The sequence below is a fragment of the Meriones unguiculatus genome, chromosome 10 (genome assembly GCF_030254825.1).
Source record: "Meriones unguiculatus strain TT.TT164.6M chromosome 10, Bangor_MerUng_6.1, whole genome shotgun sequence".
Lineage (NCBI taxonomy): Eukaryota > Metazoa > Chordata > Mammalia > Rodentia > Muridae > Meriones > Meriones unguiculatus.
In genome coordinates this window covers 48,654,252-48,798,430 of record NC_083358.1, presented here as the reverse complement: position 1 = coordinate 48,798,430, position 144,179 = coordinate 48,654,252, and the positions used below count along the sequence as shown (strand labels likewise).

General features: G+C 42.1%; 2 protein-coding genes across 2 annotated transcripts; both read left to right on the top strand.

The window, feature by feature from the left end:
- The first annotated feature begins 55,135 nt into the window (after positions 1–55,135).
- Positions 55,136–69,177, top strand: Zranb2 (zinc finger RANBP2-type containing 2). The gene is given in 11 exon segments (XM_021660598.2): positions 55,136–55,392; positions 57,071–57,123; positions 57,210–57,318; positions 58,276–58,358; positions 61,336–61,412; positions 61,798–61,932; positions 62,558–62,727; positions 64,018–64,104; positions 65,822–65,837; positions 65,839–65,980; positions 67,505–69,177. Coding segments are annotated over 11 exon segments (1,038 nt in total). The 5' UTR covers positions 55,136–55,336; the 3' UTR covers positions 67,615–69,177.
- A 10,541-nt stretch (positions 69,178–79,718) lies between these two features.
- Ptger3 (prostaglandin E receptor 3) lies at positions 79,719–143,592 on the top strand. The gene is made up of 4 exons (XM_021660602.2): positions 79,719–80,668; positions 110,288–110,467; positions 140,357–140,445; positions 142,712–143,592. The coding sequence occupies exons 1-4, from the start codon at positions 79,850–79,852 to the stop codon at positions 142,716–142,718; spliced, it is 1,095 nt and encodes a 364-aa protein (XP_021516277.2). The 5' UTR covers positions 79,719–79,849; the 3' UTR covers positions 142,719–143,592.
- Positions 143,593–144,179: the final 587 nt, after the last annotated feature.

Below are 144,179 nucleotides of genomic sequence, written 5' to 3'. Positions count from 1 at the left end.
CTAGCTCTTTTACATTTGTGTATGATTTCATCTACCACTCCTGGTGGTGTCTATGGGCACCACTTCACTGGTGGACAGCAAGGTCTCTTTGAAGATAGCCCAGATGTCCAACTTGAACCCAGTTTGCCTGCTGGCCTAGATGGTCAGGCTCTGGCTTCTGAATGGGATTACAGTAGAGTGTGGAAAGAAGTGAAGGCCACCACACATGTGATCTCATCTCCTGGGCAGATGCCCTGGCTGCAATAAGTATGAAGGACACTTGTTTGTGGGGCATGTGGACTGTGACACCAGAGGAGCTGGCATGGGACTGGTGAGATGGAGTGTGTTCAAACCCAGAAAATCTCAAACTGGAGATTTAAAATCTCAGTCTGAGACAGCAGGAGTGGGACAGCTCCCTCCCTGTTTCCATGCCTGCCTGGTAGCACTCAAACCTGGCGAAACACCCCCCTCCCCCCTGGCGACTCCCAACCAGGTGGTCACTGGTAGTCACTGGAATTCTTCTCCATGCAAATACAGCATCCTAGCATCCTAGTCCCAGCCAATGAAAGCCAATCATCCTCCAAACAGCTGTTCCCACCTGTTCACGTGGAATAAGCCCACACCACCCATTTTACCGAAGATCATCTGAGACTGGTGGTTTCTACAAAGCTGGGAAAGAAGGGCTCCCCTTGTCCCCGAAGAATTCATACTAGACCCCTGGACTCAGGCTCTGTCTGGACCACTGCAGACAGCCACCCTGGCCACCATGGTCTTTGCCTCTGGGGCTTCACCATTTGTGGGCGAGCCGCTGTGCACAGTGCTCATCTGCAGTGAAGCAGCCACCCAGGTCGGGCTCCCACTGTCTGGTTAGGCTCTGGAGCCCCAGCTCCACAGCCTTTCTCTGGCCTGTTGCTGGCAGCTCAGTTGTAACCCTTTGCTGAGGATCTTCTTCAGCACCCCTAGCTGACCAGAAATCCTACAGCATGGACCCCTCTCCACACTCCATCCCTCTCAACCCAGAGCTGCCTCCCTCCCAACTCAACATCCAATGCTTTCCAGCAACCTCAGGGAGAAGTGGAACCACACTTGGTCTCTCTTTCACATGGCAGCTGACCATACTCTGTCTCCAGCTATCCTCTTACTTGCATATTGGGTCTAGTGAATAGACGACATTAGCACGTTTGAGGGCTTAGTACAAATGTGGATCAGAACCAGCGCTGGGCACTGTTTCTGCTCAGTAGGTCTCTATAAAAATCTAACCTGTGCTGTGGACCCTGGTTAGTTCTGTTAGTTCCAAGCCTATGTTGTGGGCCCTGTCAGTTCTCTTTCATAGATTTGGAAAGCTTGAAAACAGGGCCCCAGCAGCTGATAAGTGTAGCTAAGCTGTCCTCACTGGCTGGTGTTTGCACACACACTTCTGGGGAATGCTGGGAAGGTGGCCACTGCAAGGCAAGGCAGAGGTACCCTGAGCCTTTGGCCAACCCCTACCTGCTTCTCACATTGATGTCAGCTCTTACCAGCCTTCTCTCTTTTTCTGTGAAAAGCTCTGCCCAGAAGTGCTGTGGTAAATTTAAAGAGTATGGCCTAATAAATGTTTATTATTAGGCTATAATTATTACAATGGTATATCTAATACACTTTCAATCAAATAAAGACACAGACACCTGCTGTATGTTATAAAACAGCCTTTAGCTGGGGCATTGCAGATACTGCCGTTTAACTTTGCCTCCCAGCCCCTATCTGGAGCTACCTCCCATCCACGGTCTCCAAATACTTAATAATGTTCTCTTAAATTATCTTTTTTTTCCTTTTTTTTTAATTTTTCATCAATTACACTTTATTCATTCTGCATCCCCCCATAAGCCCCTCCCTCCTCCCCTCCCAATCCCACCCTTCCTCCTTCCTCTGCATGCATGCCACTCCCCAAGTCCACTGATAGGGGAGGTTCTCCTCTCCTTTCTGATCTTAGTCCATCAGTTCACATCAAAAGTGGCTGCATTATCCTCTACTATGGCCTGCTCCATGTATGTGGACCTATCTGCATTGCCCACGTGGCATGCTGGGGTTGGCTACCCAGAGGCTATTTAAGCTGTGGGCTGGCTTTCCCCAGGGTCAGATGATTGTTCAAGGTTCCTGAATAAACTGCATTGAAAATAATAATAATAATAATAATGTTCTCCATGCCCATCCACACTGATCCAGGCATATGCTCCTTCCCCATGCTACCCCATGGCACTGGTCCAACTCCTCTCCTTCGATCCTGTCTTCTCTCTCCCTCCTTGTGGTCCCTTGACCCCAGCCTTCAAACCCCAAGCTCTTCCTCCATTTCTTATGCAGACTCCCAAGCTTCAGCATTTTTTAATCAACCAATCAGCTTTAAATTAGGTGGAGCAGGATTTACACAAGGACAGGTACCTGTAGGGATGTGCTGGGCTAACCAAGGACCAGCTCTTGGGGGCCAGAACTGACATTGACACACACAGCACCAGGCCACCCCAACATAGAGGGAATCCAAGTAAGAGGTGGAGTAATGGAGCTAGTAAAGGGGAATCCTGAAACTGAAATTGTGTATGTGTGTATGTGTGGTGTGTGTGTGTGTGCGCGCGCGCGCGCGCACGCACGTGCACGTGTGTGCATGTCTGTGTGTGCGTATGAAAAGTTTGGAGGGAGACAAAAATGTTGTAATTATAATCTCAAAAAATAAAAAAATGTATAAAATAAATAAAAGTGAGAACCCCTATGCCTTTTCAAAACACAGCCTCTCACCAGAAAGGTGGTGGACTTCTCCCCGAGCGAGAAGTACAGGGAACCCACACAGACACTCTTGTTTTCCAAGATTACATGTTGCTCAAACAGGATTTTATTCAACATCTGTTTGAGTAATAAAAGCATAAAGGTTCGTCTGGGTGAAAAACATATTTACATTAATAAACAAGTTTAAGAAGAAAAAAACATGGACTGGTCACCATGGTGTGTGTAACCACACAGAGACCCGGCCTCAAATAAATGAAATCGAAGCCAAAGAGCAAAGCGTGTTCTGGGGTGGAGGAACCTAGGGTACTCTGGCAGCTCTGGCTCAGCTACCCCTTTGCACTGCATCTGCCTCCGAAACCTGGCTGCTTTTGCAGTGATCTGAGAACCTGAGAGATTTCATGACTCCTGCTCAGCTTTTAATCCTCCTAAAATCTGACACAATGGGCAAGTCCCACTTAACCACCTCTTAACACGCTTGCTCTAAATCCTGTAAATGTCAAGAAAGACAGGCTGCATGAGGAAAGTGTTGCAAATGCCAAAATAATTGATGAAATAACATCATCAGTAGCACTTTCTCCACAGTTGGAAAATTACCAAACCACGTGCCACAAGCAGTGCAGACTTTCTTCTCAAAGTCTCCCTTACTACTAAGAGAAGAACAAAGCACCACCATTGAGTTCATGTCAGAAATAGTCCCTGTTCCCCTTATTAGGGCACACAGTGGGATACTGAGCTACCATGGGCTACATCTGAGCAGGAGTTCTAGGTTATCTCCATACATGGTCCTTGGTTGGAGAAACAGTCTCATAAAAATCCCCTGTGTCCTGATATATTTGGTCCTTGTTAAAAAAAAAAAGAAAAGAAAAAGAAAAAAGAAAAGAAACATGGAGGAAATGCCATGTAGACGTGTGCCTCGGCGGAAAGAGCAATTCACAAGATGGTGCTGCCTTGGTACAGTGTCCTCTGGCTCCCTGAGGCACCCTGCCTCCTGGACCTTCCGGGTATCACAGTGAGGCTGGAGCCTGAGAGCTGACTGCACCTGACAGGCGTCCTTGCCAGCTGCTCCCTGCGCGGCTCTGCGATGGGGCACACTAGAGTGTGGATGGTAGTATGGGGGGGAGTGCATGTGAGGGTGTATTTGTATGAATGTGTCAATGTGTAAATGAGTGTGCATGTGGGTTCCAAATGATGGAAAAGATTATTAAAAATGCAATCTACAGGTCCCTCCCAGGAAGCATGGCTCCACTCCAGTGTGCATAAGTGCCTGTGTGTGTGAGTGTGCATGTGTATGTAAATGTGTGTTGTGTTTTTGTATGTAAGTGACTGTGTGAGTGCATATATGGGAATGTTTTGAGTGAGTGTATATATGAGTGTGAATATGTATGAGTGTATATGTAAGTATATAAGTGTGAGTATGTATAAGCGTGTGTGTGTGTGTGTGTGCAGTTGCACATGTGCTCGGCTTAGGATAGTGCACAAAATCATCATCAGGAAAAGCACAAGCTACAGTTCCTTCTTGGGCAGCTGATTTCACAGTGAGAGCACTGTGTGTGGAGTGCGGGGGTGTGTGTGCGCACACACGCACGCGCACTCAGACAGGTGCACACACGTGAGCGAGTGCCTGCAAAGACTAGAGTAGAGGCAGGCACTGGCTCCCCTGGAGCTGGACTCGGAAGAGGGTGTCAACAGCTGATGGGGGTGGCGGGAGCTGCACTCAGGTGGCCAGTGCTCCTCTCTGAGTCATCTCTCCGCTCATCCTTAAGGTTAACTTTTCACACAGGGATGCACATGCCCACTGACCACCTCAAAACCTTGTGATTTCAAATGTAATTTACAGAGATACATGGAATGGCACACACGGACTTCATAATATGTGATAAACACAATTAAAAACATTTAATCCTGAACTACCATTAGCATAAGCATAAAGAATGAAGAATTTACAAAATAAAGAACAGGAGAGGGAGTGAAGGAGATCACAGACAAGAGACACTAACACAGTGGAAAGCCACAGCCAAGCGTTGACATCGGAAGCCAAAGATCCAAGTGAAGACCACCCAAATCACCTCAGAAAGTTCCAGAACCAGGTGACTGTGCAGGCAGGACTGTGGGAGTAAAAAATCTACTGTAACAGGGCATATGCCTTAAAGACCTGCCTTTCTCTGTGCCATTTGTGAGACGTGAGCCTGAATCTCCACACCCCAGAACAATGGCAGAGTTGGCTTTAGGCATGCTCTGGAGTGGTGATGAGTAAGTGTTTCATACTAAACACTGGCTGGGTTCTGCCCTCCATGAAACGTGGAAGGGTCTCCAACAGGGAAAGGTGGCCGCCTAGGAAGAAACATCCATTGAGCTGATACTTTAGCTCCCTCCAAGTAGACAGCTCTGCAGCCATCCACAAGCTCCCTGCACAAAGAGCAGATCAAAAGAAACTTTTATGATCTTTCTGCCTCACATAGGTTCAAATGCCTAAGCAGGAGGAGATACCAAGAAGAAGTTTCTAGATTTAAATACAGAAATCAAAATAAAGAAAACGGATGAAAAAAGAACAGAAAAAAAACCAATGTAATCAGAAATTCTATCTAAATTATAAAAATCTTTAGGATGATAAGAAAAACAAGTATATCCAGGACATTAAAAATTGAACAATTTTTAAAGTAGAGAAGGAAAATATTTTCAGAAATAAATATCTATGGAATTCTTTAAATAACTGAAAATATTCGATAAAAACATGGTGATAAATTTAAAGATATACTTCTAAAAATGTAAAGGAAAGGGGATGGAAAGTACAAAAACAAATATACGTTTTAATCAGACAATTGGTCATTATTATTAGAGGTCCAACATCCAATAGAAGTTTACTAGAAAGAAAAAATAAGTTACCAAATTTAACAAAAGTATTTAAATGTTTTCAGAAACAATGAATATAACAGGAAAGTTCCCAAGTCTATATCCTAGCCAATCAGATTGCAATACTTTGTCTAGATACCTAGATACAATGTACTTGGAACAAAATCAATTCTTCTTTTAGCTAGTCAAAATGATGTAATGCAGCCCTCCCCTTGCTTCCCACCTGGTTACCTCCTTGATACCTCCTTGTGGCTTTTCTTATGAAAGGCCTGTCTTTAGAGGTCTGTATCACAGTCTGGTTTTCCAATCTAGGCACCCCTGACTGCTCAGTTTTTGTTCAGTGTTAATAACCTTCCATCAATCTGATGTTTGATGTTTGAGCAGTCAGTGTGCGGCTATCCCTGAACTCTAACACTTGGGGGCTCATCTGGGATATCCCCCCTGCCCTCGATCACCCCTCAGTGAGCACTACAACACTGCCTCCATAGGGAAGGTAAGTTTGTTCTTGTCTAGTTTCTCTTTCCTTGGTAGTCAGGAATGTGGGGAACCGAGTGGGAACAGGTTGGACACAACTGTTTACATCCTGGTCCAGAGAATCAAGGGGATGCCCCTTTTCTCCACTTGTTTGCATGAGACCTCCAGCGAGGAGGATGTCTCACTGCACAGCAATTGGTCTATAGTCTTTTCATCTTGTCTGGAACATTTTGTTTCTTGTTTCATTTTGTCGATTGCTGCCATTCTGGTCTCTCTGTCCGCCCCCTTCCCCAACTCCTTGACTAACCATTTCTTCCACAGATTCCCTCTGATGACAACCTCAATTCACTGCACCCTCTTTACCACTGAGGAACTGGAGTGTACCAACTTTGTTTTCCTTCAAACCAGCCCTAGCTAGGACAAGAAAGAGGCACTTAGGAGTTATCAACAGTTTCTTACGGGGAGTTTCCGGGTGGTTGCCAAATGCCCCACAAATATGTCAAAGGTAACTCAAGCAGTTCAGGGATCCACAGAATCCATTACTGACTTTTTAAAAGACTCGTAGAAAACAGTCACAGTACCAGAGAAAACAAACTACGGGCCATTCCTTCCTAGTTATACCTGAATGTCCCTACCCGTTGTTAGGAAGAGATTTTCTAACAAAAATGAATGGTTAATTCACTTTTCCCCTGAGGAAAATATCTTTGTGTTTCATATTATGAGAAAAAGGCCAAACTTCACCTGTGGCCATAACTTATTTCAAGCCCTGTACCTAAGAGTCTAAGAGTCTAGCAGTGCTGGAGGAGGGCCCCCTTCTGCCTGGATCAAGATGGCGATAAGCACAGAGCTGCCTGACAAACAGTTCTTAAAATGGCGCCAACAGCTTCTCAGCTTCTCCAGTAAGAAAGCTTATGGCAAGTCCTGCAACAAAACCTCTGTGCCCATAGAAATCGAACTCAACAGGTAATAAGATGCTTTTCCCTTGAAATTACAGTTAGAGGAAATAAGAAAATTTTTGTCTGTTTTAAATTTTATATGCCAAGACACTCCCTAAGGCATTGAAACATTCTAGCTACTTTATGTTTCTCTCTCACTGAAGCATACAGAGGCTTGACAGGACAATAGGTCTTAGACGTTAATCTTATATACCCTGCATGCTTTACAAACATCACCAAATTCTGGCAACTACCACAACAACAGATATAGATAGATAGATAGATAGATAGATAGATAGATAGATAGATAGATAGATACATAGATACATAGATAAATACATAGATAGATAGATAGATAGATAGATAGATAGATAGATAGATAGATACATAGATACATAGATACATAGATACATAGATACATAGATACATAGATAAGTAGATAGATATAGATATAGATATAGATATAGATATAGATATAGATATAGATATAGATATAGATATAGATATAGATATAGATATAGATATCTTTGCTTTCCTTGTTTTTGCTAGCATTATTAGGAGATTTTTGTAAACTGGATCATACAGGAAACTTATGTTGAATGATAATATGCCACATATGGATAAAGGAAGTTCATAATCTCTATATTTAGGATCTTGATGCTGCAGGAGCTTAAGTTCAACAACTGTCATTTTATTGTGGACTGTTAAAAATGATTGAGATGTACAGGTTGATTGCAGATTTCCTCATAAATGATTGTGGTTTTTAGAATATTCTTTAGAATAGTTATGACTATACTTGTGGTCATGTTTGGTTACTGGGACAGACTTTATTTGGCCTTCTATATTTGCTTTACAAACTGCTGAGGATAACTAGGAAATGCAAACTTACGGTCAGTCACCTTATGGATAATCAAATTCTTTAATATGTCCAAAAATATGGATGGCTACAAACACAGTTTGTTTGTCTCAGCTATACTTAGTAGACAAATGGTCCTCAGACGCTTCAGAGATGTACTGAATATGGCATTTAAGTATTTAATAAAAAGCTTACAATAACAGAGACCCAGCTCCCTATGATCTCCAAGATGATAGATGGGGTACCAATAACTCCACCTGAATTATGGTATGCTCACCACTGGGCAAGACTGCCCCAATGCCTTACCTGCTGCCAGGGCCCGGCCTGAACTATGGACAAAGAGAACACCTGAAGAGTTAATTATCTCACATTTCCTAAGACAAAATGATGTCTCTCCCATGTGCCTCCTCCACAGTAAGGTCTTTCGTATTTGCTAAGCCTAGTAGCTGAAGACTGACACTGCATTGGTTACCTGTGTCCCCATGAAGACACCAACATCACAGGAACCTAATGGAATAGTCATCCATCCATAATGATACTGGGCAAGCCTCTGTCACTTTAATTGAAACATAAGCCATTTGGAATACTTCCTGCTATAATTTATCCTTCTCGGGTCTCTAATGTGTTTGAGGACTAACTAATAAAAGAAATGGCTCTTTACTGACTGTTCTTTTATCTGAAAGAAACTCATTTTACTTCCCATTGGTAATCAACCACTTATGTAATTATAATTATATGTAATTATTTACTATGAGACATACACAAACACACATATATAATTTAGAAAGGTTAGAGAAATTTAAAAATGTTTGAGGATCTAAAAAGATATTTTAGGTTAATAACTAAGAAGATATTTTAATGTTGATAAATGCAAGTTTTAAAGGTTAAAAGACATTGAAAACTTCAACAATAATAAATAGTTTGAGGTACTATTATATTAGGGCTTTTCAGAGCTTTAGCAATAATCAGATTTTAAATTGTTTCTCAAGCCAATTTGTCTCTTTTTGTAAACTTAAAAACATTCTTATAAGGATTCCAAATAATTACATCTACCTGTTCCTAAAAACAAAATTTTCCCCCTGGTCTTGATTCTTCACCTTCCCCATTTACTAGAAAATGTTAATTCTGTATACCAGCAGATTTTTTCACTTGGCTAACAGACTCCATCTAGCTGATGAACTCCAGATTTCCTGAAAGCTGATGCAAATAAGTCCAGCTGATATGATTGCTCCCTATCTTTTAGTTAAATCTGCTAATCAGATGCTTCTGATAAACACCCCATTGCCTAGCTTTTGACGAGCATTTCAATCTTCCTGGGCCCCGATTACATTGTTCTAATGTTGGCTGAAAAGCTAAGTCAAAAGCATAAGGGACAAATGATTAAGTTGACACAACCTTTTATCTTTTATCTTTAGGAGACCAACAGAAAAATAAAACTTGTTTTAGGTCCCAGATAAAATTGTCTAATTCCTTTGGGATCAAAGAGACTAACATTTTCAATATCCCCTAAAGACACTTGGTTTACATGTACCACAGGTCTCTCCTCTTGTTTTTTTAGAAATCATTTCACAATCTCTAAATGCAAGAGATGATTTAGAGTCAATGATTTGACTCTAGGACAAAACTCAAACAGGGAAATTTTATAATCTGCTTAAACTACAGCTACAACTCCAACTTCTCTGTTGAGACCTCCTTTAGTTCTTAGCATAACTGCAGCTCCTCTATTAACACCTGCTGTCACCTTGAGCATATCAGAAGCCACTTTGCCTCCAAGTCTCCATTTTGATCATAAGCTGGAGTTAAGATCAGGTACCTGCCTGGGAACTTGAATAGACTTTTACTTACAATTCAATATTTATTGAATGATCTGCTTGAATTGATGATATATTTTGTACTTAACAAAATCACAATGCCCTGCTATGTTCCTTTCTCCTAAAATTATATATATATATATATATATATATATATATATATATATATATATATCTCCAAGGGGAAATAAAATAAGAAATGAGTTTCTTTCATATAAAAGAACAGTAAGTAGTTAGAGCTATTTCTTTTATTAGTCTAGTCCTCAAACATATCAGAGACCTGAGAAGGATAAATTATATCAGGAAGTATTCCAAATGGCCTATGTATCAATTAAAGTGACAGAGGCTTGCCCAGTACCATGATGGATGGATAGAAGGACCTGAAGGTGACAGGAGCTCCACAAGAAGACCAACAGAGCCAATTAAGCAGGGCCCAGAGAGGCTCCTGGAGACTGAAGCACCAACAAAGGTCCATGTATAGTCTGGCCCTAGGCCCCCTACATACATATAGCAGATAGGAAGCTCAGGCAGGGTTTATGTGGGGTTGCTGGAGCTGATTCTGACATGGACTCTGTTGCCTACTTCTTAATCACTACTCCCTGGTGGGGCTGCCTCCCCAGGCCTCAGGAGAAAAGAATGATCTCAGTCCTGATGTGACTTGATGAACTGGAGTGGGTGGAGAAAGGAGGGCTCCCCTTTCCTGAGTAATTGGGAAGGAGGAATGGGGGAAGAGGGAAGGAGGGTAGGATCAGGAGAAGAGGAAGGAGGGGACTATGAGTGGAATGTAAAGTGAATAAATAAATTAATTAATAAAAAAGAATAATAAAAATAATTGAAAAAAGAGATAAGGCTTTCTAAATTCTAAAGAAAGTCATTTATATTGTAAAACTCTATCCCCCACTACATTTAATTAAGTTGTGAATGTGGAATCAATTAAATTTGACAAGTATCTATCACCTTGTGCAAAAACTAACTCTAAATTAATCAAAGACCTAAATTAATCAAAGACCTGAAGCTTCTAGAAAAAAAAAAAAAAAAAACAGGCAATACCCTATAAGAAATAGGCATAGGAAAAGACCTCCTGAATAGAATTCCATTTTCACAGGAATTAAGGCCAATGATTCATAAATTCATAAAACTAAAAATATTTTGCACAGCAAAAGATTTTTAAACAATGATGTGAAGAGAAATCCCATAAGATGGGAGAGAATCCATGCCTGCTACTTATCATCTGACAGGAGATGAATAACCAAAATATATAAAGAAACAAAGAGTCAAAAGTGAACCATTAACAAAATAGTCCTGATATCTGAACAAAGAATAATCAAAAAAAGATGGCATGGAAATGTATCACAAAATATTCACCATCCCTAGCAATTGAGGAAATGCAATCAAAACAATTTTAAGATTAACCATAATGTCTAAGATCAACAAAACAACCAACAACAAATGATGAAGAGGATGTTGGGATAATGGTACCCTCATTTGCTGTTAGTGGGATTGCAAACTTGGGCAGCCACTCTGGAACACAAAGCTGACTATCATGAACTGTGAAGGTAAATAGATGGAACTAGAAAAAAAGCACACTTTAGAGTACAGACAAATAGACACAGAAAGACAAATTCAGGACATTCTCTCTCATCTGTGGCTCCTAGCTCCAAATCTTCAGATGTGAGTATATAACCTGGAAGAATAGCAGAAACCAAGAAAGTAAAAAGGGATCCTGGGAAGACAGAGAGGAATAACAGGATTTAAGTGATATGAAGAAGAAAATGGGAACTTTTAATTGGGGAGAGGGAAGGAACCATCAACATAGGAGAGGGAGGAGGAAAAAATAATACTAAGGATATCTGAAAAAAAAATCATAAGGAATCATATTGTTTTTATTTACCTTAAAATTCATATACTATACATAAGTATGTATAAATATATTTTGATACAGTTATGCCACTGGGTTGACAACGCTCCCTTCCAAGAACTATTGATTAATGCAAACCTCAGAACCAGACACAAGAAATCGACTTTCAGTGGTTGATCAGGGTAATCCAAATTATTCCCAAACATGCAGTTTTGCCATAACTAAAAGATAATGTCTAAAATTTGCAAACAAAACAAAACCCATAGAACAAGTACTAAGCATGCTTAAAAAAAAAAGATTCCATTTTAGCATGAGGCTAAAGCACTGGGAACAGTGTGGGAGAGGGGTGCACTAGAGCTGCTATTGTTTATTCAACTACTTGCTTACTGTTCAAGAACTATATGGCTTCCAAAATAAAGCACAAGTATTGCTTAAAAAAGTAAAAAGTAAATGACATTAAACACAAGAAGTTCAAATAATTTTATACAGGTGCAAGTGGAGGATACAGAGGTGTAGCTCCGTGACAGAAGGTTTGGACACCATGTGTGAGGTCCTGGATTACATTAGCAGAATCAGTAAAATAATGATAATAATAAACTGAAATTTGTAAAGGTTAAGCTGTATTTTCTTTAGAAATAAAACATCCAGTCAATTGCTCACATGCATTACCACTGTACCCTACAGTTTATATAATGTTCAATAAATTTCAAGCAAGAGCAGAAGAAACTTTTATAAAAATATAGTTGACCTTGAATTATTTTGGTTAGTGTTTATTCTGTTAAGTCTAGTCTTTGTTATAATTAAATAATAAAGCATGATAAAATACAATATCATACAATGTAATCATTTTATGATCATCTGTTTTAGTTCTGAGGTGCTTACTCAGGCCCTTTCAGAGGACTGAGGAGATCCATGACAAGTTGTTAAGGACGCTTTGTGTTGGATCTCAAATGAGACCATCACTTAGAAGACCTATTCATATCCTTTGTTTGCAAGCTGGCTTTCATGCAGTATGGCTCCCAAACTAGACAAAATTTCTTTTAATGACCTAGCCTCATAAACCAGTTAGTAGACATCACTTCCTCACAAACAGCACACACCCAAATCTAAAGCAGAGAAGTATGGGTTTGACTTTTCAACAGCAAGGCCTACAACTCTGTGTGCTGAGGGGCCTGGGAAAGAAGACTTTGACTCTCCTGAAACACGTATAGGTTCCTGGGTATCTGTGTTTCACTATGGAAAAAGTTCCATTCACACAATTTTGAGTAATAGGAAACAAGTAACAGGACAGAAGCCTACTGTAGAGGGCCTCTGAAAGACTTTACCTAGCAGTGTATCAAAGCAGATGCAGAGACTCATAACCAAAACTTGGGCAGAGTGTAGAGAATCATATGAAAGAAGGGGGAGTTAGTATGACCTAGAGAGGACAGGAGCTCCACAAGAACAAAATATATCAGGGCATGGGGGCCCTCTATGAAGCTGTTTCTCCAACCAAGGAGCATGTATGGATATAATCTAGAACCCTTGCTCGGATGTAGCACATGGTAGCTCAGTAACCAAGTGTGTTCCTTAGTAAAGGGAACAGAAACTATTTCTGACATGAACTCAACAACTGGCTCCTTTACCTCCCTCCCTCCCAACCCCCGAGGGAGGAACAGTCTTGCTAGGCCACAGAGGAGGACATGGCAGCCAGTCCTGAAGATACCTGATAAGCTAGGGTCAGATGGAAGAGGAAGAGGACCTTCCCTAGCAGTGGACTTGGAAAGGAGCAGGAAGAAGATGAGGGAGGGAGGGTGGGATTGGGAGGGAATGAGGGAGGGGGCTAAAGCTGGGATACAAAGTAAATAACCTGTGATTAATATAAAAAAATAAAAATTAAAAATTTTGAGTAATAATTATCTTCTAAGGAGCTAAACTCAGACCAGTATATTTCAAACTGTAATGTGTATACTATGTGTGTGTGAGTAATTTCAAAAAATAACTTCTACAATCTAAACTTAAAATCCACTCGTAAGAACACTCATGATAGCTGCTCCTGTCTTTGTCACACTTAAAGAAAAAAGGCAGAGTGTAGAGCCTGGCATTTACTTACCACTTTACTGTGGACTTTGACATAAGAAGAAAAACTTCTGGCTGCAAACAGTAGCACAGTTCCAAATATTGGAGCTGTTCTGAGAAAGAAAATGACTCTAATAACTGAATAATGATTCTGAAATTGGTTTCAATTCTTTGTCTTTAATAAAGTTGAAAGAAGTCCTAATTGAGCTGACAGCTGGTAGATCATTAAAAATAATGTTGATGATAGATAGTGATTTGATTGTGAGCATATAACTTGGAAGGAGTTCAACAGTTTGAGTGGCTGTGCTAAACCAATGCTCCACTCCTATCCACTTATTTATAGAAATGCATCTTCTCAGATCTTACATGCTCAAAAAAAGAAATAGAATAGATTGATGCTGCCATTGTCTCCTTCTAGCAATAAGTAATATTCAGAGGCATATGTTTATTGAGCAAAAATAGCCCAACTGTCAGAACAATAGATGTATGTTTGAAATAAACTTTTATGTTCATCTGAATGCAAAAGTATTTACGTGGTTTAGATTGTGTATTGCTTAAGTATACTGAAGCTTTAGAATAAATGTTAGCATCTACATTCTCATGGTCACAAATTTTAATTACTTTTTCATGTTTGTACATATTCTATGCCAGGAAGGAAAACATCCCTAAAGGAGTCTTAGGCAGAGGAGACATACAATGCCTGTCACTGATGAATCTGTCAAAGTGTTTTAATCTGGACTTTGATGGAAACCTAAACAGACACTTTTCAAGAGATAATCAAGTTTATGTGTTAAGACTTAAAGAAACTTGTAAAAAAAATATACTTTACAATTATTTAAGCTTAGAGTAAGAAACTGTAGAGGTTAATAAGAAGGTTAGAAGGAATAATTTCAAATTTAAGACCATGTATTTATATTAAAATAATCATTCAAAAGCATGAAGCTTTAGCCAGGTCACATAATATATTTTTACTGCTCTCTCTTGGAAGATGCTTCTGAACTTTTTCACCTACTGCTCAGCCCCTCAGCCACCCTACTGTACGTGTGTGCAGCTGTAAGCTGTGTGTGGAGCACAAAACAGAAAGAAAATCTTCCTTCAAATCCAGTAGATTAGTATAACTAAATCTTATATCCCAATGTCCAGCTAAGTAGAGCCTAGATTAGTGGCATTCTTTTGAGGTTTTGTTTGTTTTTACTTAAACTTATTTTTTTAATTTATTCACTTCACATCCTGATTCTAGCCCTCTATTTTTTCTACTCCCAGTCCCACTTTCCCTCCTTTTTCCCTCAACCCCTTCCCTTAGTCCTCAGAGAGGAAAAGACCTCTTCCCCTACCATCTGATCCCAGCATATCAAGTCTCATCAGGGCTGCCTGAATCCTTCTCCAAAACAAACCATATAGTTGGCCGCAAAGCAATCCTCAACAGATACAAGAAGATTGAAATAATCCCTTGTATCCTATCTGACCACCATGGGTTAAAGCTGGACCTCAACAACATCAGAAATAGCAAAAAGCCTATACATACACATGGAAACTGAACAACTCGTCACTCAGTGACAGCTGGGTCAGGGAAGAAAAGAAAGAAAGAAAGGAAGAAAGAAAGAAAGAAGGAAGGAAGGAAGGAAGGAAGGAAGGAAGGAAGGAAGGAAGGAAGGAAGGAATTAAAGTCTTCCTAGAGTTCAATAAAAATGAAAGCATAACATACCCAAATTTATGGGACGCAATGAAAGCAGTGCAAAGAGGAAAATTCATAGCACTAAGTGCCTTCAAGAAGAAATTTGAAACATCTCATTCAAGCAACTTAATGGCTCACCTAAAAGCCATGGGGGTGGGGGAGAGTAGACATACCCAAGAGGAGTAGATGGCTAGAAATAATAAAACTCAGGGCTGAAATCAATAAATTAGAAACAGACAGAATAATTCAAAGAATCAATGAAACCAAAAGCTGGTTCTTTGACAAAATCAACAAAATAGACAAACCCTTAGCCAAACTAACTAAAAGGCAGAGAGACACTATCCAAATCAACAAAATTAGAAATGAAAAGGGAGACATAATGACAGACACTGAGGAAATCCAAACAATCATTAGGTCGTATTTCAAGAGCCTATATGCCACAAAATTTGAAAATCTAAATGAAATGGACAATTTTTTGATCGATTGCACTTACCAAAACTGAATCAAGACCAGGTAAATCAATTAGTCCTTTGTTTGTTTGTTTGTTTGTTTGTTTCATCCTCTAAGGAAATAGAAGCTGTCATCAAAAGTCTCCCATCCAAAAAAAGCCCAGGACCAGATGGTTTCAGCACAGAATTCTATCAGACCTTCAAAGACCTAACACTAATACTCCTCAAACTATTCCACAAAATAGAAACAGAAGGAACATTACCAAACTCATTCTATGAAGCCACAGTCACTTTGGTACCTAAACCTCACAAAGACACAACAAAGAATTTCAGGCCAATCTCTCTTATGAACAATGATGCAAAAATACTCAACAAAATACTTGTAAACCAAATACAAGAACATATCAAAGATACCATCCACTATGACCAAGTAGGCTTCATCCCAGACATGCAGGGATGGTTCAATATATGGAAATCCATCAATGTGATCTACCATATTAACAAATTAAAAAAAAAACACATGATAATCTCCCTAGATGCTGAAAAAGCATTTGACAAAATCCAACATCCATTCATGTTTAAAGTATTGCAGAGATCAGGGATACAAGGCACATATCTAAACATAGTAAAGGCAATATACAGCAAACCTATAGCCAACATCAAACAGAACGAAGAGAAACTTAAAACAATCCCACTGAAATCAGGGACAAGGCAAGGCTGTCCACTCTCTCCATATCTTTTCAACATTGTTCTTGAAGTCCTAGGTAGAGCAATGAGAGAATTGAAGGAGATCAAGGGGATACAAATTGGAAAGAAAGAAGTCAAAGTATCTCTATTTGCAGATGATATGATAGTATACCTGAGTGACTCCAAAAACTCTACCAGGGAACTCCTACAGCTGATTAACAACTTCAGCAAAGTGACTGGATACAAAATTAACAAAAAAAAAAAAAATCAGTAGCCTTCCTGTATACAAAGGACAAAAGGGCCGAGAAAGAAATTAGGAAACAACACCCTTCACAACAGCCACAAAGGACATAAAGTACCTTGGTGTGAACCTAACCAAGCAAGTCAAAGACTTTTATGAAAAAAATTTCCAGTCTCTGAAGAAAGAATTCAGGTATCCTGACCCAGAAAGATAAACATGGTATGTACTCACTTATATGTGGACACTAGCCATAACATACAAGTTAACCATGCTATAATCCACAGACCCAAAAAAGCCAAGGAGGGCCCAAGGGAGGGTACTTGAATCTCAGTCAGAAGAAAAATAAAATAGACATATGAAATAGATGAAGGGAGGGAACTGGTTGGGAAAGGGAGTGGGGAGGGTAACTGGTGTGGGGATCAGGTGTGAAGAGAGGAATAGAGTGGGGGATGGAACTGGAGGACCTGGAGAGAGGACAGAAATAGGTGTGGGAGCATCTCTGGGGAAGGCTCCTGGGAGTTTATGGGCACGACCTTAGCTGAGATTCCTAACATTGAGGAATATGGAGCCTTTTGCCACCTTCTGTAGCCAGGTGGGACTTCCAGTGGAGGGAGGGGGACACAAGCCCACCCTTCGAACCAAAATATGCTTTGTCTACAAGAGGTGCAGGGATAAAGATGAAGCACAGATTGAGGGAATGGCAAACCAATGACTGGCTCAATATGAGACCCATTCCACAGGAGAGAGACAACTTCTAACACTATTAATCATACTCTTCTATGCTTGGAGACAGAAACAGAGCATAACTGTCTTCTGAGAGGCTTCATCCAACAGCTGATAGAAGCAGATGCAGAGAACCATAGCCAAACAGTAGGCTGAGCTCTGGGAGTTTTGTGGAAAAGGGGAGGGAGGAACTCAGAGATTGACAGAGGTCAAGGACACCACAAGAAGACCTACAGAGGCAACTAAGTTAGGCCCATGGAGGCTCACAGAGACTGAACCACCAACCAGAGAGCATGCATAGGCTGGACCTAGGACCCCAGATTTGCATATTGGCCACTGGAAGTAGAGGCCATCCCTGACTATGTTCCCTGCTTTTGGATCCCTTTCTCTTAGCTGGGGAACAGTGGAAGATGATGCACCCAGGCCTGCTATGACTTGAGGTACCAGGGTATGTTGGAACTCCTTGCTCCCACCCCTTCTCTGAGAAGAAGGAGAGGGGAGAAAGAGAGGAAACAAGCATGATGATGTGACTGGGAGGAGGGGGAAAGGAGCTGGTGTCAGGCAATAAAGTGATTAAATTGATTAAATAAATGGACAATTGGGGGGAGAAAATCAGATGGGAGCTTTCTGCCTCGTTACCCTCCTCAAACTAGTGTTGAGGACAGTATCACTCCAGTGAGCACAGTGTAGATCTTAATGTCTGGGGGAGGAGGGTGTTGCTGAAGGAAGGAAGGAAATTGGGAATCACACCTTTGTTGAGTCACTCAGCAATCCTCTCCACTCAGTAAGTCTTAGTGAGTTGCCAATTTATATTTGAGTCCTGGTGTCTAAAGAGTAGTTTCAGGTCAGCGAGGACTCTGACTACATCCACACCACCTAGATTACACTGTAATTTAGCTTCCTGAGCCCCCTACACTGCTAAACTACATACTTCAAAGGGATGCATCTAAGAATCCTCATTCCTAAAGCTGCTCCCCCATTGATTGACATGCACAGAATGGATGAAGAATGGGTTTAGAAAATAAGAAAACTCAGGACAATTCATTCGAAGAATAGGAAAGCAGGAAATACAGGCAATCTCTCGGGGTGGGTGGGTCTCAGCACTCTCACTGGTGATGGGGCCAGGACCTTGACTGGCTGTTACTCTAGGCTGCAGGTTGTAGAGAAAACAACAAAATGCTGCTAGAAATAAACATAAATGAGGGCTACTGTCCCAAGAGCATACAGCAGAGAACCTGGCTATTATATCACAGAAGGCAGAGAGGATTCCCATGCCCAGAAAAGCAGGACCTCCTTGAAATCCTTCTTTATTTTATTAACAAATTATTCCCCAAAATCTTTGGTCTAACTACTTAAAGGTCTATTGAATATTGTGTGGAATCCTCTAGAGAAATTAACTGAATTCATTTGTGACATTTTTGCTATTAAACATTTTAAACTGTGTCAGATAACAGAACACTAGGTAATGTCTATTGAAGGAATGCTCAGCAATTTTCTGCCTGGCTTTGACCTCCTAGGCAGCCAACTCCAGGGGTAAATGCCTACCTGTTTGACTTTCTGACTCATCTCCCAGCACTATCAAAGGAGGAGGTGGTGCAGTGATCAACTGCTCACCTTAGGAATGGCTTGGCTTGCTAGATTCCTGGTTGAACCAGCCTAGTGCCCTAGTTCTTCAAAGGTTTTTAAGTCTACTGTTGCCACTCCAAGCTCCTAGCTGTCCAGGGTCCAGGGCAGGAATGGCCTTTCTGTCACTGCCTGGGCCTCATAAAGGGCTCCCCTTCTCCCCTTGGTTAATGGTGGCTGGATCATTTTCCAAATAATATACAAGTGAGGAAATTTACTTTCATTCATCAATTTCAGAATGAATGTTGAGCTTGAAGATGCTCCCACTTAGCCAAGAAGTAAACGCTGGCAAGCATCCAAATGAACAGAGACCTGCAAGCTCATGCCACTGCTGAGAGCCTGAGTGTGTGTGTATCTATCCATTCCTCATCATGTCACCGTGTTTTCAGATGGACACAGCAGTGTTGGGGAAGAACATATCATTACCCACCACCTAGTTCTGAATCTGAGTATTGTCTAAAACTATCCTTTCACTGGGAGAGGCTCAAACAGTGCAAGAGGAAGTCACTGTTCCATTACATTGTTCTTAATCAAAAGCCTCAGAAGGGTGAGTGACAGAAGCAAATGCTGTTGATAAGGTGACAGACGTTATACTATTTTACTTGTATCTCGCTCTTTCCCTCTTCATTAAGTGTCTACTGACATCTATTGACATCTTATGTCTTTGGTTTGTTTATTTCATCAATACATTTACTAATGGGAAGCATCTTCAAAAGCTCATGTAATATCATGATCTACAAAACAAAGACAAAAGAATGATTTTAGTTCACACAAGCAAACTGTCACAAGCAGGAGCAGATGTGTATCTGACTCTTTTGCCTGCTCCTGGGACTTTTTCCTACTGTTGGCATCGAGGGCTTTCACCTTGCCTTATTATATTTTGCTTTGCCATGTTTGGTTGTTGTCTCTTGGAGGCCTGCTCTTTTCCAAAGGAGACTGAGGTGAGGAGAGATGGGAGTGAGCCGGGAGGAGTTGGGGAGGGAAACTGTGGTCAGAATATATTGTATGAGAAAAGAATCTATTTTCAGTTTTAAAAAATACAAAGAAAACTATTACATATGTGCTGACTCCGTCCTTGGACTCGGACAAGGACTAAGTCTTGAATGACATAGTTTGCCGTAGTTATAGCTCCTACCAGTGGCATAAGAGCTCTGACAGGCTCTCAGAGACACTGCCTAAACACTGCCCCAACTGCCCAGAGAGCTCTGCTGGTACTGTCACAATCCTAAGTGCCCAGGGAGCTCTGCTGGCACTGTCTAAGGATTATTGAAGCAAGTGGAAAGACAATGATAAGAGGTAAAGCTTATGCCAGAAGATGAACTCCTGAACGCACGGCTGTTTTCAGCTAATAAATTAACCTGTTAATTCTGAGAATTTCTGTTGTTGTCGAATGCTATTTGCTCAATATACACATAATCCTTACCTGGCAAGAATATAATTCTGATTAACAGTCGAGGGATAATAGGAGAATCGGCATCCAGAGGCAAAAGGCAATCAGGGCAGAGCCACTGCCAAATGGCACCGAGCCTCACATTAGGATATAGGATTTGATCTCCACAAATCAGTAGCTGTGACACTGTGTGTCCTTGAGCCTGCATTTCCTGATCTGTGAATAGTAATAGCACCTCACTCATGAAGCAATAGAGGGTAATAGATGTAAAAAATGCTTTATAAATTTTAAAGTATCTAGAAATATAAAATACTGTTAATTCTGTTTCTTGTTAGTGTCACTTGTGAACTATGAAGGCAGTCACAGTGCTGGAAAGTACAAATTTAAGATGGAGCATTTGTCAAAGCCATCCCATTGGAAGAAGCAATATAAACAATTTAATGAGTAGTCATATGTTTCCAGATACAGTGGCAGATGAAATATCACTAAAGATATTAAACCAAGCCTTTACCTAAAAAGGCTGTAGTGAAATGCACAGAAGTCCTGCAAGATGATTCCATAGGCTCCTCTAGACAAGCAAGTCCAAGAGGTTACAAACCAAGCAGCGAGAGCACCAGCACTGTGCTGTGCTAAGATTCAAGGGAGAGGTGGGTGCTGGTTCTAGGCAGATCTAGGTCCCCAAACACCCTGCCATTGTCTCTAAGCACTGAGCACTCTGCAAAAACAGGAGAAGCTGCAGTTCATGTCAGTGGGTGTAAGAAGAAAGCACCCAGGGCAGAGCCATATCCACAACTGCATCACTGAGGCTCCTCAGAACCCCAAACCAGGGGAGTCCTAATCTCAGTCACCTCTTGCCTGTGGCTGCTGGGTCTAGCTTACAGAAGGGGTTCTCTGTGGATTTTTTTTTACTGGGCTGGGGCCCTTAACTGCCCATCACTGCCTTGCTTCTTCCCAGAAAGACCCCAAGAGTCATCTTCTAACATCTATGAAACTAAAGTTTGAAAAAAAAAAAAAAAGGAGGGACACAAATTCAAACACTAGGCTTATAAGTGGTTTAATAAACCAAGCAATAAATTTTAGAAATAAAACAGTCACTGTGAGCTTTCTTCCATGTTCTCAGTTCACCTAAGATTTTATCCTCCAGCCTCTGTTTAAGCACAAGCATGAGGACCTCCTCAACTCCACACTGCTCACTGACAATCCTGCTGTCTGTATGTGTGTGCTATCAAAGTAAAATCTCAATTCCATCATTTCCAGACCCTCTGTTTAATGCTTGTCTGTTGTCACATTATTCTTATGACCTTACCTTAACAGTGTTCCAACAAATCTGCTTCCCTCCATGCCAATGCAGCCCTGCCATGTTCATCCAATTCAAATTCCAGTGTTGGATACAAGATCTAGTACAAATTTCTTGGCGTTAAGATTAAAATCCTGAAAATATAATATGCTGAAGATTCATAAAGCATAAGAATCCATGTGAACTGCTGGTGGAGGTATATGGATAGGCTATTTTTGGAAAGTGGATTTGAGGTATCTACCATATGCTTATCCTATAATCCACAAACACACACACACACGCACACACACACACACTGATTAAGTAAACTGTGGTGTAAACTGTTTATCACAATATTCTAAAACAACCAAAACAAGTGAACTTACAGATTCATCAAGATCATGTGGAAATCTATATGCACTGAAAGAAATAAAACTGTGTTGTTACTACTTTGTCAAAACAACATAGAGGAGGGAAGATTTGCTCTAGCTCAAATCATTGGAGATGTCTGTGTGCTGTGGTGGGTATGCTGGGTCAATGCAATTCATGCCATGAGAGGCAGAGAAGTAGTAAGCCTGTGCTGAAACAGCCTCCAACCTTTCTGGTCTGGCTGGTACTCCAGTCTACTGTATGGTAGCACGCTTACTCAGAGCAGGTCCCTTGTTCCCAGTTAATCTTCTCTGCAAATGCATTCTTACTCACGCTAACCTTTTGCACTTTTCAATCCAATAACATTAACAACCAAGGTTAACCACCAATGACACAAAATAACACACCCCAAAGTCCCACAGAGACACTTGCTCATCCATGTTCATTGCTGCTCTTTTCACAATATCCAGGAAATAAATCAACCTACATGTCCATCAACAGACAAGATAATAAAAATCTGGTATATGCACAGTATGGAATTTTCAACTAAAAGAAAAATAAAGTTACAAAGTTCTAAGGAAAACAATGGGTAGAGCTTGAAAAACTTTATTAGCTGGAATGAAACAGGCTTGAAAAGACAAATGCTGTATGTCGTTTCTCAGATATAGATCATAGCTTCTAACAACATACACTGTCTATTGAAAGGATCCGAAGTAGGTGGTGCTAATTAAGGCAGTGTGCCCTTATGACATCATACAGCCCTTTGGCTGAATTTCATCCCAGCCCAAGAGTGCAAGTTTGTCCTCCTCCAGTGTCTTCTTGGTTCTGATCTATGAACCATTAGCTGAGTAGAGGAAAGCTATACAGTTATTTTCATCTTGCTGATCCTTTGACTGACAGAGAAAAGATAGAAAGCCTGAGCCTGAGAGTATACAAAGCACAAGACAAAATTATTAATTTGGATTTGTTTGTCTTCCTCATTTTCCCCGTGTGTCTCTGTACTGCCATTCCTGTTCTAGCTTTCTCCTTTCCTTTCACTTTCAGGAGGTTACAAATGGCTTTTACTGATTTTCTGTCTTTAAAGATTCTTCAAGAAAAAATAGAACCTCCAGGAGTATGGTATATTTGTACAATGTCCATGCACATGTGACAATCGATATATAAAGAAATGAACTATGAGAAACTGGATCAAGTATTCTAGATGCTGAGAAGTCTCAAGATAGCCAGGCAGAGAGCCAGAGAGAAGTTCCAGTCTGAGCCTGGAAACAAATAAAGATCAGGCTTGCTCTCAACAACTCAGATTTGGTTTCAGTTATGGACAGAAGACAGTGGGAGCTGATGTCCCCAAGAAGCCATCAGCTGAAAAGAATTCCTTCCTACTAGAATGGAGCCAGCCTTTTCTCCCATGGGAGACCTGTATTGGGGCTGCTCATATCAGAGGGCAATCTGCTTTATTAGCATCCCAGTTCAAAATAAGCTATTACTAAACATCCTCCCAGACACACCAAGAGTGGCATGTGACCAGATATTCAGATGCCCACAGTAGAGTTAAGCTGACACAAAATTGGCCATCACAGTACTCTTTCGACTGAAACAGAGATTCCAAAGTAGTTTGGACATTCTGTTTCATGGACCACAATGCTTGGCACACAAACTGACAAGAAGTTAAAGTTCATTGGTAAAAGTGGCCGTGGGTGCCACACACCAACACACCGGCACATGCAGTTTCCACACACTACTTGGGCAATATTCACAAATATCCAACATTTTAAATACTGCAGCAACCCTTTGAGACAACCACTTCAAGAAAAGGGGAACTCTGATGGGACTGCTTTTGACCTGAAGCTCAGCTGCCTGGAGCTGTTCTGTCCTTTGTGCTCCTGTGGAAAGTCAGCATGTGAAGAGGGGCAGCCGGGGGAGCCTGTGCATATTATCAGAGCTCAGAATCACACAGCATGAATACAGGTTCACCTGTGGATTTCTCAGGGTCATGAAGCAGTCATTCTTTTTGATTCAAGGTTAGTTAATGACACTTGCAACAGTAAATCTCAAAACTGATGTGAAATGTGATGCTAGTAACACACCCTGAAATGTGGTTATCAAAGAGTCCAGATAAGTAGAAGCAGAAAAGCACAGTCCTCAGCCCACAGAATGGGTAGTATGCAGAGAGCACAGGGCAAACTGCTGGCATGTGTGGCTTCTGTGAAAAATGAATGTTGACCCCATCTAAGGCATAGAATAAGTGTGAATCCACAAGAAGGAAAGCTGGCTAAGCTGGCCACCACCCAAGGGAGACACAGCCAGGACACTGATCCCAGTAATACATCTGTAAGCCTGGCACCAAATATGTCAGTCAAGATCCAATCTGGAAACAAGCCACACTGAGAAACAGAGTGTCACACAACAAATTCTCAACTATGATAAGAAAATAACTAGGAAATATCAGACTCCATTGGTGCCCTTGGGTTGAAGGAGAGTGCCTAAGCAAGGACAAACTGTCCCCTGCTTCAAGGCTGTGTTTAAGACCCTTTAGGATGTGGCCATAAAAGGGACTGATTTTCCCAAGCCAAACTGCTGTGCAGTCCTACAGCAAGGCAGATCAAAAGTGAGAAATCATGAATAGGAGAGTGTACAGCAAGGCAGAGGCCTTTCTCACTGCAGAAGGCAAATGGGCTTACAGAAGGCATGGTAGGAAGGTTCCAGGGCACATGCAGGCCACAGAGATCTAAGAAGGAGTGGGATTGATAATGACTGGAAGCCTTTGGGCTGACAGTTTCCACACTGTGAGCAGAGCAGGTTGGGCATCCCCAGCGCACCCCTGCAGGCTTGTGGAAGGGTCAGTTCTGAGCACACAGCACAGGCAGAGCTCCAGCGGATGTCCTCATGTCTCACTGCACCAGGGCACTACAGCCAGACTTTGCAGTGCTCCCGCCTAGGAAACATCCTGTAGTGCCCTCTCCTGAGGGTGATTCTCAGAAGCCTGCCTTCACACTACGGGAATATATGGAATACACAGGTGGGTAAGGGCAGTAAGAGGCAGGAAAGGGGGTCTGTCACAGAGGCTGTGAGTGTCGGCCATAAGAAACAACATTTACCATTTCCTCTTAGACATTCCATCTGAATTTTCTGAATATGAAAATGAAAGGTTTTGCAGTGCCATCTCCTCACATTTATAGCTGAGCCATTTTCAGAAAATTATGTGCCTTTCTGACTATGTTTTTGCTACAATTTTCCATCAAAACCCTCTCTTATTGGTCTTTTCCTCAGCTAAGATTCCAGTTCTTATTGATAGACACACACACATACACACAATATAATATATAATATAATATATTATATATAATAAATTATATAAAATAATGTATATACACATCTATTAGAAACATATGAATAAATACCTTACTGCAATGACATCACTCAAGAAAATAGGAACCTTAAAACAATGATGACAGAGTTCACAGGGACAAAGAATTAAATATATTATCAAAGTAAACAGTAACTTTGGATGCCCCTCAAAATGAAGCTATTATCCCTCATCAGAGAAGCCGCTTATTATTGTGGGAGCAGTTAATATACAGACTCAAGTATACTTACTAGTCTCTATATCATCTAGTATTTATATTATATAGTATCTATATTATAATATTATGCCACTTGCAACAGTAAATCTCATTATAATCTATAATAGCATGCAGTTTCCACATACTGCTTGGGCAATATTCACAAATATCCTGTATTTTAAATACTTCAGCAAAACTTTGAGACACCCGCTTCAATAATAACAGTAAATCTCATTATAAATTATAATATTATATATTATCTATATTATATGGTATAGTCTTTATATTATACAGTATGGTTACTAGTCTCTATAAGGGTTTTTTTTTTTTTTACTTGTATAGAGAGGGTATAGTTGAAGTACTGAGATTATGGGACAGTGGAGTGCTCAGCCCTAAACTGGCTGATGACATCACCCACTTGCAAGGCTTGGGGAACACTGCAGAAGAAAGGATGTAAGAGCCAGGGGTCAGCAGGGCTGTACAGTCTGCTCTTCTGGATGTGGCATGGCCCCTGCTCTCATGAACTTACTGCAGCTTGGCCATCAGGCAAGATGAAGCCCCCCAACACTCACCACAGAAGGCAAGGCTCATGAGGAAGCATCCCTCCCTGGGGACTTTTGACAGTTAATAGTGGCTGGGAAAGTCATGAAGCTTTCCTCAGTGGTGGAGCCCTGAGAATACCGAGAAAGTACTCAGCGCAGTGGACAGCCTCCCACCCATGCTCACACAGACAACCCTAATTAAACTAACTGATTAGTAAATGAAACATAAACTCAGGGGGTCACACACAATGAGATGACATGAAGGGGGCGGCTTCTTGGGAAGAAGATATGCACAGCAGAAGGGGGTATGACAGAAGGTGATGGGGGTGGAAATTAGATATACGTAGTCTAATACATTCTATATACATTCATTATATCTATAAAATCATCAAACAATGGAAAATAAAATATAAAAAAGAATCAAGGACCTACAGGAAAAACTTCATCAAATTGTAAGCATTAGAAAATTAAATTAAGCTAGTACTATAATATAAAATACCCAAGTCTTTCAATTGAATTGAAATTTCCCTTAAACCTACCTGATCACCAAAGAATTCTACAGTAGCAACAAAATAAGGCCTGAAAAGGAAGGCTTAATTTCAGTAAAAATTCTAAGTAAAAAAGCATGATAATCACAGCCTATGTCTATTTTTAAAAAGTGAAATGTCCAGGAACAAAACCATTGCTGTGTGTGTGTGTGTGTGTGTGTGTGTGTGTGTGTGTGTGTCTGTGTGTTTCTGTGTGTGTTAAGAGACAGAACTTGCAAGGACTATAATTTAGAAAGAACTTTTCTTTATTCTTTGTTACTTTTAATATTCTTTGTTCAGTGTGTGGCCATGCAAGTCTGTTTGGGTAGCATGTATATAGAAGTCAGAGGTCAGTTTAGCTTCCTCAACAGTTTCTGTAAATTATTTTTTGAGGCAAGGTATCTGCCTGTACCTGAAGGCCACTGATTGGCTACACTTGCTGAACAACAACCCCAAGGGCCTTCCTGTTTCTGCCTCCTCTACCCTGGACAGATGAGAAAGCAGTGTTCTAGCCAACTCTTCAGGGATGTGCAGGGGATTTGAACTCAGATCTTCTTGCTTTCATGGCAAGAACTTTACCAGTCCAGCCAGTTCCCCATCTCCTCTGCTTAGTGCTCTTGGTGGTAACATTTTATGGAGCAGGTACCAAAGAAGTTCATATAAATCCCATTTAAGTAACATTGGCTCTTAGAAATTTTGGTTTTAATATGCATACCTTTTTCTTCATCAATTTTTCCTAAGGGCCTCAACAGTCTTTTCTTTGTTTTTTTATTTTATTTTAATTTAATTTATATATTTATTTATTATAACTTATTTCCTTTGTATCCCTACTGTAGCCCCCTCCCTTGTCTCCTCCCAGTTTCACCTACTCTCTCTCTTCTCCCCCTATGCCCTTTCCCTAGTCCACTGATAGGGGAGGTCTTCCTCCCTTCTATCTAACCCTAGCCTATCGACTCTGATCAAGGCTGGCTGCATCATCTCCTTTGTGGGCAAGGCTACACCCCCAGGGGAAGATGATCAAAGAGCCAGCCACTGAGTTCATGACAGAGATAGCCCCTGTTCCCCTTACTAGGGAACCACTTGGGAAATGAGCAGCCAATGGGCTTGCTTTGAACAGGGAGTCTAGGTCCTTGTGGAAGAAAAGGGAGATAGAAAGACCTGGAGGGGACAGGAACTCCACAAGGAGAACCACAGAGCCACAATACCTGGGCCCAGGGGGCCCTGCAGAGACTGATACTCCAACTAAGGACTACGCATGGAGAGGACCTTTTCTTTGGCTTTTATAGCCACAAATTTTCTTATTAAAAAGTTTTGGTTCACCTCAAATATTTCATGTATTATTTGAAAAAAAGTATCTGGGGGAAACTCCTATAAGAAGAGTAAAGCCAATTTAAGAGAAAACGTGTAACACTGTTGATGAAGTGTCCATGTGTGTTCCACCGAAGGAAGCATCAGCCAGCTTTGAGAAGAGCAAAAGACACTGTGCCTCCTCTGCTGCCCGGGGCTGGATAATGTCTTGTTTTAGTGTCAGATTTCTGGACTGAATATCAGCATTATAAAGTAAGCCCCTGCAAGGATGCAAGAGAGGGGTGCAATCCAAGCCCGTCAACTATTAAATGAGCTTACAGGCTACGTGTTACATAAACTGAAGGCCAGTTGGGAGATAGTTTTATTGCTGTGGCTCACACTCCTCGTGAGTTTATGTGTTTTTATGGGAAGACTCTATTTAAACAACATTCTATGAGATTTTCCAGAAAAAAAAAAAAAGTCCTGTGAATTGCTGTCTTGATTTGTAGATTATATTTTCCTTTCAATAACAACGGCACAATAGTCAGGAGATTAGACCATCCTCAGGTGTAAGAACGGATTGTATACTTGGTTTAAAATATCCAAAATGGGGGCTGGAGAGACAACTCAGCAGCAAGGAGCACAGATACTCTCCCAAACAATCAGGGTTCAGTTCTCAAGGATTACTACATGGTGACTCACAAATATTTTAGCTGTAGTTCCAGGGGACCCAACTCCTCTTGTGGCCTCTTTGGGCACCAGGCACACAGGTAGTGCACAGACACACATTCAGGCAAACACTCAGACACATAAAATTTTTTGAAGTAATAACAAATATCTTTTTATAATATCATAAATATATGTGTGTGTGCAAGGTCTTCTCTGTGTCACCAATAAGGAGGATTCATCTCTACAGTCTATCACCTTTTCTGTCTGGAAGCTAAGTTTCTGCTTTGGAAGTCTGTATGTTGTAGGGGAAAGTCTAGGCTGTAAACGGCTTTGATTCACAAGGCTCAACTAAGCACCAAGTTTCATACAGGGCATAAAATAATGATGATTTGTAGGCATCTCAAGTGATGCCTATGCTATGAGAAGCAGGAGAAAGAATGGAAGGAGATGGAGATATCCAATTCACTGACCCATGACATAGCACAGGCTCAAAAATCAAAAGCCAATGAAATGCAATTGAGTTTTGAAAGAAATCTATGAAGTTCAAAATCTCAACCATTGAGAGACTACAAGATGGCGGCACCAGGAGAACACTGTGGCTGAGGAGCAGGACATTTCCCATACAGTGACCAAGAGGCTGAACTCTGGGCCCTAAAACAGCAGCAATGGTGTTTCCCAGGTGAAAGGAAACCCCCACTGCATGGGAATCTTTTGGGTCCACTCTCAGGTCCCCTAGCCAGAACCCGGAAGAGATCCCGAGTCGCACGGACACTAGGTCCCCAGACCAGAGCCACATGCCTGCATGTCCTCATCACCTTCCCAGGCTGATCAGTGGGCACAAAAAACACCAGAGACTGGGAGTCCCTGTCGTGAGAGAACTCCACAGGGAAGGAAGGAAACAATACTGACTTGGATCACACAGTCTTTCCCTGGAAAAAGTCTCCCGGACCAGTGGGTACTAGCCACCATCACTGAACTGGGCTCCACCCGCAGACCCAGACAGTCACTGTGCACCAGCTATCTGGCACAAACTGAGCTGTGCACCCCAGGGCAAAAAAGAGATTGGGAGTCCCTGTTGCGAGAGAACTCCACAGGGAAAGAAGGAAACGGTACTGACTTGGGTCACCCAGTCTTTCCCTGGAAAAAGTCTCGCAGACCAGTGGGTATGAGACGCCCTCACTGAACTGGGCTCCAGCCACAGGCACAGACAGCTGCTGCACGCTAGCTCTCCAAGCTGTGTGCCCCAGGGCAACAGAGACTGGGAGTCACTGTTGGGAGAAATCCTCACAGGGAACGAAGCAAAGGGGACTGACTTAGGCCACCCAGTATATTCCTGGAATAGGTCCTGCAGACCAGCCCAACCCAGGGACCTGCTGTGCACCAGATAGCCTGCAGTTACCAGGAGAGTAGTACACACCTGCCACAGATTACTGCTTGGGTACTGGGACATAGAGAACCAACCTCAGACCTACAAAAGCCAAGAATCCCCAAGATCAACCCCCAGATACTGCTCCAAGGGGCAACCAATTATCCCTAACAGAACTGACCAAACCATGAGACAAATAGGTTAGAGCAGCAGATCACTAAATTTACAGCAAGAAACCAAGAAGCAGAACAGCTGTCTTCAGGACTTCTCCGGGCGACCAACAAGGACCACAGTTACCACTCAGGTCTCTATCCCTGAGGTGAGCAGCGGCAACTCCTGAAAAACAGCAGCCATCCAGTGACTATACCCAAAAAGCTGAGAAGACTTCCTTCAGGAAAAACCATCTTCCTGCCAAGGGGATTCTCTCCACCACAAGATCCCCAGGAACCACCAGAAACTAACTCTAAACACCTAAGATAGCACAATGGGTAGAGGCCAGCGTAAAAGCTCAAGCAACAAAAGACAGAGCAAAATGGCATCTCCAGAACCCAGTTACCCAGGGGCAAGTAGCCCTGGACACCCCAGCATAACTGGAATCCAAGAAGATGACCTAACAACTATGCCTGTGAAGAGGAAAACAGAGGAAACAAATAAAATATGTAAAGACATAAAGGAAGAAAAACTCAAACAGATTATGGCCATCCATAAAAAAATAGAGGAAGTTGCAGCCAAACATTTTGTGGCCTTTAGAAAGGAAATGCTTAAATCACTGAATGAAATAAAAGAAAACGAGGATTGTTCAAACAGCTGAAAAAAATTGATGGAAAATATAGTCAGAGAGGTGAAGGAAATTAACAAAATGGCTCAAGATCTGAAGATAGAATTGGAAAAATTAAAGAAAACACAAATGGAGGAAATTGTGGAGAGAAAGAACTTAGGGAAGAAAATAGGAACTACAGAGGTTAGCATAACCAATAGACTACAAGAGATGGAAGAAAGAATCTCAGGTGTAGAAGATACAATGGAAGAAATAGATGTATCTGTCAAAGAAAATGTTAAATCTAACAAATTCCTGACACAGACCATCCAAGAAATTCAAGACAACATAAAAAGAAAAAGCCTTAGAGGAAAAAGAAGATTTCCTGCTCCAAGACCCAGAAAATATTTTCAACAAAATCATTGAAGAAAATTTCCCCAAGTTAAAGGAGAGGCCAATAAGAATACAAGAGGCCTAAGAACACCCAATTAATTAGTCCAGAAGAGAAAATCCTCCCGTCACATAATAATCAAAACAGTAAGTATACAGAACAAAGAAAAAATACTAAAAGCTGCAAGGGAAAAAGGCCAAGTAACATATAACAGCAAACCCATTAAAATCACACCTGACTTTTCAACAAAGACTATGAAAGCCAGAAGGGCCTGGATGGATATCATGCAGACCCTAAGAGAACACAGATGTCAGCCCAGGCTACTGTACCAAGCAAAACTCTCAGTCCTCATAGATGGAGAAAACAAGATATTCAATCACATAGACAAATTTCAACAATACCGACACACAAATCCAGCGTTACAGAAGACACTAGAAGGGAAAATACAACCCAAGAAAACTAGCTACTTTCAAGAAAACACAGGAAATAATTAACCTCATTACAGTAAAACAAAAAGCAACCAAGCACACAACCTTATGATGACAGCCAACATCAAATTCAAAGGATCTAACAGACACTGGTCATTAATCTCCCTCAACATCAATGGACTCAACTCTCCAATAAAAAGAAACAGACTAACAGAATGGATGCGTAAACAAAACCCAGCAATCTGTTGCATACAAGAAACATACCTAAGTCACAAAGATAGACATTACCTGAGGGTAAAGGGTTGAAAGACGGCTTTCCAAGCAATGGACCCAAGAAGCAAGCAGGAGTAGCCATTCTAATATCTAATAAAATAGACTTTCAACCAAAATTAATAAAAAGAGATGGGGAAGGACACTTCATACTCATCAAGGGAAAATTCCACCAAGAAGACATCACAATCCTGAACATCTATGCCCCAAATACAAGGGCACCCGCATTTGTAAAAGAAACATTGATAAAAATTAAACCACATATAGATCCCCACACATTAATAGTGGGAGACTTCAACACCCCACTCTCAACAAAGGACAGGTCAACAAAACAGAAATTTAAAAAAAGAAACAATGTCTCTGACAGAGGTCATGAATCAAATGGACCTAAAAGACATTTACAGAACCTTACACCCAAACACAAAAGAATTTACCTTCTTCTCAGCACCTCATGGAACCTTCTCCAAAATAGACCACATAGTTGGTCACAAAGCAAGCCTCAACACATACACAAAGATAGAAATAATCCCTTGTATCCTGTCTGATCACCATGGAATAAGGCTGGACCTCAACAACAGCAGAAATAGCAAAAAGTCTACACACACACATGGAAACTGAACAACTTGCTAGTAAATGACAGCTGGGTCAGGGAGGAAATAAAGAAAGAAATAAAAGTCTTCCTAGAACTCAATGACAATGAAGACACAACATACCCAAACTTGTGGGACACAATGAAGGCAGTGCTAAGAAGAAAGTTCATAGCACTAAGAGCCTTTAAGAAGAAATTCAAGACAGTGTATTCAAGCAACTTAATGGCTCACCTAAAACCCTAGAAAAAGAAGAAGCAGATACACCAAAGAGGAGTAGATGGCTGGAAATAACCAAACTCAGGGCTGAAATCAATCAATAAGAAACAAATAAAACAATTCAAAGAATCAATGAAACCAAGAGCTGCTTCTTTGAGAAAATCAACAAGATAGACAAACCCTTAGCCAAGCTAACTAAAAGGCAGAGAGACACCATCCAAATCAACAAAATCAGAAATGAAAAGGGGGACATAACTACAGACACTGAAGAAATCCAAACAATCATTAGGACTTACTTCAAAAGTCTATATGCTGCAAAATTTGAAAATCTAAATGAAATGGACAATTTTCTTGATTGATTTCACTTACCAAAGCTGAATCAGGACCAGGTAAATCAATTAAATAGTCCTATATCCCCCAAGGAAATAGAAGCTGTCAACGAAAGTCTCCCATCCAAAAAAACCCCAGGACCAGATGGTTTCAGTGCAGAATTCTACCAGACCTTCAAAGAAGAGCTAACTCCAGTTCTCTTCAAACTATTCCACAAAATAGAAACAGAAGGAACATTACCAAATTCATTCTATGAAGCCAGAGTCACCTTGGTACCTAAACCTCACAAAGACCCAACAAAGAAAGAGAATTTCAGGCCAATCTCCCTTGTGAACATTGATGCAAAAATACTCAACAAAATACTTGTAAACCGAATACAAGAACACCTCAAATATATCATCCACTATGACCAAGTAGGCTTCATCCCAGACATGCAGGGATGGTTCAATATATGGAAACCCATCAATGTGATCTACCATATTAACAAATAAAAAAAAAACACATGATAATCTCCCTAGATGCTGAAAAAGCATTTGACAAAATCCAACATCCATTCATGTTTAAAGTATTGCAGAGATCAGGGATACAAGGCACATATCTAAACATAGTAAAGGCGATATAGCCAACATCAAACTGAACAGAGAGAAACTTAAAGCAATCCCACTGAAATCAGGGACAAGACAAGGCTGCCCACTCTCTCCATATCTCTTCAACATAGTTCTGGAAGTCCTAGGTAGAGCAAAAAGAGAATTGAAGGAGATCAAGGGGATACAAATTAGAAATGAAGAAGTCAAATTATCACTATTTGCAGATGATATGATAGTATACGTAAGTGACCCCAAAAACTCTACCAGGGAACTCCTACAGCTGATAAATACCTTCAGCAAAGTGGCTGGATACAAAATTAACTCAAAAAAATCAGTAGCCCTCCTGTATACAAAAGACAAAAGGGTTGAGAAAGAAATTAGGGAAACAACACCCTTCACAATAGCCACAAATGACATAAAGTACCTTGATGTAACCCTAACCAAGCAAGTTAAAGACTTGTATGAAAAAAAAAAAATTCAAGTTTCTGAAGAAAGAATTAGAAGAAGATATCAGAAGATGGAAAGATCTCCTATGCTCATGGCTTGGCAGGATTAACATAGTAAAATTGGCCGTCTTACTAAAAGCAATCTACAGATTCAGTGCAATTCCCATCAAATTACCAACACAATTCTTTACAGACCTGGAAAGAAAAATTCTCAACTTCATATGGAATAACAAGAAACCCAGAATTGCTAAAACAATCCTCTACAATGAAAGATCATCTGGAGGTATCTCCATCCCTGATCTTAAGCTGTACTATAGAGCAAGAGTAATAAAAACTGCACGGTACTGGCATAGAAACAGAATGGTGGATCAATGGAACCAAACAGAGGACCCAGAAATAAACCCACACACTTATGGACACCTGATCTTTGACAAAGATGCCAAAACCATACAATGGAGAAAAGATAGCATCTTCAACAAATGGTGCTGGTCTAACTGGATGTCTACATGTAGAAAAATGCAAATAGATACACACTTATCACCTTGCACAAAACTAAAGTCCAAGAGGATCAAAGACCTCAACATAAGGCCAGACACATTAAATCAGTTAGAAAAAAAAGTGGGGAATACCCTTGAACTCATTGGCACAGGAGACAACTTCCTGAAGAGAACACCAACAGCACAGACTCTAAGAGCAACAATCAATAAATGGGACCTCATGAAACTGAAAAGCTTCTGTAAAGCAAAGGACACCATCATCAAAACAAAATGACTGCCTACAGATTGGGAAAGAATTTTCACCAACTCTTTATTGAGGGTTAATATCCAGTATATGTAAAGAACTAAAGAAGCTGAAAAGCAGCAAACCAAGTAACCCAATTAAAAATGGGGAACAGAGCTAAACAGAATTTTCGATAGAGGAATATCGAATGGCAGAGGAATACTTAAAAAAATGCTCAACGTCATTAGCCATTAGGGAAATGCAAATCAAAATGACCCTGAAATTTCACCTTACTCCCATCAGAATGGCCAAGATGAAAAACTCAAGTGACAACACATGCTGGAGAGGTAGTGGAGAAAGAGAAACCCTCCTTCACTGCTGGTGGAAATGCAAACTTGTACAATGACTCTGGAAATCAATCTGGTGCTTTCTCAGACAACTAGGGATAGTGCTTCCTCAAGATCCAGCCATACCACTCCTAGGCATATACCCAAAAGAGGCTCAAGTACACTTAAGGACATTTCTTCAACCATGTTTGTAGCAGCTTTATTTGTAATAGACAGAAGCTGGAAATAGCCCAGATGCCCCTCAACTGAAGAATGGATGCAGAAATTGTGATACATCTACACAATGGAGTATTACTCTGCAATAAAAAATAAGGAAATCATGAAATTTGCAGGTAAATGGTGGGACCTGGAAAGGATCATCCTGAGTGAGCTGTCCCAGAAGCAGAAAGACACACATGGTATATATTCACTCATATAGATATATAACATAGGATAAACCTACTAAAACCTGTACGTCTAAAGAAAGTAATCAAGAGAGAGGACCCTGACTAAAATGCTCAATCCCCATCCTGAAAGGCAAAAAGGATGACATCAGAAGAAGAACAAAACAGGAAACAACCTATGCACCTGCCACAGAGGGCCTCTGAAAGGCTCTACCCTCCAAACTATCAAAGCAGATGCTGAGACTTATGGCCAACTTTTGGGCAATGTGCAGGGAATCTTATGTAAGAAGTGGGAAAAAGTAAGATCTGGAGAGGACAGGAACCCCACAAGGAGAGCAACAAAACCAGAAAATTTGAACACAGGGGTCTTCCCAGAGACTCATACTCCAACCAAGCACCAAGTATGGAGATAACCTAGAACCCCTGCACAGATGTAGCCCATGGCAGCTTAGTGTCCAAGTGGGTTACATAGTAATGGGAAGAGGGACTGCCTCTGACATAATCTGATTGGCCTGTTATTTGATCACCTCCCTCTGAGGGGAGAGCAGCCTTACCAGACCACAGAAGATGACAATGCAGCCATTCCTGATGTGATCTGATAGACTAAGATCAGAAGGAAGGAGAGGAGGACCTCCCCTCTCAGTGGACTTGGGGAGGGGCATGCATGAAGAAGGGGGAGGGAGGATGGGACGGGGAGGGGAGGAGGAAGGTCCTTATGGGGGTATACAAAGTGAATAAAGTGTAATTAATAAAAATAAATTTTAAAAAATCTCAACCATTTTTCCATCTCAATCTCTCAAGCAGGTACGGTTTAGTAAGTGGGAAGTGCTCTAGAGGCAGGTTCCTCATGACTGAACTTGTACCCTACCCTCTACTTCAACTAGAATGAAGGCTAAAGCTCTACCACAGGTAGACAACTAGGAAATGCTCCTTAGCACATATATACACATGCACATTTTTGTGGGAACCTACTTAGTTAGTGTTCAGTCAAGACTCTTAGTCAAGCAGCAGCCTAGGTAGTAAATACAAACTATGGGGAATAGGAAGAGAGTATAAGAAAACATGGATGTTTCTTGGAGAGAGAATAATTTTACATATTTTATACTGAAAAGAAAGTTGTAAAAAGACAGAAACTGAGCACATAGTAAATGGCATAATTTTGAAGCAGTAAATTAGCCAGGGGTAGACATTTGAGAAGGGCAAAAGTCAAGAAAGCAGAGAGACCATGTGAGGAGACAGAAGATGATGGTGAGAGAGAGTGACATGTGAGGAGACAGAAGATGATGGTGAGAGAAATTGATATGTGAGGAGACAGAAGACAGTGATGGTGAGAACTGCAAGTCATCTCAGAAGAGGCACAGAGGGCAGACACATCTTGGTACAATGGTGAGGTTGGTATGATGGGAAAAGGAAAGGACCATGAGAGTAAACAACCTTCAGACAGAGATCTAAAGGAAAGTGTGTGATGCTACTGCCTCAGTGAGGTAGAAAAATGGTCTATGAAACACAAAGCTTAAAACATTATGAGATTGTACATCCACAAAGGGAATGGGCAGAGATCTGAAATGATTTGGTAAGTTTTCTAAGAGTGTAAGAGAGGGTGGACAGAATACAGAGAGCACAGTCACCAACAGTGAAACTTGCTCTATCAGTACTTGGTGCCACAAATGGAGTGGTCATCCAATGGAATGGAAGGGAGATCAAGAGGGTGCTGGGGCTTCAGTGCTCCCACAACAGGTTTAACTCTATGACCCTGAGGTACCTGAACAGCTGAAAAAGAAAGGAAACAAAAGCAGACTCGCTGATTAAAAATAAGACCAAACATGAGGAGACTCAGGTGAGGAGCAGCTGCCTTCCCACGGATGCCCTCTTTGAGGGCATGGCCAGCCTTCCGCTTCATGCCCTCTATGTCCTGGCAAACCCACTGCTCTGCTACTTTCTCCATTAACCCAAAACCCTACTGCCTTTCTCAGCCTTCAAGACTCACCTAAGACCTCCCTTATTAAAGGCCCCTGTGGTTAACTGGAGCCCTCCATTAAGCAGAAAGGGAGGGAGGGAAGAAGGGAGAATGGAGAGAAGGAGAGGCTCCTAATATTCCTTCCCATTCCTATACATATACTATATCCCACACTAAAAGGCACAGTTCTGGTCAGACCAACAGGGCACTGTAAAACTGACCCAATTCTAGTTCCAGCCTAACTCAGTGAGGATGTACAGGTTCCATATCTGGAGAAATGCCATTAGGAAGATGCAGGAATTCTACACAGGGTGCCAAAACAACACCTAGCACATGAAGATGATCCCAGTCAGCTACAAAACTGTCAGGAATAAGTCAGGCCTTTAAATTCTCACTTAAACTTTAGGTCATAGACTTTTAAATTGTATGGCTCCATCTTACCTCAGGTATAACCACTCAAACTTTCCATAGCATGGCACCTATAATCACCACTGTCATTTTATGAATCACATAGATGCACATGTTTTCTCTTCAGAGAGTCTTAATGAGGGGCACTGCTGAGTGACAGGATATCAAAAGCTCATCTAAACTACGTTAAATGTGAATGGAGTCAGCTGGAAGGGGAAGAATGTGCCATGCTTTGTCACAGGGATTTCAAAGACACACACTTCATAAGTGGAGACTTCATATGGAAGTGGAAGCAGCAGGAGTGAAGCCAGCTCATATATAGCCAAGGAATTCATGTGAGGGCTGAAAGGTCATTGCAATGGTGTGGACTTGTGGCCTCAAATATGATCTATATGGAGTGAGGCTCAATGCAAAGAAGAAACACAAGTGAGAGTTTAAAGTTATAATCAGGCTCCTCTAGAAATAGTAGACAATTAAGATTTTGGCTCAACCTTCTGCTCAACATGTGCTCAAGGGAGAAAAAGTAAATCTTCCCAGTCTTGTGTAGACATGTGTCACATCTACAGGGAGTTTCCCTCCAGCTGCCTGTGTTCTGCCTCCTCCACTGACCCATCCTGTGCCACAGCCTCTGGAATTTTCAGCACAATTCTCTTCCTTTATATCTATATGCCTACTTCCTGGGCCTTCTAGGTTGCTATTCTGACTTTATTAACTTTGTCTTAAATTTGAACTTTCTGACTCTTGTTTATTTCATGAGACTCAAACTGTACTGTTATTTCCAACTCTCTTCTAAATATATCTAGTGTCTAACCCATGGTCCCTCAAACCCAATATAGAAGACAAATTATCTTCCATAGAAAATGTGCTTTTCCTCCTCTATTTCCTGGACCAGTTACAGAGCTAAATGCAGAGGAGTGAAGAAATTAGGTTTCAGAACTAGTCCGAGAACATGTGGCCTCCATAAATTACTAGCGATTTTGTAGCTCTGGTCTTCTCAGGCTGCTGTGACAAAATAACACAGCTCATTACTTCAGCAGCAGATACTAGTTCTGGAGTCTGGACATACAGGCTTAGGGTACCAACAGACTCCAGCTCTGGTGAGTGTCTTTTTTGACAGCTGCCTTTTTGCTGGATCCTGACATGTTAAAGAGAGAGCTGGCTAGATGGCCTCTTCTTATAAAGACACTAATCTTATCAGGAGAATCCATGACAATATCTAAACCAAATTGCCTCCTACAGTCTAATCCCCAACACCTGTGTTGGGATTGGAACTAAGCATCTGGTCTGAGGAAACACAATAGTTCATAACATTCACATTAGCAATGATGACTTTGGACAGCCTCAATTTCTCTAGTCTGTTACGATTTTCAGAAACTTCTGAAGATGATTCAGTAAAATGCCTATCTACACTTCAGTATTAATCATGTGACCTAGATCTATCTAAGGTATCTTTGACTTCTCTCTTCCTTCCTCTGTCTCTCCCTAGCAACTAATCATCAAGATTTGACATTTCAGTTTCTAAAATGCGTTTTAGCATATGTCTTTCTCTACTGTCACTCCACAGTGATCCTACAGAAGCAGCACACACCTCATGCTGCCCATTCCTAGAGTAGTCCAGCTTTCACATTAGCCCCAGGGACCACTTCTTCAGCGTATGTATCAGGCCACATCCTCTGAAACACCTTCAGAGCTTGTCAGGAGCTCCTTACCTACTGCAGACTTCCTGCAAGCTCTTCAGTGTCTTTGGTCCTGCTGGCTGCCTCCCCTTGTCTTACACTCCCCTTGTCAAACACTGTCACTCTTCACAATGCTTTCTTGCCTCTATATCTGTTTCCTTTCCTACATCCTGAGTTGTCTCTTGTCTTGTGAGAAGTCCTGCTCAAATCCAAGGCCTGGTTCAAATATGATTTCTAATTTGTTACACATGACACGTATTGTTCCCTGAAGGTTTTTCCACAAATCATATGCAAATATTTCAGAGCTCTTATCACTCTATGTGTAATAATTAATGTATAATTATTAATAATTATTTACTTGTCTGTTTTCCCAGATCAGGCCCAAGCTCCTCCTAAGAGCTACACATAGTAAAGTATTCATTGTGCATTAACAGCCCCTGCCACGGTTCCTGGAATCTACAATGCATGAGAGACGGTTTATAAATGTCTGCTGAGATTACAGAACAAATGAAGAAAGGTCCCTGTTACCATGAAATATCAACAGTGACTATTACTCACATGTGACTACTACCATGGATTATTAGATCTGTCAGTGTAACTTGGAACACAGAGATCTTAACAGAGAGTAGAAAATGGGTGATACAAAGGGTAAAGGAAATGATAATAGGGAGGGAAATTTAAGTGTGCAGATGGAAGGGAGGGAGATTACTAACACTAAAGCCACATGGAAGTCTACTGTTCTATAAACTGTATGTTCGTGTGTGTGTGTGTGTGTATGTGTGTGCGCGAGCGAGCGCACAGCACATGTACACACGTGAGAGCGCATTGTTTAATTAGAATAATCTTTCACACATGACAGTGCTCCTCCCAGTAACCTTAGTTTGATAAATAAAAAGATCCATAACCATTGTGATACCCTTCCCCTCAGGTTGTTAGTCACAGGTGTCTGAGAGATCACCCAATCAATGCAGGCTGTTGGCATTGCTTTTGGTTACCCACCAGAACTCAATGGTAAGGCTCCATTTCTGAAGATGTCATACACATTGGTCAAAAGACATGGAGAAATCAATTTGGTGCTGACCAAAAAGTTTCCTCCCTGCTGGCTAACTTTCCTAGGACTGGAAGGTGCTACGCTTGCTACTGAGAGGAAAAAAATTATCAACCATCTTAACCAGATTGTGAGCTACAATAACTGGCATGGCAAGAAATGCCCCTGGGCCTATTGCAGCTATGGCCCTGTTTGTGCTCTGTGCTGCTGCCAGAAACCATATGGAATCCCATGCTCCCTGCTCCCACTGACTGTAAACAGCAAGGAAGCTACTTCTGCAGTGACATCAATGATTGCAGATGCATATTTGAGAAAAAGGTGCACGAAAGACTTCTGTAACAGCCTCTACCCTTCCTCCAACCTCCACTACCCCCCCCACATACACAAAGAGCAGCTAAAATAGGGACTCTTGCTTCTGTCATGAACTCGGTTGCCAACTCTTTGATCACTTGCCTCTAATGATGTGGCCTTACCAGACCACAGAGGAAGGGGATCTGGTAGTCCTGATGAGACTTAACAAGCTATGGGCAGATGGCAGTAGTGGAGAACTCCCCCTTTCAATGGACTAGGGGAAGGGGGAAGAGGCAGAGAGGGTGAACTAGGGGGAGTTGAAGAAGAGAGCTTCAATTGGGATATATAATGAATAAGTTGTGGGAAAAAAGTAATTTAAAAAAAGTGTGATAAGGATGCTAAAGTTGGCTGTCCACAATTGATGCCTTCTGGTGGCAATTCCAGAGGGGAATGATTCAGTTTTAAGGGACAGGGCACTGAGAGTTTGACCATGCACCAGTGAATATATAGAGACCAGAAATTGGAAGGTTTTTTTTTTAATTTTTACTTTTTATTTTGGGGGTCACAAGGGTGGAGACAGATGTAGAAGTTCTAGGAAAAGAGTGTGGTTGGGTGCATGATGTGAAATTCCCAAAGAATCAATAAAAATATATGTTGAAAAATGTGTTGTATGCATGTTATCAAATAATAAAAATATTTTAAATAAAGAAAACTGTTCTTAATCTATGTCACACAAAAACAATGGCAATGAAATCCAGATGCAGGTAAAAGAAAATCCCTGCAAATTAACTCAGGATAGAGTACCTTTAAATTTCACTTTTGTCTTTGTCAGTGATTTTATGCTATGAAGAGACACCATGACCATGGCAATTTTTATAAAACAAAGCATTTAATTGGAGCTTGCTTGTTGTTTCAGAAGGTTAGTCTTTTATTGTCATTGTGGGCAGCATAGTGGCACACAGGCAGACACAGTGCTGAAGAAGCAGCTGAGCATAGATCTGCAGGTAGCCAGGCTGGCTTGAGCTTTTGAAGCTTCAAAGCCCACATCCAGTGACAAAGGTTCCTCCAATGAGGCCACCCCAACACCAACCAGGCCAAACTTACTCCAGCAAGGCCACACCTCGTAATCCCTCTCAAGTAATACCTCTCCCTAATGACCAAGCATTCAAATATATGAGCCTGTGAGAGTCATTCTTATTAAAACCACCACAACTTCTAACCCCCAAATTCTCTGATCTTCTTGAAAATTGGCAGAAGACTCTTCTGCAGGCATCTACAGCTCGGACTGACTTAAATTGGCAGAATAGGACTTAGTGGGCTGTTTGGAAGGCTAATACCAACCTCTTCTATCATATTAACTGAAATAAACTGAACTTTGAGAATCTTAGCGTTTTCAATTAAACAAAACTGAATTACATTTAGTAGCTGACCCTCGAGAGTAAAAAGATGATGAGGAGAGTGTTGGTTCTAAACCTTTGTCAACTTGAGTGACATATGAGTATCCAGAACTACACATATCTCAGTAAGATTTTAAGTGTCTGTCACCAGAAAACTGGAACAAATGTCATGAAACCTACTTAAAATGTTATGTGTTTCCAAAATTATCTTCCACAGAAGACATTCATTTTATTAGGAAATTATAAGCAAATAAGCCTTGTTTGATGGCTCTCAAAATCTAAACACATTTCATATCAAAACTGTATCACTTTCGACTGTTTACTTGTGTGAGAAATATGTCATGCCCTAGCGCGTGATAAAATAGGGTACAGTGAAGATTTGCTGCCAAAGGGTGTAACAATATGCTCAGTTAAACAAACACAGTGTGGAATGGTCTGATGCTATCTCTGGAAGCACTGCCGGAGTTCTGTTCAGGAAGCAAGACCATGCAACACCTGGACTGTTGGTGTACTTTTTTATATCTATTTTATTTCAGTTTCTTAATGCCTCTTTTGCTCTTCTCCACCCCAATCCTTTCCAACACCCCAACACCAGGTAGCAGAGAAAGGTTAGCAGGAAGAGGGGACATAGTTTTCCTTGGTTACTTCCTACTCTTTAGGGTTTTTTGGCTCCTTGGGGCAAGTCCAATCTCCTTTAAGGACATCTCCAACTTCTTCTAGTCACACTGCATCAACAGCAACCAGAAGGACCAGGGGGAAGCACCAGCAGCCTTCTTCTTCTTCGGAGCCACCTTTCTCTCTAGGCTCTGGCCTTGGTTTCCTCTCAGAGTCCTCAGAATTAAAGTATCTGCAGCTGGCAAAGAGCCCATCTCAGAGCCCAAATGAGGCAAACAGTATGCTGCTGTGGACAACATGAATCAGTCCCATATCCCACACCTGGGATTAAAACAAAAATAAGTTTACATATCATGAACAAAACTTCCACAGCAGTGGACATTTTGGTAAATCCACATAAAAAGATGCTTAATCCTTGAGCTTGTATCTTGGGAATACTTGGCTTTTTCTGTTTTTTGCTTGTTTGTTTGTTTATTTGTTGTATATTTTCTTGTTTGTTGTTTCAAAACTTGCTGGAAATGCTGCAGTTTCATTTTGCTGCCATGAGCATCTCAGCTTCTTTTGCTGCCTCCCTTAAATTTCCTGAATACCTTAACTGTTAAAGAAAAGTGCTAAAATTTCAGGCAACTTCTCAAAGTGATCAGTAGTTGGTGCAATGTCATCTTACCTGAAAAATAACTTCACATCTTCCATCTCTTTGAACATGGAAAATATGTGCTTGAAAATAATGAAGTGTTAGTAAAATCCAGTAGAAAAATCCCTTCAGTAGGGTAACTTCACGTAACAATTCTGATTGTCTATGCTAGCACAGATCACAGGCAGAGATGGTATGGGCTAACTTTTACATATATGCAAACACACACACACACACACACACACACACACTCCTGACAACAAATACATAACACTTAAGATACAGAGACTCCTATTTTTCTAAGAAAAGATGATCCTGAACGCTAGGACCCTACAGTGACCTGTGATTATACGTTACTAAGCTGCCACCTGCTGGACTTTTCGCCTAGCACATCTCATCTGCTATAGATTTCTCTCTTCAGTGAATGCATTGAAGACTCCCCAACTCTTTGTTAAGATCACCCCCACTACTGTCATGTTTTTTTTCCCAGCAATGTGTGCTCCAGTAGACCAGAAAAGTGTTTCAACCAGTTAGTCTTACCAAAGCCTCTCACATTGTTTAAGACTTTGACCTGCTTGCATTATTTTTATTAAGAAACACAATAACAACACTAGCTGCCCAATTGAAATTATAACTGTCCGCACATCCATATGCCTTTAATTCTTACAGTGTTACTTATGATTACCTGCTTTGGTTTATATTCTTGAGTTTTTACTTTTATATCTTTCATCAGACTTGGAAAACATGGGTCACACTGACTTCACGTTATTATTGATCTATTTTTCATTTTCTCTTCTCTGTAAACTCTAACACACAAGTGATTCACTTCATCTTGTCTCAGATAACTCTATTTTATAAAACACTTATTCAGTCTTAAAAAAAATTCTTTGACCAACAGAGCCATGAAGACAAGTCAGTTGGAGACAAGAACAGGCTCAACAAGGCTTGCACCTTGCAGAGTGCCAGCTGGCTCCAAACGGTATGCCCATTAGAGTGCTTCAGGTATAAATTGTGGAAGTAAAATAGAAAGAATGAACTCCTGAGCTCCTTGTCCACCCTGTGATTTTGACAGCACCTTCCTGAAGCTCCTGCAGACTATGGGCCAGGGTTTTCCCCCCTCAAAACTTGAAATAATAACCTGTTTCTCTATCTTTCTTTGTAGAGAGTAAACCACCATATCTGTGACCAGAAACTAAAGAATAAGAAGTATTGAGTATTTCTTGACCAAAGTGCTCTTAGAAGAAAAACAGACATTAAATCAATCCATTTGATGGTATTTATGTAATGAACAATGTTTAAGATGTACCACTGGTGAAATTCCACCTGATCTTCTCTGTCCTGTAGCCACACATTGCCCCAAGGCATTGTGAGATTGTAAATTGTCCCCTGAATTACAAGAAGGGAAAGAAGGCTGGCCCTGATCACATACCCACCACTCACTAGCTACTTTCATGAGTACTCTCACATCTTATCTGCACTGCAGCCTGGACACGCAGACACAATCACTTTCAACACTGGTACTTGTTGAGGTTCAGAGCGGTAATGACAGCTCAGGTTTATTGGCTGCATGCTGTCCATCTGCTGCTGCCTTTATTACTTTAGGAGGACCTCAGCAACTAAACCTCAAACCACATTAGGAAGTGGATATTATCATTATCCTCATTTATTACAGGTCTATGTAGAACTAAAAAAGTACACATAAATAAATAAAAATAAAATATTAGAGTTTTGCTTCCTAAATCAAAACCAATTTTATTAAACTCCCTATGTTACCTGGTTACACAGCCCCAGATGAGTAAATATTAGGTAACACTAGCAAGAGAATAAGGCAGAATATTCCTTCCTAAGTAGATAGAGTAAGATGCTTAAAATATTACCATAATGTCTGTAATCTTATTTAAAATTTAGTAATAGGTATATGTGAATTAGATATGATATGTGTTGACTGTTTCAAGAAAGACTTGCAATATGTATATTCCTCAAATCAGAGTCACCACTGAGAACCATTCCTGCCTATTAGGCTACTGAGTCCTGAGTCCTCAGACCCTCCCAATGCAGCCACTACAAAATGCTGTTGTAATATTAATCAGAATTTGTGGTTCCAACTTACAAAATCCTGTGCAATTGCATTTAAGCCAAAAGAAAATGCTCTAACTTGGTTCATGTGACTAGAACATCCAATATACAGGCATGACTTATGCAAAACTAAATTCAGAAATTTGTATTCCAACCTCTCTCTCTCCTTCCCCTTCCTACTCCTCTCTCTCGATTTAATCTGTCAGCTCTTAGAATCTCTGCATAACTTCCATGGGTAAACTCTCTATAAAGTAGGTTTCACATTCCTATACATCAGTTTTGGAATTCCACTGAAGACAGAACTCTCCCAGTGTCCCTAATTAAATTCTAGGGAATGCTACATTATGACTGATATTTCATGGATTAGCCTTCAAACCAGTCCTACAAAATCAACGATAGCCTCAAACTTCACTAATCATTTCAGGAGTGCAGGCAGTCAAGAAACAAAGGCAGAGCAGAGAAAGTTCTGGAAAATGCAGGTGCTTCTAGGTCCTATATTTCTATGATCTATGCTAATGTACAAGTTTTCTAAGAAGTTTTGCATGCTATTTCACAGTGGGGGCATGCGATTTCTGATACATCTCCATTTTACTCTTCAGAATTGTACAATGAAGTAACATTCCATAACATCCTCCAGGGAAGCCATGTTGCATAAGACAACAGATTTCAAACTTACTAGAACTAACCCTTGCCCCAGGGAAATCCTTCTGGAAGATTTTAGCATTAAAAAAAAAAAAAAAAGTCATGCAATTTAGAGACAAGTGAATGGAACTAGAAAAGACCATCCTGAGTGAGGTAACTCGGACCCAGAAAGGTAAAGTAAGTGGCCATTAGCCATAATGTGCAAGTTAACCATGCCATAGTCCACAGATCTAAAGGAGCCAAGGAGGGCCCAAGCGAGGATCCCTGAATCTCACTCAAATGAGGAAATAAAATGGACATCTGAAGTAGATGGAGGGAATGTGTGGGTGACACGAAGAGGAGGGCAACGGGTGGTAATCAGGTGTGGGGAGAGCAGGGAAAGGGGGAAGGAGAGAGAATGGAAATATGTGCAAAAGCATCTCTGGGACAGTGGAAGCTCCCTAGAGTCTATGGGGGTGACCCTAGCTGAGAATCCTAGAAGTGGAGGATTCACTCCCATACTCGCCACCCGTAACCAGGTGGGACTTCCAGTGGAGGGAGAGGGACATCAACCCACCCATAAAACCTTTGACCCAAACTTTGTCTTGCCTACAAGAAGTGTAGCGATAAACATGGAGGGGAGATTGAGGGAATGGCAAACCAATGACTGGCCCAACTTGAGACTCACTCCACAGGAGAGAGCCAACCCCTGATGCTATTAATGATACTCTGCTATGCTTGCCGACAGGAGGTTAGCATACCTGTCTTCTGAGTGGATTCATCCATCAGCTGATGGAAACAGATGCAGAGACCTACAGACAAACAATCGGCCAAGCTCAGGGAGTCTTGTGGAAGAGTGAGAGGAAGAACTGGAGGAACCTGAGGGGTCAAGGACACCAAAGAAGATACAGGTTATAACTGTCGAACAGCAGCCCAGCATTATTACAGGGCACTGGATCTGAGTTACATGTTGAGAACATGTCTCTTATTGCATTCCAGCTGTATCAATCTTTTCCTGAACCTGGATTCCTTCATCTTGAAAAGGAGAATAACAATCCTTCTTTCCTAAGGCTGCTATGAAAATCAAATCTCTACTTACATGAGCTTGAGAGCCAAGTTTGGCACAGAAAAAAACTCCAGTTACTTTGTGATTTGTAATTAATACCAACGATAATTACAAAAAAATCCTTCCTTAAACAAACAAACAAACAAACAAACAAACAAAAACTATCCTTCCACGTGGCTGGGTTTTCTGTTGACCAGCAGGTTTAACTAGGCTGCCAGCTTGCTTTTCTTTCCCTTCCAGGAAAGGACGTGAATACCCCAAAGGCAGCTAGTTTTCTTCTTTCTCATCAGGAGACTAGATCTTCTGACTGTTGCTTAGGACAGGAATCCAAACCTGTGCCTGAGGCTAAAGAAGTGTGAACCACCTGGCATAGGATGTGCTAGAACAGTCATGGTCCCAGTGGAAGCTGACCACACTGCTCCCATATTGGACAAGAAGCTGAAATGTCCTAATGGTGAAACTCCTACAATTCATCTATTTGCCTCTAGTTTCTGGCTGTAAAAGTCTCCAACTGTTCCACTCTTCAGACTACACAGTGATAGACCAGGAAAAGGCAGGCCAGATGGTGCGGCCTATGAGACAGTTAGCCAAAGGAATGCTGGCCAGGACCACCCCAATAGACTCCAGTGAAGGAAGAGTATTTTGTACATACAGGCTTTCCCACCGGCTCCTGTTCTTAGATCCATTTCTCTGCTAAACTACTACAAAATTCTAAACAAAAGGACTTTAAAGGCAGGAAATGGGAACAGCTTCTGGCCAGATGTAGTACCTTTTCTTTGGCCAAAACAGCATTTATTTTCAGGTTTTCATGTCTTCAACTAGTTTGCCACAGTCTCTCTCATTCCCTAATGTCTTAATCTGGCCTTCAGTCATTCATTTATACCACTGCCTGGCCCCAGCTAATTTGAGGTTTTTGACCCCTGATTTTAATTCTGGTAAATAAAATAACCTCCTTATAGAAATGTAAATGTTAAGCTAGATTACTTACATCAGTGTGAATGGGTTTTCTCAAAGGTCCTTTATAAAACTGTTTATTTATCTATTTATTTAAGGAGAATATGGAAAGTATAACAGGATATGGTGACTGGGGTGGGAAAGGACTCAGCAATCATGGAGAGTCAGTGTCAGACAACACCTCCAATCTCAGTGCCTGACACTCATATCTACTCTGTGTCCTTGGTGACTTCATTCATTTCCCAACCCATTAAGGATAAAGTTTATTTAATCAACTTCTGACACTTGTGATGAATTAACATCAATGCACTTACATTCCCTACCCCCAAATCTGCCTAAAGTCCAGCTTGTCATACTTACACAGCTGTGTTTACACCTCTGTGCACCTACAGGAGACTGATACAGTTGTCTTTATCTAGAGCAGTCAGCTCTGCATTTACTGACTGAGAGTCCATGGAGGGCTGTGCTTTCAGCATCTCCCACCCAGTTCTTTTACAGTAACGAAATACCTGAGAAGGCCTTTGTTAGCTAAAAGATTTTTGTCTGTCTGTTCATTCATTTATGATGGACAATCATTTTCATCAAAATTCTGATTTTACTGTAAATTTTTATGTATCCTTTCTGTTATTCCACTACCCCTGCCCATATACTCAAAAAGCACAACAGGGATCTGCAGCTGACACCTTAACCCAGCTTTGTGTTTCAGTCTCCAGCAGGGCCAGCCTCCTTGACCTAATTAGATTTCTCTACCTCCACATGGCTAGTAAAAACTATAATTAATTTATAAAGGACTCTGAAACACCAGGTGGCAAATAAATTCCACCAATGATTCCTACAAAATGAGAAAGGGCAGTTACATTGAAGAGTTATGAAGTGCATATGCATGTGTGCATTCCTATGTCCTATACAATGACTTCCAGAAATGTCAATTATAAATTATACCAAATACACAGTTTGATCATTTTCACAGTGCATTTATTTTAAATTATAAAGAAAACTCTGTGTGAAACAATATGCTCCCAGGTGTATCTTGAGACATAGGTGTCCTTATAGATTCATACTTTCTATGCACAATAATAAACTAGTGGCTGTTCTCAAGAGAATGTCAAAGAAAAAAAAGTGAAAAATTGGTTAAGAAAGATTTCACCTGTTGTCAGTTACCCATTCAAGAGCCATGGTTGGCAAGACCTAAAAATCACTCTAAGATTCCTGAACCACTGGATTATAACCTCTCCCTGAGTACAGACAGGGCTTGGGAGTCTAATGGGATTCCCCTCCTTTTATTTATGTGATACAGCAAAAGTGGTGGGATCATTTCAACTATGGTTTTACATTGAATATAAGACTCTAGCAACAATAATAGCTGTTGTAAGCAGCTGTAAGAGCAACAGCAGCAGGATTGGAAGAAGCTCTCCTGTTGGCTTCGGAGCAATAAGCTCCATGTTTCCAGAGGGCCACGTGATGCACGTCTGAGGTCCGTCTCCAGGAGCTGTGAGAAAGCCCTAGCCAACATCTGTGAAGAAAATGATGACCTCAGTACTCAAGGAGTGAGCTCTATACAACCAGCAAGCAGACTAGCTCAGAAGACTCCAAGCTTACTTGGGATTGCAAATAGAAATCTACACCTTGATACCTGCATGATGAGACCCTTCCCAGCCTCAGCCACACAAGCTGGGATATTATAAATGTGTTGTTTGTGCTGCTAATTTTGTGTTAAATTGCTAGTCAGCACAAAAAAAAGGCAAACAAACAAACAAACAAGTTACTTCTTCCTTTGTGATTTTCCCACATGGCACCTCCTAGCAGCCATCATGGCTCTATACCTGACATAACCAACTGGGTAGCAAATGCACCAACACACTAGAACCTCTGGGAATATAAAGCTAAAATATTACAATGGGGTCTGCAGAAAACAGAGTGTAAAGTGCTTAGCAGAAGCATATTACCCAACAATGTTTTGAGGATATCCAAAACATTTAGAGGTGACTAGGGAGGATCTCTCTCTAGCAACAATTTGATTGTAAAAGTAATTAAAAGTTATGGGTCCACTGAGATGCAGTAACTTATTGATAAATATTTGGGGTAAGGAAAGTGTGCTACATGGCTATTTATCATCCAGTTGGTGCACAAGAAAAAATTTTACCTGTTTGTATTTTTGTCACAAATGCCATTCCTGGTAAGTCTCATAGATCTCACTGTAAAGAAAAGGTCATGGCACTGCTATTCATGGTGACATACTCTCTGCAGTCTTTTTTAGTTGTATGTTTTGCCTCTGGCTCTCTGATACCATCTGTTCAGGGCCTATTGTGTCACTATTCATATCCCACAACATCCACTGTGCAGTCTGTGAGCTGCTTTCCAATGGCCCTCAAAACACTTTCAGTGTGTTTGTGGAAAAAGACCCAAACACAAGTGTTAGCCAAAAAACAAGTTATGTTGTGTTGTTATGTGGTCATGTTATGTTATGTTATGTTATGTTATGTTATGTTATGTTATGTTATGTTATGTTGCACAAAAACAAATAATTGTTGGTATATGGTAGCATTTATAGAATGAGCAGCATTTACAAGGCAACCCATATTCTATCCACAGCTTCTTCTGACCCTTCTTGGGCTTAGTCATGCAACTCTGGAATTTGAACACTGCAATGCCAACTTGGAGCCTACTTCTCCCCATTGTTACCAGCAGTAAGGACAAGTGAGGAGCCCTGGGCAGATCATAAAGCAGTCTCTTATTAGGGTAAGCAATGCCCATCATTTAAACAAGACTTTCAACCACTCAGAGAGCAGGGTGATGCTGCATCAATTAAAAGCAAAAAAAGACATGGCTGGAAATGGAAAGCTGGCGTGGCACTCCCATGGGAAAAGCCCTGGGAAGAGACAAGAGCAGCTGTAACAATTGCTACCCAATATACTATTTGGAGCCCAGGATGGCAAAGAAAACCGAAGGAACCTGTAACTATTTGTACCTGGAGAAAGGAGAGCGAGCGTATACACACAACTACACAAAGGTGATTTCTCCAACGATCAGCAGTGTAGAGTAGGCAGGCCAGAACCCTGAAGCCATCATGGGCTATCACAAATCACCTTTTAATTAGTTGTCAACACCACTTCAACGGTTCAAACTTGTATGATCCCATTGAAAAATACATTGTCCTGGTCAGTGGAAACTGACCTCCCTCCAGAGACTGGCATGGCCATGCAGCACAGCTCATCTCACAGAAGCCAACCTTAGAGCTTTTATGAGACATCAAATGCAGCAAGAGAGCATCCCGAGAACCTCAAAACCTAAGTGTCCCATCACTAACATCAGGGATCAAGAAAACATCCCAGGGTTTCTATCACATAGGACCCACACAGGACCAGGTTTGGAATGGCCCAAGAGACTGTGATCTCTACAAAGGTTTCCTAAGCACAGCTGAGCCAGACCAGATTAAGAGCCTGCTTGCTCAGGTCTAAGCATGGTCCTATAGCCTCTGACTGTCTTGTGAACTAAGGATGTAGGCAGTTGTTCTTAAGTGACAGTGTATTACTGAAGCACAGAAGCTTCTTTTAGCCCCTTTCCAGACCTGAGTGCACTCCTGCCCAGCATTCCATGAGGCCTCTCTTCATAGTATACGTCCCACTCTCCTCTTTTGTCTGTTTTGGTTTGGCTTTAGTGGGAGAGTTTAAAGTATATATTTTAATGTTAGTTCTTTGCAAGTACAGAGAGCTCTAACAGAGTGGCTAAACACAAATTTTTTTTAATCTTTGATATTCTGATTTTTAACCTATTTTTATTTATATATTTATTTATTACAATTTATTTACTTTGTACCCCTGCTGTAGCCCCTTCCCTTGTCTCCTCCCTGTCCCACCCACTCTCCCTCTTCTCCCCAGATGCCCTTTGCCTAGTCTCCTAATAGGGGAGGACCTTCCTGTGTGGCCTGGTAAGGCTGCACCCCCCAGGGGGAGGTGATCAAAGAGCCAGCCACTGAGTTCATGTCAGAGACAGGCCCTATACCCCTTACTAGGGCACCCACTTGGAAACTGAGCAGCCAATGGGCTTCCTTTGAACAGGGGGTCTAGGTCCTCTCCATGCATGGTCCTTAGTTGGAGTATCAGTCTCTGCAGGACCCGCTGGGCCCAGGTATTTTCACTCTATTGTTCTCCTTGTAGAGTTACAAGACAGATTTTTTTAATATGTAAGTTTAAAAACTCAAATATGCTGGCAATACCTCATTAACCTCTTAGAGACCAAGATCTTCTTGTCTGCATGATAACTTATCAATCTATAAATATAGCTTCATATATAAAAGTAACTTGCATGGATAATTCATTCTGAATATTTCACCATGATAGGTTAAGTATACCCAGGAGACAGGACAAAATTATCAATCAAAAAATATACTGAACTGACTGAGCATAATAGCTTTCTGACTCTGTAGAGTATAAGTCCTTCACCTTCATGATAGCTCAGTTACTATCCAGAATCTCACATAAACCAGACATCACTTGACTTAGAAAAGTTCACAATACAAACTGTGAAGTCTCCTGGGTATCGTAGTTGCACCATGTAAGTCAAACCATGTGAAGCTGAGGACATACTGCCTGCAACTGATGTGGACTCCAGCCATCCTCTAACAGTGGGGTTGTCTGAGCTTCTCTTTGTTCACTCTGATGAACAGGCAGTAACATCCCATTTTGGTGTTAATTTGCACTTCCCTAACTTGCAGCAACAGAGGATGGCAGCAGGTTCATTACTGCTTCTCTTTCATATTGACCACAAGGAAAACTTGGATAAAACACACCCTTATCTATAGGCAAACTGCAGCAGAGAGTCAAAGCTTAGTGGTGTAGGTTTGTTGATGGTTGTTTCATTTTGTTTTGCTATTATCTCTTGTAGCTGGAAGGGCAGTGGTAAATCTATAGTAACATCACAATTAGTAATAATTCAATTAATTTTTAAAAAGGTTTCTAGCCATAAGAATTGAGGAAAAGCACATCTGTGAGCTATCAGTTTGTGAGAAAATACTTATCACTGCTCCCTCCCAACCAGAATGAGAATATTGGAGAAACTGTACTTCCATATAATGACAAGGAAAGGAAGTCTCTTTTCCCTCACCACTTCACCTTATGTTAGGGCCCTAGTCAAATCCTATAGCTATGACAAGCTGCTAAAGCTCCAAGGGAAACTTCATATTTCTCAAAAAAGAACCAAGAAAAGGAACACTGCAAGATAGTAGAGTATGTGAGAAGAATCTGAAAAAAAAAAAAATGGATGGAGACACATGTCCTCCAAATCTAGTATGAACCCACACAAGTTCTGCGCTTACTTATCAACTCAGTATGTACAAAACAAATCAAAGCAGAATGGAAATAATTCATGTAATGAACTATAATTAAAAGTACTGCTAAGGTACCAAAACAATCCAAGCGTTTAATCTATAGGACAGACTCAAGGCAGCACAGCTGGGGCTGGAGAGTGGGCTCTAGTGGTTAGAAGCACTCAGTGACTGCTATTCTGGAGGTTCTTGGAACAATTCCCAGCACCCACACAGTGGCTCACAACTATCTGTGACTCCAGTTCCAGGGGATCCACACCTTCTCCTGGCCTCTAAGGGCACCCAGTATGCATGTGGTGCACAAAGGTACATGTAGATAAAACACCCATATACAATTTACTTTAAAGCACAGCAAATAGTCAGGAGCTAACTGATATAGAACCAGTACTCACACGCAAGACTGAGCCTGTGATGCCAACCCAAGGATTCCTTGCTAAAAGAAAATAAAAATTGCACATTATCCAAGATAAAAATCCAGGGAAAAATTAACGATTATAGGATACAAAATAACTGGGAAGGCATGGACAACTATCTCAAAGTAAAATACAAACAAGAGCTTCCAAATGAGATGACCAAGATGTTATAATTTTTAAAGTGTTAGATATTAAAGCCAAAATATAGCTTAACAGTTTTTCTACTGGATATGTCATATGCTAGAAAACCTTTCTCATGTATATGCAAGAACCTGTGTGCAAGAATGTTCACTTACATATTGATCACAATGGCAAAACTCAGCATATGAGGATTAACTCTAAGAATGTTTGCATGGGTGTTGTGACAAAGTGCAGGATTTAATGTTCAACTGTCACAGGAATTATTAACCATCTGTGTAACTGATATAAAGGTGAGCGACATGGAATTACCTGCAAACTCAGAAACGAAGCTGAACTGAAAACAACTCCTCTGTAATAACAAATTATCCCTATTTCTAGCATACAGTACATGAGCTAAATCTTATAAACTCAAAGTATCAGCATTAAATCTTTGGAAAGGCAGTGAACTGGAATCATAAGACACCAGTAATTGTATCAATACTGACAATGTCCTATTTTTAAAACCTTTGGATGTTCCCTGGAGTACACGGCTTAACTCTTACACATACATTTTTAAAGCTACTGTTGTTTTTAAACAACATTCCAAAAAGGAGAATCGTCTTCTTTCATTATTATGACCTTTCCATCCAAATATGAAGCAGCGTGGCTACACAAGGATTTCTAAGCCAAATGGAGCCAAATGTGAGACCCTGTTTTCTCACAGGGAAATGTCTGGTGTTTTCGTGTAACCTACTGAAACCTGACAGAGGTTCGAAGTCGGTCTGGACGAAACAGTCAAATCCGGGACAACCTGGGCTAAGCCTCAGACTCTGTCGAAAACAATCAAAATAAAATCTCCAAAGACTAGAACCGCCCACCTTTTCACTCGCCCCAGTGAACCCTAGCCACCTCGCAAGCCCATACTTCCAAGTCCTGCCGAGTCACTTCCGCCTCCGTGCCTCTTGCCCCGCCCCGGAAACGGAAGTTCCGGTCTCTGGGGTCCTTCAGTCCGCGGGGAGGGGGGGCTCTGCAGCGCCTGCGGCGCCATGATGGCCGCCGGGCCGGGGTGTCCGCACGGCGCCTGCTCGGAAACGCGGTAAGGCCGCATCGGGGCAGACCCTCAGGTCGGGCGACCGGTTCTCGGACGTCGTCTCCGCACGGCGGCTCCAGGCTCGCGGTCGGAAGGCCTGAGACCCCCCCACACCCTACCCCCAGCGGAGGGCGGGTCCGGCGGCTCGCGGACAGCCCGGCGCGAGGCCCCGCGGCTCCGGTGGGGGACGTCGCTGCGGGCGGCCGTGCTGCTGGCGTCCAAGATGTCGACCAAGAATTTCCGAGTCAGTGACGGGGACTGGATCTGCCCTGACAAGAAGTGAGCGCAGCGGGGCGGCGGGGGCCCGGGGGCGCGGGGCGGCCCTCGGGAGGGCGGCGACGGGGCCGCGGCCTTGGTGGGGACGGCGGGGCGGTCGCCGCCGGCCTTGAGCGGTCGCGGGCGGCCTGCACGTGATCCCGCGCGGAGCTTGGCGCTCGGCTCGGTGGCCCGGCTCGGAGCGCTGTGGCGGCCGCTCGCTGGGCCCTGCGTCCCCTCCCCACGGCCCCGGGCCTTCCAGGCCTGCTGACCCTCCCCAGTGACTTGGCTTTTCGCACCCTGCTGCCGGGAGGCAGGAAGCCCGGGCGCGGACGTGGCGGGGAAGCAGGTGTGCTCGGCTGGTGGCCACAGAGATCGCACTGAATGGGTGTCCCTGTTTAGAAGAAAAGAAACCGTGATGCACTAGCTCGCATTCCTAGAGAGCCAGAGCCAAAGCTGGCTGGAGGAAGCCTGGGTCGGTTGCCAGTTGTTTCCCGCAGAGCGCCCAACTTGGAATGTCTTTGCTAGGAACTAATTGTTTGCTTACAGTTAACACCGAAATGGCACGGCGTGTGGAGAGCAAGAAAATGATGCCGCTCCTATTCACTCGGTTGGTAACCACCTGGGTCGGTCGGTGTTACCAGACTCCAGCACACTAAGTCAGCGGAGCACTAGCGAGGTCCTCTTGGGCTGTCACTGCAGGGAACTGTGACACTTTGGAACTGGCCAGAGATTAAGACGCCGGTAGAAAATGTGCTGTGTGTTCTTACTAAAAACACCCAGATATTTTGGAAGGAATCTTCTTTCCTGGTCCTGAACACCTAAACTCGGCAGAAACAATGTTATTTCTACTGAATATATAAGTCAAGGAGACCGTTCTTCGGAATATATTTTCAGAGTTGCTTGGATCGTGTATATATGTACATATATACACGAAAAGCAAGTTGTATGGAGTCGTTACACAGCCTTTCAGTTCTTTATCTCAGCCAATTTTTTTAATCGGTGGTGGCGTTTTTTTTTCGTTTTTTATTTAAGCATTGTTACCACCCCACTTCCTTCCTCTAAAAGAGCATTTCATCAGTTCTTTGGAGTCCTTCAGTACTTGTTCTTACCTGGTGGATCTATCCGTTGATTTGGGAGGAGATGAGTTGTTGTTTTTTTTTTTTTTTTTTTGGTTTTGTTTGGGGTTGTTTGTTTGTTTTGTTTTGTCTTTCTAGACAGAGCTTCCATGTGTAGCCTTGGTTGTCCAGGAATTCACAGAAATCCGCCTGCCTCTGCCTCCCCATGCTGGAATTAAAGGTGTGTGCCACCACCAACCAGCTTTAATTTTTGAGCTTCTTCTAAAACTCAAATTTATTACTTGTACTGAAAATTAATTTGGTGGGTTGTTTGTTTGTTTTAATCTCTGGTATCTTGTCTAATTGTTGGAAATCTGGTGACACTTTGGAACAAGGGAATTTATTGTAACTAGTGATACATGCTAATCTGAAGATAGCAAGGTTCGGCTACTGAAATGGTTACCATAGCGTAAGAACAAGGTTTAGATTTTTACCTGGCTCTTGTTTCTCCCTGCTGATAACTGGTGTTAACATGATGAGGTAAGCCTGTTCTGTGTTCCAGAGTGAAGTGAAGACAGTGTAAAATGTAAACATTTTAGAGATATCTAGAACACTACTTTAAGTGCTTCTCATTTTGTTTTCAGGTGTGGAAATGTAAACTTCGCTAGGAGAACCAGCTGTAACAGATGTGGCCGGGGTGAGTGCTCATGGGTGATTCTTTCCTGCTGTGTATGCAGACCATTTCTTCCCAGGATTTAAGTTGCACAATTTGTCTGTTTTCAGAGAAGACCACTGAGGCCAAGATGATGAAAGCTGGGGGAACAGAAATAGGAAAGACGCTGGCAGAGAAGAGCCGGGGCTTATTTAGTGCGAATGACTGGCAATGCAAAACGTATGTGCTTCAGATTGCTGTGTGTTACTGCAAAAAAAATGTTTCCATCACCACTCAGCAAGATGGTGAACTCTTTCTAACGTGACAAGATGTTACGCCCTTTTAAGCCGAACCTTTATTGGCCTTAGTCTAAGTATAGTGAAATGGAAATTGTAAGTTTTATCATTACCAGTTGTTGCTGTGGTGTTTATGAGCTGATAACCAAGAGATGGGGACATTGAAGGCCCTGCAGTCTACTTCTTGTTACTAAAAATTGCGTAGTTTTGCTGTGGGATTGTTTTGTTTTGTCTCTTATAATAAGAAAGTAACTTTGAAACCCTAAGTTGTGTTCCATAAAAAAAAGTGTTTCACGTTAGATTTCTTAATATTATTGCCTTTTAAGTTTATATTTCATTTTGTGATGATTTTCCCAATCTCCACATTTTGTGTTATGTAAAAAAATTCTATGTATATGAATGAGCACTGTATCAGAAAGTCGTCGTCTTAGGTAAAGTCCTGGTCCTATAGATAGACCTTGAATCTGTACAGAAAACCCATCTGAAACAAATATGTTACAGGATGTAGTGTACTGAAAAGGATTTCTTAAAGGGCACTAAACAGCAAGCATGTTTGGAGGTGAGACCTTACTCTCTAAGGCAGATTCAGAGATGACAGGTAGTGGAACTTTTAATTAAAATGCTGTGTTTTCCCCCTGAGGAGCAGAACTTCTAGTTATGTCACTTCCCAAAGTATTATTTACATTGAGTAGATTTTGTTCTCCGCCTGCATAGGTGTGTCTGTTCTGGGAATTACGTTCTTTAGAACAATGTTTTGTTCGCTTGTTTTTTTTTTGTTTTTGTTTTTTTAACATGATTACTTAATGAACATTGCTTTGTACTAATTTTTCATTGCAAATTTTTGAGTAACATTTTTTCAATGTTTGGGGACCTTCTGATTTGTTGTTTTTTACAATTGTAGTTGCAGTAATGTGAATTGGGCCAGAAGATCAGAATGTAACATGTGTAATACTCCAAAGTATGCTAAATTAGAAGAAAGAACAGGTAAGATAGAGTGATATTCTAAAGACTCAGTTATTATACTACCTTCTCAGGAAAGGACAGGGAAAAAAATAAGAGAATGTGTATCTTCTCCTTTAGTTTGTTTTTGTTGTATGTTCTGTTTATGTAAGCCCTTGCTGTGGCCTCATACTGGTATAAACCATGGATGGCTTTTACCCCTCAGCTTCTGCCTCATTCTCCTGTGTGCTAGTATTACAAGTGTATACTAGCACACATTATGTTATTTACTGTTTTCTTTTTCCCCTTAGCACTCAAAAAAAAAAAAAATTGTTTCATAATTTTAGTTTACCAAATAGGGTTTAGTCTCAACACTAGCATTTGGGTTTCGAGGATACTTTTCATAAATCCTTTCTGCCTCCCTCTGCTGATGGATGGTAGTTGGTAACGATAGCATATACCTAGTGTGCCAAAAAGGTAAAGGGTACTTTTAAAGGCATCCTGTTAAGCTTAAAAAATACTTCTTAACGTTAGCCACATTTTAGAATTATCAGAGAAACTAAAACTACAAAACATAAAACTGTAATTCTTTTGTTGTTGTTTCATTTGCATTTTCTTTTTACTGTTCAAGAACTGTATATGTGAATGTGTGTGTTGATCAAATTCACAGGACAGACGTTCCCTTACCTACAGCTCCTCTCATGTTCCCTTTCAACCTCTTTAAACTACCGAGTACAGTTAGTGGTGGCTGTATGTGTATGGGATCATCTGTGTACTGGATCATGGGTAGCATCCCTGGGCATGCAGCTTACAGGAAGAACATCTCAGCTTGGATGGGACTTCATGAGTTGCTGCTGGCCCCCCACCCATGCTGGGACTTTGGCAGCTTGATCTTTTGAGAGTATTGTGCACACAGTCCACAGCCATTGTGAGTTCCCATGCTATCTGTACAGTACAGCAAATAACCATTTTACCACAGTGTATTCCACTCCTGATGTCTCTAACAGTCTTTCAATCCTCTTTTGATGGTCACTGAGTCTTAGTAAAGGTTGTGGTATAGATGTGCCTCTCACTTAGAGCTGAGCACTTCACACATTCTTGCACATTGACTGTCAACTTTTGTATTAATCTGTTACAAAAGAGGCTTCTCTAGTGATGGTTAAGAGATGGGTATAAAGGTAAGATCACGATCAGTGCCAGGCCTAGTGGCAAACGACTGTAATCCCAGCACTCTGGGAGGTAGAGGAGGCCAGCCTAGACTACAGTGAGAGTCCAGGACAGCCAAGGCTACACAGAGAAACTCTGTGTCGAGAAACAAACAAACAAAAAGAACACAGGCAGTGTGTGTTCCTTACCTGTGTCTATTTACCGGGCCCATTGTATTGGGCTCCCCCCAGAACCTGTGACTTATTCAGCCATGAATTTTTTCCCCATGTTAATCCCATGTTTGAGTCTGTCTTCTGGAGAGAGCTGTAAGTCCAATCAAAACATGGTTAGTTATTTCCATAACAGCTTTGGGCATATCTGGAAAGGCCTCTCCTTATTACCAGCAGGGTTTGCAGCTTAGTCAAGACTTTGATTACTTTTCTTCCCTTGGTATTATGCCTAGAACCTTCTAGCACTATGAAATTAGGCAGGAAGGATAAAGCTTCCAGATACCAGCTTGATTGTTCCATGTCCTGTGATTCAAGTATGCCGTGCTTCTCATGAGAGTATCATATTGTCTGTAAACTCTTCATACTGTATCAGCTCTTGGGCTTCCTTGGGAGTGGGTCCCAAAGCCTAGTAATTGTGTGGATGGTATTTGGTAATTGTTGACTTAAGTAATCACTATGATTTCTGTCGATGGTGAGCCTATGGCAGAATATAGTTTTACCATTGCCAGCAATTAACCAAATCATTATCTTGTTGAAATGTGATTATGTAACAGACAGTGCACATACTCAACATGCATGTGAGGCTCTTGAGTTGGTAAAGCTGCTTTTCTTGTTTGCCTTTTTTCCCTGAGTGCACAGCACTGTCCCTGTTTGATTTCTGGAGATCAGAGACCTAGAGGTAGGGAGACCTTTTAGATCAAGTCCTATCAGGCTTCCTTCCCCTCCCTCCTGTCTACCTGCTTTTTTTTTTTTAATTCTTGATGTGTGAGAGCCTTATAACCTACCATCCTGGATGTTCTTTTTCATCCCTTGGATTGCAGCTCTGACTCCCAACTACACCTTCGCTTTCTGCAAGTGCCGCCCTGTCACCTCCTCCTCCCTCAGTGCTCTGTGTTTCTCCCTGGGTTAGTCTGGACTTCATCTCCACTAAGTATTCGGATTCTTCAAGGACATTTCTCGGTCCCTCTCTCCTTTTTTTTTTTTTTTTTTTTTGTTTTCTGTATAATTTCTTCTAAAACCAAAGTTTTAAAGTATCAGTAGATATACTGTATTACCCAAACTTGTATCTCCAGATCAGATTTCTTTGAACTACCTATAGAGCTCCTTATCTTACAATGTCATGTAATTGTGGGATTCATTATATCCTAACTGAATTTGTGATTTTCTCCTAAGACCTCACTTTTTGAAGAGTGTGTCTGTCATTAATGCTGCCCATATCAGGATGTGCCCCTTGGTTTCCTGCTTCCTGGCTCTTTGTTCATTTCAACTCTACCTTCAATTCTGTGTTATCTGATATAAAATATAAGTTTAACCTATGGTTCTAATAAGCCCAGATTTTGAAGAATTATAATGGAGAGGAAATTCCTTTTAAAACTTTGTCATAGCGGAAGATAAACATGTTTTGCATATATATTTCATAAATGACTTATGGAAAAGTTTTGAGTTATAAAGAGTACTGTAAGTACTGCTATAACCGTGCAACTAAAATAGATCTGACTTATTCTCTATCATGATTTTTAACTCGTAAAAAACTAGTAATAAATAACCATCATTGATTAGACTTTCATTTTCTGTTAGCTGAGAAAAGTGAGCATAATAATTTGGTTACTTGAGTTGTTACAGCAATTTATGCCCTCTCTTTAAAGGATATGGAGGTGGTTTTAATGAAAGAGAAAATGTTGAATATATAGAAAGAGAAGAATCTGATGGGGAATATGATGAGGTAAGCTCTCAGTGGATGTGGGCAGACTAAATTTTAAGTTGGAGAAATTTAATAAATACCTAGAGTCAAAACAACTATGAATGTGTGTGCATGCTTATAGTAGAGGGAGTGTGTATGCCTTTGTGTGTCTCTAGAGGCTATAGTTGATAGTGGGTGTCTTATTTTAGGAGATGGGGTCTTGTTGAAGCTATAATTCAACCATTGGCTGGACTGGCTGACCAATGGGGGATCCTCCATCTCCACTTGTAAGTGCAGGGAATACAGGCAAAGATTTCCATGCTACCTTTCTACATGGATCCGAATAGGTTTTGAAGATAAAATAACCTCGTGTTTTCAGCCTAAGGAAATATTGAATGTTTGTTTTTTGTTTTTTTGTTTTTTCTAGTTTGGACGTAAAAAGAAAAAATACAGGGGAAAGGCAGTTGGTCCTGCGTCTATATTAAAGGAAGTTGAAGATAAAGAATCAGAGGGAGAAGAAGAGGATGAGGATGAAGATCTGTCTAAATATAAGCTGGATGAGGTAACGTCTCCTATTCTTGCTCCTCTTTTTCTTACTGGCACTATTCTGAAGCACAAGGTGCTTTTGACAACTGAAGCATTGGTGGCCATACGTCTCCACCAGGTAAGGAGAAGGGAGGCCATATACTACTGTCTCACCAGGGATTAGGAATGAGGAGGACAGCTTTCACTCAGTGGAGATGCTCTCTGGGCCTGGAAAGTGAATGTTTTAAGAAACAAGTGGTGTATTTACCTCTTTGTTACATGTTTTTAACCCTCAAGCTTATGTCAGCACACTAGGGCGTTAATTGCACAGAAGCATGCAAACGTTACTGTAATACAGAGAAAACAGTATTCTAAACTAAGGCTGGTCGTAGTGGACCAAGGAGTCTGGACAGAGCTCTAAATTGCTGCTGTTAGTTTGGTGTATGTTATGAGAACCAGTGGGATAGCTCCTAGGATCCTATGTGGACAGTCCACACAGTTCACAAGTCTGTTCTGTCAGATGACTTTGGTGGGTGAACTCCCAAATTGAAAATAAGCTTGCCTTTAAATATTTGGTAACAGATCCATCTGAATAATGTTCCTATCCTTTTTGTTGAGTATTGTTAATATATAAATGTCTAAATAGGATTAAAATTTTATAGGACGAGGATGAAGATGATGCTGATCTCTCAAAATATAATCTTGATGCCAGTGAAGAAGAAGATAGTAACAAAAAGAAAACCAATAGACGGAGTCGCTCAAAGTCTCGGTCATCTCACTCAAGATCTTCATCACGTTCATCCTCCCCTTCAAGTTCAAGGTCCAGGTCCAGGTAAACGGGTACAGGCGAAGGGTAACACCAGTCAAAATGTCAGTATCTAACTTTTTACTTATAAACCTTATTTTACTACTTAAATAAGCTTTTTATTTCAAGTATTTCAATCAAGTTATCTTAGCTAGACTTTGTCTTTGTATCCTACAGATACTGCCCTGTATTTTCAGAAATTCTACACCTTAGAAGTTGCTTGTTCTGTGTCATCCTCTTAGCTTAGACTAGAGTGACTTACGTATAAAAGCACTGTAAGGATGTATATCTAAGTAGGCAGTGTGTGGTCAGATGTTGTTGAGTAAAGTAAAGACTTATTTATTTGTTTAGAGGATTAGCTCTTACATTTTTCTGGGCATTAATGATATTTGCACAATTTTTGATAATTTATTTTGGTATCAGTCTTCTTAATAAAGGAAGAAATCCAGCCATGGATGCTTATGCATCTAAATAGTCCAGGATATTCAGTTGTTGTGAACGTGTGTTTGATAACATGATCAAAAGTAAATAGTGCTTCATACAGCTCAGAATTAATGACCAATTGTATTTAAGAATAAAATGTATTGCCAGCTATTATATTAGAACTATAAAGCCTAAAATTAGAGTACTTTTAGAGTAATTTTGAGGGCTGGGGAATATACCTCAGTGATAGAAGCTTGTCTAGCATGTATGGACCCTAGGCTCAATACCTAGTCCTCTCCTCCATCGCTAAAAAAAAAAAAAAAAAAAACTTAGTTCTGAGATAAAAGTGTGTGTGTGTCTCTCTCTGTGAGAACAAAGTAAAGATTGTATCAGAGATGTCATTTGTGGTTTTCAGAGTATGAGTGTTCTATTTCTCTTGGCTCCACAGTGTATCAGCAATGTGATTAATGTAGAGCCCTGGTTGTTGTATCTTTAATTGTCTCAGACAAGCAAGTGAGGAGTGAATATCAAAAGATGCAGCAGTTAGGACTTTCTGCCTAATAGACACTGGAAACAGGAGATGAAAATAATAAGCCACTATGGAGAATTTAAGTGTAAACTGTAACATTGTGTAATAATTGGTGGTGCTTGTAGCTTACAATCTGGGGGCAATTGGTAATTTAATCAGGCTTTGAAAATGGTCACTGAGTATTTTTAACTTAATTTTTATTACAATAAGAAGCTTTGAGTATTTTTGCTTAGAAAATGTGTATCTTGCAGAGGCCCTTTTTATGTGAAAAGTGCACTCTTAATATATGTCTTTCTTTCAGTGTTCATATCACAAAGTTTACAAATGTGGTCCTAGGGGAAAAAAATGCTTCCGTGTTGTTCCAGGTCCCGCTCAAGAAGCTCTTCCAGCTCCCAGTCAAGGTCTCACTCCGGCTCCAGAGAACATTCCAGATCCCGTGGTTCGAAATCAAGGTGAATGAGGTAGCACCTCTCTGTAAAGCAGAGAGGAAAGTACTTACAGGCTTCAGAAGGCACCGCTGCTTTCCCTCATGACTCTGCTTCTGTTTGTCAGTTTCATTAGCACTAGGAAACTAATATACTTGCCTCAGCTGAAACTCACCACAAAATGTTTCCATTGTGTAGTATGCCAAGACATTTCCATGGTTGAATAAAAGGGGCAGCTTTGTATCCATAGCTAAGATGTGTGATGTAGGAAGGTGAAGCCAAGTTGTGCTTCAGATAGCTAGTATATTGATACTATGATTTCAGTTGTTAATTTTAAATATGATACGCAAGTGAAAAGTCACTGCTGAAAGGAAGACCAAACAGTCCGTTACACATCTTCAAAGCAGATTTTGTTTTCAAGCAAATGTTTACAGAAGTAGCTTGGTGGATTTTATCTAGAGTTTCTATGGAGTGCTGTGTGTGTTTAATCAATTTCATTGACTTTAAAGAATATTACAAGTTATCTGTGTAACAAACATTCCTCCTAAAACTAAGTCAAGTAGGATATTAGCTCAGCTAGGGTTTAATAAAATCCATGCTGTGAACATGGTTGTGTTTAGCCAAATATCAAAGGAGAATGATTGTTAAAAATGCAACTGAAACGCTAGCTTTTTACTTTCTTGGAAAACTCTGTACTTTATCAGAATATGCTGCCTTTCTGTTAGTCACTGTATTGTTGTCTACCACAGGCGTGCAGCATTAATACGAAAGCCTCTAAAATCTCACTGTGGGCTCACACTGTGGTTTCCGAGCCGCTCTCCTGGAGAAAGGCTCACTTAGTTGAGCCCATTCTAGCAGTTGAGGGCAGATCCCATTGAGCCAGTGCACAGCAGCGCAAAGGTGCTTTCTTAAGTGTGTTACTACCACGCTGGTGCTCACTTCCAGCCCTTGAATCTCGGTGTGCTCCCTTCGGGAACTGTGGTACTGAGTGTACACAACAGCCTTCATATCCTTCCCAAACATTGTAATTGCTTGCAACTTTCCAAAGAATTCTCCTTTTGGGCTTTCTTATTTTGTTCTAAGCCCAAAGGTGAATTTTTTGGGAAGTTTGAGCTAAATTCCTTCAACCAAAATCTGTAGCTGAAGATATAATTTTCATTTTAAATTGCACATTTACTTCCACCTAAAACATGTGAACTTGACCACTTCATACTTCAAGGCACAGATCTAAGCACAAGTCAAGTTTTAAAGCTGCCAGGCTTTGCAGTTTACTGTCTGACTGGGCTGTGTCCTTCAGTTCTCTGTAGCACCTTACCTGTAAGAAGTTGTCATCATTGTCCTCAGCAAACTTTCCGTAACATGGATCTGCCCCACAAACAGAAGAGGCAAATTTTCTGTTTCTCTGTGACTGCAAAGTCACGGAATTGAAGTTACCTCTTGATTTCACTACTTATGAACTTTAAATTGGAAAGCTATAAGCGATTATAAAAATATTCTGTCGTAATTTAGTAAGTTGCTTTTTAATTGCCAAGGGGTAAATATTTAGAATGTTTTAAAGATGAAATTAAAATTGTTGTGCATAGATAGAACATGTTCATGATTGACCAGAAGCCTTCTGCTGAGTAAGCAGTAAGTATTCCCTCTTACAAGATCCTTGTAGTCACAGTCCTGTTGCTTTTGGGAACTGAGCACACTCCACTTCTGCCCTTAATGAAGCGTCTGCTTTGTCTCTCAATCAATGAAGATCCAGCTCCAGGTCCCACAGGGGCTCTTCCTCCCCAAGAAAAAGATCTTACTCGAGCTCTTCATCATCTCCCGAGAGAGACAGGAAGAGGAGTCGCTCTCGGCCTTCTTCACCTGCTGTTCGCAAAAAAAGACGAACGAGATCACGGTCACCCGAAAGGTTTGGGTTTCTGTAGAATAAGAATGGGTGTTCTTATGTATATAATAGGTGGACTTTCTAGGCGAGGGCTAGATTTCTTTCTACTTTGTTCTTTAAATTGTACTTTTCATCTTTAAACGTCAGAATTCAGGTTACTTTGTTTAGCTTGCTTATTAACTTTAGAAAAAGTTACAGGACAGACTATTCTCTGGTTATTTTATTGTTTGAATTTTATTTCCATGTATATTATTATAGCCAACTCTCGGTTATTTTTGTGTTTTTAAATATCGAAACCCAAAAGCTGTATGTTGAAATAATTTACATGTGTTTTTTAATAATTAAATATTAGAAATGATAGGATACTTGAGCAGGATTAACTTGCAACGCCACTGGGGTCTGTCCTTGTTTAAGTATGTACACAAGTGTTACCATAGCAAGTGACTTTATGCCCTTCACATGGAGGTTAACCTTGTAGTCAGTACTTTTTTATCTTACAGTCCAGATCCATTTTTCCCTTTTGAAAAGGACCCTCCCGGGGTCCTTGTGTCTAGAGTGCACTAGTCATGTGTCAGCCTTTTCTGCAACAAACTTGATTACTTGGTTTCACTAATTGTCTCTTGGTTCTTAATGTATTAATTATGATTTGTGGCTTCGTTTGTAATCTTGGCAACTTTTCCATATCCTCTCAGCTTGTGAAAGAAAAGAATGATCGTTAGAGACTGGTGACGGCTGGGTTCAGAGGGTAGGATCATGTCATTGCTACTCTCACAGAATTAGATGTCCTTCACACCTGAAGTTCAAGATTATACCCAGTCTTTTTTCCATGCATTGTTTATAAGAAAATTACTCTGTACTGAGTGAGATTCGTTCTGTTGCCTTCTTACCCACTTCTGCAAATTTTTATCTTAGACACATAGAATCCCCTAGTTTGCTGTCATCTAAACTTAATGCACATGTTCTTTATTCCATAAGCCAGGTGATTGGTGAAAGTACTAAACAACCCTGAGCCCAGGGCCAACCCCTACGGAACACCTCCACTTTGCCCAGGTTGATACTGACTTACTCATATTGGCTGCATGACTCTAGCACTTTAGCTAACTGTACAGTCACCTTCGTGAGCTAGACTTCCAGAACGTCATTGCTTTGAATGTACTTTCTCATGCACTCAGAAGCCATGCTGTGTTACAGAGACCTGGTGTGCTCTCTAGTACAGCTGACATGGATTTTATCACACACCTACCTTGTACGTGTAGTATGGTAGTATGGCTTTTTTTTTCAAGGCTTTTCCTTCATTATCTTGAATAATTGAGAGGTGGCTATATTTGAAATGAGTGTCTATTCTTCAATTGTAGAGTTTTGAGTTAAAGTCACACCAATTCTGGGCTCACATTCAAAAGTGTATGTAAGCTATTTTAGGTTTTAATTACTCCTTCGAGCATCAAGGTAACTAGTGTTTCCTCTGCTCTTTTTGGTGTTTGCAGTCTTAGGAACAGTAGCTTAGCATAGTGCTATTGACAGATTGTGCTGCTCTCTTATGTCTTACAGGCACCACAGGTCGTCTTCCGGATCAACTCATTCTGGTTCCCGTTCAAGTTCAAAAAAGAAATAATGTATTAAAATTTACATCTTTACAGAACATTGAGTACAGTGCATGAAGCATATTTTTTAGGAAGTTGATGTCTCATTTGGTCAGAAGTGCTACATCTGCTAGTAGAGGTGCATGCCTTTATTGATTTTCAAAACAATACAACTGTTTTTTTGTGAAATTGAAAGTAAATTGCATTTTAAGCCATACTGTTCCCCAGATGAATGTTCTGTTATTTACAAACATCTGCTTCGTTTAAAACCATCATAGCTACAGAGTACTTTGTTTCCTAATTTAAATCCTTATTCTTTTCATTCCTAAATGTGCTATTGACAGAGATGGGGTTGCCTGGGCTTGCCTGAACTTCAGACACATAGGCAAGGGTAATAAACTAGTTGTAACAACCAATTCATGTTCGTATGGGAGTAGTAGTCAACCTGGTTATATTGTTTACCTGGGCCAGTAATTTCTCACCAGAAGTTACCTACATTGCAAAGCTGACAACTGAGAACTTTAAATTCTCTGTGCTGAGGGTGCCTTAGAATCATTGTCTCTCCTATCAGCTGTACACCACTTTTAATGCAAGAGGATCTTAGCAATTGCAGATGGGAAGGAGTATCCACATCTTATTGCAAAATGCCTCTGAGATAGAAGTTTAAGAAATGTGCATATCCTTTAAATCTAGTTACCAAATGTTGTACGTAATTAATAAAGGTTTAAAAAAGGATAAATCATAGTTAATGAGCAAATTGAAGAAAGCTTTTGAAGCCTGTTTTCAGTGACAGGCTGATAGAGACATGAATTTAAGTGAACATTTGCCTTGAGATGTCTCATTTTTCAACACTGTAGATATCTAAGTAACAAGAATTTTTATATCTGCATGATTTAAGCAAAATCATTTTTCTCCTCACCTGGAAAAAAAAACATATGGCTTAAAATGCTTTCAGAGTTTTATTTCTCAAATTAAAATCTGGTCGCTTGAGATCCATTTTGTTCTCTAGTTTAAAAGTTAAAACGTTTCTCTTAACAGTCTCTTCAGCAGCAAAGCAAGGTAAGTATCTAAGGGACCGACAGTTGTGCTGGGCTCCTTGTTAGGGAATTACTTTTCCTGATTCTCCTCTTTAGTATTTGTCTGCTGCAGTTTAAATAAAGCATTCTAAGATGTATAGTAGACAGATCAAACAAAATGTTTTTATTTTAGTGTTTTTCTCCTCAACTGATCTAAAGATGAAAACAAAATATTGTACGTAGAAGTATTTTGGTAATATTTTTACAAGCTTTCCTGTGTTTTTTTTTTTTTTTTTTTTTTTTTTTTTGTCTTATTTTCCTTGCTGCATTTACTGTAGGTTGCACACGAACTCTTACTCTCTTGTAATTGTGCCTCAGACTTCTTGAAAGTCGATTTTCTGAGTTGCCCAGATCTTCTAGATCCGACCTGTTAGCCTTGGTTTGTTCTTGTGCTTTCTGTATTTAAAACTTGGGCTGTACTAGGCAAATACAAGATTATAAATTTAGCTAATAGTTTACAAACAGTTCAGATGATTATGATTTGATTTGGTTTAATTGAGCTGTGCTAGTTCATTTCGTAAGGAAATGATACTGTAGACAAATGTAAATAAAATCTGTGAGTCAAGCATCAGGTGTTGTTTATTAGAAATAAAATAGAAAGTTTTAAGTTCTGATGGAATGTTCTAAGTTCATAATTCTGTTTTACTGTTCACTGTATCGTGCACTTTCAGACATAACAAAATGACAACAACTTGGGGTACTTGCACTTTTCGTTTGTGTATGCTTGCTACCAGGACATTACATTCCTCACTCCCTGTGGTCAGTTAGACTATCGAGTATGCCTCTAGAATTACTCAGGAGCTGATACTGATTGTCATTCAGTGGTTTCTTAGGATTCTACTGGGCAGAACAACTGTCCATACAAAGCTGCTGTCTGGTGTCTAGGACCACTGTTGTCGATCCTGGTAGGGTCTAAGGAGGGCTCTACTGCCTGCCCTTTTTGACTCGGGTGTTAATATATTTTTAAGAGAGAGTGTCATCATGGTTTTCTTGACCTGGAAGTTGTATTATTTCTGAAAATAGAAAACACTTTTGTTTTTTTTGTTTTTTTTTTTGTTATTACTGTATATGATGTTGGGGTTATTGTACACTTACCAAGTATGGAAGTGGAGGGCAAAGATTAGCTTTCTGTCCTTCTCTCCACCTTTATTGTGGTTCCAGGTCATCGGTCTTACATTGTTGGGTGGCCAGTTCTTTTACACACTGAACCATCTCACCAGGCAGACTACACAATCATGGAAGGTTAAATCATAATGCAGTAAAAAAACTTGTTTGCAGGAACCAGAAGATCCCAGTATTATGACAGACTTCAGTAATATGTCAAATCAACTTCTACAGTTGGTGAGCTAGTTCAAATATTTGTAAGGCGTAACTTGATGAAGAAGTTGTGAGTGAGCACTTTTAGGATAGCTGTTTATACAAAAGTTGCAAAGATTATACATAAATTCAAATATATGTTAACATTGTGAATCCATGTTGTTAGAACTAAGAAATCAGTTCTGGTATACTAGTTATATTCTGGTTTTGTCTTTTGTTGTTTGTATTCCCTCCACCCACAGTATTCATACATGCATGTAAGGATCTTGATCATGTCCATTCACAAGTCCTTTGGGAAACCACTAACATGAGTCCCTCCTGCCTTCATATCCTTTCTTTATCCCACAGAGTCCAGTATGTGCTGCCTGCATGAGCATGGGCAGTCTACCAGCAGCTAAACCACTGAAGAAAATGGCTCCCCATTCTAGTCCCTGTTGGTCTCTCTTGCTGTGATAAAACATTCTGCACAAAAGCAATTCAGAGGATAAAGAACTTTACTCCATCTTATACTTCCAGGTCACATTTTGTCAGAAGGAGGGAGGCCAGGAAGCTAATCTTTCTTAGTTTTTCTTAGATACACTAATTATAATAACTTATTTATCTCTACTCTGATAGTTTGTCATTCTTTCTTTGTCTTTGTTAACTTGACACTCTGGAAGGATTCTGCTCAGGTCATACTGTCTTAGGGTTTTTATTGCTGTGAAGATACCATGACCACAGCAACTCTTAGAAAGGAGACCATTTAATTGGGGCTGGTTTACAGGTTTACTCCATTATCATGGTGGGAAGCTTGGCAGCACACAGACACAGTGTTGGAGAAGAAGCCAAGACTTGTACATCTGTATCAACAGGCAGCAAGAAGAGAATACTGCCACTCCTGAGCATGGAAACCTCAACACCCACCCCCAGTGACTCCTACAGGGCCACAGCTCCAGTAATGCCACTTCTGTGGGTCTGTGGGTGCCATTTTTATTCAAACCACCACACATGCCTATTTCATACCCACTGGGTTAGGTTTGTTTTTCTCCCTATGAACTAGAGCTGTGGTTTGCAAAGACGGCCACAGAGGAGAAGCACCCTATTGATCTATGAAGCTTAATATGTATGACATTCCGGAAAGTTAACTGGGTTTTTCTCTGATGATAAAATAAGCAAATTCAAGTCAAATGAAAGTATAAAGACGGGTTTATTGGGGACAGCATGGGGGGGAGCGTCTTTCAGGAAAGTTACCAGGGAGACAGAAAAGCAGGAGCTAAGGGGTGGCAGAGAAAGAAAATAACCTGGATTATATAGTGAAGAGCTGGGTGAGGGGAAGCCCAGCCCTGGGCATAAAAGTTCAGGACAGAGGGTAGGATATTTAAGCTTTCCCCTGTGGCTGGTAAGGACTAAGGGATGTTCAGAGATCCTGGAGGCCAGGTCTGCTTTGATGTTATGTAAGTACTTCAGTTTCTTGTCAAGAGTGAAACCCAACGGTAAAACAATTTGATCCTTAACATTCTTCATAAGTAATACTAAGTGTATTTCCACCAGTAAAGGTATGGGAAATGCAAGATCCATCTCTTATTGGAGATGTTCTCTAGACCTGTGTGGAATTCTTCCTAATATTTGTTTTTTTCATTTGGTCATATCTTCATTTGCCCACACTTGTTACTTATTTTGCTCCTTAGATGGCTTTATATCATCCAGCTTTCTTTCAGATTGGCTTATGTTTCTCTTTGCCAATGAAAAGGAAAGTAGATGGAAAATTAAGTCGTGATGAATGGCAAGTCAGGTGTGCCAACATAAAAGTACAAATCTGGAGTATAGGTGGTGTACCAACTGACCAAGAGCTAAAAGAATTCACCACTATTTCTCTGAGCAAAGCCTATTACATAATGCTTTTGTCATTTACTTTTAATGGCATAGGACAAGATCTTTGTGAATATATTTAATGTTTACAAGCATAATCTGTGGTGGGGCTTGTATGTACTAGTCACATGTAACTGCTGTTGAAGGGAGAAGCTGAACTGTACGTGTGCAAAATGGTTGTACTGTGCAATATTCTGCACTTGAAGGTAAGTAATTTATACACTGAGCCCTAAAGCAGCCTCTAAATGGAACTAAAAGTTAATGAGTCTGAGAAAGGGAAAGATGTCATTGCATACTCCACTGGAAAGTATTCTTACTAAAGCCAAACAAACACCCTCATTAAAGATAGTCCTGTTTGCATAAACTACGTGGAAACAGGTTCTAAATAACAGTAAACAATATGAGGAAAAAAATGAGTTTGCCTCTGAGGTGTATTTGCAAGCTGTGACTAATGATTAAGATCAAGGGGTTGAAAGCCCTTTCATTAGTGCATGTATTTTATCTTCAGAATATAAAGCAAAAATGAGCTGCAAAGGTGAAATAAGTTAAGGTTTCTTGTCATAACTGATGTGATTAAGTAGAAAAAAAGCAAGACTTGAAAACTGACCAACTGCTCTGGCCCAAGTTACCAAACATCTTGGTAACTTGCAAAAGGATCTACATGCCATTTCAAGTACATATTTAGGACTATAAACTGTCTTTGTGATAAAATACCCGCACAATAGCTTTAAACGATGGGTTAGCTGGGCTCAGTTCAATTTATAGGCAAAGCAGCAGGATCTCAAAAGCAGCTGGTAACACTGAGAATCAACAGACAGCCACAGTGCACACTGCTGCTCCATTCCCTCTGTCACAGTCCAGTAATTTCTGCTTCAGCTAATTGTCCCACCCAGTTAATGTATCAGGGTAATCCCTAATGTGCATGTCCCAGAAGCACCTTTCACCCAACTGATTTTGCAGAGGTGTGTTTAGACCATATGTAAGGACTTTTTAGCTACACCAGCAGAAATCAAAGTGATTACATAAGTAATCAAGGGAGTGCTTATAGTGATTGAGGTCAAACATGCTCTTGTTTAGTCAGAACTGTGTGTCAATCTAGATGGCTGACAGTTGTGTGTGCTTGTGTAAAAATATGAGCTACACATAATATTTCTGGACTTCAGTATTGGATGTTAGTACCCACCTTAGAAATACAAACATTGAAACTGAATATGAAGATAATGGGAGACTCCAAGCCCAAAGAAAGGTCGCAAAAACAGTAGACTTTCCTATGCACTCACAGGTTTTCCCTATATAACACATTAATGTCTAAGAAACCTGTATTGTTAAGCTTCAGACTTCACTAATTTAGTTACGTCCTCCCCCCTAGTCCAGGAGCCACACAAAGATACTGCACTAAACATTTAGTTCTCTTCTGACTTGTGACAGTTTCTTGTTTTTTCCAGACCTTGGTCTTGTATCTAGAATAATCCTCAGTCTTGATTTGTCATTTCCTCATCTCATGAAGTGCATGAGAGCCATTGCATGAGTGATTGTGTTAGCTTTCTCTGAAGAAATTTCTCACTGTATTTGGAATTAATGGTTTAGGGCACACACTGATGAGCAGGAGCACTTTTCTGATGGTGTTATCTACATATGTGAATTTTCGTATTCCATCACTTATGAATATGTGAATGTACATCTATTTACCTTATACACAGGTTACAATTCAATACTACCCTGGTAACAGCACTTAAAAGTTGACACTTGTGTCTTTCTGACATGGCCATCCTATCTATCCTTACACAACGGTGCACACGGTAGTCATAGAGTGCCCATCTTCCCAAGATCCCCACTGCTCCCACTGAAGAGCGTTTTACTTACAACCAAGGTCTGAAAGTGAAATTAGTATTTAGTGGATTTCAGTGTAGAGGGAAATTATGTTTTATTAATAATGCTGCTAGTTGTGCCTGTTAAAACCTCATTACCATTTACTAAGAAGTAAACATTTCAAATTCAATTTTGAGCTGGGCCTGTCTGCACAATCCTTGGTTATAGCCACTTGAGAGACTAAAGCCTATCTGGGATAGGGATAGCTCAATAACCGGTCACTTACCTAATGTGTGAGGTTTGAGGCACTGACTGCATCCCTAGTACATAAGTATTACAAAGAAAGAAAAAAACTCCAAATTAAGTTTCATGTAGGAATTCAGAGAACACCTCACCCAGAATTCCTCAAAACCACAAAGAAAAGGGTAAAAGGCAGGGCAGATAGTTGAGAAGAGGCATGTCTATTGCAGAGTTTCTGCAGATGAGGACAATGACAGTCCCCCAGGGAAATCCTCATTGAACAGAGGAGAATGTCTTTTAACTAGAGTCAACAATAAAATACACCACACAGATTACACTGAGTGTTTTTAACACTGGAAAGGCAGAAGCATGCATTTTTTTAAAGGAGAAATAATGTCCTAATGTAAAAGAAAATGCCCCAATCTCTTCATGTTGCTTAATTTGGAAGTGAAATACTTTTAAATGCCCTTTAAACTTGCCTAATTTGTTTAAATGATTTTATAATCAATTTTAAAATATTTAATTTATATATTCACTTTACATCCCTATCATAGACCCCCTTCCGCCTCTCCACCCAGTCCCATCCCTTCTCTCTCTTCTGTCCCCTATCTCTCAGATAAGGGGAGCCCCACCCATTCCACCCCACCCCATCCACTCCACCCAAGCTCATTAAGTCAAATCAGGACTGAGTACATCCTCTTCCCTGTGGCCCATTGATCACTCCTCTGCCGGGGGAGTGATCACAAAGCAAGCAATAGAGTCCATGTCAGACACAGCTCCTACTTTCCTTAACTAGGGACCCACCCACACGGAGCCTGAGCTGCCTATCTGCTACAGATATGTCAGGAGCCTAGGTGCAGTCTATGCATGGTTCTTGGTTGGTGCTTCAGGCTCCAAGAGCCTCTCTGGGCCCTGATTAGGTGGCTCTGTTTGTCTTGTGGAACTACTGGCACCTCCAAGTCCTTCTGTCCTTCCTTCCACTATTTCACAAGATTCCCTATGGCTCAACCAATGTTTGGCTGTGACTCTGCATCTGTTTGGATCCACTGCTAGGTGGAGCCTCTCAGAGGACACCCATGCTAGGCTTCTATCATCTTTCCTTTCTTCAGTCACTTCCACTGTCTATTCTATTTCTTCTTAGTAGGACTTAAGCATCCTCCCTTTGTCCTTATCACTTATTTTCTTTTGGTCTGTGCATTGTAATATGTCTATCCTGTACTATAATGGCTAAAATCTGCTTGTAAGTGAATATCGTGTGTCTTTCTGGGTCTGGATTACCTCACTCTGGATGATCTTTTAGTTCTATCCATTTGCCTTCAAATTACATGATTGCCTTGTTTTTAATAGCTGAGTAGTAGTCTATGCTGTAAATATTCCAATTTTCTTTATCCTTGGATTGAGGGACATCTAGGTTGTTTTCAGTTTCTGGCTATTATGAATAAAGCTATTAGTTGAGCAAACATCTTTGTATGGTGGAGCATCGTTTGGATATATGCCCAGGAGTAATATAACTGGGCCGTGAAGCAGAGCTATCCCAGTTTTCTAAGAAAGTGTCAGATTGATTTACAAAGTAAGTGGTTGTACAAATTTGCACTTCCAGCAGCAGTGGAGTGCTCCAGTCCACATCCTTGCCAGTATGTGTCATCCCTTGAGTTTTTTATCTTAACCATTCTGACAGATGTAGGATGGGATCTCAGAGTTTTTATTTGCATTTCCATAATGACTAAGGATGTTGAGCATTTCTTTAAATGCTTCTCAGACTTTCAAGATTCCTCTGTTGAGAATTCTGTTTAGCTCTGTACCCCATTTTAATTGGATTATTTTGTTTGTTGGTGTTTAATTTTTTGAGTTCTATATGTTTTGGATATTAGCCCTTCACCAATGTAGAATTGGTGAAGATCTTTTCCCAATCTGTAGACTGCTGTTTCATTCTTTGATTTTATAAAAATCAAGGCAATTTATAAAAGATTTTGAAATTTTTGCCAGCATAGTAGGTAAAGAGATTGTGAGAAATGAATGTGTATAAGATGTTTTGAACTTAGAATTAATATTACTGGAAGATGTAAGAATGGATATATGGTTAGTAACACTCACTGAGACTGTGAAGACTCAAACACAGGCTTGGGAAGGAATCTTGAAGGTCTCTTGAACTCTGTCAGTGTTAAAGGCAAAGTCCATGCTATAGAGACAAATCTGGGAGGCTTCAGCCCAGAGCAGCCACTCACTAATAGAGACTGACTGCCTGAAAAAGTCCCATAAATACATCAGTGTGTATCACTGAAACTTTGTTTCTCTTAGCAAAATGCAGAAATAACTTATATTGTTACAAAATAACAAAAGCAACTTAAGTTAGAAGTTTCTGTTTGATTGACAGGTTGAAAGGATACAGTATCGTCGGTTAAGACACCTGGAGCTTGAGGTATCTAGATACATTCAGCCTGGGAGAGGAATGGTGGTGCTCAGCTGGCTTTCTTCTTTTCTCTTACTCCAGGCCCCCAGGCCGTGTGTGGAGCAATACTGCCTACACTCAGCATAGGGTTTCCTATCCCAGACTTCTCTGGGATATCCCCAAAGACATACCCAGGAGTATTTTTTCCTAGGTAATTCTAAGTGCAGGCAAGTTAACAAGATTAACCCTAACAAGCTTACCCCTTGTCAACTTGACATCCCAAATACACTAAATCATAATATTCCACTCCTGTCTCCTAAAGACTCATGTTCATCTCATAGTACAAAGTACATTTCATTTTTAAAAGTTCCTTTTTATTCTGAGACTCAATACAATGTCTCAATTGTGAGCCCCTACAAAACCAAAGCAAATATTTCTAATATCCAGCACAGAGAAAACATTGACAGTCTAAAGGCAGAGGGACATGGAATGGGAAAACTGGGCAAAAATGAGACCAAACCCAGCACGTCAAACACTGAATCTTAGAGTTTCTCACCTAACATCTGGAGCACTTGTTTTCATCTGGCACCCGGCAGGATTGGGCAAACCCCCCTACAGTTCTGCTTCTGCCAGCACACAGCGCTGGGGCCCATCTTTAAATCACAATAATGATGCTCCCGCTTCTCAGAACCACCTTTTTCTGTATCAGTTACCTTTCATTGTTATTACTCAGCAAAAGCAATTAAGTGTTTCTCTTACAGCTTGGGGTGGGACCAAGGAAACAGGCCATTGTACGTTGTAGCCATGCTGGCAGGCGTGTAAGGCAACTAACCGGTCACATTGCAGGCACATCAGGAAGTAGATTAACACTCCTCATCAGCTGGCTTCCTCCTTTCCCTTCTCAGTCAGAGCCCTCAGCCGACTGAGTGGAGCTGCTCACACCCAGGGTGTGTTCCACCCCTAGTTAATCCTCTCTGGAAACATCTTTACAGACACACTCAAAGATGTGTGTCCTAGATTAATAAACCCAGACACACTGACTTGAAGATAAACTACCAAATAATGTACATTCCAAAATAATTGGTTAGATCACTAGCATTCAAGAAGGATTAAAGACTTCCATACATGTTGACCAAAGGGGTGATCATATGTTACTAAACAAAATATGCTGCAGGGGGACCCCTAGTAATGTTAGAAAAAAATTATAAAAAATGTTCTGTGTTAGTCTGTTAGTTCAAATACACATTTAAATCTTGGTTCATTCTATGTGTGGTGAAGGTCATGCTTATTTTTATTTCCATACAGATAGATAACCTGTTTTGATTTGAGGGTTTGTTGTTTTTTTTCGGACAAGATCTTTCTATGTGACTTTCACCAGGGTTCTTAAACTCATAGAAATTCTCCTGCCTCAGCCTCACAAATGCTAAAGATTACAGTATTGTGTATTGTGGTATGTTTATATATAATAAAAAGTTCATACATGTATCTGTTATATGCATAATTCTAGAACATTCTCTTTCACTGACCTTTGTCTTAGTTCCTTCCATGTGAATGGTGTATAGACTCTACTTCCAAACCGACATGAGAATTTTTGATGCTTGGATTTTGGAAAGGACACATTAAGAACAGCAATGTCTCTCCATGCCGATATCACACTGCCTTGAAGATCACAATAAATGTTAGTTTTAAAATAATAAAAACTAAATTCTGCTAAAGGATTAATCTCCGTGGAAAGCAATCAAAAGCATGTAGAAATCAGAGGTTAATTTAAAAAAGAAAAAGGAACCTGGAACTAAGAGCTGTTATTGGAAAGAGGTGCTGCTCAACTTCCTTGAACACACTCCGGAAAGCAGGGGTGAGGAAGGCCCAACCTTACATGCAAAAAGTGCCAGCTTAATATTAAAATATAAATCGGATAGCTGTAGAGGCTCCATGTGTTAATTGGTACCTCTAAAACTAAGACAGTGTCTGAAAAACCAGGTGCTTGGCAAGTGCTCACCAAACGACTGCAGGATGAAGCCCTACTAGTTCCACGAAACAGTCGGGTTCTTCACAACAATAGGTCTAATTCTGAGGCCAGAGTTTTTGCGGAAGTTTAATATGGTAAAATACATTTGTATGCATTAGTTGGATATTGAAATGTGGTTGAATCTAAAAACAAGACACAAATGAGATAAATTTTGTGTATTATAATATTTTAGAGAAGAATTTAAGATATAGTGATAGGTGAATATAAGCTTTAATTTTTTGTTTTTTGAAACATGAAGGTTTGAGTATACACTGGCTTATTGCTTAATCAGAGATGCAATTTTGTGAACTCAAGCAGAGGTGGACTATGGTTACTGTAACTAATGGCTAGATCTGAGAGTCCCTGAGCAAACCACATAGTGACTGACTGACCCCTGGGAAGCTGTCTTTAATAGGGCAAGGGGGGGGGGGGGTCCTTGCAAGAACAGGGCTGAGCTCAACCCCAAAACTCATGTGGAAATGCTTTGTCCACGGGTGTGGATTCATAATCTCATCACTGCAGGGTGGGAAGCAAGGATCCCTGAGGGTCGCTACCTAGACATTCTGGCCCAATTCGTGAGCTCCAGGAAATGAGGATTCCATTTCAAAGGAGATGAGCAGCATTCTTGGAGATGACGCCCCCACAAGGGAAATGGCACCCACACACACAAGGTTAAAAAAAATTAAAGAAAGTCTTTAATATGGGATAGTGCATGTTAGCCTTTTAGTCGCTAGAGGGGAGTGTTGTTTCAGACCAACTGCAAGTTGACGCCTGCAGATTAGCGGGAAAGCATCCCTTGCAGCCTCAAAGCGAACAGGTCAACAGCTAAATAGAAATGTTTGATAGAACTAGAGAATAGCACTGTTTTCTTTGACGGAGGGATTCTGAAATGCTCTTAAATTTTAAATATTTCACTACACTAGAATTTCACTCATTGATGAAAACGTGAATTTGCTATGTACTCTCCCGTGTGCTTGCTTCCTTCTACATACAAAAACGACGTCAACTGTTGCTACACTTTTAAACTGATATTATCCTAGAAAAACATTTTTCCAATATGAGTAAGGGATTAGTCCAAAGTAAATAAGGCAAGTTTGAGGAAAACTTAAAACACATCCCTGTTCTTTCCCAGCGTGGGTACCATAGTAAGCAATGTGTGTGTGTGTGTGTGTGTGTGTGTGTAAAACAAATACAGCATGATTAATGAAAGCCAAACTTGGGAAGAAATCAACGTTGCGATTCACGCAGATACTAAGATGTGGGATTTCAACCTTAACTTTCCTCGGGTGTCACACAGATAACCGGAAGGCTGAGAGCAACTTACAGCTCCGGGAGCTGGCGAGTGCGGGACGAGGGTGCGTGGCGGCAGGTGACCCCGGCTGACACCGCCCTCCGCCTGCCCCCTGGCGGCACCGCCCCTCGGGCTCCGGGGCGCGGGAGGAGCCTCGCTCGGCGGCGGCGGGCGGTGCCTGTCGGGGCCCCGCAGCCAGGCGCGGGCTACGGCGGGCGATGGAGCGCAGAGCCGGGTCCCGCGCTGTGCCCCGGCGCACGCCGCTGCTGCCCCGCACCTGAGCCGTGAGGCCCCGGCCCCGCGCGCCCTCCCTCGGCCCCGCCACTCCGGCAGGCATGTGGGAGCCGGGGCTCTCCGACGAAGCGCACGGCAACCTGTCCAGGGCTGCCGAGGACTGCGGCTCCGTGTCCGTGGCCTTCCCCATCACCATGATGGCTACCGGCTTCGTGGGCAACGCGCTGGCTATGCTGCTTGTGTCGCGCAGCTACCGTCGCCGCGAGAGCAAGCGCAAGAAGTCCTTCCTGCTGTGCATCGGCTGGCTGGCACTCACCGACCTGGTGGGGCAGCTGCTGACCAGCCCGGTTGTCATCCTCGTGTACCTGTCGCAGCGACGCTGGGAGCAACTCGACCCCTCGGGGCGCCTGTGCACCTTCTTCGGGCTGACCATGACGGTGTTTGGGCTGTCCTCGCTCCTGGTGGCCAGCGCCATGGCGGTGGAGCGCGCTCTGGCCATCCGCGCCCCTCACTGGTACGCCAGCCACATGAAGACCCGCGCCACGCGCGCGGTGCTGCTGGGCGTGTGGCTGGCGGTGCTGGCCTTCGCGCTGCTGCCGGTGCTGGGCGTGGGCCGCTACACCGTGCAGTGGCCGGGCACGTGGTGCTTCATCAGCACCGGGCCGGCGGGCAACCACACGGCTCCCGCGCGCGAGCCGGCCACCGTGGTCTTTGCCTCCGCCTTCGCCTGCCTGGGCTTGCTGGCCCTGGTGGTGACCTTTGCCTGCAACCTGGCGACCATCGAAGCCCTGGTGTCCCGCTGCCGGGCCAAGGCCGCCGCCTCGCAGACCAGCGCCCAGTGGGGTCGGATCACCACCGAGACGGCCATCCAGCTCACCGGGATCATGTGTGTGCTGTCCATCTGCTGGTCGCCGCTGTTGGTAAGTTGTTACGGGTGTGGGGAGCTTGCGGCGAGGGGTAAAGGGACACTTGTTGGAAGTGACTACCACCGAGAGCGCTGGGCAGCCTCCTGGGCCGCGGCTTGCCTCCCCCACTAGCGGAGCTCGCCAGTCCCAGCCGCCAGGGTCTGCCAGGCGCGCAAGGGTGCGGACCGCTCCAGCGCAAAGTTGAGCAGCCGCAGCCTTCGTCGCAGCTGCGGCTCAGACTCCCCCCACCCCCCGCCCGCGTTATGAGCGGAGGTGTGATGACAAATCTAGCCCATGTCTTAGTTTGAATCCCTCTGTGAAAGTTCTGCACCTGAGGGAGCTGGGCAGGTCTGAGATCTCCTCTCCATGGCTGACCCTCTTGGCGCAGAGGTAAAGGTCTGCAGGGAGGAGCTGAAAGGCTCCTCCTCGGAAGCTGGTAGGTTGTGTGTACACAGACGAGGTCTCTCCAGTACCCACACTCCACCACACACACACCACCACCACCACCACCACTCTTGGGCGAGTCATTACAGGGGTCTTGTTGCCCTCCGTAAGGGCAGGTCTATGTGATTCCAGAGACAGGCGTTAAGGGTGTTGTGGTCCCTGGCTTCCCACACCATCCAGACAGAACTACCAAAAGGAAGCGGTGCTTCCATGTGTTCCCTATCCCCTGCTCTCACATGGTGTTTTTGAGGTTTTCTCCTGTGGCACTTGTAGCTTGGAAACTTCTGTGGTGTGCTAATTCACAAAGAATGGATGGTTACTTAGGACTCAGGCAGCCTGACTTAACAGATGCACAGAGCAGAAGCGCCATGGTGCAAGCAGTTACTGCCCGTTAAACAGTAGACTTGATTCTCTCTTTCTCTCAATCTCAATCTCTTCTCTCAATCTCTCTCTCTTTCTCTCTCTCATGCAAACACACAGCATTTAACACAAATCAGCATTTCAATCATGTCACCCGTACAGCTCGGTGAGGTCATCGTATTGCTGTGCCCATGACGTTAAATCTTCCCTGAAACATTGCGGGGTTCTTCTCTTATTCCACCCTCCCCTGAGCTCGACAAGCCCTGCAGAACCCTGTGGTGACTGGCCTGGCTGTGCAGACAGGATAGCGCTGCTCCCACTTAACTGCCCACAAGTGACTGAGCAGTCACTGTTCTCCAGGAGCTGGAGCACAGGCTAATGCCATCACCGTGTTTACCAGAACCAGTACCAATTTTAGACTTTTTCTGCTCTGGTTGAGGAAAGGGTAGAGGTGGCCAAGCAGCAGGAAATGAAGCTCCTGGAATAAACACTTCACTGAACTACACGGCTTGAGAGTCAGGCAGTGTCCCAACAGAGCACAACTGTTAGGAGTCCCCACACTGTGGTCCAGAGTGTAGAGAGCTGTCCTTAAAACAGGGTTGAGTGGCTCTCCACCTGGATGATCCCAGTTTGTTGAATTTTACCTAACACTTTGCAAGCTCATGTCTCAAGATGTATTCAACCTGAGATTGCATCAAAGGAGAAATTCAGTTTCAAAAAATGTTTTTGTTTACATCTGAATGTTTGTGTAGGTGTGCTGTGCATTTATGTGAGAGAGCGAGAGCACACCTTTGCATGTGGAGGATAGAGGCTGACAACAAGTGTCTTCTTTGATCATGTTTTACTTTGTGTAAGAGACAAGCTCTCTCACTGGAATCCAGAGCTCTCTTATTCTGTTAGTTAAGCTGGCAGGCTTGCTCCAGGGATTTCCTCCTCTGTTTCCCATTCACTTGGCTTACTGTGGCCACCAGGCCTACCAATACTTCATCTTGCTGGTGAGCCACACTCTGGTCCTCATTGTGACAAGTATTTTATAGGCAGAACAATCCTCCCAGGCCAAGGAGGAACATTAAAAAAAGTTTGCAGTTTCACTGGGGTACCATCAAAATACCTATCAGTACATTGTCAGGAAGAGCTGTGGTACAAACTTGAAATCTCCCAGAGAAAGAAACAAACAGAGCTTTTTCTTTGGTAGGCTAGGAGGTTACAAGAACCCTATGATCTGTGTTTTCACCTGTAAATGTCAGCATCAGTCTTTGCACATGAATCTTTGCACATTCTCTAGTACCAGTAAAACATAGATCTCCTGCTGTCTTTGGACGAGTTCGGCATAGAATACTGCTCTAGTTACTCATATTCTGCTCGGCTATAAGTTTGTCTTATTTTGAAGTCATTCTGATAATAACTATTAGTGTTACCAAAAACAAACTGTTGTTCTACTTAGTAGAACCAACATCTGTAAAAAGAGAGTGGGCGCCCTCGCAGAATGAAATGCAGCAGCTGTCCCTTCCCACCACCCTCATTCCCAGGCTGAGCTTTTCTCTCATAGAAACTTTGCAGATTACAAGACCTGAAACTGTCCAGATGACGAGAGCAGTGACAGCCTGATGGGAAGCTGGGCAGTCTTCGCTATGTTTAGGGATAAAACTGCCATTTCATTGGCATCAGCCAGTCGACTCAGAAACCTACTGATTTATTATAATTTTTTTTAACTTTTCATGAGCTGGGCCCTCCAAATAGTTCAGTTATTCATCATAATCATCAGATTCCTAAAAACAGGAAGTCTTGGGATGCTACTCAGACAAAGCCAGGAAAACATTTTGAGTTTGTGTAGCCTAGTATCTCTGAAGAATAGCTGTGACTGATATTCTGCAGCCACCAAGGAATAATAAATTCAAACCTATGAACACCATGAGAGCTGAGGTCTGATAAGCAAGCAGCTGCTCATCTGTGACCTCGGTACTGGGCACAGCAGTCCTGGAAGTGTTTTCGTTAGTCCCGAGTTAGCCATGTCCCTGCTCACTGCCCACACAAACTCATAGTCCTCAGTGTCCACACAACTTTATCGGAGATGCATTTTAAGTGTGTTTGCTTTAAAGACACATGATGTAGATAGGCTTGGTAGAGTGTTTTAGGAGATAATATGTTTGTACACCATGTAAAAGTCTTGTCCATTCTAATTATCTCTGCCTGTAGCTCCTGACATGTTTGGATGGTGCTCAAGGGGAATTAAGATTCAAATATGCACTATAGGAAAATTTGTCTGTGACTTGTTTAATGAAGCAAGAATGTTCAAAATGCATTACATTGTGGAGTTTACTCCAATCTAATATACTGTTTGATTCTCTTCTTTCCTCTTTCCTTACTTTCTTTTTTACTCTGAGTGCTAGAGACAGAACTGAGGGCCATGTGCTATGACTTGAACTCTGGACAGACAAAACAGTCCCAGAGCTGCTGGACGGATGGTGCGGCAGTTGGGAGTGCTGGCTGCTCTTGCCGAGGCCCTAGGTTTGGTTTCTAGCAGCCACATGGTAGCTCTCAGCGGTCTGTAACTCCAGTTCCAGGGAATCCAGCATTGCCTTCTGGCTTCTATGGACACCAGGCCTGCACATGCTACACAGACATACGTGCAGGCGAGACCCCTATGCAAATAAGACTTTCAGTGCAGTAGTATCTTCACACTTACGAGTGAAAAACTAAATTCTACAAGGCAAGACAGGCTGGAATTCATGCCTTTAACCCTCAGAGGAAAGCCCTCTTAAGAGAGATTCCATGGCATGGCCTAACCCCATGGCTGACTTCAGCCAGTGAGGACAGTGTGAACAGTGGATCAGAGGGGCCCATGTGCTATCTCCCAGACCCAAGTTTGCTAGTTAGTCCTCTAATACAGAATGAATAAGCCCCTCCCCACTTGGGTGGCAGGCAACAGAACCCTCTGTATGAAGACTGACAGAACCAGCTATTAGCAGCCTCTGGTATGTGCACATATATAGGCTTGAAAATGGTGAGGCTGGCTGCCACTTTATTTTGGTGTCAGTTTGTTGTTAGGACAGACTAAGTGGGAAGGCTGGTTAGGGAAGGGAATCCTGGGTGCTGTTGCAGCACTTCAGAGCACACCCCATTGAACTGAGTCTCCCCAAGACTGTCAACAGCACACACAACACCAAAATACAAGCGTGAGCTTCGGTCCTATTAGAGCCAGCATTGTGGATATCTACCTCTAACTTTACTTTCAGTTTTGACTGTGGTTTGCTTGTTCCTTGTTTTGCCTGGAGACATGGAATTCTCTCCTTAGCCATGGCATAGGGAGGCATGTGCCCTCCCTCCAATCTGCAATGCACAGAGGTGGCCCTTCTGTGGGGATATAAATCTCAGGGTCCAGTGCCTACATGCGAGAGAATCACTGTTCAGGGCATCCACGTTTGGAATTTGGACAAGGAAGAGTTTGGTCCATGCTATGTTCTGAGGGGGCTGAGTCCATAGGTAGGACTGGATTCTCTGAATGAAACAGCTGGAGACCAATATAACCTAAAGATTAATGAGATAAATCATAACTAAAAGGATTTGTGAAAATGTTTCTCCAGTGCTTGAGGGAATCAGATGGTCTACAGAATAGCAGAAGTGTGACCACTGGCCTTTCTCACTGGAAAGCTACAAAGGTCAACCACATGGGACTAACACTCAGAAATGTGCATGACATTTTTAAGAGCCTGTGGGTGCTCTGCGGTAGTGCAGGGTATTGTGGAACTGTCTAAGGACAGCTTCTCTTTACAGCCCCAACATTGTCGTCCAGACATGTGCAGTGCTCTATGACCATGCTGGGTACCACTTTATGTCTCTGTGCTGACTCTGAGGCCCATAGCTGCCCCTTCAAGCTCTAACAGTTCCTCTGCATGGAGTAAGTGGGGAGCTTGGACTCTTTTTCTACCAGCCATGACTCTTGAGGGTCTCCAGACAGCCTCTTAAACTACCACTTTCTCTCAGAGATGTAGACTTTCACAGATAAAGACAGGAAGAGGATTTTTCCTGAGTTCTCCTTAGTGTATCACAGTAATGCAGGTAAATGCGGTCATTCACTCTTTCAAGATGTGGCAAATGGACAGCATGCGACTTCTTAGTGAGGGACACATGGAGGGACACAGTGAGATGGCTTGTCTTCACAGAGAACCCTTTGCTCTGTTTTTCCACCTGTTCCTCACCCCTCAACCACTCCACAGTCCACCCTGGGTTGCTAAGCCAGCCATTGAGAGGCTGCTGTTAAAAGAAACCCCCCTCCTTTTGGTCTCATGCTCTGTCCTCAGCCTGCTTCAGGCAAGTGCTTGGTACTGGTGGAACTTTTTTCTTTTTCACCAGGAAACAGGGATTTAAAATGCCAGTGCATGTGAAAATAGCAGGCATTTGGTGCTTAACGTTTCCCTTCTGAGCCTGGCTACTAGACCATTGCTTTCCTCCATAAAAAAACATCACCACAATGCCTCAGTGGGTGACAGTCTTCACCTTTATCTGCTGACTTCTAGGACATCAATTATTATTATTATTATTATTATTATTATTATTATTATTATTTTACAAAACTGAAAAAAAGGCAAGTCATGTTTTACAGCTTAACTGGCAAAACAAACCAGAAAACGTGGTGAAGAATCTAACATTTCCAAAAAGAGGCAAAAGAAAGGTCTGTGTTGCTTTCTTGGATGCTGTAATTCATCCTCCCCCTCCTCCCGCCATGTCCAGCGTTGCCAGCCACTGTTATGCTTTCAGCCCTGGACAGCTGTCAGGAGGCCTCTTCCCTCAAAGCTTGCTGGGTTCCACTTCCTTCTCTGACAGGACAGGGGCAGCCATGACCTTGTGCCCCGGAGCCTGTGAGAGCTGGTGGGCTCACTATCTACAGTCAGCCCTTCCCACTCCAGCAGTCCTTCTCAAGGTACGAGGTGAGCTCAGGCCTCCTCTGCTCCCACATCTTGTGGGGCTCTTGTCTATCCAAGGCTTCTTTACACACACAGAACTGACTTCACTGAGAAGTGGGTGCTGGCTTTGTGCTGTTGCCATAGGCCAGGTTCTTCTGCAGACTTCAAAAGTATGGAGCCTATAGAGTTATCTCTTCAGGTTGTCACAGACAGCAGGGCCAAACTGAGCCTCCACCACTGACTCAAAACCCAGAACTGAATTTGCATGAGCCTTAAATCAAACCACATGTACCGTTTCTTGTGCTGACTAGGCACTTACAGTACATGGCATTATCTGTAGAGTAGAGATACCATACTCTGTGGTGTGCCCAAATAGTGCCTGGACAACAGCTGAGAGGAGGGATTCTCAGGAATGGGTCTCAGTGTTCACTCAAAGTCCACACATTGATTCAGCAAGGCAGACTTCAAGTCAGTCATCTGAATGACTAAATATGTAAAAATGAATGATGGCAGGAGATGGAAACTTGACCCAATTCTGCAAGAAAAAAACATGGTTATTAATTTAAATAAAAGCCGTGTCATAAACCATGGGTCATGTCAGAGTTGGAAACCCACTGTGTTCAACAATTATTGATGGGGGGAAAGTGCCATTTTAAAAATACACCTTCATATGCAGGGTGGTGGTGATTTATACATTTAATTATAACACTCAGGAAGCAGAGGCAGGCAGATCTCTGAGTTCGAGGGTAGCCAAGTATACAGAGAAACTTCCAAGACAGCCAGGGCTACACAGAAAAACCTTGTGTTGAAAAAATCAAATTAAATAAACAGATAGATGATAGGTAGACAGATAGATAGATAGTCAGACAGACAGACAGATAGATAGATAGATAAATAAATAAATAAATCACTGTCTCTGTTTTCTGTCATGTTTCTTAAAAGTAGATTTCACATGATTGTCATCTTATATGTGTCTTTCTAAATATTAAATAAATTTCACAGTTAAGGATATATTGTTGTTACTGGTGTGAGTCATGAAAACTTGAAGCAGATATCTTGGCTCACAGATGAAATCCAAGCACTTGGAAACAAGCAAGAGGGCTACTGTGAGTTCCAAACGAGCCTGTGCTAAAGAAGAAGAAGAAGAAGAAGAAGAAGAAGAAGAAGAAGAAGAAGAAGAAGAAGAAGAAGAAGAAGTAGAAGAAGAAGAAGAAGAAGAAAAGACGCTGTCTAAAACCAAAAACAAAATCACCCTTAAAAGAAAAAGAAAGAAAGAAAGAAAGAAAGAAAGAAAGAAAGAAAGAAAGAAAGAAAGAAAGAAAGAAAAGAAGGTTTTTTTTAACAGGTACTTTGTTCAAGTTGAAAATGAGAGATTAAAAAGGCAAGATGATGTCTTTATGGGAATTCTCAAAATAGCCACTTGGTATATGGAATTCCTTGGTGTATGTAATTTCCTTCTTGTCTGTACTTTACCTGAGCCAGCCTCCTGGCACATCACAGAGGTCTCATCTTCTCTGCACCTCCAGCCCAGCGTACAAAGAAGGCGCCAGCAAAAATATTCATCTGCTTCCTTTGTCACTCGTAGGAAGTCACTTTATCTTGCTGCTCCTCTCTCATCTCATCAGTAAGACAAAATTGCCACCCATTCCAACCTTCTTGTTAGATCTGACTTCCTGTGGCACCAAACAGATAAATATATCCCTGCTGCAGACGCAGTATGGGTTTCATGGTGAGGGACGCTAGCACATTTTTTTATTCAGTCGCTCTGTGGGTGTTTACTCAACACTTACTACCATCTCCCCACACTGATGGCTCTGCTGATACCTATTGTTATGCTGGTTCATACATGCAAGAGTAAGGCAGCTACACAGCTCTGGAGCATTATCATGCTGTATTCCATGTTGGTAATGAGGCAGGAACAGCATTTTCCATTGTGGAGCATTTGTTAGAAGCTACATCTTTCCAGGAATCCAACATAACTAGCCCTGTAGAGCTTTGAGTCCTTGATCCAAGGACTGACAGAAGCCTTGGCCCTGATCATAGAGAAAATATGAACACACCAAGTAGAGGAAATGCTTTCCCCACAAGACTTTCTGTAAAAAATGAGAAGAAGGTTGCTTGGCCCTGCATTGGTGACAGGGAGGATAGCAGCAGGAAACCAAGTGATGGAGTGTCAAGGGGCACTGCGGTTAAGTTGGACTGAAGGGGAAGGAGCCTGGGCAAGTGGCTCCAAAGAGTTATGAATAAGAATTCCCTTGGCTTCTTGGTAAGTTGTGTTGCCTCCTTGTAAATCAAGGGATTTGCATGAAACCCCAGCACTCGGGAAGACCATGCAGTAAAGAGAAACATTTCTTTGACCTCCTTCTGGAATATTCTTGGTGAAAAATCAAGCTTTGTCTGAACACCTTTCCTTAGAGAGCGTTTGCTATTTTTCAAGAATAAAATGAGAGTTCTCAGAGCTGAGCATTGTGCCAGATGGTTTGCACATAAGGGTTTTCTAATGTCTTAGAGCCTCCCCAAATGATGGCCATCAGTAGCTGCAGGCCACAGATAATGAATAAGCTAAAGCTGAGAGAGAGGCAAGAGAGCTAAGGTCAAGCTGGGAGGCCAAGGCCAGGCTCACCCAGCAGCACCAGCGTTGGGTAGCCCAGGTCATCCTGGGTTGTTCTTTCTGCTAGAAAAATCTGCTTTGACCTAAACCAGTTGAGTCAGAATCTGAGTTTGCCCTTGAATTTGAATACTATTCCTTGGTTTTATAGAACAAAGCTAACTTTTTCTTTTAAGAGCCCTCCTTTTAAAAATTAACAGCTCAGTCTCTGCAACATTTGGGCAAGTTGTCAACCAATCAGCATGAAATTGCTGCTGCAGGGTTAGTGTGTCCCTACCAGATGTTCCAACACATAGGACAAACACAGAGGAAGTTGGATACTTTAATTCAGAAAAACCAACTTTCCAAAGAAAGAGAAAAAAAATAGAGGAAGGGGAAGAACAAGAAGAGAGAGAGAGAAAAAAAAGTCTTAGAATTCTCAATATACAAAACCCAGGAAAATCAACATCAAACAAGTTGATGATTTAAAAAATATATATTAGGTGTGAATTTTTGTAGCAATTGGATTTAAGAACCAAGAAACTTCTCACACATTCTGAGAAGTTTTAGAAAGCATCCCGAGTGTGCCAGCAAATGACCCTGGCTTGCCACAGCTCTTCGCTGCTAGGATAGGCCAGTGTTTCAGGCTCAAACACAGAAGACAGTAATGTGCACAGCTAGAGTTTAAAGTAAGCTTCTTCTGAGTAAGCTAACAACAATTTGGCTGCCGTCAAATCACAGGATCCTATCAAATGTTGACAGAGCAAAGAAAGCAGAAGCAATAATGGGCCTCACTGGTGGCCCAGGGCAGAGTACTCACATAACTTTCCAGGCAATGGAGGCTGGGAGAGTTCATGCTGCTCCCCATTGCAATGTGACCCTAGACAAAAGTCCTCAGGCCCCCTGGGGTGGAAAGATGACAGGGTGGGCTGAGTGGGGGTAGGTATATTTCCACTAAAAAGATCCAAGTCAGCCACTATGCCACGTTGAAGAAGACACTGAAGGTGGTTAAAGAAGTGGGTTCAAAACAGCTGGGTGAAGGGTTTCCCGCATATCATTCAAGGAGAGCTGAGCCTGGTTTCAGGTCATGGCTGTGCTGTCCGCTGTAGGTTGAGCAATAGGGGCGTTTGACAGTCAGGTGAAAGAACCTGACAACATAGGGTGGAAAGGTCGGCACCTCCAGCAACCGGACATGAAGAGCTGTGTATCTGAGAAACAAGGGAATGGATGTTCCAGCCACCTTTAATGCACACCTCTTGATCACTTCCCCAAACTCCTGCTGGGAAGACAATGATGCAACTGGTTCTAACAGGAAAAATTTAAGAGCCCTTTGCGATAGAAAGGTGACCCAGACAAAGCCATGCCTTCTCATTTTCTGTCCCCTCCAAACACTGTAGATGAGACTTCAGGAGTGCACACTGTCTTCATTTTCAAATTACATGACTTTATTTCCCTCACACAGCTGGCGGAAACAAAGCTTCAGCACCTGACAGTCACTGTGGGGCTCGCCTCTCCCCCAGCCAGCTTCTATGGACCTTTCTGAGCCCATGGCTAGAGGAATCCTGAAGTTTCCAGTTTACAGACATTCACACTGATTGCATGTGAGACACTGGTAGAATAATCCCATGGACCTTGTGTTTGTACAATTGTGGCCTGCACAGTAACTCTCTAGATATATAAGATGTAACAAAACTGTTATTATTCTCCTTGGTCACTTTTCATGAAAGGAAGCTTAGAACTGCTTAGAACTTACTTATCATAATAGATAATGTGAACCAAGCCTAGCAATGTGGAACAGAAGAGGAGGGGCTCCCTGTGCCTTCAGGGATGGCTCTGAAAGTCATATCTAAGCTGAGACCAGAACACCCAAATTGTGATGATTTGTCTCTATGATCAGCTTGACTGGATGTGGAATGTTCTGAGTGTGTCTGTGAGGCTATTCCCAGAGCTTTACCTCAGGTTGGAGGCTCTATCACATGGACTGCAGTCCTGAACTGAATAAAAAGGAGAAAAGGGGGAAGTAATTTGCTCACTTCCTGATGCCAAGTGTGCTCCTTACATCATGGTTTCTCTGCTGTGATGAACTGATCCTTAAACTCTGCGCTGAGGCAAAACACTCTTTCTCAGTGAGTTCACATGCAAGTGCTATGAGCAGTTAGTTACCACACACTCAGCTACTCTGTCCCAGAAAGCTGACTGACCAGAGCTATCCACCAATGGCTTTCCCGGCTACGGCTGCGGGAGAGGAGGTGGCTGCTCTCAGTTCTAGCTCATGGGTGCTAAGTCTTTGTTTTCTTTGGTGGTTGGGTAACTCCCCTTCTGAGACCTGACTCAGAACTGTCCCTCAGAGACACACAGGCTAGCAAAGTTTACTTACAAAACACTGCCCTGTGCAAGGCACTTGTTCCTCCACATAAGATCCAGGCTGAGTTCATCTGTAAGTTAGGCCTCAGCAGAAGCTGTTTATTGCATTTGTGACTAAACTAGATTTCGGGACCATCCATGTTCTTCCAAAGGGGAGTGACTCACAAGCTCATACTCCATACATTTCACAATCAGGGCTGTCTGACTGCAAACAACACAAGAGTATTGAAAACCACTTTAGGCAAAGTGACAAATAGAGGGCAGCCAGGGCAGGTGCTTGGCTCCAGTGATGGCAGGGCTGTGAGTAGCTGAAGTGGCTGGAGACAGCCTTCTCTGTGATTCTCTGACTGGTGTCTTGCCAAGTGTCCAAATCCCCGGTTCAGGCCCTGCTTCTTAGAAGCCAGCCTCAGACATCGCTTCTCAGCTTTGCTTACAGTTTCAAGCTGCTAGGTTTATGTTTACAGTCTGCAAGGAGGGCTTTAATTTTTTTTTCACAGCAATACAATATTTCAGTGGCTAAGTCATCTTGAAGCATCTCTCTCTTTCTCTTCTGTCTTGCTCTTACACTGTGTGAGTTTTGCAAAGCTATGACGAAGGAGTTTGAGAATCTCCCAGAAATGAGTGGAGAGGATATTGAGAGGTCAGCAGTGAGGCTTTAAATGCTCAGAACTGATCCTTAAATGTCATAGGGAGGAGGTATCTAATGGAGAGAAGTTCTTGACTTTTCCACAAAGGGAAACCTGTGGTCTGTATCCTCTTGACAAGCTGGTGACTGTCCTGAGGCCAACATGCTGGATGGCAGACTTAAATATGTATGTATGTATGTATACTAATAGTGGCCTCCTCCAACATTAGCTTGGATCCAAAAGTACATTTTTTAACATTACTTTCGTTCTACAAAAGACAAGAGGAAAATTCTGAAGCCCTTTCCTCTGGCATCCACTTCTAATTAAATTATGCTATTGATCACTGTCAGGAAACAGAAACATCTTGTGACTTCAGAGCCCAGTCTGCACCCTAGATTTGGCTCTAGTTAACAAACAGCAGAATCTTGGGTGGATGTGGATCAGGACTCAGTGAGAAACTGTAGGCTTGGCCACATGCGTTGGCCATGTGGGTTCTCTCAACAGAAAACGTCTTCCGCACACTGCTGATGAGCAAGTGTTCCTGAAGATTTGGGGCAGACATGGCTGTGTCCTCTGTGTTCTGACGTCAGCAGAAGCACCAGGCACCCCACCTCTGTTTGGAATGGTGGAGAGGGAAACATTGCCTAGAGACTGTTTATTGAAACAAAAGAGTTCATTTCTATCATTGAATCCATGCTCAGAAACATTAGCATACAGCCATTAACATGGCTGTCTTCAGGCTGTGTGTGTGCTGGGGAAATGAAGTAGCAGAGAAAAGAGAAGAGAGGGAGGCAGGCAGGAAAAAGGAGCCCTGAGTGAGGGGTGCCTCCCTGTCAGTCTTGAGGGAATCACTATTCATGGTATCTGATTTAATCCTCACAGAGTCTTGAGTTTCTGTTCTCATGCTTTTCAGCTGCATTAATGCAGTTTCAGGTTACAGAACTTTCTGGATCAAAATCCTAGTAATTGGTAGATGAGACATTGTTATACACACTGTCTTATCACTCTCCTTTATATTAGCTTGCTTAAACACTTTCAAATCATGTTGTCAAGAATAGTAAAGTAAAATAATTTACAAGACCTGTGCATGCCAGCAAACCATCATGATTAAAGACCTCCTGGGATATCCAGAAATTTGTTAATTGATCAGTGTTCCTTGGAACGCAGGTTTCTCGAGAACATATTTGGAAAATCTCTGTAGAGGGTGGTGGAAGTTTTATCTGTCTGTTAAAAGTTTCCATGTCCTATGATACCTCAAAAAGCAGAGAGACTTCTGGTATATCTATGTATCAAGTTCCAGGATAGTCAGGGCTAGAAAATGAGACCCTGTCAAAAAAAAAAAAAAGAAGAAGAAGAGAAAAGGCAAACAAACAAACAAACAAAACACCCAAAACACCGCTATCTATAAACTTAAAAAAATTACAAGAGGAAAATTGTAATGGATGTGGCACAAATGCGGATGGTCACACAGTGACAAGTCTGATGAAGCCAGTACTTTTCAGCTGCTAGTCTCACAAATGCTTCTTCTCACTGAAGTGCTTATAAAGCTGGTTACTGGGGACCCTTTGGCTAGTGAAAGGTGTTAGTCAAAATTAGAAAGGCTGTCTGACACCTCTAATCTTGCAGCATGATGCAGCACAGCTGCACTGCACTGTTTTCAGGGACCCCAGTGTGATCTTTGTGACTGCAGCCTGGGATCTGGGCATGGAGTTTCTCCAACCCTCTTAGCCGCAGTAAGACGCTTCTGGATTCTTGTTCCCAGAGCCTTAGCTTTGGCCACATTCATAGCCTAGCACCATGTTCCATGCCTCTCTTGCACACTCATTTCCCTCATTCATAAAAAAAATTTGGAGCTCCAAAAATAACTCACACAACTTCACACACAGATATATGAACTCTTCCTCTTCCAAAATTTCTCCAAACTACCAGCTCTTTTCCCATCAGTGGGCATGGTGCTTCCCTAAACCTGGAAAGATCGGTAGGCCCTTTCTCTACCCCTTATATGCACGTGTGCTTACTTAGACCGTGTAGAGGGAAACCTCTGCTGGCCAGTGCTTGCTTTTGAGGGCCAGAACTGTGCATGTTGTGCTCAGTCTCACTTTGTCCTGGCAACCATACCATATACAGATAAAGAAACAGCTTTTGAGATATCAACTCACTTTTCCATGTCACAAAGCTAAGAAAAGGCAAAGCCAGCCTTCAGATCAAAATGTCTGGTTTTATTGCCTCTGCAATTGACAAGCAAACTCCATCTTGTCCATATCCTTGAGTTTATCTGGCTCACTGTAAAGTAGAAATTGCTTAAGAGTAAGGATCATGTATAATTGATGATGTGTGTCCATACCAGCCAATCCATAAATGAAGAAATGTTGTACTGAAAGAAAGCAGAGTTTAGAATCAAAGATTATCAGTAAATCCCCACTCAAAGTTTTACATGTACTAGGTGGTTTTTAATATTGGTATCAATCCTGAAACATGGTTGGCACAATGCTTTTATCAGTTTTTTTTTTTTCTGACTAAACAACATGATTTAAGACCTACACTCAGTGAATGGTATTTAGAGAACTAAATGACAGCTTTTATTCCAAAGCAATAAATCAGCTTGTATGTAATAAATGACTTTCCAGTTGCCACAGCAGGATTCATGATAACTTTAACAATGTTACACAGTTTTTCTGCAGTGGTTAATATTGTTCTAATTTTGTTACACGTAATAAAAACTCTTGGGAAGACAAAAAAAAAAAAACAACAAAAAACAAACAAACAAACAAAAAAACACCTTTAGAGTAGATAAGAGGAGGAGAAACAATGTTGCTTTCAGAATAGGACTTAATTAGAAGCAGCAGTGGGAACAATAGAAAACAGCTGTTCGGAGGTCTGGAATCCACAAAATGAAAAATGAAAAGGACGTCTGAAAAGGTACTCTGGGGGTAACAAAACGATGGGGGATTCAGTTACAAGAAAGAAACAATGAAGATACAAATGGAGAATGGCCCTGGGAGGACCCTGAGGAGATTCACTGTCTGGTGCTCTGAGCATCATTAAAGCACATTAGGGACCCAGGCTGGCCTGTCTGCTTTGCAGCTCAGTGTCTGCTTAATCTGTGACCTTCTTATGGGCAGATGGTAGCTAACACAGGCTTCTCAGTTAACCTCACCGAACCGAGAAATCTGTGCTGGAAAGATGGTTCATGGAACAAGAACATTGCCATGAAAGCTTTGGGATCTGTGTCAGCATCTCAAGGCCTGGTGTGACTGTGTGACTGTGCCCCTAGTGCTAGGGGTGGGGTTGGAGACATGAAGATGGATGGAGCTTGATGGACAGCTGAAACTGGGAAAGCTTCAGGTTCAGTGAAGGCATTGCCTCAGTATATAAAGTAGAGAGACACACCCACACTTGTGCAACCAACCCTAACTAAACTCCGTGTGTCACTTTAAGAGATGACAGGAAAATTAGGATGGAGACTTGTTGGTAGGAAGAAGGGTTCAGAGTAGGTGGAGGGAGGATGGCTCGAGAGGGCAACAGAGGTGAAGACAATAAAAATGCATGACGTACAAACATGAACTGCCAAAGAATAAATTAAATTTTTAAGTTTATAGATAGCAGTGTTTTGTTTGTTTGTTTTTTCGCCTTTCCTCTTCTTTTTTTTTTTTTTTTTTTTTTTTTTTAGACAGGGTCTCATTCTCTAGCCCTGACTATCCTAGAACTTGATACATAGATATACCAGAATGGCCTCTAACTCACAGAGACCTGCCTGCCTCTGCCTCTTGAGTGCTGGAATTCAAGACATGAACCATCACAGCCCACCATATTTCTATGGCCAGTATATCAAAAAGCAGGATGTAAAACATCTCAATACATTTTGAAACCAGTTACAAGCTAAAATTAGCATCCAGGTACATTGAATAAAATGAAATAAAAAATTTTTGATCAAATTTATGGGTTTTTTTATCATTTGAAAATGAGTCTACTAGAATGTTGAAATGTATACTACGGATCATACTTGTTGCTTGAATTCTATTCCTACCCCACAGTACTGCATTAGGCAGATGGTTCTGTACTTCCTTTACTTTATTTATTTATTTATTTTTTGATGGTTCAATTTTCCATTTATTCACTGATACCAAACAGTCTGTCATGGAGTGCAGCCACCACCAAGCTGGAAGCTATCTATTCTGTCTTCCATAGTTGACATCCTATTTATAGATAGTCCCTTACTTATGATGCTTGACTTTATAATTTTTGACTCTATGACAGAATGAAAACAATAAATAGAGAGAGATAGAGAGATAGAAAAAGAGATAGAGAAAGAGATAGATAGAAATAGAGATATTTAGATACATGCTTGGCAGTGATAGGGAGCTAAAGCTCCCAGTCAGCCATGTGATAAGGAAGGGGAAAAAAAATCCCTATTCTTCAATTTGTTATGTTGTTATGCTATGACGTGTTTTTTTTTTTTCAATGCAGTTTATTCAGGAACCTTGATCAATCATCGGACCCTGGGGAAAGCCAGCCCACAGCTTATATAGCCTCTGGGTAGCCAACCCAGGTGTGCCACGTGGGCGATGCAGATAGGTCCACATACATGGAAGCAAGCCAGATCCTCAGCCTTAGCCAAATGTGGAGTTGTTTGTGACAGAGAGCACTCACCATCGGGAAGGTGGAAGGCAGAAACCAGCTTCATCTTTACGGCACGGCATTACGCAGCTCTCTACAGTTCCCCCTTTTTGTTTTAGATGCATCAGGCAAGAGTTGAGGTCTGATCTCTGATATTAGAAATAAATTGGGACTTTGTACCGATGTTCATTTAGGTGTCATCCACCCAAAGAGCATCAGACCCGTCCAATACCTTTTTCTCAGAAGTGGGAGCTGGGGCATCAACCCGCATGCAATCAGACTTGCTCTTCTCTGGGTCCAAAGCGGCTGACCCTGAGTGCAGTGCTTAGCCTCGCATCCTGAGCATAACATTTTAGCTTTTTATGGTAGCCAACCATGCTTGGGGAGACTGTCCTGCTTCAATGGCTGTAAAGGCCTGAATGATCATGGCTGCATTACGCTGTTGTGAGACTCTAATCTTGCATATACACCACAGGCAAACCAAGGAGACCAACACCAGAAGGCCTGCTAATGCTCCCATGCCCGCCCATTCCTTCAGATGATTCATGGCTGCAGCAATCCATGGTGATAATCCTGTGGCTAGTCCTGCGTCCACTCTGGTAGAATTTACTGTGATAATGGCCACTCTCAGCTGCTCCATCGTAGTATCGAATTCTCCAGTCCAATTACCTAAAATATAGCTAGACAATTGTTTAGACAGATTTGCAGCACAGGAAAAATTCTCATGTTGTATGCTAGTGACACAAAGTCCAGCATACTTTCATTGACAGCCAGGTTGAGCGATTTGCCATAGGGTATCAATTTGCTCCTGCATGAGGTCAATCCTCTGATTGAACACCATCAAGCCTCCTTTTAGTTGAGCATTAATTTTTGTACATCTAAGGCATGAGCTACATTGGCTAAAAGATTATTCAGGGTCTGAGCAGTCTGCACAGTATGACTCATGGCTAATGCCATGGTGGTAGCTCCAGCAGCCGCCAATGAGATGGCACTAACAGTGGCGGCTGTAGTTCCAAGATCCCTTTTCTGTCTGAAGAGAGTCATAGCGTGAGGGGCATCAACGGGTACAGGCACCCAGCGAGGCATGCGAGTAACCAGGGCATACCTAAATTCACTAGCATTCCAGCATTGGGCAAAAAAGCAAGTATCATCACCATAATTACTTGGCTCTATCTGGCTAATAATGAATAAAAATGGGGGATATAAACAAACAGGTGTGGGCTTATAGGAAATATTATGAGAAGCCTCTAACCCCCTCCTTAGAACATCTTGCATCAGTTCTAGAACTAGCAGTGATGTTGTCCGAGGTCTGAGTAGGTTCAGGAGACCATTGCCCCCAGGGGCGAGACGTGCTCCATGTAAATTGACTAACTCCATGTTTTCCTCCACTTTTGAAAGTCATTTAAGGTTCTTAAAAAAAGCAGATGCTGAGCCTGATGGGCAACTGTTGGGCAGAGTGAATGGAATTTTATGTAAGAACTGGGAAATAGTAAGAGCTGGAGAGGACAGGGTCTCCACAAGGAGAGCAACAGAACAAGAAAATTTGAACACAGGGAACCTCCCAGAGACTCATACTCCAACCAAGGTCTATTCTTGGAGATAACCCAGAACCCCTGCACAGATGTAGCCCAGGGCAGTTCAGAGTCCAATTGGGTTACATAGTAATGTGAAGAGGGACTGCCTCTGACATAATCTGATTGGCCTGCTCTTTGATCACCTCCCCCTGGGAGGGAGCAGCCTTACCAGGCCATAGTAGAGGACAATGCAGCCACTTTTGATGTGAACTGATGGACTAAGATCAGAAAGGAGAGGAGAACCTCCCCTATCAGTGGACTTGGGGAGTGGCATGCATGCAGAGGGAGGAGGGAGGGTGGGATTGGGAGGGGAGGAGGGAGGGGCTTATAGGGGGATGCAGAATGAATAAAGTGTAATTGACGAAAAATGCTATGACGTTTTATAGGCCAGATGCACTAAATAATTTTTAATGTAAGTTTGTTTTTTATATATATTTAACTCACCTTATATCCCTCGTCTCTTCTTTTTTTATTGTTTGTTATTATTAGTTACATTTTATTAACTTTGTATCCCAGCTGTATCCTGCTCCCTTATTCCCTCCCAATTCCACCCTCCCTCCCTCAGCTTCTCGCTTCCCCTTTCCAAGTCCACGGAATGGGGAGGACCTCCTCCCCTTTCGTCTGGCCCTGTTTTATCAGGTCTCTTCAGGGCTGGCTGTGAAATCCTCCTCTGTGGCCTAGCAGAGCTGCTCCTCCCTTGCTTCCTTTACTTTAATTGAGAAACTCCTTCAATAAATCTCTTTACAGAAGCATAAAATTCTACGTGAATGGGCTCAGGTATATCCAAGTCCTCTGTTCCACAGTCCTGCAAACGCATTCCTGAAAATATCAACATTACAACTTATAATGAATTCACCAGGAATGTTTTCCTTGAGATAATAGTATGGATAGTTTTGTTATTGCCTGCTTATGCTTTGCTCTGTACTGATTTTAGAGTTCACACTTCAAGGAGTGACAGAGATAATGGACTCCAGTGATGAAGTATCCTTGCTTTCATGGGATCCTGAGATCGTCAGGGATCTCAGTGTTTGGCGGGATAAGTTTCTTCCTATGTGCTTCCTTCTGTGGCTGTGCTGCTGCTGAACCAAATGGTATTCATTCCAGTAAACTAACAGACAGAGAGAAACTCACCAAGACAGCAAACATAAATGAAGAATCATTAAGAATGTTCATCTTCTATGAAATGCTTATTTAAATCTTTCTCAAGTTTCTCTAACTGAGTATAAAATTATTAAATGCTGACCATAATTTAAGTGGTGTATTAAAGTCAGATTTAGTGAAAAACAAAATTTTCCATGAGTACCTAAAGTTTACTATTTGTTATGGAAATACCAAAGGACAGTTGGCTTCCAGATGCCACCCATGTAGTGACCAGAAGGAAAGAGTGACAGAAAGGACACGGCGGCTCAGAGGATGATGACTAGAAAGGGACACAGCACAGTGTGTTTATCTATTGTGTGTCACAGCAACTTTCCTCCTTACTTTAGTTCACATACCCAAGTGATGAAAATGAAAAGTTGCTTGTGGATTTTCTCATAGTATACAAACAATTAACATAGTAAAACAACAACCAGCACATGGAACTTACCCAAACCCCATGACTGAGACTCAGTTTACCAAATACTTCCAACCTGTGAGTGAAGCAGGTTGAGAGTTGGCATTTCTGAGGCTGGTATTCCTAAAGGACTGTCTTCATTCCTAATGTCCCCAAAGGGAATAAGCACTAACAATGTTCCCCAGCAGCCATGATGTGGGTGAAAGTTCAATTTAGTTAACAGAGTGAGGGAAGCACTAAAAATTGAGTGTCCCCCATGTCAGAAGGTCACAAAGCCTTTTAGCATCAAAGACACCCCAGCCCCTGAGACACTTCCAGTTCCTTAAGCTGTGGATCTGACCTTGAAGGGTAACTCAGCTCCTGCTTACAGTCAACAGGACTGGAGTTAATCAGCAAAGCTGGTGAATTCCATGAGAGTATGCTTGGTGTTGGGGAAAAGAATGAATTTACATGCCATCTAGAAGTTCTGATGTCTTTGGTGAATATAAGCCTAAATGTGCAGGAAGATTTGCAAGCCAGTTGAATGGGGAGGGGGAAGGGAGATCCTGTTGCCACTGTAACAACATTCAGGAGGGATTAGAAGAGGTAAGGTCTCAGGGACCACCCTCGTGGGGATCAAAGCTGTATCAGGGCACTGGTAGGTTCCTGGTGAGAAGGACCAGGGCAACTGGTTTCCTCTCTGAGGAGTGACTTCATTTTCCTCTCTGCCATCTTCCTTAGGTTTTGGTGCAATGTGCTTGAACTTCCTAGCCACAAACCACAGGCCAGTAGGCTAGTGCTTCTGAGTGGCTGTCTCCATTACTTTTCTATTGCTGTGGTGAAACACCATGATCAAAGCAAGTTATAAAAGGTAGCATTTAATTGGGGACTATCTTACATTATTAGAGTGTTAGTCCATGGCCGTCGTGGTGAGGAGCATGGCAGCAGGCAAGCAGGCATGGTGCTAGAGCAGTAGCTGAGAGTTCACACCTGACCCAAGAGCAGGAGGCAGAGAGAGAGGCTGGGCCTTCTGATATGACGTTTTGAAGCCTCAAAGCTCACTTCCTCCAAAAAGGCCACAGCTCCTATTTCTTCCTAAACAGTTCCACCAACTGTTAACCAAACATTCAAACATACGAACCTACAGGGTTCATTCACATTCAAAACACACCACAATGACCCAAGCTGTGAAACTGTTATAACAGCAGAAAACAGACACAGGTGATATGTCACTTCTCAGATGCTATGGCCTGCATCAGTGTGTGCTGAAATATATGATATTGCTTATGAGAGAGGCGTTCTTGTGCTTTCCTGGCTGGACTAGTGCATAGTGCTCTCCTGGCAGTGGAAGGGTGCTGACAAGGAGCACTGAAATTTGTCAACAAGTATCCATACTAAACTCATATCATACATATTATGTCTTCTGCTTTTTCTGTGGGACCTATTTTGGGGGGTAAATGCTAATAAATAAGTAGAAGATAGAAATTCTTCTAATGACTCAAGATGTTTTATTTTAATCATATGCCTTTTTCTTATTCTCCAGCCTCAACTTATCAGCTTCAGGGCACTACTGCTGCTATGATTTGAATTCTAGAAAATTCTATTTAAAGTTATGAGTAAGAAGAGGTGCCTGTAGTCCATCTGAACCCTGGGAGAGGGGAGGAGGGATGAGAAAAGGGAGAGAGGGAAATAAGGATGAGGAAAGGGAGAAAGGAAGGAGGGAGAAGGAAAGGGAGAGAGGGAAGGAGGGAGGGGGAAAGGAAGAAGAAAGGGAAGGAAGGAGGAAGAAAGGGAGAGAGAAAGGAGGGAGAGAGAAAAAGAGAGAGGGAAGGAGGAAGAAAGGGAAAAGGAAGGAGGAGGAAAGGGAGAGAGGAAGGAGGGAGGAGGAAAGGTGACTATGAGATCAGTTCTTAGCTGCAAACTCCAGGCTCTTTAGATCAAAATGAAGTGATCACACTGACCCTGGTTATCACTCATTTGTAAGTGTATATTACCTACTGAGTATTATACTGTTGTGTGGGTTCCTGCAATGATTCATGTAAGAGGCTTCTAAACAGTGTGTTTCATTCTATAAGGAGGAATTTAGCTTCTCAAATTATAATGTGAAGATTGTAAGGAGAACTCTGAGAACTCTTGGAAACACTGATCATTGCTCCTGAATCTCAAAGAGTCACATGCCAGGAATCTGAAAACACCGTCGATGAACAAATGCTTTTAAACTTAAAATGAATAAACAAATGTGGGGAATGAAAACAAGCAACATCATAAAATGTTCAAAGTGGAAAGAAAAACGGAGTCAAGGGCTCTGTACCAGACTATGCTTGGGCTGCAGGAGGCTGGCTTTTCACCTCCCATATAGACTGATTCATACCTTTATAAAAATGAGGCAGAATTAATTACCCAGCAGAAAGATGAACTTCCTAGAACTAGGGGCCCATGCTTGAAAAGGTCCAAGCACAAGAAAAAGCAGAAATTTAGATAAGTCGAAGTGGAAGCTGAAAAGCCAAACTAGATGAAGTTGTCTGTGACTGAGGGACTTCAAAATGGGTTGAAGTGGGGTTCCAGGGCACAGACAGGAAACGGGCCCTGGAGGGCAGACAGGGTCACAGATGCTGTGCCTTCTGAGAACGGGTTTGAGGTTTGTTGTAAGTGGCATTTAATATTTACTATTGATATATCTTTTAGTAATGCTGTGGTTAATCGTTAACAGCTGTATAACCAAATCACTATACAGAGACTATGATTTATTTAGTTAACCTAGAACACAATGCTGGGCAATAGTTACACCATCCTAAACCTCCAAGCCCTCATAGTTTCCTAACATTTAGATTTCTCACATTATACTTGCTTTTTGTGACATATTAGGTCCAGTCCATCTCTCCACGTTGTTCCAAGACCACTCTCCACCCCTGCTCTCCCAGCTCTGCTCTCTCTCCTCCTCTGCCTCTCACTCTTTCCTGTCCTCTGGCTCCTCCCCTCTCCTGCCTACTCCTTCCTCTCCATTGTTCAACATTGTGGCTGGTTGTTTTATTTTGGCATGTTTACACAAAGTTGAGACAGGTGATGCTTAGAATAAGTATCACAATGCAATGTCTGGATTGAAACCAGAGAGTAAGGAAGAGAAATCATCATTTGAATGAACAAAGGTAAGGTATATACTTCCAAAAGAACATTGTACCAACAGAGGTTGTAAACAGCTTGTGAAATAGCCCTGGAGAATGGACACGGAGAGGTACAGATGGAACCATGAGCTTGGAGGTGACTATGTCTGTCTGTCCTTCAAGATAAAGGTGTCTCAGAGTGTAGACCCAGAGCTGTTATTTTGACACACTACAAAGTTAAATAACAGTGTGGTCCAATTAGGTTAGAAAAAACAATTCTGGGAAATGTCTTAATGAAGGAAACCTATTAATTTGTATTCTAACTTAAAAGCCAATTAAAAAGTAATACCAGGGCTGAGAAGAGTTGGTAAAATTCTTCCTGTTAAAGCAAGAGGACCTGAGTTCAGATCTCACACACTTACATAAAACCTGGACACTGTAGCATGGGCCTGTCACACACTTACATTAAAGCTGGAGGCAGAGACAGGAAGATCCCTGGAGATTGCTGCCCAGCCAGCCTTGGCTAAACAATTAATAAAATGAAATCTGATAATTAATCTATACCATGTACTGACTACAGCACAGGAAATAATGTGTTTCCATGCTATGGCTATGACAGAAGCTAGCATTTACCACAAGAAAGTCCATGCCTTTATTGAACCCTAATGAATATGTTGGCTAAGCCAAATTTTTTGATGAGCTGCACACTGTTTTCCTATTAATAGTTAAATTATACACACATTGACTGCATAGAATTCCAACCAAAAGGATCCCATTGTGGTTTTAGGCTGGATCAAGCATTAAAATCTTACTAATAAGTTACTAGATTTTTTGGTAGAGCTAAGTCATCTAATGATATTCTAAACTGAACACTTCTAATACATATAAAAATAATGTTTGTTGTGGGGAATTTGGGAAACAGACTAAGTCACAGAAAAGATACCAGAAATTGCCTTTATTCTTGCTCACTGGTAACTGTTACTAATATTCTGTGTATATACATGGAAGTTTATTCTTAATTAGTTACAGTTGCATCATGTATGTATTCTGTTTCCACACCCTGAACATTTTTTCATGTTATTTCATAATTTTAAATGGCACTGTTAGAATGCATATACATTATGCATTCAGTGACAGCCATTTTCTAGGGCTGGGAACTTGGAAGCAGGACCTGATGTAGTGGCCACAGGGGAGCACTGCTTACTGGCTCACTCTGTATTCCTGCTCGGATCCCCTGCCCTGGTTTTCCTTGAGGATGTGCTATAAGCCAGATAAACCTTTTCCTCTTCAAGCTGGTTTAGGTCAGCATTTTGTCACACCAAAAGAAGAGTAACTAGGACACAAGCACACTTTTGTTTCTGCATATTCCCTGTCCTGTCTCAGAATGTCAAGTGTTCTGCTTGCCAAAGACTGCGCTAGAGGGACAGAGCTGGGCACTGATGCCCTGTGCACACTAAATGCTTATCACACTTACCTTGCAGCCATCTTTGCAAGTTTCCTGCCAGGTGGAGGGGATGGTGGTGTGAGTGTGTTAGGGAGAATTGTGAAACCTAAACCTAAGTGCCCATCTCCAACAACAATCACAACCGTTCCAATTTATGAAAGGACTTTAACTCTTGGGTAACGTGTCAGCAATAGCCGTCATGTCTGCTCCTGAGACTGCCTTTCCCAGAGCTTCATGAATCTTTGACCTCAGTCCCCAAACTTTGTATTTGTTCTTCATTTACCCTGAAAATATGAAGTTTCCCTAGTGAGAAGTTGCCTTCCATTTCACAGTTTCTTCCTTTGTGTTTATTTTCTTTTTCAAATAGCTTTATTCTATAATTAATTTTTTAAAAAGTCCAAACATACGGATGAGCACAGGTCTCTGGTCCAGCTGGTGGTTGGCAAAAGCCAGACAGCAGAGAATGTTCCTAAAGCCTCCACTGGTGCCAAAGCCAGCAAGAGAGGAAGGGACACCGCCAGCCTTGTCTTCAGTGTTTATGAGCTGTGTGCCACCTTGTGTTTACACAGCTAAGCAAGGGAAGCCTCAGAAACAGCAGCAGGGGACCCAGAGGTAACCTGACAGCTAACTAGAGCATAGAGCAGCTGCTGGAGGGAGGCCTCCCTTTCCTGATCCTCCAGCAGTCCTTTGCATCATGCAATTACATACTTGAACAGCCCAAACTGGTTTCAGTATTATAGTGTGATGTGTTCTTCAAAGGATGGGGATTTCCAGTGGAGCAGGTTGCCCTGCTGCAGCCCAGCCGAGTCCAGAGCAAAACACCATAGATAAAAATTGGCTTATGAAGAGATTTATCCTAAAGAATTACATTAGGAATGAAGCAAGGATGTGTAAATGTCCCACTGTGGCGCCTATGAGAGGCTTGCCAGTTTTAATCTCTGCTACACAAATTAGTTTGTCTGGGTGTACTCATCTGTCAACCTCAGTGGTATGATTGGCTGGCAACTCAAGGTGAGGCACTTCTGAACCAAGGTTAGTTCTGAAATTTTCTAAGTGGAGAAATCCAAACTTGCTGCCACAGAGTAAAATCCAAGTGCAGAATATGAAAATCACTCTTGCTGGCTTGTGCTTACATATATAAAAGAGCAGGACCATGGGGTAAAAGAGTATTTGTTTTCCCCTGAGAACGCCGTGGCCAGGGGAACCAGAACAGAGTCGGCACTGCTGTTCTGGTCCTGCTTCTCTTTGGTACAGAGATTTGTCCTTCCAGTTGATAGGGGAGAGGCAAGGAACCTGGAATGCTGCCTCTCTACTCTCTGACCAGATCACATGTCGTAGGTGGCTGCTCAGAAAGAAGAGTAATGCAAGGTATACCTTAAAAAAGAAAAAGAAAACCCCTTCTGTGCCAGTTGAATATGCTTTATATGTTCCTTCTCTCCACTACAAAGAGCAGAACTGCATCAATTAATTCTACCAGAGGTTGTAGATCCATGACCAAGGTTTTCTCTTAAAGTCTGAACGGCTTTTCAGACTCACACACAAAAATCAGCATTACAGATTAGCTCCTTAAGCATAAGAAAATCCATAGGTAGATGCCAACTTGCGTCCTTACTCAAGGAGATGGCAATCTGAGGCCCTGCTTTCTTCTCTGTAATCAGTTGGAAATGGAGCACTGTAGGTGCTGCCTTCAACTCCAATTATCTGCGTGTGTCCCAGCCCATGGTTTCTGGGAAGCACTGGTATGGCTGCCCGGGTGTCAGCTATGGCTTAAAGAGCTTATTCCTAATTTTATAATCACTGAATTGCCAATGGAAAATTATAGGAAATTAACAAGCGCCAACCACTAACCACTGTAAGGTTCATGAAACCTCTGTTAGCCTCATAAAAATAATTTTAAATTATTAGTCTCATAAAATTAATTTATAATTAATGACTTTGTAAAATGACTGAAATATCATTCAGTAAGTCACTTTGTAAATATTCATGACCATGAAGAGTTAAGAAAACCCAATATTTCATTTTCCAAAAGCTGAAGATATAGCTTCAAGAGACTTTATGTAAAACAATTCCTTAAAGAGAGTCAGTAGCCAAATACATGTGGCTGTTCTGCAAGAAGTAGGCAGAACTTTTGCAACTATTAAAAATAAGGGGAGAAAGGATTTAATTAGTGTGTTCGTTACAAAAACAACTGAGTTGAAAAGAGAAGTTTTAAAGCTTTTAATCAAATACACTGAGATCTACCCATGTGTGGCTGAATAGCACAAGTTCAGCAATGTCTACTGTTAACTAGAAACTGAGGTCCCTCAGGCAGGAGTTGATGGCGATGTTTTACTTCTGCTTTCTAGTTCTTGAAAGTGTTCCTAAGACACTGAAGATGGTAAACACACTTTACCCCTGAGCAAGAACAGCATTTTTACTCCTCATTCTCCTTACTATTTATTGGAGCTCAATGTGGGGAAGGCATTAATTTTCTACTGGCTGCTATAACAAATTATGAGACACTTGGTAGCTCAAAAGCCACAGATCTTTGTCTCAGAGCTCTGTAGGTTAGTTAGACTTGGGCATCCCTGGACTGCAGCCAGTGTGTCAAGGAGGCCACATTGTTGCTTGATTTCCCTAATGTGCTGTGACCAAAGGAAGTGGTATTCTCATCAATACGCTGTTATGCTCAAGCTCTTCTGGGTAATCAAGGGCCATGGCCATTGTCTGCCAGGCTTCTGTGTCACCTTCCCCACTAACAACTCAAAGGACAGTATTCTACACCCGGCACCCGGCTCTTTCATCCCCCTGCCTCTAGTGTACGGGATGTAATATATATATATATATATATATATATATATATATATATATATATACACACTTACATATTGTAATAGTTATACCCTTTCCTATATGCATATATATTTTAGAACACTTTTTCCCAAGCATTCTTAGTTGAGTATCCCTCTTTCCTGTGCACTGCCTTTCCATCCCCCTTCCCTCAAGCCTTTCCTCCCTATTATTTCTCTCCCCCTTCATATCACGTGTGTTCTCCTGCCCTGTCTCCTTATGGCCTCTTTCTAGTTACTACATTACTGCACTTACTGGCATCTCATATTACACACACAAATATAAAGACTTTAAGCTGACACCCTTACTTGGTATAATTTTTTCTAGTTTCCAGTTCTATCCACTTACCTGCAAATTTAATAAATTCATTTCTTTTTACAGGCAAACAAAATTCCATCATGTATATTTAACACAATTTTCACTCTGTGTTCCTTAGTTGGTGGACATCTAGGCTGTTTCCATCTCTTTGCTATTGTGAGTAGAACAGCAGTGAACATGGATAAGCAGGTATCTGCATGTGCCTCCATAACAGGACTTTGAGTCCTTTAGGTACAGCTGGGTCATTAGGCAGATATATTAACAGCGTAGCACAATGGAGTGTCTGCACCAGTTTTCATTTCCACTAATGGTAAAGATAGAGGGTCTCTTCTTCTGGTACCCTTACTAACTTTTGTTGTCATTTACTTTATTAATATTATTCACCCTGACTACAGTAAGATAAACTCTCAAAGTTTTGATTTGCATTTCCCTGTCTGATAAGGATGTAGAGTATTTCTTAGCCTTTTTTGTAAGCTCTGTTTAGCACTAAAGTCCATGTTTTTGTTGAGTTTATTTTTTTCTTTTTCTTGGTGCTTTGATTCTTGGGTTCTCTGAGACTCACAGCCAAACTTCAGGCAGAGCTTAGTGAATATTATAGAAGAAGGGAGGGATAGAAGAACTAAGAAGGGATAGGAGCTCCATAAGGAGACCAACAAATCCAACAAATTTGGGTGCAAGGGAACCTACAGACACTTGATGCACCAACCAAGGACCATGCATAGGGAAGACCCAGAACTCCTGCTCAGATGTAGCCCATAGGCAGCTCAGTTTCCATGTGGGTTCCTGAGTAAGGGGATCAGGGGCTGTTTCTGACATTGACTCTGTTGTCCACTCTTTGATCACCCCCACCCTCATCCCCACCAAGATGGCCTTGCCCGGCCACAGAGGAAGAGGATCCAGGCAGTCCTGATGAAACTTTATAGGCTGGGCTCAGATAGTAAGGAAGGAAGACACCCCTTTTCAGTGGACTAGGGGAAGAGGATAGGGAGAAAAGAGGGAAGAGGGTGGGACCGGAGAGCACTACAATTAGGATATAAAGTGAATAAATTGTTAGAAATTAAAATTAAATAATATTTTAAAAGTTTTAAAGTAACTCTTAATAATGTTTGATTTAACATACTTTATCCATAATTCTAGTCACTATCTGTGTGCTAGTCTTGTGTGCTGGTTAATTTTATTCAACTTGGCACAGGCTAGAGTCATCTGAGAAGAGACCCCAGTTGAGAAAATGCCTCCATAAGATTGGGTTGTAAGCAAGCAAGCCTATAGGGCATTTTCTTAATTAATGATGGATGTGGGAAGAATGTGTGTGTATGTGTGTGTGACTGTTGGCTCCTGCCTGCAGCTTCCTGTCCTGCTTGAATTTTAATCCTGACTTCCTTCGATGATGGACTATGAGATGGAAGTATAAACCAAATAAACCTCCCCAGCCAACTTGCTTTTGGTCATGGTGTTTTACTGAAGGATTAGATACCCTAACTAAGGCACCATGTGAGGATTTAGCTAGTTGTCACATGGGTCTAGGGAGGTGAAGCCAGCCTCTGTCTTTGCTTATGTTCATAAACTGGTGTCTGTGTCATTCCTGACTCTCACTGTCAGGGACGGTGACACATGTGTTTGGTATTGCTGGGGTGAAGAAATGAAGGCAAATTACATTCTCAATGCTTGCACCAGGGTTTGTCTCCACTCCCTCCCCGCCGCTCACAAACACTTGTGGTGATCACAGCTCCTCATTTACAGTGGCTATGAAGTGCTTCTTCCTCCACTGTTGCTGTTTTTCTTATGACTAATGATTTTGAACATTTTTTTAATACACTTAAAAACCATTTACATTTTTCTTCACATGAAAATAAGAAATATTCACCCACATATACCTATTAATTCAAATATAAATATATGTGTGTGCCACATACTGATACATTCGTATATGTATGATATAATATAGCCCTTCAAATATAAACGCTTGCCAGATGTTTCTGTGCTATCTACTTAATAGATTCTAGATGCTGGGACTAGATTAGTCGGGGGTTAGCACCAAATGCCTACCATCCAGAGTTTGCTCTAATACATAGATGGAGACACCCACCACACACACATAAACAGGAGATTAAAAAAATAAAATAACATGAAATTTTCTATATATGCTTTATGTGAAATTCTTATATCTACTTTATATTAATACATGTTTTGCCTAAGTGTACATGTGTTCACCAAAAAAGAGGACAATAGATTGTCTGGAATGGAGTTACAGATGGTTGTGAATTACTATATGGGAAGACCCAAGTCTTCTGGAAGAGCAGCCAGCATTCTTAACCTCTGAGCAGTCTCTACAACCCATTAGCTTGTAGTTTTAATGAACTTAAATTTGAATTTGGCTCAGCCATTTCACATCATTAAATTATGTTTTTTGTAACTGTAAAAAGGAAATGTTAATAATCCCAATTTTATAAGTTTACCAAATGCATATAACTCCCCTTGGTACCCATATGGGAAAAACAAAACAAAAAAAAACACTGATGAGAATCACAATAATGTAGTTGTATTTTCTCCCTTTCTTATGTGTTTTTATTAAATGATAGATTCAGTTAGAATCACTGGAATTTATACTTAATGTGTCTTCATTATTGCTGGAATGTTAGGTGCCAGCCTACTGGTGAATGCGGCTGATTTTGAGATGTGTTATATCCAGGCTTCTTAAATTTCAAAAGCCAAGAACTGAGAACCCATGTGTTTTACAAAACTATGTCGTGTCAAATTGCCCAAAATGTGGGAAAATCCATAGAGCAGCCTCAGCTCGGAGCAGTGTCCTGTTACTGTGTGTGAGCAACAGTTCAGCAGTGAGCTTATGAGAACACAGGCTGCACTGGCCGCTCTGTAGAGATGTGTGTAACCCTGTCAAGCTTTGCAACAGCTCTTTGTGCTTCTTTCTTAGATAATGATGTTGAAAATGATCTTCAGTCAGACATCGCTTGAGCAATGCAAGACACAGATGGGAAAGGAAAAGGAATGCAACTCCTTCCTAATTGCAGTTCGCCTGGCTTCGCTGAACCAGATCTTGGACCCCTGGGTTTATCTGCTGCTAAGAAAGATCCTTCTTCGGAAGTTCTGCCAGGTAGCAAACGCTGTCTCAAGCTGCTCTAGTGACGGACAGAAAGGGCAGCCCATCTCATTATCTAATGAGGTAGTACAGCCAGGGCCATGAAAGAGAACACAGCCAATGAGCATACGCACAGCTTTTGTAGCTAGTGTCCCTAACCCTTATGGATGGAGGCATCTGTGGCATGCAGCTGTTTATGTGTTGGGATGGAATTTTTGATATAAAGCTAGATGGTCTGAGAAGCATAGATAATTCCTTCTGTGCCAAATCCTGAAATACAAACAAAGGAAAATCTGTTACTAACAGTCTAGTATTTTGAGTCTCTGCCAGTTGTAGCTGAGTATGGGATTATTTATGTGATGAAACACTTACGATAAACGACCTTGAGATACTTTGGGTAAGGACGGTTGCTGTCCCAGCACACTGTGTGTGGGGAGTTTGGTGTGTAAACGCTTGGGGAGGGGACCAGTCCACAGCCATTTTTTTTTGTCCAAGGATGTTGGTTGTGTTCTCTTTCATCATTGTTTCTGTTACTTTTCCTCTCATATCTTCTTTCCCACTGAAAATTTAAAGAATCTAATTTGGTTTTTAAAAATGTATAATGTATCCATATATCTACTGTCTTGATACAATTAAATATTGTTCAATAGATTATTAGCTCATAACCTTACAAAACTTAACTTTGATTGGATTGGTATAAAGTTTATTCCTTAATTAAATAAGATCCAATTTCTCTTTTTTCAAATAAGACAGTTTAAGTCTACCCACTGTTGTGAATTGTTCTTTCCTCTGAATCCATTTTACATTCTTAGACGCCTGGAGGAGAGTCGTCACGAAGCAGGATTTCAGAATGTTACCTAAGACTCAATTGAGGACTGTAGGTTTGTCCTGTTTCCACCAGTGTTCTCTAGTCTTTAAATACTGACTCTGATTTTAGAACAAATAGAAATTTAGAAACTGAAAAAAGATTTGCCATAGTTTGGCTTTCTTGTAAGATAGGAATATTAATGATGACTTCTTAGCCTTTGCCTACCCTCAGGTTAGTGTTCTTAAGCAGCTCTGTGTCCAGGCTGGCTTTTCATACAGCTTACCAGGTACAAGGCTTGATGCTTCGGCTATTGTCTCTTTGAGTCACAGGTAAATTACAACCAGAAGCTTTAGAGTTCGAGGGGTTAAAAGTTACCCCACAAGCACTGTGCTCCTTTAGGAATATCCCAGACACTACCCTTATTTTTTGGCACCCCCATTTTGCAAGTTCATTAATATATAATGTGAAGATTTTTATTTGACTTTATTGCTTCCTAGTTTCTTCAAAGCTGGAGATTTCTTTCTGCTTCTTACATAATGGCATTTTCTCGTGGTTAGTACCAGTTTGGACGAGGGTTGATTGTAACTGTCACACTGTATCTGTTAGATAAATTGTAAAGTACGGCCTAAGTCAGCAGGATAATCAGTCTAAATGCTCAAGTCAAAATGAGTCAGAACTTAAAGTCCAGTGGAGGCACTGGCATCATCCAGGATAGCTCCACAATATATATGTGAAGATAAAGATAAGCATAAACCTATACTAACCCTGTTATAAAAATCTCCCTTTGATATGATTCCTAGAATATGGGACAAATTGTCCTCCCCAATGCTTAAATGACCTTATAAAAAAGAGGTTTTGCTTGGGGGTGGTCCTGAAACCTCCTGTGATCAGGTAGACACACTCTGCTGGATATGAGTGGTGATGTCTAATTTTGTTACAGATTCCCACATCTACTATAGACCAGAAGTATAGTACTTTCCAGTAAGTATTGTTCTGCAAAACTTCTGCTCACTCTCAGGGCAGTTGACACATTTGTTACAGCTTGTCCAGCCATTAAACAAATACGTTTTATTTAGTTGAACCTGTAGAGATCTGCCTTTAGAGACATTTGCTGTGTTGTTGTGCAGCATGGTGTCATTTGTGTTAATAATCTAAAGAATGTATTTCCAACAAGTAAAGGAGGTTACTATCAAAAGAACATCATTTTTCATCAAGCCACAAAAATAGAAGAAACTGAAACTTATACTTGGCTACAAAATTAGTCCCTTCTTCAGTAGAAGTGAATAAATGCTATTTTGAACAGGCTTGAAAATGAAGTAGAAAGGGAAGAAACTGTGAGTTTTGTTACCTGGGAAGCCTTTGATTAGTTCAGGAAAACTTGATAAGAGGTAAAAGTCCCCTGAAGTCTTAGTTTTGGACACTGGGTGTGCAGTAATGTGCTATGGAGGTCTTTGTTTAGGAAGTGTACTTCTGCAGACAGAAGGGGTCATCTCCATTTCTGAGTTCAATTCACTCGTCTTTTTTCTATAATATTTTTATTGATTATTTGAAAATTTCACATCATGAACCCTGAGCACCCTCATTCCCCAGAACTCTCAACTCCATCCCCAGCCTTGTGACTATCCCCCCAAAGTAGAAGAAAAACAAAACAAGTCCAATTTGTATTGCCCATATACCAACCGGACCATGATCAAACTCTTGGTGGTCAGCCCCTTAAAGAAAACTGAGCCCTTCCCCTCCAACACCCTCACCAGAAACCATCAGTTGTTCTACACTTCCACATCCTTATCACAGTTGTTAAGGTCTCTCTTCCTTCGATGGCTTTCTGTCCAGGCTGTTATTTTTTGGAGGAGAGCACAGGGGTTGTCACATAGCCTTCTATGTCCCTCTTTCTCAATGTGAGCCTGTAGTCACCAGTCTGTATCACTCCACACAAGTCTACAAGGTCAATTCAGGGGTCTTTAAGTTCACTTCCAGGCATCTGGTGTGCCGTGCACAAGGATGCACAGGAAGAAGAATGCATGCTTAAGATTGTAGCCCTTCCTGAACTTGAAAGCATTTGATAGAGTCCCAGTAAACTACACAGAAAGAACAAGCGAATGAAATGTAGAAAAGCATGTAAAATTAGCAAGTGTCTAAGGTTTTCAAATGAATCTAGGCTTCATGTTATGCCATTGATGGGAGAGACAATATGTACTCAAATACAAGGTTAACATTTCAAGTAAGATGGACTTAGTATCTTTTCAGTTGGAGAAACAAAGTGTAGTATAGGCCAGAAGGTCCCTGGCTTACACGGTGATTTCCTGCCAGCCAGACAACACAGAGACTGCATCTCAAGAAATAAAAGCACCAACAAAACAGTGCGATTTATCAAATTTGCCCAATGTTGTATTCCAAGATAATTTAAATAAATATGCTTAAACACAATAGGTTTAAACTATTCCTATATGAACGGTATATGTATATTTCTGTTTAATTCTTATTTATCTCATAAAAGATCTCTAGACAGAGTGACAGAAAAATATTTCAGAATGTCCCAAAAGTTAATGGTGAGACTTAAAGCTCACAGGCAGGACTCAAAGGTGGCCCCTTGGCAGTATCCCAATGCTTGAATTCCAAGTGGATTTGACCCATTATTTGATCAATGGTTTTCACAGTTTTATTAGTTGGAGGCCCCAAATCAGTGACTAGATTTCAGGTTTCCCAGCATAAAAAAATGTATTCAACTATTCAATAGTTCTTTTTGCCGGAGATCAAACCAGAGGTAGAAAAATAGAAAAACTTTGCTCTTCTAAATGTTTTGGCATGTCATCAGTTAACTGCAACAGCACTCTCAAGCTGCATGCAGAAGAGCGTCAAGCCACCCTGCACAGTACTGGCTGCTGTAAGTACAGGAATAGCTCAGCTAGACTAATTAAAAGTATCTTGGAGATAATTGCACATCTAACATCCCTTTCAAATGTGAAGCTTTGTTTCTTGTGTGAAATACTTTAATTTTAAAATATGTTGATTTTTTTTTTTTAAAGTAAGCAGGTCTTGGGACAGTATGTAGCCAGTCACCACAATTAAGTAACCATTTATAAGTAGTTTCCTTGTGTAGTTTTCAGATTTTGGAAAAATCAAGGTTTTTGTTGAGAAGCCAGGGGAGATGTACAGAAGCCACATACTCTTGTTTTAGAAAGGACAGCCATGTCGGTGTGCATGGGGTGGAGAACACGGAGATGGTGGTGAGATTTGTCCACTGCAACCCATTAAAGTCCTTGGTCCTTTAAGGCAGAACTCAGAAGCAGAGACAGGGAGAGACTTCATTTAACTTTCCACACTGATCACCCTAAAGACAAAGGAGAGTGGTCATTCAGTCAGATAATCAGAGAGAGAGACAGACAGATAGAGAGAATTAACCTATTGCCACATTCATCACCGTGGTCTGCTCACAGCTAACAGGCAGGATCTCCACTATCTGTTGTGAAGTACTGGCTACACTCACACTTTAAGTCCCACTAAAGAGCTCTCCTCCTCCCTGCCTCATCCGCACATGCTTAGCTATGCAGGAAGGAGTGTTTTACCGCTTGTGTAAAAGCCTCTTGGGTACTCACCTGCAGTGTATTTAAGTATACCTACCATGTATTTTATGGGCCGGTACTCAATACTGTGTAGACAGTGAATGAATGTATAAGATGTACAGCAGAATTCTGACAGCATCCAAGGACAGCTTGTCTGTGTATTTAATAAATGTCTGTTATTTATGTTGTCTGTCAATGGAAAAATAAAGCAAATGATATGAAATGTCCTTGTCTTTATTTCCCTAACACAGGAATGTTTTCTTGTTGGGATATTTTGTTGACAATGGTATTAAGCATCTTGCTGATCTCCTACTTGCTATGCTTCGTCAAATAAAGCTCAGTGTCCTGAAACAGCCCTCTTCTGTTTGGGAAGACTAGACTGTTTTGGTTCCGATTACATAATCTCATGCAGGATGTCACCGATTCTCTCCACATTGGAGAGCTGCTCTGTCTGCATTTCTCTGCCTCTCTTCAGATCTCTGTTTTTAACACAAAACTTCATTCGTAAATGAAACTCTTTCCTTGACCACGGGGCCCTGAGGTAAGAACAGTCCTTGTGAATGTCAGAGCCTTTGACCAACGTCCCCCATGTTGGATTCTTGTGTGGGTAACGACCAGGCTCTGTCCTTCCCCTGCTCTGGAAATTCAGACATGTTAAAACTAGTGCATTGATCTTGCCTGCCTTCCTCCTAAGAAAAGGCTTCTAGGACAGTGTCTGTTTCCTGTTCCTCCCACATGGGAGTAGTAAGACCAGGAGCCACACTCTTCATTGTGCACAACCACAGGGAAAGACATTATAGGCAGAGTGGGTATGTCTGGCTAGAAATCCCCAGCACAGCAATGGGGAACCTGCTGGCCACCGGTGTGATGTCCTGTGTTTGTGTCCTGGGCAGGCAGGGGTCATTGTTTTTAGTGCCCTGGTGTTTGCTGATAGCTGTTGAGTCATGCTGTTGGCACAGGGCATGAGGACTGTGAGCCAGTTCCTCAGGTCTGTTCTTCTCTCTGTAAGTTTGTGTTCCTGTCACATGTTAACCTCTGGATGATGATAAAGCACCAGATGGATTGGTTAGAACATCAAGCTTTGGGGGGCCCAGCTGATGGTTGAGGCACCTGCTGCTAAGCTTGATAATTGGGGTGTGTTCTCGATACAGGGAGGAACTGACTCCAGCAAGTTGTTCTGAACGTCTACATGAAAACCTGCATGTGTGTGTACTCACATACAGATGGAAAGACAGACAGACATGCACACACAGACAGGCACACATATAAACACACATGCACACTGACACATGCACACATAGACACGCACACACAAACACTATCACATATAGACAGGCATACACACATAAACAAATAACATGTATTTTACACTTTGCACTTACAATCTAGTGCACTTCCAGTCACACACAGACATCTACACAGACACACACAGAGTAAACAGATGACATGTAGTTCACGCTTTGCACAATCTACTGGAAGAACGGAGTTCAACATCACAGAGACAGATGAGGTACTGTGAGTAAATGAGAGACATTTTCTTGTGTTTTAGAAAAAAGAAAGGCTCCTAACCTGGAGGGAGAAGATTAGAGGACTTTTCACCTCGCTTCTCCAGAATTTCTGACTAGTGCTACCCACCTCTCTCTAGCTCTGGAGCACAGGAACTGACCAGGCCGCTCAGCCTGGGCACTGCAGACACACCAGGCCAGGCTTCTTTCTTTCTGTCTTTCTTGGCTTGTTAAACAGCATCTTCACCTTTCAACTCTTTTCTCACTAGATGCCAGGACTATGTCCTTAATGAGGACAAAAAATCCTCAGACTTTGCCAGTTAGACATATTGGTCCCCAGTAGAAACCTGTTCTTTAAGAAATGGACCACGGATGCAGGTGGGTCTACATCCCCTGTGGTGGTGTTCCCTAAAGTGGAGCATCAAAATGTGTGAGTGTGTGTGTGACTGTGTGAAAATGCAGCCCACCATGTCATTGATGCCTGGATCACAGTGGCCTGACTGGCTCCCTAAGCTCATAAGCCTATTCGTAGAAGGGGAGGTGCACTCTCTCAGGAGTATTTTCTTTCTGTTGACACCTCAACATCTATTCTGATGTCTCTCCAAGGAACTGCTAGTGGGAGTCCCTCTGTGTGCTTTAATTCTCTGTAGTTAAGGACACATTTCCTGGCAGCTTCTGGTAGAGCCTTGCCCTAACGGGTCGTTCACGTGCCTGGTACATGTGAGAGGACTCCTGAAAATGTGTCCTCAGAGGATGATTTTTATCACAGGCGTGGATTGTAAGGAATTGTCCCAGGGTGGATTAGCCAGGCTGGGTTCCTCAGACACAGAATTATTACCAGACACTTTGTCCCCTCCTGTGTCCAGCGCAAAGGACGTTTGAAGGCCCTCACCATTACCACCACCACCAAGTCCATCTGTGCGCTTCCGTGGGAGTGAGAGCTGGACACAGGTTAAGGATTCTTGCTGCTTTTCTTGATGAGTCAGGAACGGAGTAAGCTTTCCTATAGCTAAAGTTGTAGCCAAGTCAATGTGTTCACTTCCCCCTGAACATCCACACACACTCTTTGACATCCCCATTTGTACCCATGGGAACAGCTAGGAAGACACAGGGTAAAGTGACTTCACCACACTTCTGTCACTTTAAACACTGCCATTGCACTAGGATAAGATAGAACAGGACCCAGCCTAGGGGGAGAAATGTGCACTTCTCCCTCTGAACAGAATCGTCTCTCCTTCTCCCTCATCCCCTTCCCCTCTTCCCTTCTCCTCCTCTCTCCCTCCCCCTCTTCTCATTCCTCTCCTTTTCCCCCTCTTTCTTTCCCCTCCCTCCCTCTCCCTTCCCCTCTTTCTCCTCATCTTTCCTCTTCCTTTCCCTTCCCCCTCCTCTCCCTCTCTCTGTTTCTTGTGCTAAGAACCAAACAGTTAATCTCTCAAGACAATTTTTTAAAAACAAAAATTATCCAATGACTCATATGTCTTAAACCAAAGAGGATTCTTTGCTGTGCTTTTTGCTGAAAAAGAGAGTTAAAAAAATATTCAGAAGTTATAAGAAGCACAGTCCCAACCCTGGTACAGTCCACACACAAACAAGCTAATGATTAGAATGTAACTTCATGTTATTAAGATGTATAAGTAAACAAAAATCAGTTGATAGTTCTGCCTGGGCTAAGGTTGTGCATTGCCACACTTAGCTGATAAGCCTTCGCATAGGAATGCAAGGCACCCAGCCTTCATATGGAGCCATTGCCTTTAGAAGAGGCTGCGCCATAGTTTATGGTCTGAGTTTCCCTGAGAGGAGGGAGGAAGGAGGAGGTGCAGAATGCTTTGTGAAATTTACCTCTGCATTTTGCTACATAAATGAAGATGAAAATGAAATCTTAGAATCCTCAAAAAATCCATCTGTTATAAATAGCTCTCTAATACGGAGGTGGGCTGCACTGGGATGTGTGGGCAGATTTGCAAGGCTGTAGAAGTGTTTGTATAACATGAAGATTCTTAAAGGGCAGCGGTTTGGAGAAGATTCACCGGGTGTTTATTTTTGCTGTTTCTTGGCTTTTAACATTTTCCCCATAACTTTGTAATTTTCACAGTTGTGGTGACAAAAGTAATTCTTCCTGAAAATATTGTAGAAATGTTAATATATGTCCAAGAGTGATTACTAACTTAAGTGCTGTACACCCTGTTAGGCCTTGTTCATCAACAGGCTTCCCTGTGCTGGGCCACTTTGCTCTTCCTGATACAATCCATTCAGGAGAGTAATATTGTAAAGTCTTCTTAACTGTTCTTTGAAGAAAGTAATTTCACATAAGTGCCCTCCAGGTTCTTGTGGGTTAAAGAAAGAGTCTCCCATACTGTGCGAGGAGTATGAGTATCAAAGGGCAACAGTCTGGATGCCATTGACTGGTTATCTGGTCTTCCTAAGTCAACAAATTTTCTGAATCCAAATTTTCTTCCAGCAACTCGAGATTATCAGGGCAAGTGAAATATGAAAGTCTCAGACACTACTGAGAGGCCACTCTGGGGTGCTGCCACTGTGTCACCCTCTTTTCACCAGCAGAGCTCCATCAGAAAACTGACATGGCTGTTCCCATCTCAAGCTAACCAGACAGCTTCTCCTATCAGTGTCAGGTAGCACTGTCATCAGACACCCAAGTCCTATTAGAAGGCTCATCCCTGACTCGGATGGGCCACGTGACTTAGGAATGATGCTTCCTTCTTCCTTTTAGATTTATCTGTACAATATGGGCTCGATATATGTATTCACCATCTTCACACTGAAAAAATTAAGAACCTCTTGGTCTCTGTTCATTATAACTCAGCTGTGTAGTTTTTCTAATAATTCTTTTTCCTAAACAATATTTTTAGTAAAATTATGATTTAAAAAAAAACCAGAGAAAAGGGAGGGTGTTGTGGGTCAAAATACATGATGGACCTGAAATTATGTTTCCAAAGCCGTTCACTGGTGCAAAACATGTGCCAATAAAATATTGTTTAAAAACTTCAAATAATGCCAAAGGCTTGTCACAAGACCTGAGGTCCTCACTGCAGCCCTGCACCTCCTCACTGTTTGGAGCGTGCTTCTTTTTTTACCTCTGTCCTGACACATTTTTATCACCACATTTCTGACTGTGTATGTGCATGTTGCTTGCCTTGTTCAGCCATTGTTAAATGCCACATACTGACCTGAGATTTCTCTGCACCCATTCTCTCTTTGTACATAGAATATTTAATCCATCCTTTTATCTATATTTATTAGATTCCCTGTTCTCTAGACCCCATGTCTTGATTTAAATTATTCACTATTTTGATGACATTTGCTTTCAAAATGGTTTTCTCATTAGGAAAGTGTGTCAAAAACCAAACCTTCAGCTGGGCATGGTGGCATACAGATGTCATCCCAGCACTTGGATGGCTAAGGTAGATAGACCTGAGGTTGAAGCCATTCTGGTCTGTGAGAGCTGGTCACCAAACAAAACAGAGATGAACAAAGTTTAGGATTTCTGGGAATCTCTGGGAGAATGTGAGCAGACCCCAGCCCAGCAATAACAACAGCGTAGACTTCATTTCCTGACCCTGTTATTCTCGGGACTGCAGATCCTGTGCCTATGCCACAAGGTAGGTCTTGTGAGGATTTGCAGAGACAGACAGATTCTTAGGTTTACTAGGGGTAAATCTCCAACCATGCCCACAGATGGAATGTGAGCAAAGCTGTGTTCACACCTGCTTTCAGTTTAAGTATCACAGAATCCTTGACCAAAGAGTTGCACCTGTGGGCATTTTCTGAAGCTCCAAGTTCGCCTCTGAGGGTGCCTCAGAGGCTCTGCTCAAAGAAGGCCATGGTTCCATTAAGGCTGAGATATTTTGAAAGGCCAGACCATCTTCAGCAGCCACAGGAGCCGGCTTTTCCAACAGGACTGATTAGACCAGCCAGCAAGATTCTCATCAGAGACAGGTATGCCCACATGTCTAATCTGTGCAAGTTGTGCTGCAAACAGCCATCTTTTCCTTGATAGACGAGTGAGTAGCTGAGGGGAGACCTGCTTGGAGGCGGTGGTGGTTGACAAAAATGACAAGCACTTCCTGCCCAGGCCTGTGGGTTTTGCAGAAGTTAAAAGTTTGTCACAATGCGGTTTATTTAAGATCAGATCTCCCAGCCCCTTTGTTCTTTGCTTCTCCAATTTTCAGCACGGGTGCAGAAGCTGAAAAGTGAAGGGTTTGCTTCCCACTTTCAAGGGACTCTAGGGAATCCCTGTGGCGGTGAGGGCTGCAGGCTCCCTGTCAGCAGTGACATTGTCCCCTCCACCTCATTATGACACTTGCTCCAGCTTCTAACTTCAAGGTGCAGTTTGGAATGCAGGCTATATTTTGTCTTTGAGAAAGAGAAATAATTCCTGATTCTTGTTTTTGTTTTCCATCTGATGCTTACCAGGGAGAATCAGCTTGGCGCAGTAAGCATTTTATTGTCTTCTCAGTGTAATGCTTTCTGGTCCCTGGTCAGATTGACTACAATGGTTTTCTACATTTTCTCTCGAAGGGAATAAAGTGCCATTATCTCTAAACTCAAAGTTTACTGTTATTTCTACATGAATTCTGAAGGCAATCTACCCAAAGTGCTAGTGAGCTGAAAATTGGTACATAGTGGAATTTATATTGGATCTCATCTTTTATGATATCTTGACTATTTCAACATAAATGCAGTCCTCAGGCATCTTGGGAACTCAGTGAAGTTTATTCAGAATGGCTTCAACACATTTCTGATATTTATTTAAAGTTTTGTGTTTAGTAGACTAGAGTTAATTAAACCGAATTAAATGAGTTGCTTAGAGAAGGTGAATAATGACTTCCCTCTGCTGGCCAGCTTCTATGTGGTTTGCATTGGCAATGGCATCTAGAAGTCTTCATAATAGTTATCAGTAATTATATAATTTTTAAATTATAGAATAATTGATGGACTTCATCTCTCAAGAGCAGGTTTTAATAGGACAATGGCTAAAAAAACATTGAAGTAGCAGGGAAATACTGTGTCTCATGGTCTCATTTTAGAAAGTACAGTCCTCTGACTCTGAGTAAAGGAAAGACCACTCAGAGATAAGAGTGTGCTCATTTTCCCAGCACAGCCTTTGGAGAGAGAAGGCTATCCTCGAGGCAAGAGGCAAGCAGGTTGCCAACTTGCTTGGTATGGTCTGTGTTTGGAAGGGAAGGATCTTGGCCAGAGCACTTTCAGGACAATAAGCATGTGTGTTTAGGGGGTCCAAATTTGAGTTAATAACAGTGGGATTTGAAAGAAACTATGGAAAAGGTCATAAGATTTTTGTATGAAGAAGTGAGATACTCGCGTTTACCTTATAGGGCAGCTGGGATGGTCAAAGAAAGCAATCTAAGTCCTTCAAAAGAGTGAGTGGACACCGTCTGGAGGAAGAGCCACTGCATTAGCAGCAGTGGAGGCATGTGAGGTGCAGTAGTGAAATCTGTCATACAAAGTGGCCCTGCTCTAGCGCTCAGTGCTTGCTGTCCTTTCCAGAGACCTAAATATGTAACGTTATATTTGACAGCGTGAAACGTAAAATCAGCTCTGTTATTTTACTCATTGGTCAATCTTAAGCAAAGTAATGTCACTTTTATAATCTCGAGTTTGGATGTAACAGTTTTCTATATGAAGATACATGACATGCACCTCACGACATAGCAACATAAGCGCTCAGCAGGGTTGTTTCATTTTGGAAACTATTAACATTGAAGCAAAGCTTAGAAGACAGTGGCATGGTCTTCAAATGAAGCGAAGTGTATTCACCAGTGTACAAAATCTGTCCTTATCATCCCAGCTCAGGGTAAGGGGTAAGAATGTGGACCAGCTCCATAGAAAGTAGGAGAAATTATAGGAAATAGCAAAACAAGCATGTCTGAGAGTTGTGGGGTTTTTCTTTTCTTCTCCTTTTTAAACAGGCTGTTGCTATATATCCCAGGCTGACCTGCAGCTGGTGACCCTCCCACCTCAGCCTCCCAAGTGGTGGGATTACAAGCATGTACCACTGTGCTTGGCTTCTAATTAAAGTTTCAATCAGTCTTTATGAGAAAAGGAACAATGTTGCAACTTGGAAAGGCCATTTGAGAAGTGCCTGCATCAGCCCTCGACAGAGCTCAAGTTGGCCAACCAGCACTGAGACATAAGTGTCAGCTGTGAAGCTGATTTACCATCCTCAGCATTAGCTGACTCCCATGACATACCTTCCGTCCCATTCTCTGCCTCTGCCAAGGCATGCAAGATTCAGGAATTCTCATTCGCAGGGACTGCATTTGTGGAAATGCCTTCAGGATAATTTCAGGAGTGATGTTAGTAAGTTATGAATTATGATGACAATAAAATAGCAGTGTGCTAGTCATTTCTGCTCACAGAACTCACAGCTTCTGAGGCACTTAAATGTATGTGACTGTCAGGGCTGGAGAGATGTCTCAGAGGTTAACAACACTGGAAGTTCTTCTAAAGGTCCTGAGTTCAATTCCCAGCAACCACATGGTGACTTATAACCCTCCATAATAAGATCTGGTGTCCCTCTTCTGGCATTCAGGCAGAATGCTTTATAAATAATAAATGTTTTTTTTAAAAAACATGTAATTTTGTTTCATCACATTTTAGGTAGATAAAGAAAATTATTCTGATTTTTACAGATAAAGAGGAAGACTAATATATAAATCCACTGAATAAACCATAAATATATAAAATGTTACTTGTCCATTAAAATGAATCGATTATAAAGGAAAATCACACTGAGTGTGTGAGTCAAATTTTCTCACATGCCCTCTCCCCATTTGCTAGAGCAAGCATCTCAGCCTCTAAGACTCATTTTCTCATCTGAAGAGTCAGGTTGTAGTCCCTTCAAAAGTCCTTTGTGTTTCTACTGTGTCCCAACCTAGAATGTTTTGTTTCATGCAAAGCTAGCAAGACTTAGGCTCAGTTTCCTATTCTCAGGCCATCCAGGTGCTGGAGTCCCAGCCTCTCTGGAATCCTGACAAATTGGATGTTCATAGCTCGGCCTTCTTGTGTTCTTTTATTTACATGCTCCCCTTAGCCAGAGACTTTCTCCTTTTCCATGAAGATCCAAGTCAGCAATGCTTAGATTGAGTGTTTCCTCTTTCTGCCAAATTCAGAGCCAATGTCTCCCCTCTGTGCTCAGTTCTTCAGCTGTATCTGTGATGGTTTCTTCCATCTGCATATGCTCCACAGCTTCACCTGCCTCTTGCCACCTTCCCTCTATCCTTGAATAGCAAATCACATCTTTAGGTTTGGCATTCTAGCCTGCTTCCTCTTCTCCTCACCCCCCCCCCAGCCTCTATGTCAGGGAAGGCTTTGAGATAGACATACTTAGCAGGTGTAGAAAAATTCATTGACTTGCAGGATCACACATAGTGTTGCCCATCACTAAGAACAAGAATATTCGGGACGCCTAGCAGAAAAACCGATAGAGTTCACAAAAGTTACTATAGTACTAGGAAGTGTTCTAGCCTATTTCCCCAAAGAGCAGCTCCCCATGGCATGGCTGTGTCCCTGCTCACAGCATGGTCATTGACAGACATTTAAATTGAGTAAACTGAGCACACCCTCACGTCACATTTCTGAGGTAAAGTGAGGGGAGAATGCTGCCAGGACTGACTCAATGTGCTGAAAGCCTGAGCTGGAAAGCAGATTGCTGAAAGGACAGTGCCTAGGCTGGAAAAGGGTGGCTGTGGTAAGCCCTAGCCTTGGCCACACTGTCTCTGTCCTCTGAGCTCTGGACTCAGTACCCATGCTCCCACCCACTCTGTGGTCCAGGTGCGAAGCTGGGGCCTCACAAGGGTTGAGAAATCATTTCTCTTCCTGGAAACTTTTCTGAAAACACCTGTGCGGTGAGGCTGTGATAGACGGATATTTCCGAGATATTTTCTGCTTTTGTCGATTATGGCTCCTGTGGATTCCCAGATCTTGGTCCTTTATCCTTGGATCCAGTTCACACCAGGCTTTATACTACCCTCCTCTTACTGCTAGGCAAAGCATACATGTTATGGCACATAGCAGGCTGCAGAGCCCAGAAGCCTCCTGAACAGGCCTTCCAGTCCTCACATCCACAGGCTTTCCTGCACTCCTTGGCCTTGTCCTTACGCAGTGGCTGTAACGGCAGAGGGGAGGCTGCTGCCTATCTGCATAAAATGTGGCTTTCTGTCCAAGACTAGTTCCGTCTTCAGCACTTTGTGGTTCCTCAGGAAAGGGGTATAGCTCAGGGGTCTCCCAGATCACTCAGCTACCACAGACCAGTCACAACATAACCTGCCCACATATTACACATCAGATTTCCCTTGTTCCCTTGGAGCCTTTAAGAAAGACATTCCGTGGCACACAGGGGTGTGTGGCACAGAAAGATAAAGGTACAGTAATGATACCAGAAGCCAAGTAAATTCAGGATATGAATTTCATTATGAAGGAAGGAAGCGTGGAGTTCTTAAAGAACCTTTGGTTTGGGGAGGAAAAGGTCTATCCAGAGCTAAGATCCACACCCAATGTTAGGAAAGGGAGGGATTTAATTTTCGGAGGCCTCTGGTGTGCCTTTGTTTTAAGGGCAGCAGGGTGAACTTTTAGGTAATTCTTTCAATATCTGAGCCCTAACAGGAAAATGCTGAAAAAATTAAGAAAGTTTTCTTGTCATGGAAGATTTACCTCTTTTCTGAGGCCTCTACAACTTTTCCTCTTGAGTGCAGTATGGAGAGGAGGGCAGACCTTGGGGTCTTGCTGTGAGGTGTGTTGCAGACTTCTGCAGCCAGATAAGGCAGTGGAGATCCTAGGTCAAGGGTGCTATGCTCAAGCCATCTAGAGGACAGTGGCAAGCTGTGCTCTTTAGAAGAGTTTTCCTAAGTCATATTGGGGAGGGGCAAGTGTGTGTGTGTCCGTGCATGTCTGTATGTATATGTTATTTGTGTCTCTATGTGTGCCTTTCTGTGTGTCTGTGTGCTCACACGTGTCTGGTGTCTGTGAGTATCTCTATGTGTGCCTCTGTGTATGTGTATGCATGTATGTATGTATCTGTGTGTAGCTATGTGTCTTTGTGTGTTTGCATGTGTCTATCTGTATGCTTCTCTGTCTCTGTGTCTGTGTGAACCTGTGTGTATGTCTGTGTTTGTGTGTCTATGTGAGTATATGAGTGTAAATGAGTCTCTGTGTATATGAGTGGGTAGATAGAGCAGACTAGGTACAGTTTAAGTCGGGTGACTTTTATAGTTAAGGTTAATCACAGGGCTGTTGAGCTACCTACGTGCCTCAGAAAGGAACCCCTGAAATCAACCAGAGCGCTCCATCAAAGGCTTATACTTCCCTTTGAGTCCAATTTTCTTATCTGTCTGTGGAGGAGAATCACATTTTATTCTGCTACAAGCAAACTCTTCAGAGATGAAGTTGTGTCCTCATCAGCTCCCTAGTGACTGACCTATCAATGGTTTGGGTGATTCAGGTCCATTCACCAGCAACAGATGGTCCTTCAATACTTTGTAGGTCTAGATAATTTTTAAAACAGCTCATAATTATTCAGTGTTACAAAATAAATTTTGTTCTGTGAAATGCCTGATGTTTGATTCTGAGTTGAAAGGAACTTGCTATGTCTGGCATTTATATTTCAATCACTAAATCACATATTTTAGTCAAGTAGTTTTTTTTTGAAATTAGCTAATAATTATTGTCTAAATAAATGGTTGTGTGAGTCAACTGCTCATTGCCAATCATAATATCTCAGTCTAGTGAGGGACTACTAGACACACACTACTCTTAAGAACTCACACATTCTGCAAATAAAACCTCTCTACAAAATTAGAAAAGTGAAAGAGGAAATAAAAGACTGACTGAGAGAATGTTTCCCTAACATGTAAATAAATGCTGGTTGCAGGAAGTTCAGGCTGATCTGGCCATTCCCTGGTCATCAGAGGTGAAAGCTGTTTTAGCTGTTATTCTCACTCATTGCCTCATGGTACAAGACAATTGCCCAAGAGTCAGCCATCAGTCTACTTTCTGGGGTGCTGGGCAGGAAGTAAAAAAAGGCATACTTCTCCATAAAACTTTCAGAAGTCTCATCACTTCTATTTACATTTGATTGGTCAGAATTTCATCACATGGACACCCAACACAAAGAGAGCAGGAAATACAATGTTTTAGTTGGTGTCTAGCTATAATGGACTCTTTCACAAAGAAGGGGAGAGTAGCCACTAGGAGCCACACACCTTACATGCTATGCTGGGGCTGAGTGGCCCTGTGAGCTATGTTCTCTGTGTGGGTTATTTAATGTCAGGGAATTTGTTCAGACCCTGCCTGAGGGCTGCAGTTATTGTGACTTTCATGCTAAGAGATGCCAGGCGATAATGATTTACTTCATGTTTCTCTTCAGTCTCAGATTCCAGATGCCCAAGCTGGAGCTGATGTGTTAACCATTCTTTGGCTGACCCTATCATCATAGAAAAGTGGGGGTGCACTGAGTTTAGATTTAGACTGATCATAGCCCTTCAACCCAAAGGATATATACTCTATAGTGGGCACTTTAAATCATGTGTGCTTTGTAGCAACTTTGTTGTTATTGAGTCATGATGTTTTTACTTCCTGGACAATGTCTTATAAAGACATCATCAGCAAGAGGTGACTGTGCTGACCTTCACCGTGAGGCTGTGCATTTGTCTCAGGCATAAATGAGAACATCTGGTGGGACCATGACTCTTCCCAGTGGGGACAGCACAGTCTGGCCGGTGAGTGGCTGTGGGTGATTGTGATACATAATGGGAGCCGTGGAGAGTCACTTCTGCACACAGCAGCTACTTGCCTCAGGGTGAGGAAACCCCCAAGGTACAGAAGTGCAGAGCTATTAATCAAAGCTGCTCTGCCCTAGAGATGAGGACTGATTCATTGTGAGATCCAAAGCCCCCGAACATTCCGATGTCCACAGCAGTCTTTAATATTCCTTGAGCCTCTCAGCTGCTGACTTGGTGATAAGATTTGTTTGCTTTTTGTCTGAGCTGAATTTCCTGTGATGTGTTTGCCATAGGAAATTGCAAGGAGATCCTCAATGACAAGTTATTCAAAAGAGCAGAACATATACCTTCTATCGGACTTAATTTGCTTTTATATCTGCATTCCTAACCTGTTTGGAATTAGGGTGCCTTTTTGAACTTCTCATTTGCGGCAGTGGTTTGGATTTCTTTCTGATCATCTTTGTAATGCATTACGTTGTGGGGGAGGCTCACATTCACATACTTATAGGCAGTTGCTGTATTTTTTCAGTTTTCTCACTTCTTGCTAACTGGGGGTGGGGGGAATGCATGCATCATCCACAACTTAGGGTTTACTGTGACTGTAACAATACTAGTTGTAAAATTAATGTGATTTTAGAAATGTTTTTAAAATTTCTGTTTTGAAGGTTGTTGTGTATAAGACAGCATCGCCACGGATGGCCACTAATCCTTGTTCTCTGGTGATGTGGTGTGGCCTGGGAGGCAGGAAAGCAGCACTGTGGGTTCCCAAACTTACACTGGAAGGCGCTGTCTCTCTCATTCTCTGTATCTCTGCCTCTGTCTCCCTAAGATGGCACCAGTGTAAAAGAACAGGCTATTACATACATCTTAGTACCCGGTAGAGGAGAGAAAGCTGGCCTCATGTAGACCTGCTGCAGCCATCAAATCAGGACAGCTTGCCATAGGTGATTCCTGTCTGTGAGAAGAAGGGAGATACTGGTAAACTGAGGGGCACTTCCTCAAACATCCAGAGCCTGGTGGTCCTGTTGGCTCAGCCTGAAAACACTGCAGGCAAGCCATTTTCTTCTAGGATCTAGATACTGCTTGGGCTCTTTGCCTGTAGGAACTATAGTCTCTGCTAGGATAATTCCTTGGCCCTAACCAGGGCAGCCTCATGTTGGTCTCTCTGTCATCCATCTTACTGCCACATCCCTTAGTCCCACAACATCTGAGGGAACCAGAGAAATGAGCACACCCTTATCAGTACCCCCCTTACATTCATGCACATGTGCCAAGATACCTTGTCCTCGATGGCTTAGGCCCTTCCTTCCTCCTCTTTGGGGTTCCTGTTCTTGTCTCCCCCACACACTCTTGTAGTGTGACATTTACACAGCCATGCTGGATGGTGGGGGCGTCATTTCCCTGCTTCTCACTCAGTGTTCTCCTCTTCTGCAAGCTCTGCTCTGCCGCACAGCCGTACTCACTCTCTAATTCCCTCCAGGTACAGTAAAAAAGGGTTTGCATGAGCAAGAGCACAGAACAGTAATTTTTTCTTCTTTTTTCTTACTGAGTTTTTTTTTCCATATAATATATTCTGATCATGGTTTCTCCTCCCCAACTCATCCCAGATCCTCCCCATCTACCCATCTCCATGCCTTTTATTTTTCTCTCTATTTAGAAGAACAAGCAGTCAAACAAAACAGAATTTTAAACAAAAAAAAGAAACACACATACACAAAACAAACCCATAAATAACACAAAATTGGAAAACATAATATGAAATAAAAAAGACAGTGATACAAAACAAAAACAAAATCAACCAACCAACCAACCAAAAAAGCACTATAAGAAAAAAAGTATAAAAATACCATTGACCTCATTTTGTGGTGCCCATCTATGGCTGGGCACAAGGCCAGCTCTTAAGTGTGGTTTATATACCCAGTGCGACTCCATTGGAGAAAATTAATTTTTTCCCTTTGCAAGCAGTTGTCAATTGGAGATAGGTTCTTGGTTAGGCACAGGAGTTAGCGTGCATTTTCTCCTTCCATATTAGGAATCCATGTGGCTTAAAGTTGTGCAGGCCTGTTCAGGCTGTCACAGTCTCTGTGAGTCCAGACATGTGTCAGTCCTGTTGTGTCTGGAAGATACAGTGTTCTTGGTGTCATCCATGATTCCTGGCTTTGACAGTCTTCCTGCCTCCTCTCTGTACAGATTGCTGATCGGTGAGGGGAGACCTTTGATAAAGACATCCCATTTAGGGCTGAGTGCTCCGAAGTCTCACTCTCTGTACACTGTCCAGATGTGATTTTCTGTATTAATTTCCATCTCCTATGAGAAGGAAGCTGCTCTGGTGATGCTAATGGCAATGCTAAGTAGGATACTAACCCACGGTATAGAACGTGTCTGTAGTCGTCATCTCATTGCTATGTTCCTTTAACAGAAAAATAGAATTTGCTATTAGGGGACAATATTTTTACCAATCCCCGGAAATGATTTTTTAATATATTTCATGTATCTGTGGGTTTATTTAAAGATATGGGGGTATTTTTGTTTTCAACAAAACCTTTCCAATTTTTTAATCTGTACAACTTCTTTTTAGCCATTTTTTACCGAAAGTACAAAAAATACTTCCTTTTAAATTTTTTTTCTATTTAAATTGATGTTATTGACTATGAAGTATCCCCACAAGCTCATCTGTTTGAAGAACTGCTCCCCATTTGGTGGCACTGGTTTGGAAGGCTGTATACGTTTGGACCCCAGCCTGCTTCAGACATAGGGACTGTGTGGCTGACTGGCGCAAGTCCTCAGTTCTGGGCTGAGCCCTCTTTTCCTGGTTTGCCAAGAAAAGCACTCAGGGTCAGCCGCTTTCGACCCAGAGAAGAGCATGTCTGATTGCATGCGGGTTGATGCCCCAGGTCCCGCCTCTGAGAAAAAGGTATCGGACGGGTCTGATGCTCTTTGGGTGGATGACACCTAAATGAACATCTGTACAAAGTCCCAATTTATTTCTAATATCAGAGATCAGACCTCTACTCTTGCCTGATGCGTCTAAAACAAAAAGGGGGAACTGTAGAGAGCTGCGGAATGCTATGCCTTAAAGATGGAGCTGGTTTCCGCCTTCCACCTTCCCGATGGTGAGTGCTCTCTGTCACGAACAACTCCACATTTGGCTAAGGCTGAGGATCTGGCTTGCTTCCATGTATGTGGACCTATCTGCATTGCCCCCGTGGCACACCTGGGTTGGCTACCCAGAGGCTATTTAAGCTGTGGGCTGGCTTTCCCCGGGGTCCGAGGATTGTTCAATGTTCCTGAATAAACTGCATTGAAAAAAAAAAAAAAAAAGAAAAGTAACCAATAAAGTGGATAGCGACTGCGAGTCCCCAGGCACTCTGTAGTTATTCCTCTTGTTCTTGTGAGCAAAACCTGATAGAAAGTACCTCATGGGAGGAAGGATTGGTTTGGGTTCATGGTGTAAGAGGACATAGTGCATTATGGCATGGGGGGCATGTTGGATGTCTGTTGAGGATTATTAATCTTTAATATTAATTTATCTTTTAGTTAAACATCGGTTTTTCCTAAAACAGCTATATACCCAAATCACCACACAGAGACTAGGATTTATTTAATTAACCTAGAGCACAATGCTTGGGCAATAATTACTCTATCCTAAACCTCCAATTTCCCACACTATACTTGTTTTTAGTCTTATCTTAGGTCTGGTTCACATCTCCTGATGTTTCCTGGTCCTTTTCTCTCAGATTTCTCCTCCCACTCCTCCTTTCTCCTCCCATCTGGGCCAGGTTGTCCCACCCTGTTCTCTCCATTACTCAGCATTGGCTGCTTATTTTTATTGGCAATACAGAGAACACAAAATTAAGACATGATGCTTAGAATAAGCATCACAATGCAATGCCCATATTGAAACCAAATAGTGGGGCAGAGAAATCAGCATTTGAATGAACAAGGGTAAATTGTACACATTCTACAAGAACATTATACCAAGAGAGGTCATAGCAGCAAAGCCTGTAGCTGAGTTTCCTCACAACTGGGTACACCATGGAGCAGACTAAGTGCCCTTAAAATGCCTTCCTCTATGACCTACTTGTGCCAGTCATGCCCTCCTTCCTGAAGGTTCACCACTGCTGAACTCAAGGGTTCTACACCTGAGCATCAAGAGGACAGTTTACATCCAAACCATGACACTGCCTTCCAGCTCAGATCCTCAAGAGAGAACATGTCAGTCTTGTCAGCGATGGGAGCTTCTAGCCTCCATGCTGTGTTAAGGCTCCTAGCAGAAGCAGCTTAAGCCACACAGGACTTATTCTGGCTCACAGATCCAGGGAACATTCCACCACTGCAGGGCAGTCACTGCGAGATCGTGTGGCCTCCACACTCAGGGAGCGTGATGAGCCCTGGTTATGAACACAGAGGTGAACACTGTGCTCAGCTTGCTTTGTTCTTGTCACTCATTCCTGTATCCCAGCTTGTGGATGGAACCACTCACAGCCAAGATGGTTACCTCACCTTAATTGCCTCATCTAGAACTCCCCACAGACCTGCCAGTGGCTTGTTCAATATGAACCATAAAATCAACAATGTGCTCCTTAATTGGCAAGATCACAGGTTACCAGTCAAGCTCTGATTTGGATTTGCATACCTGCACAGTCAGATTGCACTGCAGTGAACAGAATCCCTCCACAAAACCACATATGCAGAGACTCATGGTTATCCCTTCAGCCAAGGCGATGGCTGTGGATGTTCCCTTACACAGGTCTGGAATAGCTGATAGGGAGCTGACAGCACTCCTGAGGACTGGACCATACTGCCGGTTCTATTCCATGTGGTTCAGGCACACTAGCCCTTCTGACCTCATCCACAATCATAGAGTGGTCTCCTCTCTCCTCTGCTATCACAAGAAAACACTCTGACACACAGCCATGTGGGGAAGAAAAGTTTACTTGGCTCATACTTCCAGATCACAGTTTGTCACTGAGAGGAGCCATGGGAGAACCATGGGAGAACCATGGGAGAACACTTCTTCCTGGCTTTCTTGTACAGTGGCCAGATATGGGCACTTAGAACAAAGACCAGAGACAAGAAAGGCACTTTCTGAAGGAACCTGTGTCCACATGATCGTGCAGGGATGGCAAAAGAGGAACCAAAAACATGCTGTGGTTTATGGAAGGAGATTCCCCGGCATCTTTTTGTCTTTTTTTAAAAAAAAATGATGCTGGAGAAATGGCTCAGCAGCTAAGAGCTCTTGCAGAGGACCCAAGTTCTGTTCTTCAGCTCTAGGGGCTATGACTCCTTCTGGACTTCATGGGTAACAGGCACACATATGATGCACAGATACACACACACACACACACATAAATAAATAAATAAATAAATAAATAAATAAATAAATAGATAGATAGATATTTTAAAAATAAGAATCATTTCAATTTGACAGTTGGAATATGGATTTATTTTTTCTTTCTTTATATTTTGCCTGTTTACATTTTAAAAATTCAGATAATGTTTGAACATTGAGTCATCCAAATTTTTTTTGTTAAATTTAGATTATTAGATTATAACAGTTTGCTTTAGATACTACCTTTAATTTTTGTTATTAATTTTTAAATTAAAATATGATTTTCCCTTTCTTCCCTCTAATCCTTCCTATAATCCCCTCCTTGCTGTCTCTTGAAATCCTGGCCTCTTTTTCTTTAGTTGTTATTATTAAATATATATGTGTGAATCTATGTACCTGAATATATCAACATAACCTACTCTGTCTGTTTAGAGTCCCGTGCATATATATAACAGGACTAACCACTTAAATATGGATAACCACTTAAAGAGGAAATGAAAACCCATGCAGTACAGAGATGACTGGCTATGTGGAAGTATGGTGTCTATGATTCTTATCCAACTCAGTGGGAAGAACTGTTGGCTCTTTCTTCCCAGAGAAGTACTAATTAGCTGAAGCCCCTGTCTCTGGACACTCCTGCATGGGGCTGCTCACACGTGCACTCACAAACAGCCCCTTTGCTTTCCGTGATAATATCAGCGTTTCAAAGGAAAACACTGCTTCTGTTACTTCCTAATGGGAAATGAAGACCACTGTGGAATGAGGCCATTCTCAGCACTCAGGTTCCTTGGAACCTAGTGTGAGGTGGTCCAGATGTGATCTCAGAGATCAAAAAGTGAGGACCCTGTTTCTTAGCCTTTTCCTGATGTCTCCCAGGAGGCTGTTCTGACAGCAAAATTGATTTCGCTCTGGAATTTCTTCCTTCTCAGGCTTTTGACAGCCAGCTATCACTTGTGACCCTCAAATTGAGTGGGAAAGTCTTGGATACACAGGGAGAAGGGGTGGGGATGGGATGCTTCTCCAGACACCACCTACCTCACTCAATCTTAACACAAAGTGAAATGCCCCATGGCAGGCAGTGTTGGTTCAGGCCTAGTACTGTACCTTTAAGAACTTAGGCCTTCCTCTGTAATCCTCCTCACAATTCTCTCTATATCCCAGGAAATACCAAACCTCCTAAATCACTTTTATATGTCACTTTCTCTAAGTTCTCAAGGCGTTGTGAGCCTATGCTAACTAAAGGAGAGCAGTGGAATGAAGATTTATTCTGTTTAGAATACACGTTAGTGTTTTGGAAAAGCACAGAATACCATTAAAAACACCAGCAGTGTATCAAAACAGATGCTGAGACTCATAACCAAACTTTGGGCAGAGTGCAGGGAATCCTATGAAAGAAGGGGGAGATAGTTAGACCTGGAGAGGACAGGAGCAACAGAATCAAAATATCTGGGCACAGGGCTCTTTTCTGAGACTGATACTCCAACCAAGGACCATTCAAGGATACAACCTGGTACCCCTGCTCAGTTGTAGCCCATGGCAGCTCAGTGTCCAAGTGGGTTTTCCTAGTAAGGGGAACAGGGGCTGTCTCTAACATGAACTAAATGGCAGGCTCTTTGACATCCCCCCCAGGGGGCAGCAGCCTTGCCAGGCCACAGAGGAAGACAATACAGTCAGTCCTGATGAGACCTGATAAGCTAGGGTCAGATGGAAGGGGAAGAGGACCTCCCCTATCAGTGAACTTGGAGAGGGGCATGGGAGGAGATGAGGGAGGGAAGGAATGAGGAAGGAGGCTACAGCTGGGATACAACTGTGAATAAACTATGATTAATATAAAAATAAAATTTTAATTAAAAAAAAACACCCAGATTCAGGCAAAAGTACTGGAGTCACAAAACCTAGAAACAAGGGGAGCATTTTGGAACCAGAGAATCATAACCAGAGAAAGGGTTATGATTCCCCCAGACACTACAGGACAGACAGATGTTACTCTACCTAGATGCCTCAGGCTTGCAGCAGCAGGGTCAGCGCCCTTGCATGGAGGTGTTCTTCCTCCTCCTCAGGGTGATTTGAGTTCTGAGAAGAGCAGGAAGAAGAGCCTGCTCCTCTGCAGAGGTGACTTACTGTCCTTATCCTCACTATAAAATGATTTACCAACCTAAACTCTTTCAGAGAGCGACGTGGCATGTGAGGACTCAAAGACCTGGTTTCTGGTTGTGTAGCTCATGATCTAGATTTGAACAACTCACTTATTTATGGAAGCATGATCAACAACATTTACCTATTAGTGGAGCTAATTTCTACTCAGAAATACTATGTGAAAGCCCAAGGTCACTCGTTCAAATACCCTGGAGTAGTTAGACTGCTCTATGCCAGAGCCTAGACACTCAGAGGCATCAAAAGACGTACTGGCCGTGAGCCTTGCCAGCTTTCATTCTGGTCAGAAATTCACATTCTCTCTTTCTCTCCTGTACTTCTCTCCTTCCCTTCCCTCCCCTCTCCTCCCCTCTACTATGCTCCCCTGTTCTCAGCTTCTCTCCCCTCCTCTCCTCTCTTCTTTCTTGTTTTTGCTCCAGGCTGTTTATAAGTAGATGAAATCTGCTCATCTATTCTTGGGCCTCATGTGGGACAAAAATGAGGAAACTGGATTCCAGACAAAACTTTACCAAAATCCAGCTTTGTTACCAGAAAAACAACTTGGCTTCATATCCCTATGTGTAAATGAGCTGGATTCTATGATCCCCAAGCCTCCTCCTAGCTTAAAAAAGTGCAGTTTTATTTATTCACAAGATTACCACCCTGTTGCAAATGGTTGGCCCTGTGTCTAAGAGCTGACCCTTCCTTAGGATGAGCTGTGAGTTCCAACACTTGAGTAAGAACAGATCCCATCGTGCTGTCTTCTCCCACAATTCGACCCCTTTTCTACTGTTTCTTGTTATCCCAATAGACTTTCTAACATTCTTCAAGACAGAAATAAGGCAGTATAGTCTGCCTTTTATTGTTTGGATTACAAAAAGCCAGTGGTCATGAGGGGTTTGGAGTTCCATATCAACATCCTAAAATATCCTTTGATTCTCTTCAATTCCATCTTTATCATGTATGTTAAGTTATTAACTATTAATTGACCAAATGACTAATTTTGACCAAATTACTTTTTATTGTCATGGGAATAAATTTACTCTATCTCTCATCAGAACAATGTGTTCATTCCAGATAACAACATTTTGTTATTTCTATAAAGAAAGGCAGAGCCAAGTTTATAAATATTAGAGCTTAATTTACAACACGGATGTACTTACTTAACCAAGACTGGTAGCAGCAACAAATACTGAATGTTACTAACAGATTGATTTTTATTAACATTGAGTGAAATTCAGTGATGGGAGTTTTTTTTTTTTTTTCAATGCAGTTTATTCAGGAACCTTGAACAATCATCTGACCCTGGGGAAAGCCAGCCCACAGCTTAAATAGCCTCTGGGTAGCCAACCCAGGTGTGCCACATGGGCAATGCAGATAGGTCCACATACATGGAAGCAAGCCAGATCCTCAGCCTTAGCCAAATGTGGAGTTGTTTGTGACAGAGAGCACTCACCATCAGGAAGGTGGAAGGCAGAAACCAGCTCCATCTTTAAGGCACGGCATTCCGCAGCTCTCTACAGTTCCCCCTTTTTGTTTTAGACGTATCAGGCAAGAGTAGAGGTCTGATCTCTGATATTAGAAATAAATTGGGACTTTGTACCGATGTTCATTTAGGTGTCATCCACCCAAAGATCATCAGACCCGTCCAATACCTTTTTCTCAGAGGCGGGACCTGGGGTATCAACCCGCATGCAATCAGACATGCTCTTCTCTGGGTCGAAAGCAGCTGACCCTGAGTGCAGTGCTTAGCCTCGCATCCTGAGCATAACATTTTAGCTTTTTATGGTAGCCAACCATGCTTGGGGAGACTGTCCTGCTTCAATGGCTGTAAAGGCCTGAATGATCATGGCTGCATCACACTGTTGTGAGACTCTAATCTTGCATATATACCACAGGCAAACCAAGGAGACCAACACCAGAAGGCCTGCTAACGCTCCCATGCCCGCCCATTCCTTCAGATGATTCATGGCTGCAGCAATCCATGATGATAATCCTGTGGCTAGTCCTGCATCCACTCTGGTAGAATTGACTGTGACAATGGCCACTCTCAGCTGCTCCATCGTAGTATCGAATTCTCCAGTCCAATTACCTAAAATATAGCTCGACAATTGTTTAGACAGATTTGCAGCACAGGAAAAATTCTCATGTTATATGCTAGTGACTCAAAGTCCAGCATATTTTCATTGACAGCCAAGTTGAGCGATTTGCCATAGGGTATCAATTTGTTCCTGCACAAGGTCAATCCTCTGATTGAACACCATCAAGCTTCCTTTTAGTTGAGCATTAATTCCTTTATGCACAACTAAGGCATGAGCTACATTGGCTAAATGATTATTCAGGGTCTGAGCAGTCTGCCCAGTATGACTCATGGCTAATGCCCCGGTGGTAGCTCCAGCAGCCGCCAATGAGATGGTAGTAACAATGGTGGCTGTAGTTCCAAGATCCCTTTTCTGTCTGAAGAGAGTCATAGCGTGAGGGGCATCAACGGGCACAGGCACCCAGTGAGGCATGCGAGTAACCAGGGCATACCTAAATTTACTAGCATTCCAGCATTGGGCAAAAAAGCAAGTATCATTACCACAATTACTTGGCTCTATCTGGCTAATAATGAATAAAAATGGGGGATATAGACAAACAGGTGTGGGCTTATAGGAAATATTATGAGAAGCCTTAACCCCCTCGTTGAAACATCCTGCATCAGTTCTAGAACTAGCAGTGGTGGTGTCCGAGGTCTGAGTAGGTTCAGGAGACCATTGCCCCCAGGGGCGAGATGTGCTCCATGCCAATTGACTAACTCCATGTTTTCCTCCACTTTTGAAAGTCATTTAAGGTTCTTAAATTATTTTTTTCCCTTTTTTTTTTAAATTTTTCATCAATTACACTTTATTCATTCTGCATCCCCCCATAAGCCCCTCCCTCCACCCCTCCCAGTGTGATGGGAGTTTTAAACTAAACTCTGTCACATCTTGTAGGTGACCCTGGGCTACTTATCTGTGCCTCAGTTTCCTCCAGTGTCAAGGCAAGATAGTGATAATGAAATGAATTAAGATTGGTAAAATGTTTAGAACAATGCTTGCCATGGGAAAGGCACTTTATAATTATGGTTGCTTTTAGGGAAGAGATCAAAGAGCATATTCAAAGAGTCATATCAAAGAGTCCTATTCAAAATGGGTTGAAAGGAGCCAGTGAACAGGAGGCAAGAGAAAGAGGGGAAGCTATGGGAGAAATGAGAAAAAGCATGTGAGAAGGTATAAGAACACGATTGTAATAAGAACATAGGTGACTAGAGATGATGGGAGGGAATTCTAGACATTTCCTCTCGGTGCTCTTCAAAACATGAAGCTAATGTTCAGACCAGCCAAGTCCTGAGGCCTCGATGTAGACTGTCCCAGCCTTGAGCTGCCAGGACAAGGTGAGTAAATGGAACAAGTCAGTTAGCTCATGAGTCAGCACAGAGCCCTCGAAGTGCAGCGCCTCACAGACAGATGGGCACAGAGTTCAGCCCACAGAGGCAGTGTAAACAGAGGTGGCCTGTCTTCCCCAGGACACCCACAGAGAAGATTCAGCCCCGGTTGTGTCCAGGTGTCAGCAACTGACAGGTATGTCAGCACACTTGCCACAGCTGCCACAGGAAGCCAATCTGGGGTAGATACTGTTGCCCTGCCTTCGCCTGCCTCTGCCTTCCCAGGGCCAATGTACTATTAAATCCTGGTTCTCAGCATAGTCTAGAAGCTTCGCCCCAGATGAGGGGAGTGGGCCACGGGTGGTCAGAAAAGGTTACAGTGGGTCATGGGTGGTCAGAAAAGGCTGCAGATGATCATAGGTAGTCAGAAAAGGCTATAGGGGGTCATGGGTGGTCAGAAAAGGCTGCAGTGCACAGGATGCCCTTCTGAGAGTGCCTGATTTATGCAATGGCAGCCCTCCCACTAACGGCTCTGGTGGAGGGCTTGCTTCCTTTCTGGAGTCCTTCCTGTTGCTCACATGCACCACCCTGTGGGGAGAGGAGCAGGGTGGCATGGAGGTCACAGGCAGCAGAAGAGTTCCAGGGAACCACTTGCTGGCACCTTAGGTAACCAAGAGCACCATCCAGTTGCAGCGAAATCCGAAAGGTCTTTAGAACGCATGGGTGTTTGTCTTAGACATGGTATAGAGGTGTGCTGGAGAGAAGGAAAATGTTGGTGATAAACCATCGGCAGGAAAACCACCTATCAGTCAAGTACAGAACCATTTCAACAGCCACACTCATGTTCATGGGAGTTTCTATCAAAGTTGAGAAGAGAAGGGTTTTATCTGTTCTCCCCCACTCATGAATGACACCATGAGTGTCCCAACCAAGGGGGTACACATGTTATAATTGATGAGCTCACACTGCCACCTCACTGTTCTGAGCCCACAGCTTGTGTTAGGGTCATGCTTGGTGTACGAGCTGGGGGTAGGATGGACAGACAGGGACAGGGACTGGTACCCACTGTTGTGGCCCCACACAGCAGTGCCCTGCCACAGCAGTTTCACAGCAGAGTCTCAGCTGTACCCAACAAACACAGCAGGCTTAACTGTGTTTACACCATCAAGCAGCCTACTGGAACAGAAGGAAGCTGCCTGAGGCCAGAAGCTGCCCAGCCAGATGCACTCTCTTCAGCTACAGGAGTAAAAGGGCCTTGCCGAAGAAATGGGAAAACATGCTTTCCCAAGTCTGGCCCCTGACCCAGAGCTGCGTTTGGGCAGAAAATGTCACCAATCTCCTGTTTTCTCTGGAGTTGTAAGAAAGGTATCACGCCACAGATATCTAGCCCACACTCTTTCCTGGTGAACTCGCCCATTTCCTCCACTCAGCCCAAGTGCTCACCTGACAAGCTAACCAATATGGCCTCAGCTGGTCCTGATGACACACTTGGGCAGCAAAATGATTTCATATCTCCTTCTGCTCTTTCTTGGGAGAAAGTTGCTGCTGCACACATTAAGGAGAGAGGTGTGAGTGTGAGAAGACTTTCCTGAGTTTCCCAGCAGCATCTCTGGCTGCTGTGCAGTGAAGGCACCTGGCACCAACTGGGAGCATCATTCCAGCCGAGAACACTTACTGTGGTGGTGTGCAGGCATAGACTCAACAGCAAATAAAGCAGATGGTTCCTCCTGTGTGAATCTTCTCCCTGAGACAACACAAGACCAACACATGTAAACGCCGTTGGTGTGCAACAGTAATTCCTAAAGAGATAGGCAACAATCGTGAAACTGTGGACAGAGTCCCGTGGGTGCCAGGAGGAGGCAAGTTCACAAGCTGAGATCCACAGGATGAGGAGGAGTTGGCCACCAGTAGGTACCCTGCAGGAGGGCACAGGCAACTCTATTTGTGTGCCTCAATGACGGCTACCGAGGGACACAAGCCGGGGGCTTAAAATGAGGCTGGTCTTCCAGCTGTAGGACAAAGCAAGCAGGGGTTTGATGTCTGTTAAGAACCCGGGGTTTGCCTGAGAGGATCAGCAGCCATGAGGAATTACAAGCGGGAAGGAGCAGAATTTGTGCCATTGTGCTGTGTGCATTTTCATTCAGGGCTGGACCAGCGACAGAGCCGTTCCGATGGGGATGTGGGGGAAGCAGAGCGCAAGCTCCAGGTTTTCAGTAGTGTGACAGACTTGGGAAGATGATGTAAAGCATGCTTCTTGTATCACGAGCGGTGTCTCGGCTTTACGAGTGTGCGTGGATAGGTGTGAGGGCTTTGAGGGTGTGTGGGCTCTGGGTTTTCTCCTGTGGCATCTAATGAAGAGCCATGGCTAGCAGCTCTGTCTCTGACATGTCTGTCTGTCCACAGATCACACACCACCCCAACCCCAGCTCCAGCTCCACATCCCTGCCCGGCCCCGGCTCTTCAGCGCTAATGTGGAGTGACCAGCTGGACAGGTGAGACAAAGGCCGAGTGCCTGACACACCATTCCCTAGTCCTCAGCCAGATAACCCTAACCCTAACTGTAATCCTACCAACTCGAAAACATTTCTGAGAGTGAAAACGTGAGGGGAAGGTGGGGCAGATGGCACTCAGCCTGGTGACCATCAGAAAGTGGGCGTGCTGCAACCTCAGTGAGGAGACAGAATGGGGAGACAGGACCCTGGGGCTCACTGCCAGCCTGGCCTACTCAATTAATCTCTAGACCAATGGTAGACATTGTCTCAACCAAAACATGGAAAGCTCTGGAGGACCAGTACTCAGTATTGTTCACTGACCTATATATACACACACACACACACAAACTAAACTAACAATTTTCTAACATTTCATGAAACCAATATAAATTTTATACAACTGAAACTTTATACCCTATGTTCTCATTTAGCATCTGTGAGGTCAAATGTGCACACCGGGCTCACTGTGGTCTCCCTTGTTACACAGCGTGAAGGGAGAATGGAGGGTAACTTATTTCCACCCATCTCTCTTTTTTGTTAGTTTTACCCTAAGGCTTTCTTTAAAAAGATCATTGTTTTTAAGTGTGTTTTTCTGTCTGTGCATGTGTCTATGTGAGTATACGTACAGGTGTGTGTATGTGCGTGCGCATGTGTGCATGTGGAGGCCAGAAGAGAATTCTGAGTGGCCTCCTCTATCACTCTCCGCTATTCCTGTGAGGCAGAGTTTCTCCCGGGACTAGTAGCTCACGTCCTCTTGGCTAGGCTGGAGCTAGCAAGCCCAGCACAGTCACTGGTATGTACAGGATACCCGGCTTGTTGTGTGGGCACTGAGGTCTACCCTCCACTCACCCCGGGGGCAGGAACTTGGAATCAGCTCTCCACGCTTGTCTTTCGTTTTGAAAGTAAATCTGACTACACTCTTATCATTAAAAAGAAGAGGCAGGGAGGCTCTGCACAGAGACTCTGCAGAGCGGGAAGGTAGCAAGCTCTGCGCTGTGGCAGAGCAGTGCTCACCGAGCACACTCAATGGTGCTTCCCGACCTGGCAGCACCAACAAAGCCAAGAAGATCAGGAGATGGCGTGCTTGCTCTAGCTCCTCCACCCTGGAGAGCCATCACCGTCTTAGAAGGCGTCCTCTGTTCTTTCCACTGTGCTTCTCTGTTTCACACATTTATTTTCTTATTTACGTTATCAGTGTGTGTGAGTTTGTGTTCTGTGTAAGTGCACACGCGTGCAGAGGCCAGTAGAGGGCCTAGGATCCCCTGAAGCTGGAGTTGCAGGTGGTTGTGAGCTGCCCAGTATCAGAGCAAGGACCTGAGTACCGGTCTTCTGTAATAGCAGAAGGTACTCTGAACAGCTGAGCCATCTCTCTCTAGATTCTAAAAAGTTTTCTCTGGCACACTTATTGCATACATTTGTAGGTGTTTATTACATGTGCTTTTAAAAAAACATTGTTCTTGTTACTTTAACATAGAATATGCACTTCACTTTAGACTAAAGTAAAAATATTTCGAACCCAAGAGTTTATCAAGGAGCACAGAGCAGCTCCCTCAACAAGCATCTACAGTCACCCTGGGCAGCACAGCAAGTGTCCACACTGGAACTAGAAGGCCAAAGGTGGAGGGGCTTGTTGTTGCTGCTGTGTTTAGCTGGTTTGGCTTGATAGTGTCTTCTGTAGCTCTGGCTAATCGTAAGCCTATGATGCCAAGGGCTGGCTAAAACTCAGGTCTCCTGAGTTGTATGTGTGTCTCACCCAGTTAGGAGACTGCATTTTCTTACACCTGTATCTTCTCTTAGCTTAAGAAGACCTTAAAGGAGAGTGTGATGAGTGGTCTATAATGCTCTTGAAAACCACACACTGTCAGCTGTTTTCTAATAGAGCTGAGATTTAAAATTCTATCAGTGAAAGCCTCTGGGTTGCCTTGCTCTGACTGGCACATCATATTGTCTTAAGATCTCACAGAAGACTGTGTTACTTGATAGAAGACAGGCTGTATTTCTTCCACCAATGCTGCAAGAAGAGGCATTCTTCCCTCTTTTAAAATCACAATGATATATTTCCTGAGACTTATGCACTGGACTGTATATTTAAGATGCCTATAATTGACTTTATTTATAAAGCACACCTAATTTCTATACACATATATATGTGTTTTGTTTGTACATGACATATGTAGTTATTATTTATGTGTTTCTTTTACTTTGTACACAAACATGTTAAAAAAACATTCCTACTGCACTCACAGGTCTTTCTCTGTTTTAACAGATGTTGAACAGCCCATGGTGGACTTTCATCGTAGACTCTGCTTCCCTAGGACTGTGAATTTCTTCCCCCTGAGAAGGAGAACTGCATTATTTTGGATTGTATCTTCTTTGGCCTCATATTTTAATTTCTTCCCTTGCCATTACACACTGAACAAGCTTTCTTATGATAATCTGAGAGTCTGAATGTGAGTTGGCTCCTGCACAGGGCTGACACTTCACACTGGAGAGACAGGGCAGGCCTGCGTAGACAAGGCTGGAGAGCCACATACAGACTCCAGCTCCAGCCTCCAGAATCTTTATGGACATCAATGTCTTCACATGTTTTCATAGTTTGGTTCTACTGAATATAACTGAAAAGGCAGCATAACTTTTTAACAGCAAAGCATCAATGTGTTGACAGCAAATGTCCATCTAATCAGCCATTAGCATAACAAGACAAAAAAGTGTATTCAAAAAGGCAGGAGGGATTGTACATAGTGTGTTTGTGCCAAGCAGGCATGGGCACCACAGAGAGTTGTGTCCTTCTCACCAAGACTGGGAAATAAAGCTTCTAGTTTAGTTCTAATTACAGGATCCTCAGTATTGCAGGAATTGTGCCATTGCTTCTCTGTTTTTCAAGGGAGACATTTAGCTGAGGGCACCTTCCAATCATCACAGGCAGTTCCAAGACTGGGTGACTAAGTGTTAGTGAGAGCCATTAAAAGGTAAACAGCTAATTATGGTTTCAGTTCAATCTTGTTTTTTGAATCACTATCAACTTAAGATTTCTCATAATTTGTGCTCAGACAGCACAAACAAAAAAGGGCAAAATTAATGAATGTCAGTTATTCTACATGTAACTCTGTGACTTTTTATGAATAAAATGCTTTTTGTGTGTTGAAATAGTAGACTTTAAAAATATTTGAGTTATTTAATAGCTTCTACCTGGTACACACTTTCCTGCTTATAAATCCACCAACCTGTTTTTTCTTCTTCCACCTGCCCTTTGACCCCTCCCCCAGCCCAGTTCCCTTATTTCAGCAGCTATTCAGTCTCTGCTTAGGTACTCTCTGTGTCACATTTCACGCCTGTGGGTTTTCCAAGAAGACAGCAAAGTCCAGGATCTGTAGTATCACGCTAGGAGCCTGTGCCAGGGTTCCGTTGTCAGTCTGTCTGTCTGTACTAACTGCTGCCTTCTGTAGGTCAGCTGTCAATACCCTCTGCCTTACTGTGAACCTGTTTCTGTCTCTGATTTATGTTCAGTGACCGTGACTGATACAGGGTAGTGAGAACCATCTGTGGAAAGTCTGTCTATTACCTGCTGGGTACCAGGCTGTCGTCTGCCACTTCATCTTCACAAGACAGGGCTCTCTGTACTCTGTACCCTTCACTAGTCACTCAGATTTGCTGTGCTGGTATCCCACTTATAAGACCAGCAATGGTACGGTCTTTGTCACATGATTGTTTTTGACTCTCCAAACACCAAGCAC

Coding starts and splice junctions, on each gene's coding strand:
- Ptger3 (XM_021660602.2), top strand. CDS start 79,850: ATGTGGGAGCCGGGGCTCTCCGACGAAGCGCACGGCAACCTGTCCAGG. Junction 80,669..110,287: donor TCTGCTGGTCGCCGCTGTTG/GTAAGTTGTTAC, acceptor CTTCTTTCTTAG/ATAATGATGTTGAAAATGAT. Junction 110,468..140,356: donor TTCTTCGGAAGTTCTGCCAG/GTAGCAAACGCT, acceptor GTCTGTCCACAG/ATCACACACCACCCCAACCC.